At 34.6% G+C, this 144,179-nt stretch overlaps 6 protein-coding genes across 7 annotated transcripts in view; 3 read left to right on the forward strand and 3 right to left on the reverse strand.

Moving 5' to 3' along the window:
• Positions 1-64,659: 64,659 nt before the first annotated feature.
• Positions 64,660-83,856, forward strand: LOC100258340 (peptidyl-prolyl cis-trans isomerase FKBP53). Its single transcript, XM_002268403.3, has 11 exons — positions 64,660-64,767; positions 65,539-65,612; positions 66,445-66,680; positions 66,870-67,009; positions 67,802-68,159; positions 68,403-68,639; positions 72,705-72,966; positions 83,027-83,114; positions 83,198-83,239; positions 83,338-83,386; positions 83,551-83,856. Exons 1-11 carry the CDS (start codon positions 64,758-64,760, stop codon positions 83,630-83,632), a joined length of 1,578 nt encoding a protein of 525 aa, XP_002268439.1. The 5' UTR covers positions 64,660-64,757; the 3' UTR covers positions 83,633-83,856.
• Positions 83,857-84,728: 872 nt separating this feature from the next.
• On the reverse strand, positions 84,729-91,344 carry LOC100254950 (enolase). Its single transcript, XM_002267055.3, has 17 exons — positions 90,960-91,344; positions 90,283-90,346; positions 89,873-89,937; positions 89,558-89,605; positions 89,382-89,468; positions 89,172-89,252; positions 88,968-89,069; positions 88,807-88,887; positions 88,612-88,686; positions 88,228-88,290; positions 88,039-88,119; positions 87,558-87,752; positions 87,387-87,437; positions 86,368-86,456; positions 86,232-86,283; positions 85,598-85,654; positions 84,729-85,037 (listed from the first exon to the last, which is right to left on the reverse strand). The coding sequence occupies exons 1-17, from the start codon at positions 91,023-91,025 to the stop codon at positions 84,957-84,959; spliced, it is 1,338 nt and encodes a 445-aa protein (XP_002267091.3). The 5' UTR covers positions 91,026-91,344; the 3' UTR covers positions 84,729-84,956.
• Positions 91,345-106,485: 15,141 nt separating this feature from the next.
• On the reverse strand, positions 106,486-115,467 carry LOC100248078 (pentatricopeptide repeat-containing protein At5g62370). 2 transcript variants are annotated; one of them, XM_019226093.2, is made up of 5 exons: positions 111,999-115,445; positions 111,782-111,856; positions 110,817-110,907; positions 107,387-107,547; positions 106,486-107,068 (listed from the first exon to the last, which is right to left on the reverse strand). In XM_019226093.2, the coding sequence occupies exon 1, from the start codon at positions 115,077-115,079 to the stop codon at positions 112,068-112,070; it is 3,012 nt and encodes a 1,003-aa protein (XP_019081638.1). In that variant the 5' UTR covers positions 115,080-115,445; the 3' UTR covers positions 106,486-107,068; positions 107,387-107,547; positions 110,817-110,907; positions 111,782-111,856; positions 111,999-112,067. The 2 variants fall into 2 exon arrangements, with proteins under 2 accessions (XP_019081638.1, XP_010662380.1); XM_010664078.3 differs by lacking the exon at positions 110,817-110,907 and having other exon boundaries at positions 111,999-115,467.
• A 14,321-nt stretch (positions 115,468-129,788) lies between these two features.
• On the forward strand, positions 129,789-132,066 carry LOC100249807 (probable rRNA-processing protein EBP2 homolog). The gene is made up of 2 exons (XM_002267438.4): positions 129,789-130,005; positions 130,946-132,066. The coding sequence occupies exon 2, from the start codon at positions 130,955-130,957 to the stop codon at positions 131,861-131,863; it is 909 nt and encodes a 302-aa protein (XP_002267474.1). The 5' UTR covers positions 129,789-130,005; positions 130,946-130,954; the 3' UTR covers positions 131,864-132,066.
• Positions 132,067-133,947: 1,881 nt separating this feature from the next.
• Positions 133,948-134,768, forward strand: LOC104882103 (uncharacterized). The gene has a single exon (XM_010664077.3). It carries the CDS (start codon positions 134,082-134,084, stop codon positions 134,547-134,549), a length of 468 nt encoding a protein of 155 aa, XP_010662379.1. The 5' UTR covers positions 133,948-134,081; the 3' UTR covers positions 134,550-134,768.
• A 1,708-nt stretch (positions 134,769-136,476) lies between these two features.
• LOC100254941 (AT-hook motif nuclear-localized protein 1) overlaps positions 136,477-144,179 on the reverse strand; it is an 8,717-nt gene continuing 1,014 nt past the window's right edge. The window contains exons 1-5 of the mRNA XM_010664076.3: positions 144,051-144,179; positions 141,070-141,137; positions 139,970-140,101; positions 137,423-137,584; positions 136,477-137,119 (exon numbers count right to left, since the gene is read on the reverse strand). The exon at positions 144,051-144,179 is cut by the window's right edge and continues 1,014 nt beyond it. Coding sequence (XP_010662378.1) covers positions 136,841-137,119; positions 137,423-137,584; positions 139,970-140,101; positions 141,070-141,137; positions 144,051-144,179 — 770 coding nt within the window. The 3' untranslated portion in view covers positions 136,477-136,840. The remainder of the gene's footprint in view (positions 137,120-137,422; positions 137,585-139,969; positions 140,102-141,069; positions 141,138-144,050) is intronic.

The raw sequence follows: 144,179 nt of genomic DNA on the forward strand, positions 1-144,179 counted from the left end.
GTCATTCAGATGCCTTTATAGGATGTTCACAAGTCCTTACCATATAAAGTGCATTGACACTTCATTTTATTATTTCTTTTGCTCCTTCATGCACCCTTATCTTCCTACGCTCATTTTATTCGTGTCTTTGGATCTTTTTACACTAAATTCAAGATGGTTTTGACTATTCACTTTATTGGATGAGTCCATATTTTTCCAAATTCTTGGTTTTTCTATATGGCCCCTCATAGAGGTATTAAGAGGAAACTTTTTTTTTTTTTTTTGTCTAGGTCCCTTGGCCATAAGACACTATTACACAATTCATATTCCTTTGGTGATCTTCCTATTCATTCTTTTTATTCTCCATAGAATAGAGAAACTTTCTATAAGAGGTTTTCTTAAATGTTGCCTAAAGCTTGAGTGCTAGATGGATTTATTTGACTTCAGGTATACTCTTATTCTATAGATTTTTTATAAACATCGGTAGGAGTCTTTGACTTCTATTAGAGGGGTTGTATAAACTTACTATTGACCTCAAATCTCCATTATAATAAATATTATAACCTAGAATACATGATAAATTTAACTAAAAAAAGTCAAAGATAGAGCTACAATGACTTTATATTATTTCAAGTATCATCCTTAAGGACTAGTGTATGAAAATTCTTAGTACTAGTCTAAAATGAATTGGTTTGTGACCTACTATTCATTGCATACAAACTTCATACTAAATGTTATTAACCTTTGAAGATTTCCTCTACAATCCTTGCATTTAAGCCCTTCCTATTATGTAATCAATTGACATACTCTAATTCACCAAGACCATATGTCAAATTCCACTTAAAAAATTACTAAATTGCCACATATTTCATGTTCACAAGTTCTTAGGATGACCTAAAGGGACATACTATCTCAAAACCATGAGATATCATGGTGCCTATCTTAAAAATACCCATTGTCACTTGCCTTTATCAATAGTGATCCAATTTGTAAAGAATATATAATCATCTTAGGGTTGCATCCATAAGTCAAAGCTACTGAAGTCTTTAACACTAGTTCAATATTCTCTCAAGATTAAGAGTCCATGTAGCATAGTAGATTGGTGAAATCAAGACTTCTGACAACTAATGTTATGATTCATTGTAAATTATGTCTAATGTTTAAACTATACACACTAGTGCACTCACCATGTGGAACCCATCCCGATGACAAAGATAATTCATCCCTATAATTAGAATGTAGTTCACTAAAACCTCACATGGATTGCGCAAGTTCATGAATCAGTCGTGAACAAGTTATTAACTTGCAAAAAACCTATGTCTTGGATCTATCGTGCAACTCCTAATGTACCTAAGTTATGTTCAATGCGAGTGATGCAAGCTTGAATGCTCAAATAATCTTAATACAATTAATGGATAGAATAATGGAAACACAAGTCTAACTTTATTACATCATATCTTACTTTTAAGACCTCTATCCTAACACATACCATTTATAAGGCTTTTATAAACCTTTCTTAGTAGCACATTACTTGTTTGGAACCATAGGTACTTGTAATTATTTATTTATTTATTTATTTGGGGGTGGGGGGGCTGCTCTCACCTAGAAACATATGTAGTAAGAATATTCTTAAAATTCAAAATTCTTGAGAGCTTAAGACAATTTATCATTCATATGCATCAATTTATTAAGGTATAGATTAACATTCATCTTAATCATTTATGGCTCTTTATCGCTCATTTCATTGAAAACTCATGTATATTTGTACTCAACTCTCAATGGTGAGTCTTAAGATGGAAAACACCTTAATGAAAAAGAAGAATGAAGAACTTGACAAAACAAAGAATGGTGTCTTAAATTGGTTGTATCACATAGTCCTAATGTTTAAGAAAGCCAAGGACAATTTTGAATTGCTTGAACTTTTCAAGCAAAAGAAGATTAAATTCCATTGTTAGTATCCATGAAAATACCATCCTATGAATCAACCATCATCGTCCAACAAAATATCTTGATCAAATATAAGAATTTTGGATGTCCTACCATTACAGTGACGCTAAGAATCCAATGGTCTAAAAGGCTTGACTTAGGTTTGAGTTTCAATCTAATTCTAGACTATGTGTATGCATTTGGAGTTAGGTATCGGGGAACTACAACCCACTCCACTAAACTTTGCCTAGAAAATAGGTTTGTTAAAATTGTAAGAGGAATCATGAAGGATGTCTTATTTCAAGTACATAAGTTCTACTACTCTATAGAGTTCATAGTTATAGACATGTAGTTGATAGCAACCATCTTAGAGTAGCCTTTTCATGCTACCTCCCATACATTCATCAACTATTTTAATAGAGTAATGCAATTAATGTTTGGTAGTATGGTTATAAAAATAAAGAAAGAATGGGATGGAGTGTGTAGAAGCTACACATTCATCCAAGAATATGTTGATAACACATAAATAATGAGGTTTTTGGATAAAAGGGAAAGACATAAATGAGGATGGGGAATGAAACTTGTTGATAAGACAAAGAGAAGAAATAAAAATATAAATGTAGGAACTCGTATGAGAAGAAAATGGTTTACTTATGCAATAAGAAAATTTAAAGAGTGAAAGTTAGTATAATCTCAAGCCTTTATTGAAAGGATTGAAGTAATCGTTTCTAAAAAAATTGAAGGACAATATCCAACGGTTATCTCTTTTGAGATTGACCTAAGGCAAGAGCAAGCATTGATAAAAGTCTTGAATAAGCATAAGATAAACATAAGGTTGTCATTGGTTGATTTTAAGAGCATTAGTCCAACCATATGTTTCCATAGGATACATTTGGATAAAGATGCCAAACCTATAAGGTAATTGTAATGGAGATTAAATCTAACATTGATGGAAGTGATAAGAAAGGAAAAAGTACACATCCTTGATGATAGAATAATATATTCAATTTTCAATATTAAGTAGGTGAGTCATACCTTCATCATTCCAAAAAAATTAGACTCATCCTAGTAGTAAATGATAAAAGAGACATGATTCTATCATGAATCCTCACTTGTTGGCTAGTATGCATTAATTAGAGATGTTTGAACTAAGTCACAAGAAATGATCACATCTTCCTATCTTTTTTGGACCAAACTTTAGAAAATGTGGTAGGACATGTGTTTTATTCTTTCTTTGATGGATATTTTGGGCTACTTCTAGATTGAGATAGCATTGAAAGGTTAGGAGAAGATGACCTACACCTATCCTTCTATAATGTTCACCTATAGGAGGGTGTCATTTTGTCCATGCAATGCTCTTGCCAAAGGTGTACATTAAGCATTTTCAAGGATATGCTTGAGGAATGTGTAGAAGTATTTATGGATGATGTAATCATGTAGTGGAAAGGCTTTGGTAGTTGCATACAAAACATTTAAAAAAATATTGAGAATATGAAAAAAGATCATTCTTATGTTGAATTCAGAAATTTGCCTATACATAATAAAGATGAGAACTGTGTTAAGACATATCATTTTAGAAAAAGAGATAGAGGTAGATAAGGTTAAAATATACTTGATAGCAAACTTGTCTCTACCTACTATTATGAAATATGTGAGATTGTTTCTAAGACATGACAAGTTCTATAGAAAATTCTACACAATCCAACTAGATAAAACCTTAAAATATAACTAAGACTGAAAACTAAATCAAAACCTAAACCTTCTGAAGATGAGAGGGTTTGAAATTGAGGCTTTGAAGGCTTGGGCTCTTGATGAATATTGAAGTTAGGGCTATTACAATGGAACCAATCCTCATTGGGATTCCAATTCTATTTGAAGTAGAAAAAGGGCTTCTTCATGAACGCTTCTTGATTTTGTTGCTCTTCTTAGATTCATCCTTAGAGATGGATTTCAGAAGGGCCAATATGCCATAGAGATGAGAGAAGAGTGATGGCAGGGGAGCAACGACTAATCTAGGGCAAATGTGAAAAAAAAAAAAATAATTATAGTAGGGAGTTGTTTAGCATTTCCTAATATTTCAAAGCAAAATATGTAACTTGGCGGATTAGGCCGAGACGGGTTGGTACAAAACCCATCCATGCCTTAAACTCAATTCAAGTTTTGAAAATTTTCCCAAACTCGTCCCATTCCCAATTATTACCTTCTCATACCCATCCCAATAAGGATGGGACGGGACGAGTTACCCAGATAGCTTGTAAAAATGTCATTCCTAGTTTCAAGCATTTGTCTTATTGTCATGACCAATCCTGTGGTGGACACTTTTCTAGTAAGAAAACTACTTTTATGTTTTTTTCATGCTAGGTTTTATTAATCTATGGTTTTTTTAAGGATGTTCATAAATACCATCAAGCATGTGAACAATGCTAAAAAAGGGTAGCCTAGGAATAAACAACATGATGCCTTTAAATCCTATTTTGGCATTACATTTATATAGCTAGTTCTCCGCCAATTGTAGTGGCCCCATCTGCTAAAATTTGTCCATTTTAATGCATTTACCTCGTCAAACCTAGGCTTTTTGATGCATATAAGTATTTTTGTTGGAACGTTGATACATAACTAATGGAATACATAGAGTATCTCCATTACTTGATAAAATGATCTTGTCAGTATCGGTATAAACGATATTTCCCTCGTGTTCGACTATAATGGGAACCCCTAAATCTAGAGTCGCTTGACGTTCCAACCCAGTTCCAACAATGCACTTATCAAACCAAGAAAACGGCTATTCCATTTTCATGAAATGATTATTTGATTCTTTTCTTCTTTGGATAACAATTCAATCAAAACTTCTCAAGTTATCTTAATCTCTAGAAAAAATTCCTTGATTCTTCATATATATATATATATATATATATATATATATATATATATATAGTATACTAATGAAGATAACTATTCCAATTTCATCGAAGTTGAAGAATTGAGGAATTTTTTCTAGAGATTAAGATAACTTGAGAAGTTTTGATTGAAATTGGAATAGTTATCTTCATTAGTATACTATATATATATATACTTTAAGAGCATAGATTTTATGGGACCCTTTCTAATGTCATAAATTTTTTAAGGAGAATATATTTTCTAAATTTAGAGTGTCCAAGTAGTCATAAGCGATGGGAGATCATACTTGTTGATGATTAAAACTTAAAAATGAAATTTTTACAAAATTAAAATGAGGATTTTATTAAGCTTTTGAGTGTTAATTATGTTTCTTGAACTTGGATTTATGCTAGTCCCTTGGGAGCTTATGTGTGTGTATTAATTGTAAAATGCAAGAAATGAGGGAGAAGAGTGGATTTTAGATCAATTTCAAGGAATCCAATTTATATAATGTTCATTATGGCAAAAATAGTGCCTTAGGAAACTATAAAGAACCATGGTGTGAAGTAGAAATGAAGAAGATAGAAGTAATGGCACTAGTAGTACTATCACTGTCATTACTAGTATACTACTACTACTACCATCTTATGCATGCGTATCAATCTAAGCCATTAAGCGTAGTTCTACCACTCTCTTATGCATACATATTAGTCTAAGTCATTAAGTGTGGTTCTACTACTACTTACTACTAATATTACTATTACTATTACTATCATGTGCATGTGTATTAGTCTAAACCTTTAAGCATGGTTCTACTACTACTTACTACTATTTTCTTCATGTGTATCAATCTAAACCATTAAGCATGATTCTTCTACTACTACTACTATCTTGTGCATGTATATTAGTTTAAGCCATTAAGCATAGTTCTACTACTAATATTACTATCTTGTACATGTATATTAGTCTAAGCCCTTAAGCATACTTCTATTATTACTTACTATTGCTATCTCGTGCATGCATATTAGTCTAACTACTACAACTACTATCTTTTGCATGTGTATTAGTCCAAGCCATTAAGCATAGTAGAAGGAAGAGGTGGAGTACAATGACTATAACTACTAGGACCCTAAATCCCATTTAAAAGTGCATGTGTATGTGTGTGTGTTCTATCATTACCACTAAAACTACTAGTACCTTCAATTTTTATTGCTAGAGCGCATGTGTGTGTGTTAGAGTGCAAATAAATGAAGTTACAAATCTCCTACTGGAAAGAGATTGAAACTTTTTGTAACTTATATTGTATTTCACCTTTGTAGCTTTTTAGGCTTATGGAAAGAGAAGTAGATGCCTTGTGTTCCCATGAAGCCCAAACTCATCTAGTAGGAATTAAGGTCGTTTACCTTGGAAAACATTAATAAGAAAACTTTCTAAGTGTTGCTTCCTTTGTTGTTCCTAACTTATAAGTCATGTGCATTACTTAACATAGCTAGCTAAGTACGTAGGGAAGGTTGACTTAGCAACATCAAGTGGCTTGATGATTCGACTCATGGTAGCTTAGCTTTAAAGGCGTATCAACAAAATTTATACCTTAAATACTATTACTAAAGTAGCTAAGCTACTATAGCATAGTGGTTCTAGGATCGTTCACTGGGAAGGGTTTTCGCAAACACTAGTGATATTCAAATTAGGAAAATAGGTGATTTTCTTATGGATGTTAGCTTTAAAAGAAGATGTAAATGTTTTAGAAAGATTTAAACTAATCTAAGCTAACATTAAAGACTAAAATGAAAGGGTGTAAAAACAGGTTTCTCAAATATAGGATAGCTATGCTTTGGCTCTTATGCAAATTGGAAATCTTAGGATAGGCTCCTCGCGTTGGGGTTGCAACTATGGTGATGCTTGCTTCCCGAACCGGTATGGATTTAGCAAATCAAGTTTTAATCCTTTAAAATGGCAAAACAGATGGTAGTGAATTTCATCAATGGTTATTCACTTTGGACTTCCTTTGAATGGCTCGTAAGAGATAACTAATGGTCTAAAGCCAAAAGCTTACCAAATATTGGCAACTCAAAGTCATTCTAGGTGATAAACTCACCTTTCAATGACCATTGAAATTGGTTCTAACGGATTAATGCAAAACTTGGAATTGAAAACCTCACCTTCCAATAGCTCGTAGGAGATAACTAATGGATAGAAATCCAAAAGCTTATCAAGTATTGGTCGTTGGAAGTTGTCCAAAGGAAATAAAAACCAAAATTTGCATTAATGAACCTTTAATGAAAAACGATTACCTTACCTTCCGGGTGTGAGAAATTTTCATGGGATTGCATCCAAGTCATCACATAACATTCATACTTTGAGAAACTAAAAGTTTTAGCCAATCATCCTCTGAGGAAAAGCCCTTAGAGGCTGTTTGGCTACTAAGAAAATAGAAACGGGAGAGCTCTGTAAATATTCTAAGTGTCAAACGTAATATGTATTCTATATTCTATATATTCCAAGAGGTGATTTCCACCCCTTATATAGTCTTTACAAAAGCAAAAGCTTGTGATTGGTTAGTTACAAGGATAAGAAAGGAAATTACATCACAAAATACAAAGGAAAATATCTAAAGTGGAGTCGGCAAAAGCAGAGGAAAATTCGCAACACGCATGGGTTATGCGAATTTTGAAGGTGTTATGCGAATTTCGCATAACCTGGAGCAGTTGGCTTCCAAAGGATATATCTTCCTCATTTCAGCTCCAAATCGTACACGGTTTGAAGCATTGGATTCTTGACTTCTAGAGCTTTGAAATGGTATATAGCATGTAAAAAATGGACTTCGGGAAGTGCTCCAAAAGTGCGAAAGAAGACTGCAGCTGCTGTCCTCTTTGCTTCTCTTCACTTTGCTTGCTTTTCCTCTTTTCCATTGTTCTTTCCTTGCATACTTTGAACGACTTTGGCAAAGGGCTATGGAGCTCCAAAGCTTGGTTCTTCATGAATTTGAGCTTCCAAAAGCTTTGCCATAACTTGTCCAAGTAGCTCCTCCATCATTTGGCATGCTTGAATTGATTCATAAGCTGATAAAAACATGTAAACTTGCCACAAAATGGTTAAAACCAATTACTAAGGACCTTAATGAATTAATTGGGTTAAATGAATATGATTACTACTCAAAGGTGCTTAAAACCATTATAATTAGGTCTACAAAATAGCACTTTTTGGTAGTAATCACTTGAGTTGTCTAAGTGTTGCATGTAAGCTTAGGAAAGACCCAAGTCCGTGACAAGTGGTATAAAAGCTTAGTTATGAAGTAGATGTTCCAATAAGTAAAAAAAAACATGTCAAGCTCTAATATTGAAGAAATAACTAGTGAGCAAACTCGTGAGAGGGAGTCTGAACCTACAACTAGTGCTGGAGGAAGGAAGGAGAAATCTTATGATGCCAGTGCCAACATAAAGGCAAGCCTAGCTAAGGTGAAGTAGTCATGAAAAATGTCTAAGAAGGGATGAACTTGATTGAGCAAAGCATAGAAAAGAGCATGGAAAATCTAAGGGAACAGATCTATAACTTTTGAGATGGGATGCTAGCCTTACACATTCAACCAGTATCGCACAAGGAGTTCATGTGCTTCCAAAATAAGGTCATGAGCATGCTTACTAGCCTAGAGTCAATGGTGGAAACCTTGACAACATGTATAGAGACTCGAGACTAGGAGATGTAGTAAAAGTTGACCATCTACAAGACTGTAGTATCACCTCAAGTCATGGTTACTCATGAGACATCAAGGGTGGAGATGATAAATCCACTAGTCTTCAGTGGTATATGAGATGCTAAGGAGCTAGATAACTTCTTATGGTATATAGAGAGGTACTTCAAGGCTATAGCACTAACAGATAAGGTCATAAAGGTATGCACTATGACCCTCTACCTCACTGATACTACTACTCTATGGTGGTGTTAGAGGCTTGCTAACATAGAGAAAAGCATTTACACCATAAGCACATAAGATGCATTCAAAAAGGAAATCAATAGGCATTTCTATCATGAGGATGTGGCTTACCTAGCGAGGAAAAACATGAAATGTCTCAAGTACACGAGCTTGGTCCATGAGAATGTTAAGTCTCTACACTTATACTTGGGATTACAAACATGACTGAAGAAAAGTTATTCAACTTCATGGATAACCTACAAAACTAAGTCAAGCAAGATCTATGACATCTAGGTGTTTAAGATCTTGCCACGACCATGGTAGTAATGGAGTTTTTGGTAATGTAAAATATAAGAGACTTTTCCAAGCCAAAGCTATTATCCAAGGATAACTATGCCAAAGGTGGGGGAGACAAAGGATTGAAGAGCTATAGTGTTGTTAAGAAATGATCAAGTAATATCTTTATTGGCAAGAAAGGCCTTTACTAGCAAGAAAAGCAAGGGTAAACACAAGTAGGAGTTCACACCCAAGACCAACTACTTCCTATGCGAAGGTCCACACTAGGCATGAGACTACCCTAAAAGGAAGGCCTTTAACATTATGGTTGAGGAAGAAGAGAAGGAGAATAATGCACATGTTTAGTCAATGCAACTCCTAAATGCCCTCGAGATTAGGCCTCAAAATAAAAGGTTGATATATGTGGAAGCCCATGTTAATGGTAAGCCCACCAAAGCAATGGTTAACACAGGTGCCACACATAACTTCGTCTCCATAGAGAAGGCCAAGAGACTAGAATTCTATGCATCCAAAGAAGGAAGATGACTTAAGGCAATCTACTCTATTGCCAAGCCCTTACAAGGTGTAGCATGTAAGGTGACTATACACAACGGCACATGAGAAGACAAGATTAACTTCATAGTGGCACCATTGGATTACTTCAAGGTTGTGCTAAGGATAAACTTCCTATAAAAGCTCAAGGCAGTGTCACTACCCATCTTACACTTAATGGTTATCCTGGATAAGGAGATGTTGTGCACAGTATTCATGGTCACTAAAGGTCCCAAGACTCCTCTACTTTCAACTATGCAAGTAAAGAAGGGGTTAAAGAAGAAACATGTGACTTACTTAGCTATACTAAGGAAATAAAAAGGGAACTCCACAAGGGAACCCATGCTTGGAGCAATCGAGAGAGTCCTTGATGAGTACAAGGACATGATGCTACCTAAGATGCCTAATAGACTTCCCCCTAGGAGAGAGGAGGATCATAAAATTGAGTTAGGATTGAGAGCTAAGCCCCTTGTTATGAGACTATACAGGATAGAATCACTTGAATTGGAGGAGCAAAGGAAACAATGAAAAGAGTTGTTGGATGTGGAGTTCATCCAACCATTTGAGGCTCCATATAAGGCATTGGTGTTGTTATAGAAAAACCACGATGGATTCCTTGTATATATAGACTATCGGGCACTTAACAAGGTGATATGATGAATAAGTACCATATTCCTCTCATTGTAAACCTATTCAATCAACTTGGTAGGGTAAGGTACTTCATGAAGTTGGATTTGAGGTCAAACTACTAAAAAGTGAGGATTTCAAAAGAGGATGAGCCAAAGACTACATGTGTGACCTGGTATGACTCTTATGAGTACTTAGTGATTCCTTTTAGTCTCACTAATGTTCCATCCATGTTTTGTATACTGATAAATAAGATCTTCCATCCATATCTAGATAAGTCTATGGTGGTTTATCTGGAGAACATAGTTGTTTACAACAAAACCTTGGAAAAACACATGGAAAACCTAAGAAAGGTCTTCAAATGACTTAGATAGAACAAGATATACATGAAGAATGAGAAATGCTCATTTGCTAAGGAAAAGATAAGCTTTTTAGGGTATCACATAAAAGATGGCAAGTTGATGATGGATGATAGCAAGGTGAAGGCCATCCAGAAGTGGGATCCACCTATTATGTACCTTAGCTAAGGTTCTTTATTGGTTTAATTAATTACTATCGGTGGTTTATCAAGGCCTATTTAGTTAAGGCAGCTCCACTTACCAATCTTCTTAAGAAGATAAGGCATGAGATTGGGATGACAAGTGCTAACAAGCTTTTGAGGATTTGAAAAAGGTCATGATAAAGGAACCAGTGTTGGTACTTCCTGCCCATACCAAATTGTTCAAGGTACACATGAACGCCTCAAACTTCGCCATTAGAGAGGTTCTAATGCAAGAAATACATCATACGACTTTCAAAAATCACAAGCTCAATGACGCTAAGAGGTGATACATAATGTAAGAAAAGGAAATAACAATTATATTTCATTGCTAACATACATGAAGGCAATATTTACTAGGGTCTCACTTCATAGTGAAGGTGAATAATGTTGCCACAGGCTACTTCCAAATGTAGAAGAAGATGAGCCTAAAGTAAGAAAGGTGGCAAGACTTCCTAGTAGAGTTTGACTACGTACTGGAGTATAAACTAGGATATGCTAATCATGTGATCGACACCCTAAGTCGCAAGGTAGAGTTAACATTTATTATTAGTTAACCCTAATGAGAGTTGATGCATCTTCTAAAAGAAGGGTTACAACTATTGCGAACCTTGGATAACTTCATTCCCATGCCCTGGATCTCATAAGGTTCATGAAAATCTATCATAGGCTCTCTAAATCTGTCATAACATAAAACAAGATATTCAAAAGCCAATATTAATACCACAAAAATCATAGATCTAGATAATAAAGCCACATAACTTTGACTTCGATGTTCCTGGACCGATTCCAATCGATGTAAATAACTACGAAGTCATAATGAATCTCGTAGCCACCATGATCTTCCACCCAATGACTTTTCTTTGTGTCTAGGGATTGAAATGATGGAAATCTCAAGGGTGAAGAATAAGGTTTTCTTTGTAGACTATAGGGAGAAAATGTCAAGACATGGAAACCTTAACCCCTAAAGCGGTATTTATAGGCTTCCTACTAAATTTAAGTGGCTTAAGACTACCATGGGTTTAGGTCACTTAATCTAACCCAAAAGGTTGTTAATTGATTAATTAACCATAGAAAGCCCTTATTAATCAATTAGCCCAATTCAGAGATACCACTCACTTATCCTTGTCCAACTTTGTGTAATTACCAAAACACCCTTATGCACAAAAGTGAACTAAAAAACTCATCAAACCTCATAAACCATGTTATCAAGGAATATGAGCTTATAGAGGGTACCACTAGAAACCATAGAAATATTGGCTCTCTCATAATCAAATTCTGAAATTGACTTAACATCTCACTATAGAGAGTCAACTACACTCCAGTACCCTATGTATATTACAACGAGACACCAAGTGCTCAGGTCCATGACCTACCATCCACTACATGTAGACTCCCCATGAATTAGTGTCTATAATTTAACAAGGTAATACTATCACCTATCAAAATTACCTCTCAAATCTTTGAGTTATAGATCTCACTTATTATGTGATCAAATGACATACTCAAACTCCAATTAGCATACGTCAAATTTCACTAAAAGAATTACTATGGCCACAGATTTCATGATCACATGTCCTTTAGATCACCCAAGAGATACACTATCTCAATTCCATGAGATATCATGGTGTCTCTATTAAAAATACCTATTTTCACCAACCTCCATCAACAATAACCCAATCCAGAAGGATGTATGACCACTTTAAGGTTTCACCAATAGGTCAAAGCCTCCTGTTGATTTTGGCACAAGCTCAATATCCTCTCAAGGTTGAAAGTCCATGTAGCTTAGTGAATCATGACAATTGATAGCCTTATGTTATGATTCAACATAGGTCCTGTCCAATGTGCATCACATATACTAGTGCACTCATCATGAAAACCCATTTCGATGTCCAAGACAAGTCGTCCCTCCAATTAGGAGGTAGTGCACTACAGTCTCTACTGGATTGTCCAAATCCATGAACCAACTATGGACAACTTATTTACTTACAAGGAACCCATGACTTGTATCTTATGTGCAACTCCTAATACACCCAAGTCATGTACAATGTAAGAGACATGGGTTGAATGCCCAAATCAATGTCAATACACCAAAAAGATAGTAAGAGGATTGTTAAGTCTAACTTTGTTACATCATGTGTTGCTTTTAGGGACTTAATCCTAACAACAATATGATCCATTGGCTAAAAGTCTCATCACTTTAGTCCATGAAGGAAAGACTAAGCGATTTTGGGTAAAGAATGACCTACTCTACACAAAGGGAAAAAGATTATATGTGCTTAAGTAGGGCAACTTAAGAAAAAAATCTAATTAAGGAGTGCAATGACATCAAATGAGTAAGGTATCCTAGACAGAGACACATGATGGCACTAGTAGAGTCAGCATGTTATTAGCCTTAGATGTGGAATGGGGTTAAGGCTTGCATAAAGACTTTTCTTGTGTGCTAACAAGACAATTAGAGCAACCGCCTAAAGGTCTATTGGAGCCACTACCCATAGTAGAGTGCCTATAGGAGAGCATGGACTTCATCATCAAGTTTCCTAAAGTATAAAGGTTATGGTACCGTGATTATGGTGGTAGACAAGTTATCTAAATATGAAACCTTATAGTAGCTCTTACGGATGGCACTGCAGAGGAGATAACTAAGTTATTCTTGAAATCTGTTGTGAAATATTGGGGATTGCCTAAAAACATTATTAGTGATCACGATTTGTGCTTCATTGGAAAATTTTAGATAGAGTTCTTTAAATTAATGGGGTCAAAGCTTCACTTCTCTACCAACTTTCACCCACAAATAGATGGGAAGACAAAATAGATAAACATCTTACTAAAGTTATAGTTAAGTGATTACTACTCAAAAAATGTTCTTTTATAGCTTGTTATAAACTCTTTTAAACACTTTTGAATAGTATTTATTACCTTTTAACTCAATTGGCACATTAAGGACCCTTGCAAGTGTTACTAATCAATTTTTGGCAAGTTTTGGTGTTTTTGAAAGCTTTTTTATCATTAAAACAAACCAATAATGAGAGAGAATTGTGTATAATCCATGGCGAAGCAAGATGAAGCTCAAATACATGAAGAATCCAAGTTTTGGATAGCTTCGTAGCCTTTGCCAAATCAATCAAGTATGCAAGGAAGAGAATCAGAGAAGAAATCTAACATCCAACAAATTTCGCATGGCTATGCGAAATGCCCAAAAGGAGTACAAGCTGTAGGACAGAGAGCAAAACTGTGAAAAATTGATTTCACACCCTATGCAAAATTTAGCAAGCCTTGCGAAACCAAAGCTGAACAAAATGAATTTCGCACCCTATGCAAAATTTCACAAACCTTGTGAAAATCCTCCTATGTAATTTTCAGATATTTTTGCATCGACTCCGTTAGATTTTTATCTCGAGATATTTTGTGTAATTACCTATTTTCTCCTTGTAATTAGTTAAAGATATTTTTAGATATTTAGGATATCTAAGTGAGGGGTTAAAAATATCTCTCTATATATGTCTTAAAATATCTCTTTTGTAATCATCTCGGAATCTCGAAAGAAATTTCAGAGAGCACTTGTAAATTCTTGTAGAAAGAAATACACAGAGCGTTGCTCTACCTTACCTATTCATTTTTTTTGTCTTTCTAGCCAAACAACCTTTGAGGATGTTTTCTCAGAGGATGAGTGGCTAGGTTTTTCGTTTTTTGGATTGAAGGAAGCTAGGTAAGGGATCCGGATACAAAAGTGGGAGTTTTCCTTGTTTTAAATGAGGAAAGTTGTGACCCATTAATGGTTTTTATATTTTTTTAGTTTAACTTAAAATCCCTTAAAATCACTTGGGCCAATACTTGGTAAGCTTTTCGGACTCCGTGGAGATCCATTAGTTATCTCTTGCGAGCCTTTGAAGGGTAATCCAAGGTTAGGATCACCTTGAATGGCCAATACTTGGTAAGCTTTTCACAGTGAGAGGTGATTAGTTATTTCTTATGAGTCATTGAAAGATGATTCATAGTGAGAGGTCTTTAGTGTTTGAAACCATTAATGAGAAGCAACTACAGTCTTTCATGGACTAGTGGGATCAAAACTTGATTGCTAAATACACACCGATTTGGGAGATAACCATTCTTTATGTTATTATCCCCAACGCGAGGAAAAGATCCGAAATCTCCCCCTTTTGTCTAAGGAACCTGAACCTAGTGACCTAAAACTCCAAGAAACCTTTTCTTTGTAATTAATCTCAATTACTATTTTTGGTTAACTTAAAACCAACCTTTTTCAACCAAAGATTATGTTTTCTTTTAAAGCTAACTCATAAAAGAAAAAATATCATTTCAGTACTTTAACTAATATCACATGTGATATGAAAACCCATCCCTGTGGACGATCCTAGAACCATCATACTATGCTAGATATGCTACCCTAGTGTATGGTGAATTAAGTTTATAAATTTTGTTGATACCTCCCGTTTGATGACTGAATCAAAGTAGAACACCAATTAGAGACGAATCAAACGGCGCCGTTGCCGGGGATGGTGCCACTTTATAGTGATATGATATTTTCAGAACACTTGTGATCTTCATCACAAGTTTGGTGATTTTTCTTTTCTTTTACTAACTCTTTTTATTTGTTTCTTTTTATTTGTTTATGTTTTTAGTTTATCTTTTATTTAGTTTTTAGTTACCCTTAATTTTTCTTTTCTTTTCTAGAATTGTTTTTCTTTCATTTTTGTTTTTGTTGTTTTTGTTTCAGTTATTGCTAGTTGTGCATGCCCTATTGGATACGAGATAGTGAGGGAAGACTTGTAAAAATCGAAACTCCTCACGAAACAAAGTTGGAATTGTGCATGAACATCATGGAAGCTACACCTGAAGATCAGCATAGTCAGCATGCTCAGGAGGAGAATTTCAACACATAGCGATCCATGAGGGACCGTATGCATCCACCTCGTATGAGTACACCGTCATGTATAGTGCCACTTATAGAGCAACTAGTGATCCGACCACATATTGTGCCACTTCTACCTACTTTCCATGGGATGGAAAGTGAGAATCCCTATGCGCATATCAAGGAATTTGAGGAGGTTTGTAATACTTTCCAAGAAAGAGAAGCTTCAATCGACTTGATGAGGCTCAAGCTATTTCCTATCACTTTGCAAGATAAGGCCAAGATCTAACTTAATTCTTTAAGGCCAAGGAGTATTCGAACTTGGACTGATTTGCAAGTTGAATTTCTCAAGAAATTTTTCTTGATTCATAGGACTAATGGCTTGAAAAGGCAAATTTCAAACTTCTCAGCTAAAGAGAATGAGAAATTCTATGACTGTTGGGAGAAATACATGGAAGCTATCAATGCTTGTCCTCACCATGGCTTTGATACATGACTATTAGTGAGCTATTTTTATGACGGTATGTCTTCCTTAATGAAGCAACTCTTAGAAACTATGTGCGGAGGAGACTTCATGAGTAAGAATCCGGAGGAAACCATGGATTTCTTGAGTTATGTGGTTGAAGTTTCAAGAGGATGGGATGAGCCGAATGCCAGAGAAGTGGGAAGAATGAAGTCTCAACCTAATACTTCTAATGCTAAGACTAGGATGTATACTTTGAATGAAGACATCGATATGAAAGCAAAAGTTGCAGCTATGGCAAGAAGATTGGAGGAGTTAGAAATGAAGAAGATACGAGAAGTGCAAGCCATTTTTGAAACACCAGTGCAAGCTATGTCGTGTTCCATTTGTCAATCTTTTGAGCACTTGGTGGAGAAGTGTCCTACGATTCCAGCTGTGAGAGAAATGTTAGGGGATCAAGCAAATATTTGATTACTACTCAAAAAGTGCTATTTTGTAGCTTGTAATTAATCCTTTTAAACACTTTTGAGTAGTAGTTATTGCCTTTTAACTCAATTAACATGTTAAGGACCCTTGCAATCATTTCTAATCAAATTGTGTAAGTTTTGGTGTTTTTGTTAGTAATTTGATCACCAAAACAATCCAAGATTGAGGAGAGTTATTTGGAATCCATGGCAAAGCAATGAAGAGCTCAAATTCATGAAGAACCAAGCTTTGGAGCTCCATAGCCCTTTGCCAAAGTCGTTCAAAGTATGCAAGGAGAGAAGCAAGGAGAGAGGAAAAACAGAGTGAAGAAAACAGAGGACAGCAGCTGCAGTCTTCTTTCACACTTTTGGAGCACTTCCCGAAGTCCATTTTCTACATGATATATACCATTTCAAAGCTCAGGAAGTCAAGAATCCAACGCTTCAAACCGTGTTCAATTCGGAGTTGAAACGAAGGAGTTACAGCCATTTCAAGCAGATCACTCCAAGCTGAAGGAAGGATTCAGCAAAGTGTTGCGAAATCACCTTTTGTTGCGGAATGATTTCGCAGCCTTTTTGCACAGTGCTTTGGATTTCCCTTGAAGTTTCACGCCGCGATGGAAGCCAAACACCACAAGATGAAAGCCAACTTCGCAGCGGTGCGGAACCAGCCTTTTGCTGCGAAGTGATTTCAAAGCCCTTTTTGGATGTCTGTGAAATCTCGCAGACCTCGTTTTCACCTGCGAAATGGTCCTTAGTACTTCCCGATATTTGTGACCGACACTTTGAGATATTTTTCTTCAGATATTTTTGTATGAATTTTCATTCTTCTCCTTGTAATCCACCAACCATAAGATTTCTTAGTTAGGAAGGTTGGAAAAACATCTTTATATATATTCCCTTGCATCCACTGTAAGAATCATGTAAGATCGATCAATATATAGAATATACAAAGCCTTGCTCTGTTTTTCCTTCTCTTTCATTTTTCATTTCTTTTTATTTCTAGCCAACCAAACTTTGAGGATTTTTCCTTAGAGGATGAGAGGCTAAGCTTTTTGTCTCTTGGAGTGAGGAAAGCCGGGTAAGTTTCCACATGCATAAATTGGAAGTTTTGTTGTTTTAGTTTTTAATGAAGAGAAAGTGTGACCCGTTAATGGTTTTTATCTTTTTATTTAACTTAAAACGCCTTTAAATCACCTGGGCCAACACTTGGTAAGGCAAGTGATCTCCGTCCATGGAGATGCACTAGTTTACCCCTTGCAAGTCTTTGGGAGGTGACTTGAAGGTAGGATTTTCTAGAATAGCCAACACTTGGTAAGCTTTTAGACTCCAAGGAGACATCCATTAGTTATCTCTTGCGAGCTTTTGACGGGTAATCCAAGGTTAAAGATCACCTTGAATGGCAAGTGCTAGGTGAGAGGTATGAGCCATTGCAAGGTGCATCAGTGAGAGACATTTAGTGTTTGAACCCATTAAAGGGAAGCATCTGTACCACACCGATTAGAGAATTAACTATATGTTAATTCTCTAATGCGAGGAAAAGAAACAAGTGACCGAAACTCCCTTTTTGTATGAGGAATCTGAGCCTAGTGATCTGAAACTCCAAGAAACACTTTTCTTTGTAAGTAAAATCAGTTACTATTTTTGGTTAGTTTAAAACCAAGCCTTTTCAACCAAAGTTTACCAATTCAGCTTTGAATTAATATCATTTGCAAAGTGAAAACCCATCCCAGTGAACGATCCTAGAGCCACTATGCTATAGTAGCTTTGTCTTTGCTACCCTAGTATATGGTGTAATAGGTTATAAATTTTGTTGATTACTCCCTCAATCAAGGAGCACCAGCTGGACACGAATCAGCTGAGACACCAATTGGGCACGGAATCAAATGGCGCCATTGTCGGGGATCGAACCCCGAATCAGATGGTGCCATTGCCACTGCCGCTGCTAGGGACGAATCAAATGGCACCGTTGCCGGGGACGAATCAAATGGCGCCGCTGCTAGGGACGAATCAATATTATTGGACTGCTCAATAACAATGCTTCATATGGCAACACCTACAATTCAAATTAGAGGAACCATCCAAATTTCTCTTGGAAGCCAAGGGCATCTTAGTACATGCAACCTGGCCAAGTACCTTCGCAAGCCTCAAATCTTGAACAAGCCATTGTGAATCTTAGCAAGGTCGTGGGAGACTTTGTTGGAGACCAAAAATCCATCAATGCTCAGCTCAGTCAAAGAATTGACAGTGTAAACAAAAGGATGGATGGGATGCAAAATGATCTATCTCAGAAAATAGATAATCTCCAATACTCGATCTTAAGGCTTACCAACCTCAACACAGTGCAAGAGAAAGGAAAATTTCCTTCTCAACCTCATCATAATCCCAAGGGTATCCATGAAGTGGAGGCTCAGGAGGGAGAATCTTCACAGGTAAGGGAAGTCAAAGCAGTGATCACTCTAAGGAGTGGTAAAGAGGTTGATCTGCTTACATCCAAGCCAGAGCATGAACCAGAGAGTGAAGTAGAGAAAGAAAAGAGGGAGAAAATAAAAAGAAATAGAAAATGGAACAGTGCAAAGAATGAGAACCTTGAATCTACTGTGAATGAAGAATCGGAGAGGACCATCAACCAGGAAGATATGATGAAGAAACACACGCCTCCACCTTTCTCCCAAGCTTTGAATGGCAAAAAGGAAATCAATAATGCATCATAAATTCTTGAAGTGTTGAGGCAAGTGAAAGTTAACATCCCTTTGCTAGACATGATGAAACAATTTCCAACTTATGCAAAATTCTTGAATGACTTATGCACTATAAAAATAAGGTTGAATGTGAATAAGAAAATCTTCTTGACTGAGCAAGTAAGTGTCATTATATAGTGTAAGTCTCCAGTGAAATACAAAGATCCGGGCTGTCTTACCATCTCAATGATGATTGGAGAGATGTGTGTGGAGAAAGCTTTGTTGAACTTGAGGGCAGGTGTGAATTTGCTACCCTACTCTGTCTACCAGCAATTGGGACTAGGAGAGTTGAAGCCAACATCAATCACTTTATCTCTAGTAGATAGATCTATGAAGATTCCAAGAGGCATGGTTGAAGATGTCCTAGTTCAAGTTAACAAATTCTACTACCCAGTGGATTTTGTTGTTCTTGATATGGACCCAATTGCCAAAGAAACTAACTGTGTTCCTATTATACTTAGAAGACCATTCCTAGGTACATCAAATGCCATCATCAATTGTAGGAATGGAGTCGTGCAACTTACATTTGGCAACATGACGATAGAGCTCAACGTCTTCTATTTATGCAAGAAACAATTCTATACGGGAGAAGAAGAAGGGCCAGAAGAGGTGTGCATGATTGACAACTTAGTGGAGGAGCATTGTGATCAGAAAATGCTCGAAGATTTGAACGAGAGTCTTGAGGATCTTGATGAAGGGTTACCTGAACCCTTAGATTTGCTTGCTACTCTGCCCCTTTGGAAGAGGAGTGAGGAAATTCTGCCTTTATTCAATGGGGAGGAGACACAAGAAGCTGTTAAGGAGGGGCTCCCAAAGCTTATTCTGAAGTCATTACCCACGAAGTTGAAGTATGCATACCTGGATGAAAACAAGTAGAGCCCTATTGTTATTTTTTTATCTCTTACCATTACTCAGGAGGATTGTCTACTTGAAGTCCTTAGGAGATGTAAGAAAGCGATAGGGTGGACAATTTCTGATCTGAAAAGGATCAGCCCTTTAATCTGTACTCATCATATATACATGGAAGAAGAAGTTAAGCAAATTCGTCAACCTCAGAGAAGGTTGAACCCTCACATGCAAGAGGTGGTGCGAGCTAAAGTGCTTAATCTCCTTTAGGCCAGTATTATCTACCCCATATCAGATAGCCCATGGTTGAGTCCTACGCAAGTCGTGCTAAAGAAATCAAGGATCACGATGGTGCAAAATGATAAGAGAGAAAAAGTTTCTACACGCCTCACTTCAGGTTGGAGGGTGTGTATTGATTATAGAAAGTTGAATACTGTAGCAAGGAAGGACCACTTCCCATTGTTGTTTATTGATCAAGTGCTTGAGAGGGTCTCTAGCCATCCATTCTACTATTTCTTGGATGTCTACTCCGGGTATTTTCAAATAGAAATTGATGTTGAAGACCAGGAGAAGACCACTTTGATAAGAGAGAAAAAGTTTCTACACGCCTCACTTCAGGTTGGAGGGTGTGTATTGATTATAGAAAGTTGAATATTGTAGCAAGGAAGGACCACTTCCCATTGTTGTTTATTGATCAAGTGCTTGAGAGGGTCTCTAGCCATCCATTCTACTATTTCTTGGATGTCTACTCCGGGTATTTTCAAATAGAAATTGATGTTGAAGACCAGGAGAAGACCACTTTCACATGTCCATTCGAAACCTACGCATACAGAAGAATGTCTTTCGGCTTATGCAATGCACCCGCAACATTCCAAAGATGCATGTTAAGCATTTTCAGTGATATGGTGGAGCATATTATGGAAGTCTTTATGGACGATATCACCATATATGAAAGTACGTTTGACAAATGCTTAATAAACTTAGAAGTTGTTCTAAACCGATGCATGAGAAAGACTTGTTGCTTAATTAGGAAAAATGTCATTTCATGGTACACCAAGGGATTGTCCTTGGGCATATTATCTCAAAGAAAGGCATTGAAGTGGACAAAGCAAAGGTTGAACTTATTGTCAAGTTGCCATCACCAACAACTGTCAAAGGAGTAAGGCAATTCCTTGGCCATGATAGGTTCTATAGGAGGTTTATCAAATACTTCTCTAAACTTGTAAGACCTCTTTGTGAACTATTGGTAAATGATGCTAAATTCGTATGGGATGATCGATGTCAATGGAGTTTTAAAGAACTGAAGCTATTTCTGACGAATGCTCCAATAGTGAGAGCTCCCAACTAGAAATTGCCCTTTGAAGTGATGTGCAATGCCAGCGACTTTGCTATAGGAGTTGTTCTTGGGTAAAGAGAAGATGGAAATCCCTATGTGATCTACTATGCGAGCAAAACGTTGAATGAAGCGCAAAGAAACTACACAACCATAGAGAAAGAATTGTTGGCTGTAGTTTTTGCCTTAGACAAATTCTGCGTTTACTTGGTGGGGTCTTTCATTGTGGTTTTCACTGATCACTTGGCCTTGAAATATCTGCTGACTAAGCAGGATGCAAAAACGAGGCTAATTAGATGAATTCTCTTGCTTCAAGAGTTCAATCTTCATATCAAAGACAAGAAATGAGTGGAGAATGTGGTAGCCAACCATCTGTCAAGGCTAGCCATTGCACATAATTCCTATAGTTTGCCCATTAATGATGATTTTCCAAAAGAGTCACTCATGTTGATAGAAGTCGCTCCTTGGTATGCTTATATTGCTAACTATCTAGTTACCGGAGAAGTTCCAAGTGAGTGGAAAGCACAAGATAAAAAGCACTTCTTTGCAAAAATTCATGCCTACTATTGGGAAGAACCATTTCTATTCAAATATTGTGTAGATCAAATAATACGAAAGTGCATCCCTAAACAAGAGCAACAGGGGATCCTCAGTCATTGCCACGAAAGCACATGTGAAGGCCACTTTGCTTCTTAGAAGACAACTATGAAGGTATTGCAATCGGGTTTCTACTGGCGATCACTTTTCAAAGATGTCCACACCATGTGCAGAAGATGTGATAAATGCCAATGGCTTGGGAAGTTAACACGCAGGAACATGATGCCTTTGAACCCCATTTTAATTGTTGATCTTTTTTATGTCTGAGGCATTGACTTCATGAGACCTTTTCCTATGTCCTTTAGCTACTCCTACATCTTGGTGGGAGTAGATTATGTTTCTAAATGGGTTGAAGCAATCCCGTGCAAAACCAATGATCATAGAGTTGTTCTCAAGTTTCTCAAAGAGAACATCTTCTCTAGATTTAAAGTACCCAAGGCCATAATCAGCGATAGGGGTACACATTTTTGTAACAAGTCATTCGAAACTCTCTTAGACAAGTATGAGGTGAAGCATAAGGTAGCTACACCTTACCATCCTCAAACTTCTGGGCAAGTTGAGTTAGCAAATCGGGAAATAAAAAACATACTGATGAAGGTAGTGAATACAAGACGAAGAGATTGGTCTATTAAGCTTCATGATTCACTATGGGCATACAGAACAGCTTACAAAACCATTCTTGGAATGTCTCCTTATCGCCTAGTCTACGACAAAGCGTGTCATCTCCCCATGGAAGTGGAATACAAAGCTTGGTGGGTAATCAAGAAACTCAACATGGATTTGAGTAGAGTCGACATAAAAAGGTTCTTAAACCTTAATGAGATGGAGGAACTGAGAAATGACACCTACAATAATTCAAACATTTCAAAACAAAGATTGAAGAGGTGGCATGATCAGTTAGTCTCCCGCAAAGAATTCTAGAAGAGACAAAGAGTCTTACTGTATGACTTTAAGCTCCACATCTTCCCGGAAAAGCTGAAGTCAAGGTGGATAGGCCCATTTACTATCCAACAAGTGCATTCAAATGGAATAGTGGAACTACTCAATTCCAACAGCATCGGGAGTTTCAACGTCAATGACCATCGTCTCAAGCCATTCTTGGAGCCTTTTTCTTGAGACGATGAGGAAATCATCCTCCTTGAGCCACATCAAGCTTAACAATAAAAGTGGTTAGATGAGCTTAGTCTGTCAAAAGACATTAAGTCCATAAATTTTTATTTTAATGTTTATTTAAAGTTTTATTGATTTAATACTTGTTTTAATTGTGATTTCTTGTTTTAATTTATTTTGTTGTGATTTAATTTAAATTTTTTATGATCAATTACAGGTGGATTTCAAAATAGATGGGGAAAAGTGTTAAAAAATTTCAAAAACAGAGAAATTCGCACACCTTGCGAAAATTTTGCAAGGCTTGCGAAAATCCAAAATCTCATTTTGCAAGGGGTACGAAAATTTCGTAACCCTACAAAAACCAATTCGCACACCCTGCGAAAATTTCGCAAACCCAAAGTAACCTTGCAAAAACCTGTGCGAAATTAAAAAGGGTGTGCGAACCCAGTTTACAACCCTAAAATCCATTTTGCAAGCCTGTGCGAATTCTAAAAACCCTTGCGAAAACAAAAGGTCACTTAAAAGCCTATTTAAAGACCTCTAGTCCCTGCTTTTAGTTCGCACACCCCATTCCACATTGCGAAATCCTTTATCACCTTGCGGCGCCTAAGCTTCCATCGGTCTTCTCTCCATTGGACGCCCCACGACCAACCATTCGAAGAGGCAACCTATACCTCTCATCCCATTTTGGACATGGCGCGCATTAAAGAGGGCCATACTGACCCTTCATTGTCTCGCGAGCCAAGGCCAAGAGCCTCCTCTCCTCAGGATTCGACATTTCAGGCCCCTGAGGCCCCAACCGTTCCATCTTCTGGGGGTAGAGTGCCCTTTAACCCTCCTCAGCGCCGATACGAGACGCGGAGACCACCGACTTCTCCACCCCCTGAGTCATCCGTACGTTGCACTCCAACTAAGAGGGTCTGGACTTCAGGCCCTGGAGAGTCGTTCAGACATGCATAGCCTGATCCTCGGGCCCCTACCGATCCTCAGCGTCTTTCCGACATCTCACCGAAAGCCATCATCAAGAGGCCTATGGTCATCGCACCACCCATTGAGGGCAATTCAAATTATAGAGCCAGACCATTCCATTCTGAGCTTTATTTTGACCTCGAGGTCATGCAACAACAGCCAGAGCTTCGGGATTCATTTGGACTGCTCCAGATGTACCATCTCGAGCACATTATGACACCTAGGGAGTTCTTTTACCCCATAGTGGCAATGAATTTTTATCAATCCATGACTATTCAGGGCACCGGGAGTTCTACCACCATTCATTTCAACATTGATGGGTGCCAGGGTATCCTTGAGGCTAGACACATTGTAGAGGTTCTACATATTCCATACAAGCCAGTGGATCCAGCACATTTCTGGGAGTGGTCTCCTGTATCTCAACGAGACATGGTCTGCATCCTATCCAGGGGGACTTCTAGAGATTCAGTTATTCTACGTAAGGAGTTTCCATCTAGGATACTCCTAGTAGATGTGTTGTTGGGTCCAATATTTTTCCTCTTCAGCATCTAGTGCAAAGGCGAGAAGTCATCCTGGACGCTTTATTCAGGATATTTGAGGGCTTCTATTTCAGGCCACACCACTTGATTATGGCTGTTCTTCTCTACTTTAAGGTGAAGGTTCACAAGAAGAAGCTATAGAGAGCTGACACTATTCCACTGCTATTTCCGAGGCTGCTCTGTCACATATTGGAGCATATGGGCTATCTTACAGAGCCCCACCTTGAGCGCCGCCACCATTTTCAAGAGCGATTCATTCTCAACAAATGGACACAGTTGGTGGGATATTCGGCACCTCTAGGAGCCCCACCCAGGCCAACACCTTCAGTATCACCACAGGCTGAGCAGGCATAGCAGGATGAGCTTCCCACAGAGTCTATACCACCTGCCCCTGTACCACCTATGCCTGAGGCCACTTCTGCTGCTCCTCCTACCACTCAAGTTGTTCCACCGATTGCACCATCTACATCAGTCACCTCCATCACCATTTCTGCCACTGAGTTTCGTGCCATGGTACATTTATTCCAGACACTAACCACTACCCACAATGCTTTATTCCGGTAGATGGCTGACATACATGCTCAACAGGACCAACATATTGTTATCCTTCGTCAGATTCAGCAGCATCTAGGACTCTTGCCACCACTTCAGTCTGACATTCCTGGACCATCAGAGCCCATAGCTCCAGCTGAGGAGACGACTTCAGCTGAGGAGACCACCAGAGTCGATGTCCTGATTCAACCCACTCAGGAGGCAACCACATATTAATAATCTCTACACGAGGCCACCATAGAGCCATCATCTTCACATGATCCTTGATCATCTCTTTATTCTCTTGTATTTACTTATTATATTAGTAAACATAATTACTTGTTTTGATGTTTTATATTCTGGGATTGGATGTATTACATGATCATATCTCGCATTGTATTTTCTTAAAGTAATATATACACATCATTTTTGTTTATACTTGGCATTTTTTTTTATTTCCTTTACTCATTAACCTTTTGTTTTTTGAATCATGTGGTTTCTCCTATACGACTCAGACTCCATGTCACTCAGGAGGTACCACTTCCTCCCTTTATTTGATATCGCTCTTGCCACATTGAGGGCAATGTTGATCTTGGTTGGGAGAAGTGGTTCCGTTGCCGGGACCAAAGTTAAGGAAGGAAGTTTTGTTAATAATGCTAGGTTATTTTGTTAATTTACTACTTTTTGCTTAATTTTAAAATTTTTGCTTAGTTTTAAAAGTTTTTACTCTACTCTCCATGATTAGTAAGGAAAAATTCTCAAAATGAAATGGGAGAAATTGAATTTTTACCTTTTTACATGAATCTTAGAGTTTGTATTATGCGTATTGAGGTTGATGAATTATTGAAACTCCTATTGATTTCAACCTTATTTCTTCCACTTTAATCTTACCACACACTGTGCACATTAGGTTCCGTTTATAAGATGAAAAACTTTCTCACCCCCTGAACTTAGGAAAATTTAGACTTGATACCTTTGACCTTGTTTTAATAGTGTTGGGACACCTTATAAAATGCCAAGGAGCCTTTGAAAAAAAAAAAGAAAAAGAACAAAGTGTTACACTTGCCTTGAAACTCGAGCAAGGTCTGAGGGGTATATGGTGAAAATCTTTAAAACCCGGTGCCCTAAGGCTTGATTGGTTGGGAGTCACCGACCTCAATGCTCATTACAAGGGTGAATAGGTGGGGTTTAACATATTGTAGGTGCTTGGGTATTAAATTTCAATTTCAAAAGTCCGAGGTAAAATCTGAGGAGTTAGTGGTCGAAAGATCCTTAAAGCTTGATGCCCTAAACCTTCATTAGTTGGGAGTCATCGATGGATCCCCGTTACATGAACGGTTTAGAAAACAATACCTTAAGCATTGCACACCTACAATGAAAAAAATTGTGAAATAAAAAATGTGCGTTCTTAGCCTATTAGACGTTGGTCAGTTTGCTAAAGTTTGAGAAAAAACTAGGTTGGGGGGAGAGATTAGTTCAGCATACTATATTCAAAAACTAATAAGCTTAACGCATAGATTTTTGTGGAAGAGTAATGATTGAGCCTATGGGAGTGGAAATCCTTTTAATACTTAAAATTGCATAATGCCTACTCTTTATGAATTGTGATCAGGCAAGATATTTCATAAATTCTTGTTGAAGGTTGAGTTTTGTTTTTTTAATGTCCCATGAGAGAGTATGCTCTACATCATGCCACTTAAAATTTTTTGGAGTGATCAGCATGATTTTGTAAATTATTTTACTGTCTATTTTTCCTTTTTCTCTCCTTCATTGCTAAGAGACTAGCAATATGTCGGTTGGGGGGAGTGATTACTACTCAAAAAGTGCTCTTTTATAGCTTGTTATAAACTCTTTTAAACACTTTTGAGCAGTATTTATTACCTTTTAACTCAATTGGCACATTAAGGACCCTTGCAAGTGTTACTAATCAGTTTTTGGCAAGTTTTAGTGTTTTTGATAGCTTTTTTTATCATTAAAACAAGCCAAGAATAAGGGAAAATTGTGTATAATCCATGGCAAATCAAGATAAAGCTCAAATACATGAAGAATCCAAGTTTTGGAGAGCTTCGTAGCCTTTGCCAAATCAATCAAGTATGCAAGGAAGAGAATCAAAGAAGAAATCTAACATCCAACGATTTTGCATGGCTATGCAAAATTTTTGCAAAGTATGCGAAATGCCCAAAAGGAGTACAAGCTGCAAGACAGAGAGCAAGACTGTGAAAAATTAATTTCACACCCTGTGCGAAATTTCACAAGCCTTGCAAAATTGAGGAAAATGAATTTCGCACCCTGTGCGAAATTTCGTGAACCTTGCGAAAATCCTCCTATGTAATTTTCAGATATTTTTGCACCAACTTCGTTAGATTTTTATCTCGAGATATTTTGTGTAATTGCCTATTTTCTCCTTGTAATCAATTAAAGATATTTTTAGATATTTAGGATATCTAAGTGAGGGGTTAAAAATATCTCTCTATATATGTCTTAAAATATCTCTTTTGTAATCATCTCGGAATCTTAAAAGAAATTCTAAAGAGCACTTATAAATTCTTGTAGTAAGAAATACACAAAGTGTTGCTCTGTCTTACCTATTTATTTTGTTTTTATTTTCTTTCTAGCCAAACAACCTCTAAGGATGTTTTCTCAGAGGATGAGTGGCTAGGTTTTTCGTTTCTTGAACTGAAGGAAGCTAGGTAAGGGATCCGGATACAAAAGTGGGAGTTTTCCTTGTTTTAAATGAGGAAAGTTGTGACTCGTTAATGGTTTTTATATTTTTTTAGTTTAACTTAAAATCCCTTAAAATCACATGGGCCAATACTTGGTAAGATTTTTGGACTCCCTGGACATCCATTAGTTATCTCTTACGAGCCTCTGGGAGGTGGTTTAAAGGTAGGATTACCTAGAATGGTCAACACTTGGCAAGCTTTTCGGACTCCCTGGAGATCCATTAGTTATCTCTTGCGAGCCTTTGAAGGGTAATCCAAGGTTAGGATTACCTTGAATGACCAATACTTGGTAAGCTTTTCACAGTGAGAGGTGATTAGTTATCTCTTACGAGCCATTGAAAGATGATTCACAGTAAGAGTCTTTAGTGTTTGAAACCATTAATGAGAAGCAACTACAGTCTTTCATGGACCAGTGGGATCAAAACTTGATTGCTAAATACACACCGGTTTGGGAGATAACCATTCTTTATGTTATTATCCCCAACGCGAGGAAAAGATTCGGAATCTCCCCCTTTTGTCTAAGGAACCTAAACCTAGTGACCTAAAACTCCAAGAAACCTTTTCTTTGTAATTAATCTCAGTTACTATTTTTGGTTAACTTAAAACCAACCTTTTTCAACCAAAGATTATGTTTTCTTTTAAAGCTAACTCATAAAAGAAAAAACACCATTTCAGTACTTTAACTAATATCAAGTGTGATATGAAAACTCATCCCTGTGGACGATCCTAGAACCACTATACTATGCTAGCTATGCTACCCTAGTGCATGGTGAATTAGGTTTATAAATTTTTTTGATACCTCCCGTCTGATGACTGAATCAAAGTAGAACACCAATTGGGGACGAATCATTAAGGCACTTTGTAAGTGTTAATAAGAAAGATTGGGCCAAGTTGCTAAATGTGGCTCAATTCTCCTACAATCTACAAAGAAGTGAGACAACAAATAAGATGTCACTTGAGGTGGCTACAAAGCAACAACCATTAAATCCTCACACATAGGTAACATGCTACACAGAAAAAAGTTTAATGGTAAGAGCAAGCTAACATCGCTTGCTCATACTTGGATAAGGTTGTTAAGATGATGAAGAAGTAGGCTAATAAGAAGAGACAACACACTAAGTACTAGGTGGGACACTTGGTGTTTGTCAAGCTATTTTCTTAGTAATTCAAGTCCCTAAGGTCAATACATAAAGGCTCTATGAGAAAATACCAAGGTCCTTTTTCTATACTTAAAAGAGTCAACAAAGTGTCCTATAAGATAGAGTTACCTCCAAGGTTGAAGATCCATCATGTCTTCTATACTAGTTACTTAAAGTTTCATCATTGATTCATGCCCAGTCGGTGTATCAGCTGATTCATGTCCAGCTGGTGTCCCTTGATTTTGGTCCTCAGGGAGTAATCAACAAAATTTATAACCTATTACACCATGAACTAGGGTAGCAAAGACAAAGCTATTATAGCATAGTGGCTCTAGGATCGTTCACTGGGATGGGTTTTCACTTCACAATTGATATTAATTCAAAGATGAATTGGTGCCTTTTCATTTCAAGGTTAGCTTTAAAAGAAAACATAATCTTTAACGGAAAAAGGTTTGGTTTTAAACTAACAAAAAATAGTAACTGATTTTAATTACAAAGAAAAGTGTCTCTTGGAGTTTAGATCACTGGGCTCAGATTCCTTGAACAAAAAGGAGAAATCCGATCACTTGTTTATTTTCCTCGCATTGGAGAATTAACATATAGTTAATTCTCTAACTGGTTTTATACAGATGCTTCCCATTAATGGGTTCAAACACTAAATCCCTCTCACTGATGCACTTTGCAATGGCTTATACCTCTCACCTAGCACTTGCCATTCAAGGTGATCTTTAACCTTGGATTTCCCTTCACAAGCTCGCAAGAGATAACTAATGGATGTCTCCGTGGAGTCCAAAAGCTTACAAAAAAGCTATTCTAGAAAATCCTACCTTCAAACCACCTCACAGGGGCTCGCAAGAGATAAACTAGTGTATATCTATGGATGGAGATCACTTGCCTTACCAAGTGTTGGCCCAGGTGATTTAAAGGCGTTTTAAGTTAACTAAAAAGATAAAAACCATTAACGGGTAACACTTTCTCTTCATTAAAAACTAAAACAACAAAACTTCCAATTTATGCATGTGGAAACTTTACCCGGTTTTCTTCATTCCAAGAGACGAAGAGCCTAGCCTCTCATCCTCTGAGGAAAAATCCTCAGAGTTTGATTGGCTAGAAACGAGAAAACAAAAATAGGAAAAACAGAGCAAGTGCTCTGTTCGTCGGTTTCATATATATGATATATATTTCATATCTATCATCGATCATTATCATAAAGGAAATTACAAGTTATATATAAGAGGTTATTCACCCCTTTGTTCTTACTTAAGGACTAAGGAATCCCATGATAGGTGGATTACAAGAAGACTTTGGGAATTTAGAAATCAACTATCTAAAGCAAAATATCCCAAAATATCTCAAAATGTTGGTCGCAAATATCAGGAAGCTTCAGGAGAACACCACGGCACTGTGCAACATTCTGCCTTCAGCTTGGAGTGATCCTAGTAAGCGCCATGGAGGATCCAGACATGGCTGATCGAGGAAGTTGAAACGCCCTCCTCTCCCATCCGATGTCAGGTGTCGGATGTGAGATATCCGGATAAGGTGGAACGTCGGCCGGATATAATTCCGGATATGAGAAAAAACAAAGGGGACCGTCCACATGTGTAAGGTGTAGGGACCCATCCGGCTCAACTCCATCCGGATTCCCCAAAGAGGACACGCGCCGCCATGCTATCCGACCTCCCTCAGGGAGAAGCACACGACACTCGCAATCATCTCACCTGGACAATAGCATATCCTATCCGGATATGTTGTCCGGATCAATGACTACAGTGAGCAAGCCTTGCTACAGCCCACGTTCCGCCGCCCTCCGATGGTGTGTCCGGACGCCCTGTCCGGACATCTTTTGCCATCGATTCCAAAGAACTCTCCTCAATCTCTGATTGCTTTGGTGATAAAAAAGCTATCAAAACACCAAAACTTAACACAATTTGATTAGAATTAATTGCAAGGGTCCTTAACATGCCAATTGGGTTAAAAGGTGATAACTACTACTCAAAAGTGTTTAAAAGAGTTAATTACAAGCAATCAAATAGCACTTTTTGAGTAGTAATCAATCATGAAAACAAAGACGATATGAGTTATGAAGTATAAAAAAGAACAGCAATAGTTGTTATAACCTTGTACAACAAAAAAGTTAAACACATCATTATAGACTGAATCATTAAGAGACGAGATGTGTCTCATATGACAGAATACTAAGTCAAGTGGAAGGAACTACCAAAGAGTAAGGCTAATTGGGGGCCTATAGATGTGCAATGGTAGTTCCAAGAATAGATTAAGATGTTTTGAGCATAAGAGACTAAAAGAATGTTTGTGGCATAAATAAGGGAGAGTGCCGCAACTTACTCAAAATAACCCTTCTTTGTGCTTATATAAAATAGTAGGAAGCTTCTGGAACTACCTAAAGTCATCTATTAGTGAAGAAGCATGGAAGATTTTAAAGAAGGCTAGAGATATCTACACATCTCTACACAAAGGTAGAAAGTAATGGAAAGTTGTAGAGACTTCTAGGGAGTTCCAGAGAACTATTGTACATATCAGTAGTGTAGACATTTCTAGAGAATTCTAGAATAGTAAGGAACCTTTGAGGGTTCCCAAGAGCTCTTAAAAAATGTTTGAGAACACAACTACTTAAAAAAATAGCTAAGTTCAATTAACATCTTAGTCATATCATTGCTTAACGATTCACATAATACAAGTGGCAAAAATTATTGCAAAAGTGTGAGGCAATCATGACTCTTCATACCTAAAATTTGATATTTTTCTAGTTTTTATGCATCAAGATATATCTTAGGCATAACCATCAGAGACCTTGATAGAAACTAAGAATTCACATAAAACTTTTTTTCCTTCATGACCATTGTGTATCATACAAGGGAATTCTATACGATTTATCATCATATTTCATATGTAATTTGTATCATATGCTCATAGCTTGCAAATCTAGACTAGTTTTAACATCACTTTTTGTTTTTCTCTCAATGTTCATAAATGTTCCTAAGATATTATCACTTACTTTTTTCTCTACATACATGATATCCAATATAACAACTTGGAGAAAATATTTTATTTCATCCAATTTAATTCTTCAATACATTTTCTTTTCTTGACTACAACTTTCCAAGTTCCACTAGGTCAACATGAGAATTACACTAAAGTTACGTGTCAGTCTACGCTTAATCCTAGCATTAGAAGGTTGTGAGGAACTACCACCCTTCTGATGCTCTTGTCCACCTTCTTAAAAAATTCAACGAATTTCTTTCATTGCTTGTTTCATTTGTCTTCTTTCAAAATCAGCCATAGCAACTTCCTCAATTTCATCATCAGAATCATCATCATCAATTTCATAGAAATTTTCTCTATTTAAGGAATTCAAAAGCCATTCTTTTTTTTTTCTTTAACTGTGCTTTTTCTTTTGAATTATTAGACATATGTTGTCTAACACTATGTGACACTTCTACTGGTACACGTGGACATCCTTCCACTTGTCCAAATATATGTGCGATGTGTTGCTTTAATCTTGTTATACCATCATGTATAACTTTCCCACAATATTTACACTTTGTGGTTCTTCTACTACCACCAACAGATTCTGCATGCTCTCAACCAATATCATGTTTTGAAGCCATTTTGAAATTTTAACCTAACCATGTATAAAAGGAAAACAACTTACTTTTCAAATTAAATATATATAAACACATTTATATAAGAAATATAATATTCAATTTTCCACTCACTTATATGTTTCATATTGTTACCATATAAAAATAAATTGTACTAAAAAAACAATAAACATGATCTCACCTAAGTTCATCCTCTTTTGTTTTCCACTTATTTATATGTTTTTTTAATTAAAATAAATAATAGTTAAATAAATGAATAGTTTTATAAAAAAAAATTCTTTTAAAAAAGTTTGTTTTGATAATTATTGATTTCCCATTTAATTTAATTGTAGAATATTATAAAATAAAAAATCTACATGATATAATGAAGTAAGATTGATTCAAATATAAATGTAATTGACCATGTAAATGCATACCCTTCATTCCGTATTATTAAATCATTTATGATTATTTGAAAAAAAAATTAAATAATTATTAATTTTGCAATATTATAAGATAAAAACATAAATTAAAAATACAATATCTATACCATATAAAGTTTACCATATAAATGTACTTTATATTTCTATACCATACAAAAATAATTTAGTCAACCTATTTATTGTTTTGATAATTATTGATTTCCTATTATAATTTAATTGTAGAATATTATAAAACAAAAAATCTACATGATATAATGAAGTAAGATTGATTAAAATATAAATGTAATTTACCATGTAAATGCATATCCTTCATTCCGTATTATTAAATCATTTATGATTATTTGAAAAAAAAATTAAATAATTATTAATTTTCTAATGTAATTTAGTTTTGCAATATAGTATTAATGTAATTGAGTAATAGGGAAATTTTTTGTCACTAATATAATGTCTATTTATTTATGCTAATAGAAAATTGAGTGATATTTTTAAATTATTCAATACAATTTCTTGTACATTATATTTTGTAGCATTATACAAAATTTTATATAATCCTTATATTTGAAGAGCAACTCAATTTATTAAAACCTAATTAGTTAAAAATGATGAAAATAATCCTTATATTTGAAGAGTAACTCATTTTTTTATATATAAATACCCTTGATTATTTTAAGTATTTACATGAATGCTTTAAAAGAAATAATTATTTTTATAAGAAAAAAATGAGAGTGTTTTTTTAAAATGATGCCAAAAAAATAATAAAGAGTTAGATTTACAAAATTGAGTTTTCAATAACCTTTTTAATTAAATAAGTCATTTACTAATGCTATATTTGATTTATGAATATTAGAGGGAAAAAAAAACTAAACAAATTTAAGGTTAATAAAAAAAAAAATTTATGGCTCTTTTAATTCATTTTATTTATTTATTTTTCTATATAAAGATTATATAATTTAAAAATATATAAATGTTTAGCTAATTTTTAATTGCAGTTGATTCTTTTTTATATTTTTTATGATAAAAATAGTGAAAAAAATAAATAAAATTTCTTAATAATTTTTTGGGAATCAAATATAACCTAAACGAAGGTTTAGTATCTATTACAAAGGAGTACTTATAATTTTTTACTTATATATGTGTAGACCCCCTTTGAAGAGCCAAGGGGTATTTAGTTTTTTTATATATATTAGAGGAGCTGGCAGCACCTGAGAAGTGTGGGGGGGCCCTCTCCATGCGTGGGACCAGCTGCAAGAGACGCCATGCTGCTGATGAAGGAAGCCATGCTGCTGACTACTGAAACAGGGAAGCAGGTGATGGCTTGCCCAAGAAGGTAGGAACTGACTGGAGAAAAAATGAGGAAAAGAAAAAAAAGAAAAAGGAAAAGGGGTGACTGATTTTTCGGAGGTCGTTGAGGCTGGTTACAGAGGAAAACACTAGAGAGAAAAACAAAGAAAAATCTGAGGGTGAAGGAGGAAGACGGAGAGCAACTGGGAAAGAAAAATCCAAGGGAGAAGGAGTCACACTTAGGGTTTTTCTTTCTTATTTTGTTTACCCTTTAAAAATAAAACAAAAATAAGTGGCGACTCCAAGTCATTTTTCCTAATCAATAAAAATCATAATTTTTCAAATAAAAAAATCGAGCTCGCCATCGAGTGGGAAACGCATTGAGCCGAAATGCGGGGTCCACAAAATGGCGACTCCACTGGGGATCGATTAGAGGGTCAAGCTTGAACTTAAGATGAAGCAAACGTGGCAATTGATAAGTCGATCAGTGGGTACCTATTTCTTGATCGCACATTGAGAGTTCCCGATACTATGGGATGCATGATTGGGTGTTTGTTTTTACTGGGGACATTGACATGTTGATTATGATGCTTGTTTATCTTGATTGAGGATTCCGATTGTGGTGATTTTTCCCGTGCTTCATTGTTATTATTTTTTCGAGACATCGATATGCTGTTTATATTGACTGACCATCTTACCTTGCTTAGCATTGTGACCCTGATTTTTCCATGTTTGTTCTGATCACCTCACATGTATAGACTCACCATTGTATATCATTTGATTTGACATGATTGTTTCTCTCGGCTATATATTATCTTGATTATCATAGAGCATGCTATCATTGTCAGATATTCTTCTCGATTAGCTTGTGTGTAGATTTGGATGATATATACCTGTTTTGCATGACTGTCTGTTGCATGACTTCTCTCATCCTGTTGTGATTGCATGAGTTGCGTGTCTATGTGGGACACACACTTATCCCTTTATTTCCAAGTCCCTAGTCTCGGTCGACATTGTTTTTCTCGATCTCGTATTTGATATGAGACTTGTTTGCTCTGTTTGCTCTTCGACCGAGCTAGTGATTAAGAGTAGGGTCTAGCGATGGGCTATATCTATGTTTGGGAGCATTCTGGAGGTGGTCGACATATTGATGCTGATTGGAGTCCGAACTTTGAAGACTTGTATAGCCCTGAGCTAGGTTTAATGGATATTTGTGCGACCAGTGTGTTTCATCTTCTGCTTTAGCTTCTTAGGGTTTCGGATGCACCCACACCGATCACTGTGCACTCTAGTTGACTATTGAGCATTGAGAGTTTGAGAGGATTCACCATAGGAAACCCCTTGGGATGTCGAGGTAGTGCATGTGTGGAGGTGATGACCACCTTGCATGGAAGCGCCCCGTCTCTTCGGAGGCATGTAGAGGGTTGCGTACCATCGGAGGGTATAATCGCTTCTGCTAGGGATCTTTTAAAGTCCACCCATTTTTCTTTTTAGAGCCACCTTGACCTTGTAGGTTGAGCCGTAGATCCTTCGATTAGGACTCCTTTCCTACATGTGGGTGCATCTGAAGGCCTTCAAAGCCTCTTTAATTACAGTTCCGATCCAGTATTCCCTCTTTTTAGTCTCCAATTGGGAGTGCTCGAAGATCGGTATGAGTTTGAGTATCGGTTGGATCACCTTTCATCTCGTCGCTCTAGATTGTGTTTTTCGCTCGATGAGTTTAGCATATTTTCTCTTCAGGGTTTTCGTCTTCCTTTTTTTTGGCTCGACATATCCTTTTCACTTTGTTGCCACTCACTTGATGCTTCAGGATATGTTCATCGATCATGATCATCTTGTTTTTGCATTGTACACCTATCACGGACTCAGTACCTCATTTCTTTGTTGGATACTTGATTCAATTTTCAACTTGATGCTCGAATTTTCATTACGGAATGGTGAAAGGCGCATTTTCACATCCACACTTTTTTCGAGGGATTCGCCTTGATCACCCTGTCATTTTTTCTCTTATGAAGCTCGAGTCGAAAGTTGAGTTAAAGACATGTGTTTATAGATGGAGTATTGATCTCGTGATAGCGTGTTTTCCACACCTCTTTCATCTTGGATTATTGATGGAAATTCTCTAATCACATTTGTAGCCATCTCACAGTGGACACCTTTATGACTCCAGAGTTCTCGTCATATATCCAGATTTCTGATTGCCATCTCAGGACCACGTGCTTGTATGTTGTATTGTCGTCTTTTAGAGTTCTATCTCGTGTCCTTCATCCATCTTGTTTGCATTATAGGGAGTCAGTTTAGGAGTCGGTTGAGTCTGGAGTCACATTCTTGGAGGAGAGTTCGAGGACGATTGATTAGAGCAAATTCATATCCGAGTTCAAACAGTTCAGTTGAGATGTCAGACGAGCTAGCTTCCACACTTGCTTCCATTCAGGAGTTCATGGCCGGAGTCAATAGACGCTTGGATCAGTTAGAGAGTTCTCGCCAGGATCCTCATCCAGTCAGCTTGGTCACTGACTAGACGATTCCTCATGCATCTCAGACAGCGCAGACTCGTCCACCTGGGGTTTCACTTGGTACTCCATTCCACCACCTACTGTCACAGTGCCACCTCCCATGGTTCCTACTATTGGGGATACTCGATTGGCCGAGTAGGAGGCCAAGGTTGAGAGGCTTGAGTCCATGATGAAACAGATCAGATTGCAGGACGAAGGTTTGACTTGGGATGACAGAGATGGCATACCGGCGGCTAGCTTGCCCGCCAAGTTTCGCATGCCAGACATTGAGCGCTACAGTGGGATTGGTTGTCCCAAGATCCATTTGAGGCTATACAGCACAGTCATGAGAGCACATGGGATAGATGATGCGCAGTTGGTGGCCCTCTTCCCTATGTCGCTTAGCGAAGCAGCTCAGAGGTGGTTTGCTTCAGTTGAGCCTTTGAGACTTCACACCTGGGAGGACGTGGCTCGTGAGTTCCTGACTCAGTTCGCTTTCAGTGCCGATATTGATGTATCCAGACGAGAGTTGGAGGCCACTAGACAGAGGCCAGAGGAGTCTATTTCTTCCTTTGTCACTCGTTGGAGGGCAAAGGTGGCTAGTATGGTAGACCAGCCTAAGGAGCAGGATCAAATTGATATGGTTCTTCGGAACCTACAGCTGAGGTTCGCTAGGCGTCTGGTGGGCATCCCATTTCAGGATCTTAGGAGTTTAGTTCATGCTGCTTTCAGTGTAGAGGAGGCTATGGCTCGAGGATTATGGACAGATACTACTACTTCCCCTAACAGTAAGGGGAAGAGGCCGATTGGATCATCTACCAGATCTGGAGAGGTTGGTGCTATTAGCTATCAACACCAGAGGCCCGCGCTTCACTCAACTTATAGGCCTCCTACAGTCAGAGCTTCTTTCTCTCTTCCACGGTATCAGTATCAGCCAGATTATGTTCAGGAGCCTTACATTGCTCAGACTAGCATGCAGCCACAACCTTCGCATCTGAGAGCCGCTACTCACCCGCCACCCAGACCATATGTACAGAGGCCCGCGAGACAGTTCACTCCGTTGGGCATGACTTTGACTAGAGCTTTTGAGAAGCTCAGAGATGCTGGAGTGATTGTTCCTTTGGCGCCGAGGCCTTTGCCCCATCCTATTCCTCCTCATTTCTGTTCACATGAGCACTGCTTGTATCATCAGATTCCGGGGCACGATACTGAGCACTGTTCGGCACTCCATCATGCGATACAGGACTTGATCGATTCGGGGTTGGTCGACTTGGCTGGGCCAAATGTGACCACCAATCCTTTGCCTGCACATTCCACACAGGCAGTTCCTCCTCTTCCTAGTCTTCAGTAGATTGTTTTGGATGTTGATGGTACTGTTGGCATATGGTATTTCGGGATCTTCCAGGTTAAGGACTTGGTTCAGTCGACATGGATACATCACTTTGCAGCAGTTCACTTCAGAGCACCTTTTCATCCTGATTATGGTTATCATCAGCGTCATTTTCCATTTTGTTGAGTCCAGTTTTTAGTTTGTCAGAGTTGTTTTTAGTTTAGGGTCGTTTGTAGTTCATGTTGAGAGTCCAATCATTGTAGTCTTTTGTCGTTTCACATGTGATGTACTCATTGGTTCATTTAGTGATATGATATTTTATCTTGAGTATGTGGCATTTTCTCATGAGTATGCTTTACATATCTTGCGTTGATGTGCGTTTGTGCTTTTGATATGAGACATGTTTTCACTTATACATCATGATCACTCAGGCCTGACCTATCATGGAGGATATTGAGCCTATTGACCTAGGATCAGGAGATCGACCTAGGGAGTTTGAGACTATGACCCATTTCACCTTCCGTTCAGAGCAGTACCATATCCATATCCATACCCTGACTCTATGGACTTGGCGACCTACCCATTTTGAGCCTGACATGACACCACCCCTTGGTACCATTACACGACTTTACTACCCTTGTTTGCCTTATCATGCTACAGTACCATTGTCTTTCCTTTCCATCATTTCCTTGATCTAACTAGGTAGAGTCCGAGATGATTAGACCCGAGGTGAGCTTTACACGATGATAGATGGATCATGATGAGAAAGAGGCTTGATTGCTTGACGATGTTGTTGAGGTAGAGGAGACGTCAGGGAGCATCCGGATTTGAGTCATTACACACGACTTCAGGGAGCCGAGATGATTAGACATGGTGATTTTATGAGACGTTGGTGAGTGACGTATGATGATAGAGTGAGTTGATTTCTAGAGGACATTGACGGTTATCACAGAGCATCAATGAGGGCTTTCACGCAATTTCAGAGGAGTCGCCATAACTATGTTGGATGGATGCCAGTCTTTAGTATTGGCCATGTGAGATCTCGAAAGCATGATGTTCGAGGTTTTGGTCAAAGGATGGGTGGCCATCATTTCATGAGCCTATTTACTTTATCACCCTCGCATATAGAGTTACCCGTTGCTAGCCCTTTGAGCCTCACACGGGCACATAACCTTTTCTTTCATCACCTCATTTACCTATCACACCGGGTTGGGGACCCTGTAGTGCTTGCATGCTATGTTTGGATACGTCATGAGTTCTAGACCTGGCACACATATTCGGGTCTCATTCCTCACTCTTCATTGTGATATCTTCCACTTGGTCATCACTTCATCACTATTTTTCGATATCACATATCACCACTTGCGATATTCATTCTTTTTCTTTTCTCACATCATTGCTTACTAGACATTATCTTTGTTCCACCTTGAGTGGTGGTTTCTCACACATCATTACATGGAGGATTGTCACGTTCTTCCCCCCGTTCGCCTTATGAGCAATGGTTCAGAGATCTTATTTTGAGAGGTCGTCTTGTTAGTGAGGATTCGTGTTACATCAGTACATGGGGAGAGTTTATTCATTTGGCTATGTATTTCATCGGAGTTCATTCATTATTGATCAGAGTATGCGCAAAAAAAAAATGAAAAATGAAAAAAAGAAAATATATATATATATATATATAGCGCATTGTTCATTTTATCATTCTTCATTGGGCATGTGTATGGACGTGTCGGGTTGATTCATTGAGTTCATGTGTTAGAGAGAGTTCGTATGAGAGCTTCTTTCTGAGATTCATCTTGATGTATATTTTGGGTAAGAGTATGAGTCATCCATTCAATTTTTGTGAGAGAGACGAGCGACCTCTCTTTAGTATCTCTGGATCCTTGCTCCATCCATCATCCCATCTATTTTGGATGTGACTACTTTCTATGCTTTGATGCAGGTTGACCATCACTCATTTTTCTATCTCTTTGTTTTCTTGTATCTTTGTTTTGTTCCTTCATTCCACCCTAGCTCTTCTGATTTCTTTCTTTTCTCATCCTGCTTGATGTTTGACTTGGGATTGGTACATACACATCATACTTGTTCATTCGATGTGACCATTCATTTATCATCACTTTTCGTGTGGGGACCCCTAGGTCCAGGACTCATGACGTTTTCTACGCATTGCATCTCATGCATGAGGGGTATGAGGATTATATCATTGGGATCTTTGAGCCTAGTTTCCTTTCATTTCTTTCACCCTATTACCTTAGCCTACGTTACGTCCCGTGTCTGAAGACCACCCTGAGGCCATGACTTAATATTTGTGTTTGACAGCTCACATGTGGGCAATTCTCGAGATTGGTCAGAGATTATTTCTTGGAGCATGATGGATAGGGAGTTGAGATGATGATTGACACTGGGGCATACCCCTCTTATCGGTGATGGATTTTCAGAGGCGACGTTATCTACATTGGGGCATACCTCGCTCATCGATGGCGTTTTCTTTCGGGATGATGCCTTGCACTGAGGCATAGTCAGTTCGCTTCTCCACTTGGATTATGATGGATTAGCAGTTGTTGGATGACCCTACACTGGGGCCTAGCCGGCATGGAGAGCATTTTTCATTGGAGCATAGCCACCCCATTTGGATCCTTTACACTGGGGCATGTCCGTCTTTTGGAGGGAGATCAGATTGGTTCTTGACATTGGGGCATCTACCGAGTGATATGGTGATCATTGGATTGTTTCATGTTGTCATCATCGCATACTGGGGCATAGCCACCTTGTCTGAGGTTTTGACATTGAGGCTTGGCTTCCTGTTTGTGATTGCTGCTTACTATGGGTTATGGAGCTATCGACACCTCAGGTTTAGTCCTCTCGGCATACTTAGATGATCTCAGATACTTGCCTACTTCTCATTTCACACCCAGACACTCCATTCTCGATACTTTCATTCTTCTTATCTTACCCTAGCCTAATCATCACCTTATTTTATCCTACACATCCCACCGTGACACATGACCTCATCCCTATCTCGATTAGGAGGAGACGTAGATTAGTCCTCGATCACCTTGGTTGTGTTTTCATACATCTTTTGGACTTTAGGTTCAACGTCTTCCATGATGGCAGGGCCTGACAGATTGCCGATTTATTAGTGATGATGCTTTCATTTTGATAGTTGCCATGTTGAGTGTTAATTTGCTTGTTTTTTCTCATTTTGAGCACTGGTCATCATTGTTTTTATTCGTCAGTCATTTTTGTTTTGTCCGCATGGTGTCGCGATGCATGGTCCTGTTTGGCATTACTTATTTGAGGTTGGACATTTTCATTACATGATGGATGAGCATATCTCAGAGTATAGTAGTTTTGAGGCATTTTGCATCTCTGTCTATTCATCATTATATACTGGGGCATACCCCCTTCTCCGTGAGCATTAGACCTTCCATAGGTTTAATTCACTTTCTGATCTAATTGTTGACTCCCTTAAGTTGCATACTGGGGCATACCCTCCTTCCCTAGGATCATTAGACCTTTCACAGGCTTCATTATCTTTCGACCTAGTTGTCGATCCTCATGAGTTGTCATAATGGGACATATCCCCTCTTGTCGAGTTTGCTTACATCGTCATCTTAGTATCATCTGGCTTTGAGTCACTCGATCAAATCATCTTCTTATCATTCATCGTGTCATGTCAATTTGAGTCGGGGTCGCACCTATATCAATCGGCCATCTTCCTATCAGTTCAGTTTCTGGGACCGCACCTATATCGATCAGTCATTCATCGTGTCAGTCTGAGTCGGGGCCGCACCTATATCAATCGGCCATCTTCCTATCAGTTCAGTTTCTGGGACCGCACCTATATCGATCGGTCATTCATCGTGTCAGTTTGAGTCGGGGCCCCACCTATATCGATCGGTCATCTTCCTATCAATTCAGTTCTAGTCAGGGTCGCACCTATATCGATCGGCCATCTTTCTATCAGTTCAGTTTGAGTCGGGACCGCACCTATATCGATCGGTCATTCGTCATGTCAGTTTGAGTCGGGGCCGCACCTATATCGATCGGCCATCTTCCTATCAGTTTAGTTCGAGTCGGGACCGCACCTATATCGATCGGTCATTCGTCGTGTCAGTTTGAGTCGGGGTCGCACCTATATCGATCGACCATCTCCTTGTCATGACAGTTCAGTTTCTAGGACCGCACCTATATCGATCGGTCATTATCGTGTCAGTTTGAGTCGGGGCCGCACCTATATCGATCGACCATCTTCCTATCAGTTCAGTTCGAGTCGGGACCACACCTATATCGATCGGTCATTCGTTGTGTCAGTTTGAGTCGGGGCCGCACCTATATCGATCGGCCATCTTCCTATCAGTTCAGTTCGAGTCGGGACTGCACCTATATCGATCGGCCATTCGTCGTGTCAGTTTGAGTCGAGGCCGCACCTATATCGATCGACCATCTTCCTATCAGTTCAGTTCGAGTCGGGACCGCACCTATATCGATCAGTCATTCATCGGGTCAATTTGAGTCGGGGCCGCACCTATATCGATCGGTCATCTTCCTATCAGTTCAGTTCGAGTCGGGACCGCACCTATATCGATCGGTCATTCGTCTTGTCAGTTTGAGTCGGGGCCGCACCTATATCGATCGGCCATCTTCCTATCAGTTTAGTTCGAGTCGAGACCGCACCTATATCGATCGATCATTATCGTGTCAATTTGAGTCGGGGCCGCACCTATATCGATCGGCCATCTCCTTGTCATGACAGTTCAGTTTCTGGGACAGCACCTATATCGATCAGTCATTTTCTATGTTAGTTGGAGTCCGGGGCCGCACCTATATCAATCGGCCATCATCTTATCAGTTTCAGTTTGAGTCGGGACCGCACCTATATCGATCGGTCATTATCGTGTCAGTTTGAGTCGGGGCCGCACCTATATCGATCGGCCATCTCCTTGTCATGACAGTTCAGTTTCCGGGACCGCACCTATATCGATCGGTCATCATCTTATCAGTTTGAGTCGGGGCCGCACCTATATCGATCGGCCATCTCCTTGTCATGACAGTTCAGTTTCCGGGACCACACCTATATCGATCGGTCATTATCATGTCAATTCGAGTTCAATTTGAATTGGGGTCGCACCTATATCGATCGATCATTATCGTGTTAGTTTGAGTCGGGGTCGCACCTATATCGATCGGTCATTATCGTGTCAATTTGAGTCGGGGCCGCACCTATATCGATCGGCCATCTTCCTATCAGTTCAGTTCGAGTCGGGACTGCACCTATATCAATCGGTCATTCGTTGTGTCAGTTTGAGTCGGGGTCGCACCTATATCGATCGGTCATTTTCTATGTCAGTTAGAGTCCGGGGCCGCACCTATATCAATCGGCCATCATCTTATCAGTTTCAGTTTGAGTCGGGACCGCACCTATATCGATCAGTCATTATCGTGTCAGTTTGAGTCGGGGCCGCACCTATATCAATCGGCCATCTCCTTGTCATGACAGTTCAATTTCCAGGACCGCACCTATATCGATCGGTCATTATCGTGTCAGTTCGAGTTCAGTTTGAGTTGGGGTCGCACCTATATCGATCGGTCATTATCGTGTTAGTTTGAGTCGGGGGTCGCACCTATATCGATTAGTCATCTCATTATCATGTCAGTTCAGTTTCTGGGACCGCACCTATATCGATCAGTCATTATCGTGTCAGTTTGAGTCGGGGTCGCACCTATATCGATCGGTCATCTTCCTATCAGTTCAGTTCGAGTCGGGACCGCATCTATATCGATCGGTCATTCGTCGTGTCAGTTTGAGTCGGGGCCACACCTATATCGATCGGCCATCTTCCTATCATTTCAGTTCGAGTCGGGACTGCACCTATATCGATCAGTCATTCGTCATGTCAGTTTGAGTCGAGGCCGCACCTATATCAATCGACCATCTTCCTATCAGTTCAGTTCGAGTCGGGACCGCACCTATATCGATCGGTCATTATCGTGTCAGTTTTAGTCGGGGCCGCACCTATATCGATCGGCCATCTCCTTGTCATGACAGTTTAGTTTCTAGGACCGCACCTATATCGATCGGTCATTTTCTATGTCAGTTGGAGTCCGGGGCCGCACCTATATCAATCGGCCATCATCTTATCAGTTTCAGTTTGAGTCAGGACCGCACCTATATCGATCGGTCATTATTGTGTCAATTTGAGTTGGGGCCGCACCTATATCGATTGGTCATCTCCTTGTCATGATAGTTCAATTTCCGGGACCGCACCTATATCGATCGGTCATCTCCTTGTCATGACAATTCAGTTTCCGAGACCACACCTATATTGATCGGTCATTATCATGTTAGTTCGAGTTCAGTTTGAGTTGGGGCCGCACCTATATCGATTGGTCATTATCGTGTCAGTTTGAGTCGGGGCCGCACCTATATCAATCAGCCATCTCATTATCATGTCAGTTCAGTTTCTAGGACCGCACCTATATCGATCGGTCATTTTCGTGTCAATTTGAGTCGGGGCCGCACCCATATCGATCGGCCATTTTCCTATCAATTTGTGTTTAGTTTAAGTCGGGACCACACCCATATAGATCGGTCATTCATTCTTCCTATCAGGTCAGTTCGACATCCAGGTCTTTGTTTCAGTATGACATTCAGAGTCACATTTCCAGATTTGGCATTTAGAGCCATTGTGCATACTCGTCCAGACATTTTTTTTTTAAAGTCACCTTGTTTCCCTTCATTTTGGGCATTTAGAGTCGTTCTCTTCACCCGATTGCTTGGTGCTTATCGCTTATTCATCATTGCTCTTCTAGAATTTCCCCTTCCACTACACATGACATAATCCTTTGAGTTCACGGCACGTATTTCAGTTATGTTGTTGGGCATCCTGCACTTGGCATTCTCATATAGTTCACATAGGTCAGTCTTCTTTGGACGCATTCTTTCTTGTACTTCAGGGTGGTTCGACTGTTACTCATCTTTGACATTGATCTTTGAGTCACTTTTGGAGACATCTTAGAGAGAGCTTGGATCCTTAGTGTGGCTTTAGAGGCATTTGGAGACATCTCTCTCTTTTAGGATTAGAGACCTTGTTGTTCATTTTGCTAGCCTGAGTGAGTTTATATTTCACTAGTGTCCCTATGGGGGTCTCCTTGGTTCTTCGGTAGAGTTCACTTCATTGCACTCCCTATTCACACTTACTTTTCACTCTAGTGTTCATGTTCCTTACACTTGTGAACTCTACCGAAGAGGGGCATATTTGTAAACCCCTTTTGAAGAGCCAAGGGGTATTTAGTTTTTTTATATATATTAGAGGGGCTGGCAGCACCCAAGAAGTGTGGGGGGGGGGGGGGGGGGGGCTCTCCATGCGTGGGACCAGCTGCAAGAGATGCCATGCTGCTGACTGCTGAAACAGGGAAGCAGGTGATGGCTTGCCCGAGAAGGTAGGAACCGACTGGAGAGAAAATGAGGAAAAGGAAAAAGAGAAAAAGGAAAAGGGGTGACTGATTTTTCGGAGGTCGTTGAGGCTGGTTATAGAGGAAAACACTAGAGAGAAAAACAAAGAAAAATCTGAGGGTGAAGGAGGAAGACGGAGAGCAGCTGGGAAAGAAAAATCCGAGGGAGAAGGAGTCACACTTAGGGTTTTTCTTTCTTATTTTGTTTACCCTTTAAAAATAAAACAAAAATAAGTGGCGACTCCAAGTCATTTTTCCTAATCAATAAAAATCATAATTTTTCAAATAAAAAAATCGAGCTCGTCATCGAGTGGGAAACGCATTGAGCCGAAATGCAGGGTCCACAATATGATATTATACTAAAATCATAGGTTTATTTTATTTTATTTTTATAAAAAATACTATTTTAGTATATGTTAGAAACATAAAAATATTAACATCTTCATCATTTTTTAGGTTAAAAATTAATAATAAATATTTAAAGTAATAATTTTTAATAATATTTTATTTAAATTGAATAATTAATAAAGTTTAACTTTTTAAAAATGAGTCAAATTTTTCATTCCATGTACTCATTTAGAATTGAATTATGAACATAATATTATAAAATGTTTTGATTTTATATGTAATTAATTAGATTGGTTTTTTGAATTTAAAATTATTTTTAAAAATTAAAAAATTCATGAAATAATTTAAAATTATTAATTATGTCTTATTTAGTTTATAATTTATATACGCAAATTCAAAATTAGATTATACCATAGTTGAAGAATATAAAACAAAAATTAAAGACCATTCAACCAAAGACTAATAGATCACATCTCAAGAATGGTCAATCACCCAACTGGGCTAAGATGAATTTTAATTAATCACTTAATAAATAAATTAGTATTTAATGTCACTTGTCATTGTATAAAATAAAAAATAATGACTGATTTTATTAAGAGTATTGAGAAATTGATAAAATGTATAATTTAATGGTGATAATAATTTTAAAATATTAAAGATATTCATTTATGTTTTCTCAATTATGTGATGGATGAAAGTCAATCAAATTAATTGGCACCTAAAAACAAAAATGTTATAACCATCCAATATTTGAAAAGGAATGATAGATTATATATAGCAACAATAAAGTGTTAAACCATATATAGAGAGTATATATATACTCATATGCTTCATTAAGCACAACTATATAGCAAAAAGGGGGGATTACCTTTATTAGTTATTACCTGCTAGTTTGAAACCCTTGCCTTCTATCTTCTTCCCCGACACCACGAAGACGTAGCCTTGCTATCTTTTTCCCCAATATACCACGAAGACCATGATTTGCAGCCTCTCATACTATCGGACCTTCCCACTACTACCATACAACCACGATCTGCTACCTTTCCACTAGGCACCACACCAAAGACGAAGATTCTAGACTCCAGCAATGGTGGATTTAGGGTTAGATAAGTTATTCTTCAACCGAGGCTCTTTTTAAAAGCTTTTGAAAGGGTCACGGGTTTGTTTCAAATTTTCATGGGTTTTCTTTTGCAGATGAATCTCTGATTTCTCTGAAAATTTGATTCTTGTTGTGATGGGTTTCTTTTGCAGGGAATCTATTGATTGGTTTTTTTTCCCGAGTTGACCGAGTTAACTCAAAATATCGGTCGAGTCATCCGAGTCCAACCGATTCAAGGTCGAGTATAGGTATCTGGTATCAAACTCGTCACGATCGGCGTCGAGGCGGATACGACTCGGTCGAGTCGTATCTGACTCAGCCAATTTTTTTAACCCTGTTTAGTACTCCATCTTGATAAGTTCCTATATGAAGTGAAGTCATTAACAATCCATACCATACAATATACAAAACAAAATTTGCACCTATGGAGACATCACAAGTTGGGATCTCATCTTCTAATAATTTTTCCAACTCATCAAGAAGTGGTTGCAAGTATGCATCAATGTCATTTCTAGAAAATTAGGTTTAGGAATGAGCAATAATATAATCAAAAATGAATCTTCATACACTTCAATAGTGGCAAGTTGTATGACATAAGAACAGCAAGCCATGTGCTATAAGAAGGTAGTATGTTTGACAAATAATTAAATTCATCACTAGTTAACCAAAGTGAAACTTTGCAATGATCTATGGAAAATGAGTTATATACTTTGTCAAATTCTTTCCAAATTTATGCAAAAGTTGGATGCCTTAATACCCCATCATCAACATGTTTTATTTATTTATTTATTTATTTATTTATTTTTTTGTGGCTCCTCATACCTAGTGTTATATTATTTTAAATGAATAATGTTTGTGGCCTAGGTTTTAATGGGAAGTAATGCAAGACTTTTTAGGAAATCTTCCTCTTTTTTCTATTATCATATTTATATTTAAGCTTTTTACATTCTAGAAAATCATTCATATCTTTGTATTATTTTTGAAATAGTACTTCCAAAATATTTAAGCTCCTCTTCTTCATCGTCGCTAATTGTACTCTAATTCAAACTCTAGGGTTCCTCTTCTTCAAGGCCAACTTCATTCTCTTCCATCCTAAGGTTCCATTGAATTTCCAAGTCATCAAATAAAAGTATAATAAGACCTTTGAAATAATATTTCATCCGTCTCCGGAGATTTTCTTCTCCTATGCTCAATTTCTCAAGTTCTTCCACAGGCCTCTCTTATTCCATGTATGTCTCAGGTACTCAATCTTCTTCATCTTTGGTATAAATTTCCATCTATCTCTAAGGCTCTTTTTCTTCCTTTATGCTCAGTTTCTTAGGTCCTTCTTCCATGAGCCTCTCTTCTTTCTTATATTTCTCAAGTACTCGAGCTTATTCATCCATTTTTTGTAATCACTAACATTCCATGCCTTCTATTCATTTTTCTAGGTTCTTCTTATTCTAGAAAAGGTCTCTTGATAGTTTTCTCTCTCATTAAGCACTCTTTTTTTTCTTGCATTCAAAGCACTCCATGCATTCAAAATCAAAACAAGAGTTTGCATAATCCTTCATATCCTTACCTATAACAAATCTTCACAAGAGCAAAGAACCAAAGAAATTATTTAAAAAGAATTCATATGATTGTGAAGCTTTTTGTTCTACTTTACTTAGGCTTCCATAATTATCCTATGCAATTAGAAACCTTTTGTGACAAAAATTAGAAACATTCCCTAATAGAAATTAGAACCCTTCCCTTCTACTAGCTATCCAAAATATCCGAAGAATAATATATTTTGATTAAAAAAATGAGATATCTAATTATTTCATCTTGTCATTTATAAGGTTCCTTCTAAATTAAAATCATATGATGGGTTGAAGAATTTCAAACTAGGTTGAAGTACCATGTGGAGGTGGTTTGATAAGTTATATATATTGAGTATAGAAAACTATATTCTATGTCTATTAAATGTTTTATTACTTTCATTATATTATTTTCATTTTATAAAAAGAAATAGTTATTTGGATTGATTTTATATATATATATATATATATATATATATATATATATATATTTTAAACTAAGTACTAATTAATATGTCCATAATATTGAATTGCAATTTTTTTTTATTGTCAATATGTAGTATATGGCACATTAATATTTAATCCTATTAGATGTACTAAAATGTCAAAAATAAAAACCATTATTACAAATGCATTTACTTGAACTAAGAAAATTAATATTACATTTTTTTTTTCTAGTATAAAAATGTGATAAAAATATTAATGGCTGATTTTTAAATAATTATTTACTTAGCTAATGATGGATTTTTGTATAAAAATAAAAGAGAATAGTTTAAATTTTTAACATGCATATTTTAGTTAATATACATTTTTAGAGCAATTTTAGTTATCACACACTTAAACAAATTTTTCTAACTCAAATTCAGCATTGAGCGTATGTGGAATTATCATTTTCCTTTTAAAACAATAACATCAAACTAGTCTTTTAGTTTTACACAAAATTATATATCCTAACACAATATATAATATCAAGCAAGTCTTTAGTTTTACACTAAATTATATATCCTAATATAATGAAAAATATAATTTAACCTTTTCAATGATAATAAATAGTAATGTTTTGTTCTCATGCACTTGCTTTACAAAAAATATTATTACCATTTACATTATTAAAAGTATAAATTTATTTGCTTAAAATAATCCACAATTCAACCAAAGAAAAACTATAATTTAAAATGAATTTTTCAATTCAAAAATTGGAAGAACACATTATTATTATGGTAATAGATTGTTGATGCATAGATTTTTTTAAAAAGAAAAAGAAAAAATAAGATCTTATTTCTTTTTAATTTAATAGTTTGTAATGCATTTAGAGATGGCTATTGATGCTCCTTATGAGTATAATGTTGAAGGTAAGATTAATTCAATATAATTTTTTAATATAAAACCAACCTAAGGAAGAACAAGTTTATTATGGCTTGAAGGATACCAACTTTGAGAGACTTCTAGATATAGGTTCCCTTTTTAAGTTTGGGTTTCCATATTTTGATGATTAACTAGATAGCTTGTTAGATTTTGATTTTGATAGGGTTAGGTCTATAATACAGTTATTAACATTTTTATCATTGGAATAATCTATAAAAATTACCAATGAGTCATCTTATTTGTAATGGTTTTATATTCAAGATATCTCATTAGCTAGGTCGAGGAGAAAGTTTGTGACTCAACTAATAGGGAAAGTTTATAGTATGTGCACTACTTAAATGATGTCTTGCATATTTTCGAATGAATGGGTCTAATTTTTCTATGTTTAGGAAATTATTTTGAAATTTCAAATCAATTTTTAACTCACCTTGTGTCTCAAGGATCGATTTGGAACCATCTTTTGTAAGAAATTATTTAAGTATATTAGGAAATTAAGTACAAAGAAGTTCAATTTGTTATTTATTTGGACTTAAGGATGAATGATGAGTTGTTGATTTTTGCATCAAAAGTTCAAGTTTTAAATTTTTTTTTTTTTTTAACTTCTTTCAATTGAATATGTACAACACAAGATTTTCTCAAATCTTTAGAGTATTTTCAAGTACTTGTTACTTGCATTTGAGGTGTGAAAGGACACAACATAGTCTCCTTTATTTCATTGACCAATGGTGTTTTGTATTGCACATTTTTACATTATGGAATTACATATATACTTAGGAGTTTTGCTTTGTACTTAAATTGAGAATGTAATTCATGGCTAGTTTGAGTTTATTTGTGACTAGATGGTTTGTAATTATGTTTTCATATTTGACTAAAAGTTTCATGTAAATAATCCTTCATCTCTTTCAATTTGTTTTTAGTTCTTTTTATTGTTAATTCTTCCTTATTCAATAAGGGTTAGATGTAGGATAGGTTGAGGAGAGAGAAGATATTTTTGTTGTTTTCTTTTGAATTAATGGTACATAAGACTATAATAACAAAGGAAAATCAACCAAATTGGAGAGATTTAATCCACTAGTCTTTCAATTTTCTTGAAAGATTTTCTTTTCTATACCAACATTACAATCTACTACGATGCAACAAAGATTAGAGAGGTAACTTTTCAAACTCTCACTTGTCTTATTTCTTGATTTGTAGGCATAATGAGGTATTGTGAAATTAAAGTTGAGGAGGAAGGTAATAAATAGATTTTTTTTTTTTTAAAAGTTAAAAAAATAACTCTAACTTTAATTTTTTTTTTTAAAAAAAAATTGTTTTATACTGTTTTGCTAATAATGTCACCTTCTTGAGGTACTAAATGAGATTTGCCTTGATACATAAGCTAAAATGTAATTTTTATTTTAAGTAATTCTTAGTATTACTTTATAAGAGACTTCTAATTAAGTTAGAACATTATTATTAGATTGAGAATTCCTTGAGATCAAGTAATTAGGATTTCATGTTGTCTAATTTAACTTGATACAAAGTTTAATGCTTAGATAGTTAGGTTGACATGTTAAGAGTTCAAAGAGTTTATATTACTTAAGTAGACTCATATCACACATTAAGCACCTCATACTTCAATTATGTCTTGAGAGAGATTGTTTTCCTAATACTAAGGCAAAGATATATGTTTAAGTACGTACTAAATGGAACACTTAAAAAAAAAAAAAAAGATAGTAAACTGAAAATTTGAACCTTGTTCTAAAGAGTTCAAGGTAAAAACATGAGAAGTGAATGATCTTGAGTGGTCCTCAAAAGCCAAAACTTAGTTTTATGACTAGGAGTCGTTGGTGAATCTCATCAACCACATGGAAGTGATTTCCAAATTACAAAAAAATAAGTATCTAGGCCTATGAATAAAAATAAGCAACAAAGTAGAAAATGTTACTAGAAAAAATAAATAAACAAGAGTTTAAAAGTAAAAGAGTAAACTTCTAAATCAGTTTAGGGAGGATTTTGCCTTAGATGGAAGAGAACTAATCTCTTAAGAGTCATCATTAAGAGACGAACATAAATACATATGAGTTTCAACGAAATGAGTAATAGTAAGTTTTGAATAATTAAAATGAACATTAAACATCTCATGCCTCTTTATACCTTGATAAATTAATCCATATGAATGATTGGTTATCTTAAGCTCTAAGGAATTCTGAATTTTAAGAATCTTATCATCTCTTGATTGAAGTGACTTATGTATAATTACTTTGAATTATTGGGGAATAAGGATAGTATGTGTGGTTTAGGACTAGCAATGCTTAGATGAAGAGGTATGATTAGCATTCAGAGTTAGCGTCTTTTCATAAACTCAAAAGCATTTATTTTAAACTAGTGCAAAAATACAAGTTTCAAGGTAATTTGAAAGCCTGAGGATAATGAAAGGAAGGTGGAGAAGTTGAAGATGTATAAGGAAGTTATGGATATGAAAAAAAATATATGAAAAATATATTGAAATGAGAAAAATGAGGATTTTAATAAAAGCTAGTGTCGAATCAATTTTGACACCATTTTCGGCACCAAAAAAAAAATCACTAAAAGACTAGTGTATCAGAATCTTAGTGCAAAATTTTGATACCTCTTCAATACTTAGAACAATAAGATTTTTTTCCTTAACACTTATTATTTAAATGATTTTGATGCCAACAACTCAATGTGAAAATTTTGACATAGGCATAAAAGGAGAATCAGCCTCGTTTCCTTGTATCCCAACACAAATCAACATAATAAGACATGGCATCAAAATTTTAATACCAAATTTGATAACATCTCTTTATCGATTCAAGTAAAAAAAAAGTTATAGATTTCCAAGGTCTTTATTAAATCAATCAAACATCAGTTTGAGGCACATTCCAAATTTTGACAAACAACTGCAAAAATGCTTTTCAAGCTATGTTTAATGAAACATTTGATTGGAGATAAATTTGGAGTTGATTAGGAATTCTCCAAGCCCAAAGTTGTTGGACCGAGTCAAGGGAAGCTAAGAATTGAATAAGTACAATTTCGATATAAAGGTCCTAATTTTGATATTATTTTTTATATAAAAAGCAATATTTTGACACCACTTGGAGCTAAGCATTGAACAACAAAACTTTGATACCAAGTTTTTCTAATGTTATTTCCAAATTGATATCCAATTGTTTTGGTTTGTTTCTTTTTGAGAATGGTTTTTTAAAATAAAAAAAAATCATTTTTGTGTTATTTAAGGTTTCATAATTAGGTTTGAGGAGGATTCATGTATGTAGGTCTTCTATTTATCATTTAAGAGGGACATAGGATGTAGGAGGGAGCATATTCATTTATTCTCATTTTCAAATTTAATGAAGTTTTTTCTTCCATTTTCTATTTTTATTTTCTCATCAATGGGTTGGGAGGAGACATTCTCCACCATGGTTGGCTAAGATTTTTTTTATTTAGACAAGGGAGTACATTATAAAATAAGATCCAACAAAGGAATGCATCATCAAAGTATGTATTTCTATCCCTACTCCTAAATTAAGATCACTCAATCTTTTTTTAGTTCTTTGTAAGTCTTTCGGCATTAGGTATATTTAATGCTTGTTGGGCTTATTGAATGCTTACCTTGAGGGTTTTATGCATTGATAATTGATTTAATTATTTATGTGTCAACTTCTTGATTAGATCTTATGATGAATTATGGTTTTTAATGTTTTTGGGAATTGAATGTGAAAGAGTGATAATTATTTTTAGAAAATTAAAATCCTATTCCAATTGAGATGTGAGTTTAAAAGCATACCTATCTCTAGATATTTTGTTTTCCTTTAAGAGCATGCCTATCTCTATTTTTTTTGTTTGCCTTCATTCATTTTCTTTATCAATACATTAGTTTCTAGTTTAATTTAGTTTTGTTAGGTTTTACCAAAAATTAATTAGTTTAGCATAAGTCATTGAACCATCAAAGCCCCAAATCTCTATTAGATCAATCAAACCATTACATCTGTTGTTATTTGTTCATTATTGTTAGCCCAAGGGTTCTCCTAATTGGGTTTTGATGATAACAAACCATGGTTAAGTGACTAATTGGTATAATGGTTAAGAATCTCAGGCATAAACTCGAAAATTCATCAAAGGACCAAATGGATATAAGATCGAGACGCTTGGAAGACTTATGATAATAGGAAACTAATGTAAAATGAATGCATGAGTGCACTTAGGATTTTCACACATTTCATGCAACTTATAAAACTCGGTTTATTCTTTAAAACTTCGATTTCATTAAAACCCAAGTTTTTAACAAATGTACCTTAGGCAAAATGTTTTATAATTGGCTTAATAATTCACCTAAAGACCTTACTTCAGTGTTAGAAAAGAAAGGAATTAAAAAAATAGGCTTTCGGGGCCAAAAAAGCTCAACCGGTCGAGGTTATGGCCAACCGGCTCAACCGGTTGAGGAACCGGTCGAGGGATGCCAAAAACTTTCTCTCTCTCCTAGTGGTCTTCTCTTCTCGGTCAAGGTGATTCTCTTCCGGGTTGAGGTTTGATCGAGGACCGATCGAGGTCCGATCGAGGTAACGGTAACCTGTCATGCATTAAATGCTCCAACGGCTAGTGAACCGGTTGACCCCTAGCTCGACTAGTCGAGGTTACCTTTTGCTGTTTTTTACTCCTGAGCTTAGAAACCTATAAATTGAGAGCTTCACTTCATTTATTGACAAGAGAACATTTGCAATCAATTGTCTACCTACCTGTTCTTGACCACAAAGCTCTCATTTTTTTTCTTAGTGCATTAAATCATCACTCGCATATCCTTTAGTGCACTCTTGTGTGTCATCCTAGCTTTGTCTTGTATTTGAGCTATCTTTATGCTAGGTTGAGGGATTCCTTCTTGTAAAATCTAAGTGTTAAAGCCTTCAAGAGGTTTGAATCTTGAAGAGATTGTGTAAGAACTGATTCGTGCCTAATTGGTGTCTCAGCTGATTCGTGTCCATCTGGTACTCCATGATTGAGGGAGTAATCAACAAAATTTATAACCTATTACACCATTTACTAAGGTAGCAAAGACAAAGCTACTATAGCATAGTGGCTCTAGGATCGTTCACTGGGAAGGGTTTCCAAATTACAAATGATACCAATTCAAAGTGAATTGGTACTTTTTCATTTCAAGGTTAGCTTAAGAAATAAAACACAAACTTTGGTTGAAAAAGATTTAGATTTAAGCTAACGGCAAAACAAGTAATGGAAATTACTTATGAAGAAAAACATTCCTTGGAGATTTAGGTTCACAGGGGAGGTTCCTCATGCAAAAACATAGCTCTGGTCAGTTGGTTCATTTCCTCGCATTAGAGAATTAACATATAGTCAATTCTCTAATCGGTGCTGTATAAAAGCATCCCTTAATTGGATTTCAGCTTTAATTCCCTCTCACTGATGCAACTTACAATGGTTCATGCCTCTCACGAGCACTTACCATTCAAGATGATCTTTAACCTTGGACTTCCCTTCAAAAGCTCGCAAGAGATAACTAATGGATGTCTCCTTGGAGTCCAAAAGCTTACCAAGTGTTGGCAATTCTAGAAAATCCTACCTTTAAGTTACCTCCCAGAGGCTCGCAAAGGGTAAACTAGTGCATCTCCTTGGACGGAGATCACTTGCCTTACCAAGTGTTGGCCCAGGTGACTTCAAGGCGTTTTAAGTTAACTAAAAACATAAAGAAATCACAAAAGGGTCACCCTTACTCTTCATTCATAGCCGAAACCACAAAGCTACTAATTCATGCACTTGGAACCTTTCCCGGCAACCTTAGCTCCAAGGAATTAAAGGTTTAGTTACTCATTCCCTGGGGAAACTTCCTCAGAGAGTGCATAACTAAGAAAATGAAAAATACAATCAAAGTGAGAAGGTAAGGCAAAGCAAAGCTCTGTATTTTACTTCCTCACCAATTTTTACAAAAAGGGTCGTTCCTTGTTACAGGCTCTCAAGAGCTATTTATATGAAAAATTACAATACTAATTATTACATGGATATTTAGTCTTTTTCCTAACTTAAAAGCTAAGGAAACTTATAATTGGTGGCTTACAAGGAGAATTTTGGGATTTAGACAACAAAAATCTGATGAAAAATATCTCCAAGTGTCGGTCGTAAATATTGGGAAGCACTAGGGACCATTTCGCAGGTACAAACGAGGTCTGCGAGATTTCGCAAATGCACAAAAAGGGCTACGAAATCACTTCGTAGCAAATGGCTGATTTCGCAACGCTGCGAAGTGGTCTTTCAGCTTGTGGTATTCGGCTTCCATCGTGACGGGAAACTTCAAGGGGGAATCCACAGCACTGTACAAAAAGGCTGCAAAATCATCTCGCAACAAAAAGGTGATTTCGCAGCGCTGTGCAAAATTCTTCCTTTAGCCTGGAGTGATCGGCTTGCAATGGCTGTAACTCCTTCATTTCAACTCCGAATTGCGCACCGTTTGAAGAATTGGATTCTTGACTTCCTGAGCTTCGAAACGACATATAGAATGTATAAATTGGACTTCAGTAAGTGCTCCAAAAGTGGCTGACATGACTGTCATCAAGAATGCTTCATGGCAGATTTCTCTTTGCTTCTCCTCCTTGCATTCCGGATTTGCTTATGACAAAGGACTTCAAAGCTTTGGTTCTTCATGTTTCTGAGCTTTCCATTGCTTTTCCATAGATTCCAAATAACTCTCCTCAATCTCGGATTGCTTTGGTGATCAAAAAGCTATCAAAACACCAAAACTTAACACAATTTGATTAGAATTGATTACAAGGGTCCTTAACATGTTAATTGGGTTAAAAGGCAATAACTACTACTCAAAAGTGTTTAAAAGAGTTAATTATAAGCTATGAAATAGCACTTTTTGAGTAGTAATCAAGAACCCATTGGAGCTGGAATCCAAGTGTAAAAAGATTGGAAGCTTGGTTGAAGCTTCAAGTTAGTGGAACCTTCACTCGGTTAGGAGATTGAGGAGAGTGGACGTAGGCAAGGAAGTCTCGAACCACTATAAAACCTTAGTTTGAATTCTCTAACTCTATCTCTTTATTTTGCTTATATTGTGCTTGAATTTGTTGTGATTGAAAAAGATTTTAAAAACTCAATTCATCTCCCCCCCTTTGGGTGTTTTTCTTAATTAAGCATAGCCTTTATTTTCTCAATTATTATTATTATTATTTTGAGAGACAAAAACCCATAAAAAAAAAAAGGTAAAATATTTAGAATTAAACCTTGTTCTTAAGACCTTAAGTTGAAGTCTTTATAAGTAGCCTATCAAGACCTAGATACATGCTTGGAAGCTTCCAATTGACCTCTTTTGAGCCACATTGAAGGAATTACAAGTTAAAAAAGTGATGATGCATACTAATTTATTGTATTTCCAAGATGTGACAACTTAATTTTCTCCATAAAAGTATTTTTTTTATTGGGTTGTGAAGCTCATTCTTTTTAATAAAATATTTTTCATATTTTGTTAATAGTGCTCAAGAAGAAGGAAAATTTGGATAGACCTCTTAAAGTTTGAAGAACTCTTTTGGCTTGAAACATGTCCTACTTGCTATTAATTTTATTGTATTGAGATGCTTTGTTGTGATATTTTGTAAGAATTAAAAATTTGAAACAATGCAAGTGTAACTCAACTAATGTATAATTGAACCTATGAAAGGGTTCCCATTTTGTTTTACATGTATTTTGTGTTTATAGCTGTAAAATAATGTTTTAGTCATTAGTGAAGTTTTCAATGTTTCGAATCCTTCAATGGTAGTTAGAAAATGAGTTTTAGGTATTAGAAATATTGAAAAGTAAGTTGAATCATAAAAAAAAGTGAATATCCACACTTGGCTCCAAGTGCTTGCATTGGTATGCATGTGCCCACTCATACACACGATGCAAGATGCTTCCACTTTATTTACATTTTTAGTAATATGAAAACAACAAAATTTGAGTCTTTTTATTTTAATTTAAGAAAATGTTAAAATTGGCCTATTTTCCATGGTAAAATTTTAGGACAATTAATTTAGTATACAGGATACACTTGAAGTTCCCAAATCCAAAAAGCCATGTTATGAAGGCTTCTAAAGATGGCTAAATTGAAATTCATCAAGATTGAGTGATGATGTATTGATATTTAGATTTAAATACTCTAAAAATCTTAAAAACCTTAGAAATTCAAACTACTTCATTGTATGCATAACCAAAAATCCCTACTATCTAAGTTAATGATAAGATAAATATACTACAAATACTCTTAACTTTTTCCAGAAGTTACACTTAGAAGTTTTTGAAATTATGGGCTGATCTTGAACATTATGTTAAACCATTATGACGTGTGAGAAAAGGCTTTGGGTTTATTGCAAATGGAGGGCTATATATGTATATATCCCCAATCTTTAGTTCATAAATCTGTTTCATTTTGAAATTTGGGAGAGCATGACTTCTAAGTGTCACTATTGCCCACACATTTCTCAACCTTTATTTTTAAAGTCCAAGAATTGGGCACCATGAGTATGGCACTATAGTACTTGTTCTTGCTAGGGGATATGGCATTGAAACCTAGAAGTCTTTTGTGGCCTAAGGAGGAGTGGTGTAGGGTCCTTTCTCATACTTGACAAAATAAATGCTTACTCTACAATGAATTTGACTGAAAATGCAAAAGTTGAAATCTTGTACTTGCTAAGTTGATGGAATACTTTAAGAGTACTTGGACTTAGAGTCCATCAGCCTATCTTACTCATAAGGGGACTAAGGCCAAATCAACCCATTTTTTCATGCCAAGTGTCTCTATGATCATGGTTTTGAGGCAACTCTCCTACATTGTTATAATTGCTTCATGGAATAATGTATAATAGGAAGCTTATGAATGAAAATAATACTTTTTGGCCCTAAAAACACATTTGGAATTTTATTTTTTTTACTAAAAGCAATTTTTTGAAAAATTGTTATGAAAATAGGTTTTTTTTTATAATAAATTTGAGGTGTTTTTATGTTTTTTTTTTTCCGTAGAGTATTATGGGAAATAATTGAAAATATGGAGAATATTTTGAGAATGTTATATTTTACAAAAGTATATAATATCTTCATAAAGAATAAGTTGAGAAAATTGTTTTCCATATTTGAGTTCCTAAGTCTTTTATTAAAAATATTGGTATGAGTTAAATAGTTCTCCTAATGATAAAAAAAAAAAAGATAATTAAGTGGATAAAAAAAACTATAGGAGACAAAACTTAGTAGGAAGAATATACATCTTTTAACAATAAAAGCGTTACAAAGTGTTAAAACCAGTAAAAGATTATCAAAAGATGTTTCTTCTTCTTTCTTACCTATCCTATTAATTATCGAAATTGTCATGATTGGCTAGATCAACGTGGCTTGTTTTAGAGCTATGACCAATAAGAAAAACCAACAAACTCTAGAGTACCCTAAAACTATGTATGTTTGGTTCCCAAAAACTACTAAGAAAAGAGAAAAATATTAAAAATATTATTTTTCTCATATTTAATTTCATTGTGAAAAATATGAAAGAAATTCAAATATAATTAAAATTATTCTGACATTTATATATTTTTAAATTATTTAATCTTTATATAAAAAAAAGTTAAATAAATAAAAAGAATTTAAAATAATACATAAAAATAATTTATTTTATTTTAATTCTTTTTTAATTCCCTTAATTTTTTTTTCTTTATTTTCTTTTGTTCATATTTTCTTTCAAACTTTCGAGGAATCATAAAATTGATTTTTTTTTTACTATTATTCTTTTCCGATCAAATTGTTTTTACGACACAGTGAAACTAGTTCATAAGGCATAAGGTTATTTGGTTAAAGGGGTTAAAATAACACCCATATTTGCAAAACTAACTCATCTCTCAAAAAACATAAAAAATGACTCGGATAGGACAAAAATGTCCCTTCTTTTGGTTTCCCTCCAACACAACTTTCTCTTTATTTCATATATTATTTTTTTGTTTTTTTATTCAGTCATTTTTTTGCTCCTTCTTTTTGTTTCCATGCATAAAAATAAAAATAAAAAAAAATAAAAAAAAACCTAAGTTCTCACTATTCTTTCATCTATTCTTCATTGTTGGCCACAAAAAGATGTTAAGAGATGTAAACAACCAACATTTTTTTATATTATTATTATTATTATTTTTTGTCTCCTCCATAATAAGGAAATCTAAAACCTCACAACACTATTGCAAGCAAACAAACGGAGACTTCACTATTAGCTATGAAAAGGGAGTTTAGAAATGTGAAAAAGTGAAAAGTTAGTCCAAAAAAAAAGTTGAAAAGCTTTATTCATATAACAAGGGATTCAAGTAGTAAAGCAACTTAAATACTAGAAATTCACAGCATTATGAATATAGAAAATGATTTTATTTTCATCTGAATTGGGTTGCATTTATAAAGAACTTAACTAAGGTTAAGTTCACAATTATAATTTTTGCTTGAACTTAACTATGGTTGAGTTGTATTAACAAATAACTTAACTATAATTAAGTTTACAGTCACAATTTTCATATGAACTTAACTATAGTTGAGTGGCACTAACAATAAACTTAATTAGGGTTAAGTTCGTAGTCATAATATTCACCTGAACTTAACTATGGTTAAGTTGCATTAACAAATAACTTAACTATGGTTAAGTTGCATTAACAAAGAACTTAACTAGGATTAAGTTCTCAGTTACAATTTTCACCTGAACTTAACTATGGTTAAGTTACATTAACTGAGTACTTACACTCCAATTAAGTTGTCAATCAAAATGTTTATGTAACCTTTTAACTTATGATTGATTTTTATTTAGAAAGAGCTTACACTTTAATTGGATAAGTTTTATTTGCAAAGAACTATTAGGTAAGTTCTTTAAAATTAGAATGTTTACCTATATGGTTAAATTGTCACTTAAAAATATTTACTTGTATTTTATTGTGATAATTTTACCTATATTAAATTGTGAATTAAAAATCTTTACTTTGACCTTCTTATGATTTTCATTTTCAAAAAATTGCATAGTTAAGTTCCTTTCCCAAAATCAAGATGCTCACCTAAACCTAACTATAGTTAAGTTTTGAGGTCTAAAATTTCACATGAACTTAACTATAGTTAAGATTTATTTATAGAGAACTATTGAATTAAGTTTTGTAAATCAAACTATTCATATAGCTTTTGGTTATGTATCTCTCAAAGACACAAAGTGATAGTAACAAAAGGTATAATATTATAATCAAAATGTTCACTTTGGTTCAAAATAAGCTTAGAACATTGTAAGCTACATTAAAAAAAATTATAACTTTGAGCACCAAGTAAAATTCATCCAAACTAACAGTCAATCCTCAACAACATATAAATCCACTACATAGTCAAATTCAAACCCACTATATAGGCAAATTTTTGAAGTAGAATAATTTAGTTGTCATTTTCTCTCAAAACCAACCCATACGGGCACTAGTTTGTGAGTTGCATGGATGATTTTGCATCAAGTACTCGACATATTTTATTAAGAATATTCCACAATCACCACTGCATGAAACACAAATAATCAAATTTAAAATCGTTATATAAAATTTATTGTATAAGACATTAAAGTAAAATGATAAGATGAATGTTTAGATATTTATTTACTTACTCATATTCTTGTTGAGGAACATCATGCAACCGTTCAATGTCCCACCATTGATCACCCTTAGGATCACAATTCTCCTAGTAATATGCTACGACATGCAATCTATGTCGTAACAATCTAGCTAAAAGTGTGATGGCACCCTTCAATCAATTATCATTATTAATGTCTATCAATGAGTCATACATAAATATTTTCCTCTAAGTAAGGTGAACTACTCCTAATATCCAATGCATACTTTGAACATTAATAAGGATGTAAACAATGTCCACCTTAGGCCATTTTGTGGAAGGAACTGGGTGAAGCTTATTAGCATAGTCAACAAGAACATCATTGGCTTGCATTTAGAGTTGATTCCACTTTTTGGCATGTTTCTCCCGCCTTGCTTTAACATTTTGCTATATAAAAAAAGGTTCAAAAATAGTTAAAATAGCATAATTTATCTAATAATATAAAGATCGATAATAATAAGAAATTATACATACCCAACACATGGTGTCTATGGTTGTAAAATTTTGAGAAAATGCATGTAGTTTTTCTATTCCCTGCTTAGGGAAAAAGTAGAAAGCAATATCAATATGCTAAACAATATATACAAAAATACATTAGTTATACTATTTGATTCAAATGTCAATATAATGATAAGTAAAAGCAAAGACAATAAGAACATTTACAATGTGTCTTTAAGACATGCACCATGTTGAACTAATAATTGAAATCATCCTTGGTCCGCATGCAAGTAATCGATTTCAACCATAGACCTTATTGTATTGATATAACAAAAAAACCATGGTCAAACAAAAAACTTGTCAAAAACAAACTTTTACTAGTTTCAATTAAAAATAAATTACCCTTGTAGAAGACTCAACCACTTATAAAGGGTTTTTCGGGCTTCCTCGAAAATAGATTACAAATTTTTAAAGTCAAATGGTGTTTCTCCTTTCTTTTTTATTTTCCTTATCTTTGTATGGTTTATCAAAGGAGGTTGCAAAAAATAGGACTTCTTTAACTTACGCCCTTGCTTAAATATAATGGAGGACAACTACTTTGGAAATACATAAACTGAAAAGTTACCCAATAAACTAAGGGTATCAAATAGTTTGGCAATATCAACAACTACATCAAGACTCACATCATCATCGTTTTCTATCCCTATTATGTGTTTTTCTGTAACTACAATATTTGTTATATCTTTTTTTATTGGTTGTCACATCCACATGAGTGATTCTCATCCTCCTTATCTTCCATGACACTCTTAAACTTGTCATATTGTGAATCATAGTTTATATTGATATCTTTTCCCTTTATACTAGATTTTGAAAATCTTGTATTATGTATAACACATGGCTCATTTTGCCCTCTTGTGCTATATTTCCATTTTGTTGCTTCTTACCTTGATATTTTAACACTTGATTCTCCAAGGCCCATTGTTGCCCAAAAACTATTCTTTCACAGCAAACCTCACCTTAAGATATTTACTAAAAACTTCCAAACTATCAACAAGACTAACGCATTGCATGTCTATTAAATTTTTTCCTTCTTTCCCAAGTAAAACATGTTCAAGAAAGTACAATAAGTTAAATTGACCACATTTTCATCTTTAATTCCCAAATTTGTTATTTTGGATACACTTCATAGTTCCCAAAATTTTTAAAAACATCAATTAACAAACCTTAACCTATTCAAACACCCTTGCATAAACATCCTTAAAAATTCCAAAAATCTCTAAAATTTCACAAATTCTCTAAAAATTTATCCTTAATTATATGTCATTGCTTGGGATTGTTACATATTTTATTCACTCCAAGTACATAACGGACAACAATAGAGAACTAAAAAAAATTATAAATATGTAATTTATTATTTTGAATACACTTCAATGGTTCCCAAATTTTTAAAAGCTTCAAGTAACAAACTTAACTATGCTCAAACACCATTGCATAATCTCACTAAAAATTCAAAAAATCCCTAAAATTTCATAAATTTTGTGGAAACTTATCCCTAATCAAATATCATTACATTGAATATATCTAATTCACTCTAAATACAAGAATGATAATAATATAAAAAACTAAAAATTATTTTAATATACAATTTTATTATTTTCAACACACTTTAGTAGTTCCCGAATTTGTAAAATCATTCATTAACAAACATAACCCTACTCAAACACCATTACATAATATCCCTAAAAATTCTAAAAGCCCTAAAATTTCATAAATTCATTAAAAACTCATCCTCAATCATATGTAATTGCATGAAATCATTGGTAACCGTTATTTGCAATATTAATACGTAGTCATTGATTCTCCTAAGTTCCCAAAATTTTAAATTCTTCAAGTAACAAAGCTAACCTTACTCAAACATTATTGTATAACATCCTTAAAATTTTCAAAATTTTATGAAATGTGAAGACTACACTCACGAGCTCAATAGATTTACTTTCTTCTTCCGTTGACAATTTAGATTTTTGCTCAGTAGCTTCTTCTTCCATTGACAATTGAGATTTTTGCTTTCTCGCCACTATTTTAAACCTCTTTGACTAATCAATCTTCAATGAACTCATTTTTTGTGAAGAAAAAAGGGGTTTGGGAATGAAAGAGGGATGAAACATGAAAAGTTTTATAGGGTTAGGAATGATAGATAAAAAAAATTTTAGGGTTTGGGAATGAAAGAGGGGATGAGAAGTGAGAAGTTTTCTAGGGTTTTCTAAGATTTGAAATGAAAAAAGGGATCAGAGGTAAAAAGTTTTCTGGGGTTTAAAAATGATAAATAGGATATTCTTTAGGGTTTGTGAAGAATAAGAAATTCATTCTCTCTGCATCTAAAAGAAAATAAATAAAAGAAGAAAAGTTAAGTTTTAGAGGGAGACAAAACAAAAGGGTATTTTTGTAGGATCATTTTTTATGTTTTTTAAGGGATAGATTAGTTTTGCAAATATGGGTATTATTTTAACCCTTTTAACCAAATATCCCTGGGGCCATATTACCATTCCCGTGCCCTAATACGTGTCGTCACGACATGACGGTCTTTTACATTTTATATAAGACCGCTGTGCTACAAACTTTTAATATTTTCAGGTGTAGGGTTTTGGAAGCCATCATCTAGGGTTTTACAGAGAAGCTTTCATTTGATTTCGAAATGTTTTGGGGTTAGTTTTCTCATCAAATTTCCTTTGTTTAGTTCTCTTATTTTCATGCTTCTAGTTGCTTATTGAGAAGTAATAGGAAAAGGAAAGAAAATTTGCTTTTTTTTTCTACAATTTGTCAGCAACCAAATGTCCCTGATGGTTCTTTGTTTATTGTACTGAAATAATGGATCTTATGTTTTGTAATTGGAAAATGGAAACATTGAATCTTATGTGATCAAGAAACGATTGGAACAATAAGAGAAATTGCATTTCTTCGCTCTGCACCCGAATGGCCTAGCTGGGTGTTTGTTTATTGAAGTCTTGAATCTTGTGTGTGCGTGTATTTTTTTCTTTTTAAATGGGAAATGGAAACCTCTCAACTCTTAATTAGGCAGAGCTGAATAAGTGAAAATTTTGGATTCGAATTTGTGTTTCTTTTATCCACCTAAGTTTTCTTGGGAGTCAATCGGAGCATTGGAGGAAAATAAATGAAATGGCGGGATGCTAACAGTTTGGATTCAAGTGACTGTTATAGGATTCCTAAGTTTCTTTGCTTTTCCCTCAATTTCTTTGCAACCAAATGGACCAGTTTGGTACTTAATGACTTAAAAGACTCAGTTTGGCATGTGAGGTATTGTTGGAAAAGGAAAGAGAATTTTGGCTCCTATAGCAGGTTGGTTGCATTGGTGTCTCTGGAATTGTAAAGGTTCTTGTCTTTTCATGCAGGACTCTGCAAATAAAAACATACATATATTTGTTTCTCACTGTTTTAAATTTCTTCTTTAATGTCAGGAATCAAAGTAGTACCAGGTGAAGAACACCCCCTAATTCCATCTGATGTTCTGGGGACACTTCATATAACTCAGGTATGCTTTCAAAACTCCCAACAATTTCTATGAGTTCTTTTTAGGATTTTGAAAGTTTATGGGATTTGTTTGTATGATTCTGTTTTTTCTTTTAAAATATTTTACTTGATTTAGATATCTTTTTAAGGGTTCCTGAAAAAAAAAATCATGATGAATTCTGGGTTAAGATCATTGAAGTTTTTAGATGCTTGGTTGTTTGTTTTAAAGTTCTTGATTATTTTGGATTTGGACGTTTAACATAATTTTCCGTTTTAGAAATTGCTGCTTTCGGTACTTGTGTCAAGGTAAAACTTCTTGAATTTGGATCCTAGGATAATTTGATGTTTTACAATTGGATTTACTTATATTTGGAGCGTTGAGAATTTTTCTGTTTTATGTTTAGATCAATGGAGGTTTTTCAGATTTGTTTCAGACTTCTATTTTAGTCTTTTTGAAAAAAAAATCATTTTGGCTGTTAAGATAATCTTGAAGTTTTCAGAATTTGGTTTTGGTTTTGTATATTTTTTATTTTGGAGTTTTGAGGAATTTTCAATTTGGTGTTTAGATCATTGGAGGTTTTTCAAATTGTCTTTGGGAATTTTTTTTAGGTGTTCCTAACAATTGCTTATTTTGGTTGTTAACATTCAGGGTTTTCAATATTGGGTTTTGGTTATATCTTTTAGAGTTTATTTTTCTTTTCCTTTCTTTTTCTTTTTTTTTGGATCTTAAAATCATTGGAGTCGGAATCTAGGAATTTTGTAATTATTCTTAATTTTCTGTTGAGATCATTACAATGTCATTAAAATAGTATTTTGGCTCAGTTTTCTTTGTCATGTATGTTTTTGTTGTTCAGGCAACCCTAGATACTGGTCCATCTAAAGAAAGGAGCATAGTTCAGTGTTCCGTGGGAGATAAGGAGCCAATTTTCTTGTGTTCTTTGTCTCGGGGTAAGGTTGAGTGTTGCCCCTTGAATCTTGAATTTGAGGGGAATGAATCAGTAGCCTTTTCAGTTATAGGCCCGCAAAGCGTTTATCTCTCTGGCTATTTTCGGGCTGATTCTAAAGATGATGATGCAGAACATTATGAAATGTATCCTTCAGAATTTTTCCAGCTGATCAAGTTCTTATTTTTTTATTTCTTTTCATGGTTTTCTGTGGATTTTCTTTTTGTATGGAGTGTGTTATAATAGAGATGAAGAAAATCTTGGTGTTATTGGCATATTGTGTATTAGGAGTATGTTTATTCATTATTCCCTGTTTCACTTAACTACTATTGAAGTGATTCAGATGGGGAGGATATTGCTGAGACTGATGAAGATGAGTCTTCTACATATGATACTGAAGATGAATATGACGACGACTTTATTGATGACAGTGACTTTGAAATGTTTCCACCTTCGCCTGTCCCAAATAGTGGAGGTATAGCTCTGTGTATTTGGATACTTGCCCTGAATCCACGTACACTATGACTTGAGGGTTTTTCTGGGTTTCTTATGTAGGAGGCCACCTAGTCTTTTGAAGAAGTTTCCAAGTCTAGATATAACATTGCAATTATTTTCAGCATGTTTAATACACACACACACACACACAAATATCATATATGCTTGAGTAACTTGTCACAATCTTGATGTTTGATGCCCAAATTGTTACTAGTCGTGAAGTTCTATATGTTGTTGCTCATGTAAGTAATAATTTTGAATATTTACCCCTTTGATATTTATTTTATTTTATATCATAAAAGGATATGCTAAAAACATATAACCATTCTCCCCCCTTGCCCCCACCACTACATGCACACACAAAGGAAAAAAGGATGAGAGTTCACACCAGTAGTTGGAATTGCTTGGGAAAATTCAGAATGTGGAAGGTGAAATTTGAAAATTATCCACTGATGCAAATTGGTAATTAGGTAATTTCAAATTCAAGCCAGGTTTAAATTTTCCATTCTAACTTGCCAAATTATTGTTATAAAATTATAATCCTGAAGTACCATATAGTCATAGGATATTTCTGCATCATCAGTATTGATTTGATAGCCATTTATTTTATATTTTTGAGTTTATGACTGTGCACATTTGTCTTGATAGTTCCCTGAATTCCATATGGCTTCTGCATATGCTACCATGCAAAGTTTGTAAGCAAATATTAGAGCATTATTTTATTGTTGGTTAAATTAGTTAACTCCTGATATTTTTCCTTGGTTAATATTAGTTGTAATTGAGGAGATTGTGGAGGAGGAGAAACTTGCAAATGGAAGTAATCAATCTAAGAGACTAAAGAAGCCCCAATTGAATGAGTCTGATGAGAACAAGGACTCTCAACATCAAATTGTTGCCAAGAGTGGTAATGGTGTACAAGTTTTGGAAAGTGAAGATGAAGATGGTTTTCCAATTGCTGCCTCACATAAAAGCAAATCCAATGATCAGAACCCTGCATCAAAAGCAGAAGAAAAGACAGATAAGATCACAACTAAAGAAGGCAAGAAGAAGAAGGCAAAAGATTCTGGTGATCATGCTACAGGCTTAAAAAGAAAGCTTAATAGTGTTGTCCAAGAGGATCAGCCAGAAAGGTTAGATAATCCATCTTCCATTATTTAATTAAATGTTGGGGAAAATCAATAATGAATGGTGTTTGTAATTAATATAATTTGGAACCACCGTTCCATAGAAGATTTTAATACTTGATGTGCATTTGGAAGCCTTTTCTTGATTAGGTTAGCTGGAGTCTTGATTTAGGTGAGCTTGCAGAATGTATCTTAAAAAGGTTTCTGTTACTTATCTTGATTCTATTTTCTTGTTTTTTTTGCAATCAGGGAAGCCAGCCAACCTTTTGACTCATCTAAGCTGTCTACTGAAGTTGTTACTGAGAATGATGTCAAGCGGAAGAAAAAGAAGCAGCAGAAAGAGCGAAAAGCTAACAAGGCTGGTATTGGTGACAAGTCTGAAGTTCATATGGAGGATAAAACCCAATCTGAGGAAGCAGAGACCAGCAATGCCCACCAGGTCCTGCCAGTTGCAAATGAACTTGATCAGAAGGTAAACAATGAAAAGTAAGTGCCATTTTACTGTCTAATACAACACCTAATTTCTATCTGCACATTGAATTTCTATGCACTAAGTAATATTTTGTTGGAGATTGTGTGAATGGAGAGAACTGATTCTCAGCCCCCTCAATTATTATTATTATTATTATTATTTTTTCAAAATGATGTGAATCTCCATTCCACAAAGCCTTATGATCACTATCAGATGTGGGCAGACCAGATGTTTACTGGGCCATTATGGACCAATGTGCCAGGGCCAGCATGACCCACTTAAAAATCGTGTCAGGCCAGGCTGGCCCATGCAAGCCAAATAGGTGGCCTGACACGGCCCATAAACCCGTGGGCTAATCGTGCCATGTCATGCCATGCCATGCCGGTGGGCCATGCCGACGGGCTACAGCCCATGGGCCACTCACTTTATTAAAAATTTTAATTTAATTTTTTTAAATCATTTTGTCTTAAGTTTTTTTCATTATTAAATCAAATTTCTTTTTGTTACTTTAAACACCTCTAATAATTATACTTTTTATTTTTTATATTTATATTTATCAAGTTTGTAATTGTAAAATTTATAAAATGTTAGTTTTTTGTTTTTAAAAATAGTAAAAAGTGATATTTAAAGGGTCAAGTGGGCTAGCATGATGGCACGGCGGGTTGTTTCCTTAGGCCTAGCACAGCCCGCTCCTTTGGGTCGTGCCAACCCTACTCGCTACTATAATTGGGTCATGCCAGCCTGGCCTGGTCTTTTGGCGTGCCAGGCCACGGGCCAAAATGGGTAGCTGGCCCATTGGACACCTCTAGGGCAGACCCAGGAAATTCTCTTTGGGGAATCAAATTTGATGTGAGCTTTAGATTTTAATTTACAATTAATGGCCACAATGTTGTTTGGAATATAAGCTGACTTCTTCTAAATAAGCGTTTTGATGAATTTATTGCCACAATGGACAATCTGTTTCCTTTAAAGTTTTTGAACCATTAGGCCAAGCTCTGTCAAAATGTTTAAATTTTTAACTGGAATGACCAAAAAAAGAACAGAAAAATATATCATCAAGATGATTTGAATGTGAGTTTGCCAATGACGATGATGATGATGGATGATGAAAAATGTTTCCTTTTTCCTTCTCAACATGTTAGTTTTTCTTTTTGGAGTTCTATTCTTCCTTTAGGAAGGGATGATCATGTACTTGGAAAATTACAACTTTGAAGATAACAAACACATTTATGTCAATGGTATAAGATCATAGTTTCATACTTGGTGTAGAACTGACCGGAACTTAGAACATTAGGCATAATACTGTCTCTTAGTGGGTAGTTATAATTTGGAGTTTAAAATTACAGGTTAAAAATGGTATGAAAAGATTCTGCAACCAGGGCAAATCTAGAAAGGATTGCCGTGGACTCTCACTGGGCTCAAAATTGTCTGGGCTACTAATGGAAACAGGCAAAGGGGTGAATCAAAGTCAAGATTGTGGAAGGACGAAAGGGATACACGAGATGTATTAAAATGAGGAGGGGGTTGACATGGTTATTGGACTCTTTAGAGTAGTTCTGCATTCGGAAGGAGAAAAAGCTATTTACTGGCAAGTTGCAAGATGGTGGGAGGTGGTATAAGGCAGAGATGTCACAGACCAGAGCAGGCAAGTATTTCATGGTCTTGGTCATGTGCGAAGATGCAAGAAGATATTTTGTTGTACTCCTGGATTGGATTTGGCCTTCTGAGTGGACTGTAATGACCTTAAAGATAAGAGGTCTGGGTATGGTGAAATCAGGCAAAAAAGAAGTGGGGTTGAATCCAAACAGCCTAAAGATGCCAAGGGGAGTTGCCTTTTTACTCTCAGAAGGAACTAGCTTTCCTTTCCAGAGGCTGTTAAAATAGAGTAAGAAAGGGTAGAGAATCTGTGTGGGTGCAAATGGTGAACGATATGTCTCTCTCTAAATTGGAAGCTTTGAATCAATGCTTGGTAGGGAGGTTGGACAATAAGTGTGATCCTGTACCAGAGCTACTAAAAGTGGAATAGTAGGTTAGAGTCCAGTGGAAATCCTTTGGAGCAGTAGAAGTTGCAGCTCTCAACAGCTCTCTATTTTTGTTTGATTGTAGGGTTGGATGTGTTCCTTCCACATAAATTGATATGCATGCCTAGGGGAGCCCCTCATAGGTCTTGTACAGTATGGGATTCAGTTGAGGAAAGATTTATAAGAAGATTATTTGCCTCTTCGAAAAAGCAGTATTTCCTTAAGGATGGTGGAGGGAGGGGTGTAACCCTAATTAAGAGCTTCATTTCAAGCCTCCAAATCTATACGATGTTATAATTCATAATCCTTAGAAAAGTGAAGATTAGATTGAATCAGATTCAGTGATAGTTTTTGTAAGGCAACAACTTAGAGGAAGAAAGCCTAATTTGGGATTTAGGCAATGATATGCAAAGCTAAGAAGTATGGAGGGCTGGGAATTAGAAATGATGTTAGGAGGGGATGAGGATAAATTTCTAAGATCTATTCAAGAAAGGAATGAAATGAAATAAACAGATCCTAAATTATTCTTTCAAGGGTATTTTGGTGATATTGCAGGTTTTTAGGTTCTCTAGAGTCATTAGTTAGTAAGTGGTATTTGGGTTTCATTTAAATTTGTAAAACAATTTTTCTTTGAAATTTCTTTCTAAAAGAAGTCCCTGTGTTTGTAAAGTTTTAGGAAAGGAATAAGAGTTTTAATAAATTACTATATAGGTTAGGTTTCTATTTTCATGATTTTATTTTGCTTTTAACGTTTTCCAAAGCCTATAGATAAGGCTAATTGTTGTAAAACAAGGATTGATGAGAAATAGTATTAGGTTTTTCAATACCTTGAAATTTTCAATGGTAAGACTCAATTGCTCCTTATGTGTGAGTCTCCTAAAAAGCTTTAGTAGCACTATAGGTTTTCTATGTTTCCTTTTTTTTCTTGTTCTGTATTTTATTTTCTTTTTCCTGCTGCCATTATTTTAGCTCATCATTCCTCTCCTTAAATTCTAAAAGATTGAAGCCCTATTCCACCTATTTGATTGTATACAGCCATCTTAGGGTTGTCCTAAATTCAGTTTTAGAACCTCTGTTGTGGTTAGAAATGAGGTGGGATAAATGGGTGGGGGAGTGATCTTTGAAAGAGGCCCTCCTTGTGTTGTTCACCTGGCCTCTTCCAGAACTGTCAGTGTGGCAGATTTATGGGAGGTGGAGGAGGATCTGATGCCTTTGATCCATGCATTTCTGAAGACACTTTCAGGATTAGGATGTGGAAGAGGCGGGGCAGTTTCTAGAGCTCATTGATGCTGTGAGTTTACAAGCAACAGGGGAGGATAGTTTATTCTGGAGGCTGGAAAAAATGGGAGATTTCAGATGAAATATTTTTTTAATTCTTTGTATACTGAGAATATGGAGCTGTTCCCCTTTCAAGAAGTTTAGGGAACTAGTGCTCCGGTACATACACACACACATTTATGTGTCAGGAGAGGGTGGAGCTGGTGAAGAGCATGTATTTGTAAAGTTACTGACAAATTTGTAAATCACAACTAATTCACTTGAATAGGACCAGACAGCTGTGGGATGGCTTGCTGGCAGTTTTTGGCTGCAATGTGTCTTTCCAAAATTTAGTTTCTTTTTCACTTTGAATGATAATGCACTTGAAAGTTAGCACTTTGAATGTGAGACAGCCACATCCATGTCAATAATTATTAAAAATATATGGTTTCTTTTAATCGGGAAGTATTACAAATATGTGTTTATACTAGCATATGAAAATACTCTTTCTCTCTCTCTCTCTCTCTCTTAATAGTATTGAGGGCCTGTTGGATATTGGAAAATTTGGCATCATATTTTTATGTCATGTTGTTGGAACTTGGAACTTGAAATTATAGTTAAGTGTTAGTTTATCTTGTGCATTCTATGATTAATGAATTTATGCATTAAAATTATTTTTTTTATTGGGTGATACTAATGAAGGTTCTTTTGATCATGTAGCTTTATTTTCTTTTCATGAGATTGGAAGTGAATATTCTATACACATTAACTACATGAGCATTTTATTATATACATGTGCAGGAGTATGGACATTGTGTCTGATCATGATGTGGATGAAAATCACTCTGAGAAGAAAAAGAAGAAAAAGAAAAAGAAGAGCACTGGGGATGTGAAAAAGGAGCAAAATATTACAGCTGTGGGAGATGAGAATCGATCAATTGTGGAGATGGAGAAGAAAACTGAAGCCAAGCGATCTCAAGTGAGGACTTTTGGAAATGGATTGGTTATTGAGGAGGTAGCCATGGGCAAACCAGATGGCAAAAGAGCTTCTCCTGGAAAAAAGGTGATTCTTTTTCCACTAAATTTTTTATGTATTTGCCTATCCAAGCATAGTAATTGGATCGACTTACAACTTATTGTGCAAGTTAGCAGAAAAATATTCACTGGTGTAATGTGATCTATTTTTTCTTGAGTTTCTTAGAGCAACTATATTGTCCAATGTTCTTCAAACATATGGTAAACTTTCACATGACATACCACGCTGTTGTCCATTTTGTTTTTAACCTAGAGTTCACATGAGTGGATTAGTGTTCTCATGTCTGCTCTTAGATCTTGAAGTAATATGTTGTGCAATCACCATGGGATTCAATAGAGATGGATAGAGGTAGATGCTGCTTTGGAGTTGAATCAAAATCCATAGACACTTTGGTAGAGATGGTCAAAGGTAAGATGGTTGGAAAGGTTGTGGAGAGGAGTTGGGGGCTCTGTTCTTGGATAAGATTTGGTGAGAAGGGCCTTGTTCTATTGCTGGGAAGAGCAGAGGCTTGCAGTAGAGGAAAGGGATAGAAACCTTTTAGGAAGGTTTGGTTAGAGGGAGGAATGGGTCACAAGCTGAAGTTGCATAGTAATAGGGTGGAGAAATTTTGTTTGTGTCCTGTTCTTTCTCTTAAGGGAAAAAAGGTTTTCTTTGATGTTCTCAGAAGGTTGGGGATTTTTTGGGGATTGAAAAAATCTGGCTAATTAACTTGGGAGCTTAGGGGTTGCCTCATTGCTGGCTGTTACAGTACACTCAAGAAGTGTGGATGAGAGTTGTGGGGCTACCAATTCATCTATGAGGAAAGGTATTGTTTAAAAAGATGGGAGATGCTTGAGAGGTTTCATGGCGGTGGATGAGGCCAAGATGTGTTGTTGCAACTTGTGGTTCGGCAGCGGGCTGTAATCATAGTTAAATTTAATGGGAAGGTGTCAGGATCTTTCCATGTGGTGGTGGGACTTTCTTGCTTTGCTATTCAGCTTTGGTGGGAGTTACAACCATAGATGATTTGGGTAGAACCAAAGTCATGGTGAAGAGAGCAGAAAGTCAAGGAAGGGGTGGAGGAGATCCCAGATGCAGGTGAGAGAGTGGGGTTAGTTGAAGAGCCCCTTGAAAAGCATGAAGGCCATGTGTTGCACTTAAGACCAAAGGAGTTTATCAACTAAGTGGTGGGCTTAGGCTTTTTAGTCCTTGGCGTGCAGGAAGGCCTTATTGGTCTCAATGGGGTGTTATGCCTCCCTCTTTTTGAGGTTTCTATAGGGTTGGATTTGGGTGCCATGGTTTGTTAGGCTCTAAAGACCTTAACCCAATTTCAAATATTCAATGCTGGTGAATGGGGTTCCAGCTGGTTTCTTTTCAAGTTCTAAAGGGCTTAGGCAAGGGGATCCCCTATCCCCCTACTTATTTATCATGGGAATGGAAGTCCTTAGTGCGTTAATATCGAGGGCCGTTGAAGGGGGGTTCATTTATGGCTGTAGGATATGGAAAGGAAGAGGGCAGCCCGTCAACATAACTCATCTCCTGTTTGCGGATGATACAATTGTCTTTTGTGAGGCAAAAAAAGAGTCCCTGTTGTACTTGAGCTGGATCCTCTTATGGTTCGAGGCCGCCTCAGGTTTAAAAATTAATTTGGAGAAAAGCATGGTCATTCCGGTAGGGGAGGTGGAAGGGGCGCTTGATATGGCTGCTGAAATTGGGTGTACGGTGGGACAGCTGCCCACTGTTTATTTGGGGCTGCCCCTTGGGGCGCCTAATAGGGCCTCTTCCGTTTGGGATGGGGGTGGAGGAGAAAATGAGGAGGAAGCTTGCTCTTTGGAAGCGTCAATTTCTGTCCAAAGGAGGGAGAATTACTCTCATTAAGAGCACGCTGGCCAGCATTCCTTTGTATCAAATGTCATTATTCCGTATGCCTAAATCAGTGGCAAGAAGACTAGAAAAGCTTCAAAGGAATTTTTTGTGGGGAGGAGCCAATGGGGGGAATAAGGCTCATCTAATCAAGTGGGAGGTAGTGTGTATGGATAAAAAGAAGGAGGGTTGGGGTTAAGAAAGTTAATTTGGTTAAACAAAGCTCTCCTAGGCAAATGGATTTGGAGGTTTGCGTGGGCTAAGGAGGAGCTGTGGAAAAAAGTGCTTGAGGCTAAGTATGGGCAAGAGGAGTTTGGGTGGAGAACAAGGAAGGCAAATGGGGTGTTTGGGGTTGGTGTGTGGAAGGAAATTTTGAAGGAGTCCACTTGGTGTTGGGAAAACATGGTGTTCAAAGTGGGAAAAGGCAATAAAGTAAGGTTTTGGATTGATCCTTGGTGTGGAAACAACGTGCTGTCCGAAGCATTCCCGGACCTCTTCTCCATGGCTGCCCAAAGGAACGTCACTGTGGAGGATTATTGGGATCAGAATCTGAGTCAAGGAGGGTGGAGTTTAAGACTGTTGAGAGACTTCAATGATTGGGAATTGGGGTTGGTGGACAATATGTTAATTGAGTTGAGGAATTATAGAGTAACTATGGAGGAAGATTCGGTTTTTTGGAAGGGAGGAGCAGACGGGCTGTTTAAAGTGAAGGAAGCGTATAGGGTGTTGATCAATGCTGATGAAGCGGTTTTCCCTCATAGCAATGTTTGGGTGGATAAAGTTCCAACAAAAATTACTTTCTTTGCTTGGGAAGCTACTTGAGGGAAGGTTCTTACATTGGATAGGTTGCAGAGAAGAGGATGGCATCTCCCTAATCGGTGCTTCTTGTGTGGATGTGAAGAGGAAACTATCAATCATATGTTAATTCATTGTACGATGGCAAAAGGTTTATGGGATATTATTCTTGCGTTGTGTGGTGTACAGTGGGTCTTTCCTAATTCTGTAAAGGAGGTTCTTAGTAGTTGGAAAGGCTCTTTTGTGGGGAGAAAAAGGAAGAAAGTGTGGAAGTCCATCCCGCTTTTCATTTTTTGGACAATTTGGAAGGAGAGGAATAGGCTTGCCTTTAAAGGGGGTGTGTTAGCCTTTCAGAAATTAAAGACTTCGTTTGTGTATAATTTTTGGGGTTGGGCTAAAGTGTACATTGATATGGAGTCGAATTCCCTTATAGGTTTCTTGGAGTGGATAGCTTCCAAGTAGGGGTTGGGTTCTTTTGTTTTTTGGTTTAGGGTTTGTAGCCTTGTATACTCCCTGTATGCTCTTTGGCTTCTTGCCTTCGTTAATATATTCGGTTACTTATAAAAAAAAAAAGACCTTAACCCAATTTCTAAAAGAGACTAGGCTAAGCTAGGCCCATTACTTTAGGTGTAGAGGCTAGTTCTATCTCATCAAAATAGGATCAAAGCAGATCATTGAGCTTTACTAACTCAAGTTTGGCTTCTTTTAAGGGTGGAGACCAATTAAGTGATTTAGGCTTGGTTTTAGGCCTAGGTTTGGTGTTGTCTTTTTACTAATTCAAGTTAGGCTTCTTTTAAGGGTGGAGACCAATTAAGTGATTTAGGCTTGGTTAAGCCTAGGTTTGGTGTTGTCTCTTGTAGTCTAACCAAAGCTTACACTAGAGGGAGCAGGCCATAGGAAGAAAGGGGAAGCCATAGCATGCCACCCCCCCTTCTCCCTTCTTCCTCCTCTCTTTCTTCTTCTTCTTCTTTTTTTTTCTCTTTTAAAGAAAAGGAAGAGCTTAAAGGGAGTGAGATGCAAAAGCTTACAATGGGTCTTTGCCCTTTGGCCCCTATGCATTGGCGATATCTCAATGATAGGAGGCAAAGTTGCTTGTCATTTTTTTGATAGCTTGTCATTGAAGAAGCTTTATGGCTGAAGTCATAAGATTTGAAGGTATGTCCTTGTTGTTTGTTTCTTCAACCTAGAGTGGCCTTTTACTAAACTAGCATCCTTGAGTAGATTTGTGGGGATGCAGTTGAGAGTTTTGACATGGAGATTGTCTCCCTCCCAGGGAAGATGGAGGCTTAAAGAGTTGGTAGAGGATCAATGCAAGGGGTTATGAGGAAGCCATCCTTAGCTTCTTATGTTGAGAGGGAGCTTCAAAAGTTTGAATGCTCAGTCAATTATAGAAGTTCTTTTTGGACATAGAGGAGGTAAGGGAAGAGAACTTAGAAGTTACAGTCTATTGGTTGATGAAGTTAAGGATTCTTTCTTGGAATGTTAGAGGAGCTAATAACAGGGAGAGACAGAAAATAATTGTCTCTTAACTTAAAAGAAACAAAGGTGCAAGAGAAGATTAAGCATTTGGTTTGAAGTTTAGGAGTGGGAAGATTTTTAGAATGGGGAGCAATGGAAGCTCAGGTGACAATAGGAGGTATTCTAATCATAGTTTTAAAAGGCGCGCTTTAAGGTGCAACCACTCCCTAGCTATAACACCTTGCTTATCAAGGCATTCACCTTGTTGAAGAGGTGTGCCTCGCCTACTTTATTTTTTCTTTTTAAACACTTTGATTATTAATATTTCTAATTGTATATTGAAATTTATATAATTTCATTACTTTTTTGTTGAATGCTTCTTTTAAATGTTTGGAATCTTAAATTTTTTATTAATTGGGTTGGATTTTAGATCATTTTTAGTAAAAAATTGATGCACATCCTAGGTCAGGTTTCAGTTCACTCAAGGTAAAAAAAGCATAAGGGCCTTGACATTAGAAATCTATCCACTTCAAACAAGGCTCCACTTAGGAAGTGGTGTTAGAGATTCACAACTAAGAGGTAGTCCCTATGGAAGCAAGTTATAATAGGAAAGTTTAGGGAAGAATAAGGGGGATGCGTTTAAGGGATGTGCGGGATAGCTATGGGGGAAGGGGGGTAGGAAGACAATTTTAAACAGGTGGAATGCCGTTAAAATCAAGTCTTGTTTTATTGTTGGGAACAATAGAAGGGTAAATTTTGGAAAGATAGATCGATGTTGCCAAAGATGATTAGGTAGCAAGGGTGTGGGAGCAAGTTAGAGAGGGGGGTAATGGAGTGCCCCACTTTTCAAGATGGTTCAATGATTGGGAACTTGAGGGAGTGGAGGCATTTTTATGGAATTTGCACATAATTTCAATTACAAACAATAAGGAGGATAGGATGAATTGGAAGGAAACCAAGTGTAGCAAGTTCTCTATCAAATTTTTCCTTTCTTCCTTAGCCAAGGGAGAAAGAGAGCCTTTCCCCATTAACATAGTTTGGAATCCTCAGTACCAACAAAAGTAGGCTTTTTTGCACGGAAATCGTCTGGGTATGAATTTTGATGATTGATCAATTCAAAAGGAGGGGATAAATTATGCCAAATGGATGTTACATGTGTAAATGTAAAGAAGAATCAATTTATCATTTACTCCATTGTTTCCAAAGCAATAATTTTGTGGCAATTGGTTTATTCTTTGTTTGGTGTGGATGGGTGATGCATTCCACATTTAGGGAATCTTCTAAGTTTGCATGGTTTGTTTGTGGGGAAGAAACAGAAAAAAGCTTAGAGGGCTGCTCACTTGTGCTTGTTTTGGATTTTATGGAAGGAAAAAAATAGGAAGAAGTTTGCCTATGTTGAGTAGCTGGATCAAACAATTAGATCTTTTTTTATGATTATTTTCATTGGAATGGGTTAGAGCGTACATGGATGACCATTCAATGTCCATGATAGACTTGTTGATTGGTTGAGCTCCAAGTAACGAGAGGGATTGTCTTTTGTTTTCTCTGCTTTTGGCTAGCTTTTTGGCGCATATTTTATACATCATGTGTACTTAAGTACACCCTTTCTAAGGCACCGTTGTATTCTGAATGCACTGTTGTATTCCAAATGTTGGTTTGAGAAAAAAAATTGTATTTCTCATTCATAATCAGAATTAGGTTTACAAGGGCTATATATGAAAAGAAAAAAAAACAACTATACAAAGAAATAATAACCTAAAAATTAGGAATAAAAAAATTAAATAGGTAAAGATCTTAGGTTTGAGATACTGTTGACTCTACTGATTTCATCCCCTAATTGACTACACCAAATGAGGAATTGATTGCACCAAAATAGGACATAGTTACTTGAATCCTAATTTTTCCACACTCCCCCTCACACCGGTTAAAAAATATCCAACATTTCTAGCTTGCTTGTTAAGACTTTAAACAGTTGCTTTTGAAGGCCTTTGGTGAGGATGTTTGCTAGCTATTTTTCTATTAGAACAAGCAGAGTGCAGATGATTCCTTCCTCAACTCTTCTAGTATCCTTTTTAGCCAAATAAGTTCACATATTTTATGAGTAATAATGCAAAATTCAGATTCTTCACTAATTCTAACAACCATAGTCTATTTCTTGCTCCTCCATGTTACTAAGTTTTTCCTCCAACAAACATGTAATACCCAAATGTTGATCTTCTATCCTTATTACTTCCTATGCAATCAGCATCAATGTAGGCTTCAATTTGCATATGACCCCTTTTTCCAAAGAATAAACCTTTACTAGGAGCTCCTTTTAGGTACTTAAGAATTCGGTAGACAACTTCAAGGCATTCTTCAATTGGTGAATGCATAATCAAATCAGCATCAATGTAGGCTTCAATTTGCATATGACCCCTTTTTCCAAAGAATAAACCTTTACTAGGAGCTCCTTTTAGGTACTTAAGAATTCGGTAGACAACTTCAAGGCATTCTTCAATTGGTGAATGCATAATCCAACTCACCACACTGCAAATGCTATATTAGACCGAGCGTGTGATAAGTAGATCAATTTACCTACCAATTGTTGATAACATCCTTATCTACCATTGAGCTTGAACTCTCCTATCCTAATTTATGATTAAAATCAATAGAAGTGTCCATTGGTTTACACATAATAATCCTGTCTCCTTAAGTAATTCCAGGGTGTATTCTTTGTGAAAAAAATTTACGACTGACGGATCTAGCAGTCTCCATACTAAGCAAATTTCTCAACTTGTCAAGATCCTTAATCTCAAATTCCTTGGCCAAGATTTCTTTTAAGTCCTTCAATTCAGAAAGATTTGTCACCGGTCAAGGTGGTATCATCAACATACTATGAGGATAGCAGTCATTTTAGTCCTTGTAGAACATATCATGATCATCTTGACTTTGTAAATATCCATGGCCTCACATGGACTTACTAAACCAATCAAACCATGCTTGAGGGGACTACTTCAACCCATGGAGGGATCTTTTTAGTTTACATGCCTTCTCGATTCCAAAAGACATCCCAAATCCTTGTGGAAAATCCATATACACCTCCTTCTCTAGTTCACCGTTCAAAAATGTGTTCTGCACATTTAGTTATTGTAGTGGTCATCTTAAATTTGCTGCAAGAGATGGCAACACATGATTGTGTTCATTTTTACAAATAATGCAAATGTCTCTTGGTAATGAATACCATATGTTTGTGTAAAGCTCTTTGCTACTAGTCTTGCCTTCTACCTTTCCATTGAACCATTTGCCTTATACTTAATTGTAAACACCCACTTGTAGCCTACAGGATTCTTTCCTCTTAGTAAACTCACCAATTCCCAAGTTCCATTTTTTTCAAGAGTTCTCATTTCTTCCATAACTGCCTCTCTCCATTATATTTTTTTTTTTGATAAGTAAAGACAGAGAAAAAAAAAATATTAGAAAAAGGGCACCTTAAGGCTGACCCAAAAGCATACCGTATACAAAAGGCGTCAAAAGGCACAAACAAAAGAAAAGGGGATACAAAAATCACCAGCCCTCATCTAGAACCCAACCAATCAAAAAAATTGGATAAAGGAAGAGGACCTTCATTTACAACTGACTTAGTCCAAAATCAAAGATTACATACAAAAGAATTTTTCAACCTATAAATCGAAAGCTCCTCGTTTTCAAATGCAATCCATTATTAGAGCATCTTGTATAGTTTTTGGAATCTCTACAGAAGAAATGTTGGTGGTAATAGCTCTAAACAAGGAAGAAAACCTATGATAAGACACATATTTGGCAATTGGGTGCATAGCACAAGGTTAGGTTCCTTTCCTAAGAGCAATAGGGACACTAAGATTATCAAGCGCATTCAAATCTGATTTTGAAGATGAGTTACGAGAAACTGTACCTTTCAAGTTGCCTATTTCCAGTTCTTACTCTTTGCTAATGATAGGAACTTGATTTCCATATTGCTTTGAAGATGTGAGGGCCCCCAAATATCACTATGAATCAAAGAAAAAGGTTTAGATTCGTTATAAAGTTGTGCAGGAAATAAACACAATGATGCTTAGATGATTAGCAAATCTCGCATTGAAATATCAAAGGATTTTTTTCTTAAATAACCAAGGAAACAATTGTACTAAATATGGAAAACTAGGATGGCCTAACCTACAATGCCATAACATTCTTTGTTGTTCAACAAAAGAAGAAATTTCACTACTACTCGCTGCTTGAGCTGGTCCACCCTTGAAAGAACCATCTTCAAAATAATGCAGTCTATCAATTTCCTTAGTATCACCAATCCTCTTCCTTAAACATAGGTCCTGAAATTCGCAGTATGATTAAAATAATTTAGCGACACAGTTTGGAACTTTAGTAATCTTGCTGATGGAAAAAGATTACAGGAAAGATTAGGAATACAAAGAACAGATTCTAAGATTTCCTTTTGGGGGCAATGAACAAGATGGTGAATTATGAGAGGGTTGAGACTGATTGAATAACCTATAGAGGTGTTCCAATTGCTCCTTACTGAATAGAGATGTCTCAATTATTGGGCGGCTTTCTGCTACAGCTTGCATGCCTTGGCTGCCTTTTTCAGGAAACTTGCTGCACTTCCAATTTTGAGGCATCTCATATAACTTCCAACAGCATTTTTTAGTGTGTCTTGAGGCTTGTTGCAATAGTCACACCACACCTTCCTTTTCTCTTTAAACTTCTTTGAATTCCTTTGACCAATTGCATCATTAGCAGCTTCTACTGCACCAGTAATAAGCTAAGTTCTCTGTAGTGGTAGTTGGGGAAGAATTCTCCATCCTAACTAATCAGCAGCTTTCTTCTCTGGTAACTGCAGAGAACATTTCTTGTATTGAAGGCAGAGGCTCTTTCCCAAAAAATCATCCTCAAACTCCCATCTAATTCCTTTTTCAGTCAAGCCAAGAATTCGAATACACGTTGCTTCTCCATCATCTTCTTGAAACAGGCATTATTCGGCGCCACAGGCCTTTCAGGATACTTAGTTACACTCTGATTACCTTGCTTTGTTTCTCAGATCTTTGTCTTTAATTGATATACCTGAGCAGAATTACCTGGATTAGAGTAGGTTTCAATGACTGCTTCCTATACTGGGTGTTGATAGAAACATGTAGGTCTGTCCAATCTCCAGCTCCATTGAATTCACTAGCCATGCCATGATCATAAAAGTTCTCCAAGTCCCAAGTTGGAAAACCTAGATCATCTTCCTTTGGAGCCTTAATTGCTCCAGTCAAATACCCTAGTTTTCCTTTTCCATGGATGAAGAGCTTTACGAATTGAGACCATCTGAGAAAATCTAGTCTGTTTAGCTTATTATGCATAGTGATCTGCAATGAAGGATTTTCTCCAGTGCCCTGAGATGAGGCTTGCAGTGGTGGCAGCTGTGTTAGTGTTTAACTAGACTAGTTGCTGGACATCTTCTCCTCAATAACTCCTGATATCGAATCCTACCAACAAACCTGTGTCAGTGGTGACCTTAATCTTTGTCTATCAAGGCTAGAAGATAGAACTTTTAGATTTTTTAGCAATTCCACTGGGGAACAAAGTCTGATACTATGAAGGCAGGTTTGTGAAAAAATTGTATTTCACATTCATAATCAAAATTAGTTTTACAAGGCTATATATAGAACTATAGCTATCATACAGAAGGGGGAAAAAGACAACTATACAAAGAAATAATAGCCTAAAAATCATGAACAGAAAATTTTAATTAAGAAATGATCTTAGATTTGAAAAACCAAACTAGGACATAATTTCTAGAATCCTAGTTTTTCCACATAACCTCTTTTATTGCCTATCAAAAGGAGAATGGGGAGTGCATGAGTATAAAATCTAAAGGAGAAACATAGGTCTTAGATCATAAGGGCATAGATGCTTTAGGTTTACTTCTATATATTGATCTTCCATTGATGGACTAATGCTTTCTTGAATAACAAGAAAACCTATTTGTTGCTTTCAGGTCAGTGTCCACTACATTGGCAAGCTCAAGAAGAATGGCAAAATATTTGACTCTAATGTTGGAAGAGCACCCTTCAAATTCCGTCTAGGTACCATCTTATTCAATTAGAAGACAGCAGAAACCTGGTCTGTCATCCTGTCTTGAACTGTTTTTCATTTTTTGGTCATGCAGGTGTAGGGCAAGTTATAAAGGGATGGGATGTTGGAGTCAATGGTAACTATTTACATAATCATGTTAATTGATTTTGATTTTTGTATTTTATGTAATTGTGAATAGCAGCTTCTTTTGTGTTTACAACTATTTATCGACAGGTATGCGTGTTGGGGACAAAAGAAGGCTCACAATTCCACCATCAATGGGGTATGCTTTTTTTTTTCTTGGCTTCATTTTTATTTATGACCATCTATTTTATCTCAATCTTGTGGTGTTTGCCACAACCATTCGGATCATGTTATGGGTATATAATACCACCACCACCTCATCTTTTCTATTTCCAATCATATTGTCTCTGTTTCTTTATGTAGTTACGGGGATCAAGGTGCTGGTAAGACGATACCACCAAATTCATGGCTGGTTTTTGATGTTGAGCTGGTTGCTGTCAATTGATTAAAACTCGCTCTAATGCATGAGGCTGTATGCATGTTTTTCGAGCTTCCAGGTTTGAAATTCTTTAAAGCTTTAGAAAAAGCCATAGGGGAATAGAGGAGTATCTGAATGACAAAATATGTCTGTAATACAATACTGTGTGTTGGATATCATGTTTCTCAATTTTGGAAATGGTCGTGGGAAAGAAATGGCAAGTTTTTTCTTCCTCCTGTTTAAGGACAAAATAGAAATAGCAATCTGCTTATTAATGTTTGGATATTTTGAACTTTTGGGTAAATTCAGAATTGGGCTTTTGTCCAAAAGAACATGGAGGAAGTCAATAGACACCAAACCAAAATCCCCTACATGGTATTGATGAATGTTTTATACAGACTAAACATGACTGCCGGAGGAGAGAGAATAATTATTTACATTATAACAAATGTATCGGAAAGTAACTCATTTTTTGAGATTATGCTTTGCATCCCTAAAGTTTGATGTGTGAATAAGTGCATTTGAGAGTGATTCTAAAAAACATTTCTAACATTTTTAACACTTGAATAATGAAAATTTTTAAGTATTAAAAATATAAAAACGTTTTTTAGAATTACTACGAAATGAACCCTTAATTATAATTGGATAATATCCTTAAGCTTAGCGTTAGTACAAATATGTTTCAAATACTAATTTTAAATTCCATCCATTCATAAAATTTATTTTTTAGAGAATAAAATTCATTTTTAAAAAATTATGAAACATATTTATCTAAAATGTTTTTACCTAAAACCTTTCTTAAAATAAATTTTATAGAAAGAATACATCAATAAGGATGGTAGTCTTAAGAATATTTATACCTAGCTTCATAGGAAGTGTATAAAATTCACCCTTTGTTCCCCTATATCTTTAGGATTGGATGTGAACAATCGTCTTGAGAAACATTGTTACTTCTGAAATTAGATCAATACAGATGTTTTCTAGTCTCGCATGCAACTATAAATTTCCTTCCCCTTCCAATTTAAGAAAATCAGACTTAAGATTTACCAAGTGAGGGGCTATGTGAGTAACATTCGCTCTATGTAGGCAACAAAATCATTGCATTATAAAACCTAGAACCACCTCAGGAAAATACCACATCATAATATATTCAAAACACAAGGAGTCGATCTCAAAACATCAAGGGGGGTAAAAACAGCTCAAAAGCATCCTCCGCAACTACTGGGAAGATTATGTCTCACTTCTCAAAGGTTCAAACTTCTCTCTCTACCGGTGAAAAAACACACTATTGATTACTGCAAAATCATATACTTCCTTTATTTAGATACTTGCTTGGTGACTGCGTCATATTTTAGTAAGGTTCCACTGGTGCTCGGAATTTTGCTCCTGCATACACAGCTGCAGATCCAAGCTCTTCTTCGATCCTAAGAAGCTGCAATACCAAGAAGTAGAAACTGCTCAGAGCCAAGGACTAAAATTCCAGAGATGAGTGCAAATAAGGCTGTGAATCAACAAGGACTCAAAGTTTTGGACCGATATCCGGAGACCGATACACCAAAAATTAAAGAGAAAGGAAAACTAGATGGATTTTATTCATAGGGAAATGCATAGGACTCAAAACCAGATGACGAATTACTATAGGGAAGTAGCCCTTGGTAAGTCCAAGGGCTGATCACCCAGGGCTCAAGTGGTAAAGAAGGGGCCATGGTGCCAGTGAAACAAGATAAAGTTGGATTAAGATTTTAAAACTTCCATTCCTTTTTGGTGAAGAAAAGGGATCTTATTTTCAGAATTTCTAAATAACGAAGAAAAGGAAGGTTCAGTGCACAATATTGAAGTAAATAATTTTTCTAATGGCATCCGCTGTAAGAAATTAGACCCCTGATTCACATTGACAAGGCTATAATAAATGGCCATATGCATTAGACCATGGGAGCTGGACACTCACAGCAATTCCGTTTTAAACCCAAGTAAATGATAATAGAGCTTTACCTGGTTATATTTGGCAAGGCGTTCAGACCTGCAAGGAGCTCCAGTCTTGATCTGGCCCTGTTTGCATATAAGGCACACATCATCAGGTCATATCAACTTGAGATGCTGTCCAGAAAACTGTCAAATCTCTTAAATATGATACTACTACAATTTTATTTTCATGTTGCAAAAAACAGAGAATCAATATTAATCCAAGTATGCACTGTACAAAGAGCTTCAATATTACAGAAAATTCTCAAGTTATAGGGAACAGAAGCTACCAGTTTTGGAAAGAGACATGCTAAGAAAAAGGAAGACCAAATGAATTTGAACATAATTCCTATCTGAATTTCATATCGTGATTCTTTTTGGAGAAAGAGAAAAAGAGGGAACAAGTACTAAAGGAATTTCTCAAAATCAAATCACCCAAAACCATAAAAGACCAATCCAGCAGTGGGAAAAATGACCAACATACAAAATTCATCTAATAGAAATTGAAAATTCAAGGGAGAACAAACAAGGCTTTGAGTTAGGTGACCTAGTGTATGCATCGAGAGAAGAGCAGCTACTCTGCTATTTAGCAGCTGGAGCTAAAACATTTAATATGAAGGGGAAAAAGACAGACGAAGCAAAGGAGAACAACCCCAACACTTACCGTGGCCAAACCAACTGAAAGGTCTGCAATGAAAGTATCCTCAGTTTCACCACTGTATTGTGCAAGGGAAACTGGATTAGTAATGCCATTTCAAATAATACTGAAAAAAATTTAGTAGACAAAAAACATTTTGTACCTTCGGTGACTTGCCATAACACCCCAGCCAGCTCGTTTAGACATTTTCACAGCTTCAATGCTCTCAGTTACTGAACCGATTTGATTCACCTGGCCAATCATAAACTAGTCAGTACAGAAGTTCCAATTCAAAGGATGATCAAAGATCTGTGCCATCCAATCTTCATGTGTAAATAATTTTTTTTTTTTTTGTATATAGATTTCATGTGTAAAATTTTATCAGTAGCATGAGTGCATTTGCAAACTCTAAAAGGTAAGTAAAATAGGCCAACCTATTGTCACAGACTTAGCCTTTTCCTAAGCTCACATGCGACACTTAAACATCTCAAGCCACTTGATGTTACTAAGTCAGCCCTCCCCTTACACTTAACTAGCTAGGCTAAGTTAGAGGCACACAACTTGAAAGCTAAGAGAGTGTAAGGCAACACTTTAAGAAAGGAAGCTTTATCGCACATGGAAGCTTTTACAATGCTTGGAAGCTGTCACTTGCTTCATTGGTTAGCTACTTTGGGTGGTGTCTTGGCCAAATGAGGCCCTCACCTATTTATAAGTACCAATGGAACTTTCTAGAACCCACAAAGGTTCCACTCTATCATAGAACTCTCTATACAAAGGCTATTTACAAGTATGTCTAGAACTCTCTAGAACATCCCATATGCTTCCCTGGTCTTCCACTTTTGTGTAGAGATGTGTGGACATCTCCAGGACTCTCCAGAACTTTTCACGCTCCTCCACTAGTGTAGATGACTCCAAGAGTTTTCAGAAGCTTCCTACTCACTTATATAAGCTCAGGGGAGGGTCACTTGGGGCAGGTTGTAACACTATTCTCCCATAGAAGATGAGTTTATTCCTAATCCAAAACTACTTTCAAGCAGCAAAAAACCATGAACTTTGCAACTTAATTGCAGTGAGCCATTAAGCTAACAAACAAACACTAAGATTAGACTAAATATGATGTGCATGGCAATCCTAGGTAAGGATATATCCTTCTTTAAGCAGGAAAAAGGAAGTGACAACTACCTTCAATAGAAGGGCATTGCAAGCCTTCTCCTTGATTGCTTTCTCCACACGCTGTAGCAGCCACAATAAAAAGGGATTTGACGTCATAAACACGCATATCTTACATTTTGAGCTTATGGTGGTCATAAGCTCATCTTAGATTTTTAGCTTTTGGTGGTAGTAAGAGCTTGCCTTAGGATTTGTAACAAGGAGATCATCACCAACAATCTGAACTTTCTCGCCAATTTCAGATGTCATCTTTGCATAGTGCTCCCAATCATCCTGATCAAATGGGTCTTCAATTGAAACAATTGGGTAATCATTCACAAATGATTTGTAAACATTCTTCAAGCTGTCTCCAGATATTTTTTGTGATCCATCATTGTTCTGCAGCAGATGGTTATTATTCAGTTAGGTGCTTCAAATTACAAGGATTTTCTGCTCAAAATATTGATAGGAAATCCTAATTTAGTTTCTGAAGTGATGGTACTTCCTTGGCAGGTTGTACCAAGCACACCTCTTATCGGGCTTTTTGGATAAAAGCCAATTAAATGATGGTCCATTGACCATTTTCTATTGTGAAAAAACAGGACAACATAAACCCGACATATCTCAGACCATGCACTATTGAGTAAAATTCCTTAAGAAGTTAGAGGATAGAGTCAATTGCTACCTCTTCCTTGAAATTCAAGTCATAGGTCTTATCCTTGTTATCATAGAACTCTGAAGCAGCAACATCCATCCCAATTACAACCTGCAAGAAAAGTCAATAATCAGTGAATGTAAAACCAAAAATAATAACCATGCAAATAGAATAAGTGCTAAGAAATATAAGTTAGATTTCAAAGATGAGAGAAGTTACCTTTCCAGTATATCCAGCTTTTGCAATAGCTGTCTTCAGTAGTTCAAGGCCTTCCTTGTTCTCCTGCAGTTCACATCACATGAATATATCTAAAATCAAAACATTATCCTGGACATTCACTAAACCAAAGAGAAAAGTATCCAGACTTGTACCTGAGGTATGTTCTCAAATATCAATGAACGGAATGTGATACTATTCAAACTTTTAATTACATTTTACTACAAAATTGATGAGGTGGGTAGGGTGGTTTTCTATAGTGGGACAAACAGGTAAGAAACCAACTTGAATAGACCATTAGCCTTTGATTTGACCATATAGCTTTCTTCAAGCTTCAAGCATGAAATGAAAATCTCAGAATGATATAATGAATGAGCAATTACGAACCTGAATATTGGGAGCAAAGCCACCTTCATCACCAACATTGGTTGCATCTTGACCATACTTTTTCTTAATTACAGACTGGAAGAGCAAACAAATAGAAACATGATAAGCCCTAAGATAATGTGAATATGTTAAACTAAATTTCAAGGGGTAAAATGCACAAAATATAAATAATAATAATAATAAAATTAATGCTACCTTCAAATGATGGTATACTTCTACACCCATCTTCATAGCTTCCTTGAAAGAAGATGCCCCAAGTGGGAGAATCATAAATTCCTGTAAAAATTGGGATTAATAAGAATTTCAACAGCAAAGGACATTAAAAATTCATAACCAAGCTCAGACTTTAATTTAACCTGCATGGCTAGTTTGTTGCCAGCATGAGAACCTCCATTGATAACATTGAATGCAGGTACAGGCAGCACTAACTTTTTGTTTCCAGCAAGATTAGCAATGTGCTGCAGGGTACAAATATAAACAAGAGTAATCATGTAAGAAAAATTTATGCATGTAATTAGTTTAAAATAACTATGAATGAATTATGCTACTGCATACTGTACCTTGTAAAGGGGAATTTTGTTCACCATAGCTCCAGCTTTACACACGGCAAGTGACACTGCCAATATAGCATTTGCTCCAAGCTAATATAGTTGAAAAGAAGAAAAAATCCAGTCATCATAAAGTCCAAAACAGGAGAAGTAGCACTAAGAAACTTGAAATAATATGCTGTCATAAGAAGAATTAAGGTCTGAAAAACTGTTATATAATACCTTTTGCTTGCACCAACCCCATTCATTAACTGTTCCATCAAGCTGTTGCACCATGAAATTGTCGATCTTAACCTGCTCTGTTGGGTCCTATAAACGCATAACAGAATAAATATGCATCAATGCCCTGTTTTCATGGGCTTCAAGAAAAACCAAAATGAAAAATGTTCACGAGATACCTTTCCAATCAAAGCAGGTGCAATGATTGCATTCACATTTTCCACCGCCTACACCAAAAGAATATAAACATATCATGATCAGTTCAGTATCAGGTAAGTCTCAATTGTCAAAACATCACATAGGCTCTTAAGAAAGATGCTAGTCTCAGGTCATCAATGAATTAATGACAAAAGGGTGTAAATATTTCTAGCAAGAAAGGGGTTTTGTTCCTGTTCAATTGCATAATTTGACAATAAATTTGAAGTAAACTTTGAGCATTCATCGTACAAAGAACACTGCAATAATAAATTAAGGGTTCAAAAGTAATCAGATACCTTGAGGACACCTTTCCCAAGGAAGTCAGATCCACCATCTCTCAACTCCAAAGCCTCGTAGATACCTTAAATATGCATAAATTGTTAAGAAAAGAAAGTCAGAATTAGAAAATACTACTTCAGGCATGTAACAACCATGAAATTGATTAAGAAAGACCAAATGTATGTGAATGAACAAGAATTCTTCACCTTTGAATAGTTCATTTAATGGTATATGCAATATAAACTAACAGAAAAGGTAACAGAAAAAGAAAAATTGGCCTGCCACAGGGGGCATAAAGTGGTTAGAAAACCAAATATAACAAGAGGAGAACCCTAACATTCCTTCAAACTTCTGGAAATCGAGGTAAGAGCTATTCACATGGTAAATATCACTATTTTTTTAACTCAAAAATATCTTCTAGTATTACCTGTTGAAGCACCACTTGGGACAGCAGCCCTCGCAAAAGTTCCATCACTGAGCGTAACATCAACCTGAAATCACCTTACTTTTAGAAACAGTTTCTACGTGTCTCTATTACAGAACCCAAAAAACCAGTCATCCACTGTTTGGTTCCCGGGAAAACCAAGTGAAAGCAAGAAAACTTAGAATCTATCACCTCAACTAAACCAAACAGTTATATATGGCTCATTCAGATGTAATTATTCTGTTTCCGGGTCTTAAGCAAAGAAAATCTAAGATTCTAAACCTCTTTGTTCTTTTTTCTTTTACTACATTTTCCCGACAACGAAACAGATGAATAGTCGACATGTATCCGTAAAACAAAACGCGAAAAGGCCAAAAGTCTACAAATCCACGATCCGTTTGGTTTGGTTCACGTGTAAACGGCGGAAAACAAAAGAAAAAGCCAGGTCCCCATCTTTCACGTGGTTTTGCAAAAAGCACTTGAATCGCGAAATCGTAACTTTCTCAGCTTCCAAACAATCCAGATTACTATATTCAAAGCCTCGGCTCATTCACATAGCCTACGCTTTCCCGGGAACCAAATAGCAAATTCAAATAATTAAAATAAAAACAGAGATCAAAATGCTGGTGGAAATCGAGAAATTTCGAGGGATCAAACGGCTGAAACAAAATGAAACTGACTTCAACGGTGGGATTTCCACGGCTGTCGAAGATCTGTCGAGCTTTGATGACCTTGATGGTTGCCATTGTCGTCACTTCGATCTCACGAGGTTTCCTTGTTTGCTTTTGTTTCGTTTGTTCTCCGAGAAAATAACTAAAGGCTTAGTATATTTATTCGAAAAGAGATCCTCCACCACCACACTGATTTGGTCTCGGCCGTTGGTTTTGTTCAAAGCGGCACCACGTGAACGGCTGTGATTGATTTCTTGGGCATCACGAGAAGTCGATGAAATCAGGTGTTTCACGGACCACGATCACAACCCAAAGTATAGACTCGCATTTAATAATTTTCCTCTCTGTCTTCAAATTTGACACGTGGCGTATCAAAATAAATGAGTGCGTTCGTGGACGAAGCACCGGAATATTTCCCCGTTCAACAGGTGGAAAGCATAGTCGGATTATTCGACGGTGGTTTTTTTTATGAAAAGAAGTGCTTGGTTTGGCCGCTAGTTTTCATAAGCAGTGGGCCGATTGACCTGTTTAGTGCGTTAATTGTTTTCGAAACGTGGAAAAAGTGGGCTTACTTTCCCCTTAAAAAAATTATTTTTGAAAATAAAAATCAATCCAAGAGACCAAAAGAACTTTATGTTATAGTCAATAAAATATCATATCCTATATACCTTAAAAGGTAATTTCCTTTTAAATATGATATCCTTTAAGATTACTTATATTTGATTTATAAACAATAGGGAGAATTGTGTTTTAAAATTAACATTTGGTTTATATATCATATATATTTAAGTCCAAGACCCGAACAAAGTATGAAAATTAAGATGAAGGTTATCTTTCATTAATCCCTAAAATACCTTTAACCCTTACATAGGCATAAGTGAGTGTGAATTTCAATTTTTTTTTATGTTTTTTTTCCCCTTTTCTATTCCCTATTAAGTATTACTCATTTTTAACTTTTTTTTTCTTATTTTTCTTCCGATCTATATTTCTATTTTATGTCAAATAAAAAGCAATAATGTTTTTTTGTTTTTCATTTTTAAAGATATTGAATCTTTTTGCTCTTATTATAAGTAATGATAAAAAATTTGGGATTTTTCATCCAAATATTTTTTATCTTTTTATATTTATCTTTTAGTTTAATTTTCATTTTTTATTTTAAATTTATATTACCCTTTCATTTATATTTTTCTCTTATTTTTAATTATTTTTTATATTTTCTACATTAACCATATTTTAAAAAAATTTAAAATTGACTATCACTTCACTTTATTTTATATATATATATATATATATATATATATATCCTTTTAACTTTAAAATTTTTAATATTTTTATTTTAAAATTTTTAAAAAGATAAACTTATTGAAAAAAATAACTAAGATATGAAGTTCTAATATTATATTAATAATTTTTCTTATCTAGATAGACTAATGCAAAGTATTTTGACTCACAATAAGAAAATTGTCAATACAATTTTTTAGTTAAACTTTATAAGTTAAATTTCAAATAAAATATATTATATAAAATTTTATCTAAAAATTATTGAAAGTGGTATTTAATTTTTTTTATTGACTTTCAAACTTATCTAATTTTTTACTTGAAAGGTAATAGAACATCTTTACAAAAAAAAAATTAGTTTTTCATTTTTTAAATAAATGAGTATAAATATATTAAAAGAATTAAAGATAATCTTAGTAAAAAATTTGATAAATATGATTATAATTTTAAATATGATTCTTTATTTCAAACTTATATTATTTCTCATATATATTAAATAATTTTTTAAACACCTCATAAAATATTAGTATTATTTGTTTGTTCTAACTTGTAAATTAGGTATCATCAAATATTATATTTTTTCAAATTTATAGAACATATAATGAATACTTTTTAAATACCTCATAAAATAGTATTAATTTTTTTTTTCTAACTTGCAAATTAGGCACATGGTGTTTATTATTTTAAAAATAATGTAAACACACATGCATATATATATATATATATATATATATATATATATATATATAATATTAATCAAGAAGACAATATTTTTAATACTAATTTACCAACCTTCTGACCGAATTAAAGTCTTCAAAATATTCAAAATTTCTCCATTCCAAAATTACCTAATTGCTCTCCACACTCATCCTAAATATTTTTTAATAAAGATTTAAATATTTAAAAACATTAAAATAAATATTTTCTTATTAAAGCAATTTTTTCAAAGTAATAAGATAAAAATCATGAAATCTTCAAAACTATAATTACAAAAAATATTTTTAATTTTAAAACTAATTTCATAATTTAAATTAATGATTTAAAAAAATAAAAATGTTATAAAAATAATTTTTGTTTATTTTTAATTCCATTTAAATATGATTTTTTTAATCTCTATTGATAACAATGAAATTATGTTTATAAAGGCAAAATAGTAAAAATATATATTTCATTTAGTTTACTTATAATGAACAATTCAAACATGATTGATTTTAATTTTATTTCCTATGTGTTAGTTTTTGTAGGGAATGTCTTAATGACATAGTTTGATAAAAAAAGAAAAAAAAACTATCAATAATGTCTTAATGTCAAATTCAAGTTGTTTAAAAATTGTACAAAACCTATTAGGAGTCTTGTACACCCTTGTACACTTAGCACATTTCCCTTGTACGGTTAGTGTAATACCCTTGTACAATGACACAAATTTCATATTTCTCATAAGTTATATGTTCATGTAGGTGTATTAATCATATTTTCAATGGTTTAGTTAAGAAAATGATGGATGACTTAGGATCAATTTTTTTTTCCCCAAATATCATTATTGGGAAAAATATTAGAATTTCCATGTGAGAGTTAAATAAAATGCATGACATAGGCGTACAATCCTTGGATGACAAGGAAAATAAAAAAGTGGTTAGAATTGATTAAAATAATTCATAAAGGATAATCTTGTACACCTTTGTACAATTAGTACATTTCTTATGTACAGTTAGTGTAATACCCTTATACAATGGCATAAATTTTATATCCCTCCTAAGTTATGTGTCCATGTTCACGTAGGAGTGTTTAACCATATTTCCAATGGTTTAGTTGAGAAGATGGTGGATGACTTAATGTCAAAAAAAATTTCCCCAAATATAATTATTGGATAAAGTATTGGAATTTTCATGTGGGAATTAAATAAAGTGCATGACATATATACACAATTCGTGAGTGATAAGAAAAATAAAGGAATGACTCATAATCTATTATAATTTTTCACAAATGGTAGCATTGTAGGCCTTTGTACACTTAGTATATTTTCCTTGTACAATTAGTGTAATACAGTTGTACAGTGGTGCAATAAATGAATAAATAATTTTTTTCATATAAAAAAAATGGTACTAAACAAGGTTTTCAATTTTCATTTTTAAAAATAGTTTTCATTTTTTAAGTAAATGTATTTTCAAAAAGAGACAATATAGAAAATAAAAATTATTTTTAAAAATAAAAAAAATAAAAAATAAAAACTAGAAAAATATTTTAAAACCAAACTCAAATATAATCTATATAATATTTAGTTACTTGTTTTCATGTAAAATAAGTAAATATACCTTTCAACCTTTTTATATAAGAAAAATTCAATCTCTATTGATATAATCCACTTCTAAAATTATGTCATATGAAAACATTTTAATTGAGTACTTAAAATAAAAACTTTTCATCCATCCTCTTTATTTTTTTTTCTTTTTCTTATTTTAATAAATTTTAAATTAATTCAAATCATTAAAAAAAAATCATTAATAAACAAATTCGTAACATTTCATATAACTTATTACTAAAAGTCATGTTCAAAAAGTTATTAAAATAAGGAAGGAAGAAGATTAAAAAAAATAAACTTTTTATTTTATAATAATAAAAAAACTTTAAAAATACTTTTTAGTATAAAAAAAATTAAAATAGTGAATATATTTATTTTAAATGGTATTTTAATCATTAAATTATTTACTTTTAAAATGTAAAAGATAAAAATAAATGTAAAAGATAATTTTTATTTATTTAAATTAATATTTTTTTAGAATGTATTTTCCAAAATAGTCTTTGAATCATTAATATAATTTTTGTTTATTTATAATTTAAAAATAAAAAATAATTTTTTATTTATAAAAGAGTTTTAAAAAATAATGAAAAATTAAAAAATGGTTAAATAAGAAAGAATAGTGACAAGGAGTAGAATAAAGACAAAAATGAGTCAAGTGGGTATTTTTGTCAATTACCATCTCATATCCTTATCATCAATTATGGGTGGTTGGAGGACCTTATCTTAATTATGAACCATATATGGGTTGAAAACACAATTGTCCCTAAAAAATAAAAGTGGAATAAACTTTATATTTTAGTGTTAAAAAAATTTATTTTGTATTTGTGGGACAATCACTACGGTCCAACATGAGCCCTAAGCGTCATCTAATGCAAAGCATGTTTAGCACAAGAGTCATGTAGCATTAGTCATCCACCTAGGGTATAGATGAACACAAAACAATCGAGCATTATGGATTGCTGTCAGCAAAGGATGAAAATATCGGTAATCACGGATATATCGGTACTTCGATTTTACGGATATGTCGGAGATATATCGGCGGATATTCTGGAAAAAAAATATCGGTAAGCTTAAAATTGTTAAAAACTGATGGAAATGCAAGGAAAACCTCATAATAATATAATTAAAAGTATAATAGACAATTTAAAGTTGTTTTATTGAAAAATTTGATATACATATGATATAATTTGCGATATTAGATGTAATTATATCATGTCAATCTATAAGAAATGTTAATTTCGTAATTGTTCTCATTATAAAGTCACATAAAATACTTCATTTCATTAAATATCAATAATTTGTACACATTACATTAAAATGTCCCTTTAGTACCAAAATGAGGATCGATGTGGTTCAATGGGATTGATAGATGAAGGAACCCCGGCTTGTTGTTGGAGACAATATTGGTACCAACTCAATGAGCCTCGATAATATTGGTTATAAATTCTAACATGTCATGCATATATCTCTTGAGTCCTACCTACTGCCTCTACATAGATAGGATACTCAAAGTTCACCCATGTGTTAATGTCAAATCCTCTTTCCATCTGATATGGAACTTGGTATGGCATTTGTCTGAAAGGGGAATAACACGACATACCATACTCTTCATGTGTTGAACTTGAAGGTTGAACTTGAAGGTTGACCATAACTCATCACATGAGGAGGGTAGATGTTAGCCTCATTCAAGGAGTCGCTAAATTGAGTCCTTATACTCATAGATTCAAAACTCCCTGAAAGTAACTCCTCGTTATATGGTTCCATCATTCGTTCTCTTCCTCTATAAGGCTTCCCAATAGCTCCTATGCCTGAACCAGCTCTTCTAAAGCCATGGTCTTCATCCTGTGTGCAGTGTGTGAAATCATTTTCACAAGTAAATTGGCTTATTGAATATTGACTATGTCAACGTTCATCAATATCTCCTCCCCCATTATCACCTCCATTATCAGTTCCACCTCTTGAACCATCGTAACCAGAAGTAGAAGTACCTGCAGCACTAGGTCTACTACTATGGCCAGCACTTGTGGAGTCAATCTCTTGGTGGGAATTCAATGCCGCCTGAAGTGAATCATTAGTATCTTTGCTAAAACTTTCAGAGTGAACTTCTTCGGACAACACACGTTCAACATTAACTCTAAATTCTTGAGCATGAGCGACAATTCGTGGATCAGGATTTCCAACTTCGTCATCCAAGTGTATAGGCCTAACCCATTGGAACAACTGATTATCTTCTTCTTCACCCATGTCGACTGAAATGTCAAGAAGATCAAGGTAATCTTTTTCAACAACTCGATCATTTTCTACCTCCATATCGCGTAACTTTAGCCTCATATTATAGTAACAAAAAACTAATTGCTCCAATCGAGGGTAAGCCAAACAATTTCGTTGCTTTGTGTGGATGAGAGCAAACATGCTCCAATTTCTCTCACATGCAGAAGATGACGCAGTTTGTGAGAGAACTTTGATGGCTAACTTTCTCAATGTAGGTGTTTGATTCCCATACATAAACCACCATTCAGCTGCAATGAATTTGATAATCATATAAATACTTATGTGGTGAATTTACAATAATGATAATCAATTTTTTCCTATAAAGACTCACTGGGCACCATGGTTGACCCTACTGCAATTACCGCTCGATCACCGAATCCTCTTTTTGCATCTCAAAAAAACACAAGCTATGTATTTAACATTTAATTTGTTAGTAAACGTTCAAATAAATTGATGAATGAAATTATTGTTTTATTGACAAAAATAAAAGTTTTTTATTCACCTCATTTCCAAATTGACCAAGCGATTCAGTAGTTGGATCTAATTTTGCAAAAACATCATGGACAACTTGAAGTAGTTCCGGATCACTACCAACTCCATGCCTACATTGAAATCTTGGATTCAAGAAGTATGCTACAATAAAATTTAGTAGAGTTAGTATTTTTTTTTTAAAGAAACTTAAATACAAAGTAAAAACTTATAAAGATATATAGCACTTAAGTACCTGCTGCATGAAGTGGATGTTTTAGTGTTTTCTCCCAACGATCTTGTATTATTTTGAACATCCAATCTCCAGTTCCTTGACAAATAAGGTTCTCTTTCATCACGTGCATAAGCTCGTACACAAATGGCATTGTGGGAACAACTTCAGAATCCACAAGTCGAAGCACCACGTATAATGGCTCATATAATGAAACTAAATTTTTCAATCTGTCCCAATACGTATGGTCAAACAATAATTGCTCCAATTCTCGTCCAAGTTTTGTTCGACTAAGTTTGTGTTGTGCCCATTCATCACTCATAAACAATTTTTTCAAATCAACCATTTTTTTTAGAAGACTGTCAAGAGCAATATAATTGGTAGCAAACCTTGTAGCTCCTGGTCGAACAATGTCTCCACCACAATACTTTCTCATTTGTGCTAGTAACCAACCATGATTATAAATAAAGTTAGTTATCTTGCAATCATTGTTTATCACCTCGATAACACTGGGTCTTTTACCGATGTCTTCAAAGATTAAGTCGATGCAGTGCACCGCACATGGAGTCCAATATAAGTTATACTTTTTCATCAATTGTTTCCCTGCTTTCATGAACGCCGACCCATTATCTGTGACAATTTGGACCACATTTTCTTTACCGACTTCTTTGATAATAGTCTTCAAAAGCTCATATATATACTTGTGGTCTTTGATATAGTTTGATGCATCGATTAACTTAAGGAACACCGTGGTCCCTTTAGAATAAACCATGAAATTAATAATACTTAATTTCATGGGCCCTGTCCATCCATCTGACATTATTGTGCACTCATATGTCTTTCATTTTTCTATTTGTTGGTTCACATAAGCTTCCATTTCTTTGTACTCCATTTCCAAGTATTTATTTTTTATTTCATATGGAGATGGAGGTTCGATTCCCATTCCTGCACTTCATATGTAAAACATGTCACAAAATACTATACTTACTAAAAGTATAACACAATATAACATTTGATAAATTAGTAATTACATGCTTGTTGTGCACCAATAATCATATTCTTGAAGTGACAAGACTTTTCTTTTGAGAGTGCGACAGTCTCATAAGTGAAGAATTTGCTGATTAAGCATCCCAATGTTTCTTTAATTGCACCACCCTTGAATATATCTTTGATATTTTTTTATCTTGCTACAAAAGACTTGTAAAGCAAAAGGGCAATAGGGGGTGAATGATGCAAATGTCGCATACTCTATGATTTTCGCATCGTCGATGGTATACTAATAGAAGACTCTTCCGGTTTGTGTTTGGTTCCTACAATATTCTCATGTTGTTCACGTTCCCAATTAAATGCTTTCAAGGCACAAACTGCAGATCGATATGCATCCCACTCATCTGGGTGCATATATGTCGGATACATATACACATCTTCATCCTCAACATCTTCATCATCATCATCTTCGTTTACCAAATGTGTATGATGAGTCCCCATTGTGCCACGTAATTGACTATGAATGTCTTCAATATCAACATTTTTCTTTGCTTTTGCTTTTTGTTTGTCATGCACCAGCAATCGTATCTCTTCTTTCACTTTGGGCGACACTCTTGGACACTTTTTGGTGTTGTTATGCGGGTCCTTATGCGTTAAATGAGACTTGAATCGTGTGATGCCTCCACTTTTCATTACCAACCCACAGAAATTACAAATTGTTCCTTTTCAGTTACCCTCAATTGGTGAACAATACTTCCAAGCCAGATCTCGCCCTGGCATGGCAAAACCACCTTCACTAGCCATACTAAATCTATTGCAAGAAAAATACACTTAAATTTAAATCTATGTTAATTAAACTAATTAAATAATTTAGCTAAGTTAATTTTTTTATTCTAAATGTAATTTACTAAATATAGAAATTAATTATAATTGAATATGAAAATAAATCGCAATAATAAAAAAAATTGAGCATATTTAATATTTCATATATAGTAGTTCATGTTAATTAAACTAATTAAATAATTTAGCTAAGTTAATGTTTTAAATGTAAATGTAATTCTATTATATGATAAATTTACTAAATATAGAAATTAATCATAATTGAATATGAAAATAAATCGCAATAATAAAAAAATAAAGCATATTTAATATTCTATATATAGTAGTTCATGTTAATTAAACTAATTAAATAATTTAGCTAAGTTAATGTTTTAAATATAAATGTAATTCTATTCTATGATAAATTTACTAAATATAGAAATTAATCATAATTGAATATGAAAATAAATTGCAATATAAAAAAAATTGAGCATATTTAATATTCCATATATAGTAGTTCATGTTAAATAAACTAATTAAATAATTTAGCTAAGTTAATTTTTTAAATGTAAATGTAATTCTATTTTATGATAAATTTACTAAATATAGAAATTAATCATAATTGAATATAAAAATAAATCGCAATAAAAAAAAAATTGAGCATATTTAATATTCCATATATAGTAGTTCATGTTAATTAAACTAATTAAATAATTTAGCTAAGTTAATTTTTTAAATCTAAATGTAATTCTATGATAAATTTACTAAATATTGAAATTAATCATAATTGAATATGAAAATAAATCGCGATAATATAAAAAATTGAACATATTTGATATTCCATATATAGTAGTTCATGTTAATTAAACTAATTAAATAATTTAACTAAGTTAATTTTTTGAATCTAAATGTAATTCTATGATAAATTTACTAAATATAAAAATTAATCATAATTGAATATGAAAATAAATCTCAATAATCATAAAAATGAACATATTTCATATTCAAAATATACTAGTTCATATTAATTAAATTAATTACATAATTTACTATGTTAATTAAATTAATTAAATAATTTAGCTAAGTTAACTAGTTTAATGTAATTCTAAATGTGAATCTAAATCACAAATAATCATCTAAAATAAATATATCAATTTATAATTAAATAATCAAATTAACCTAAATTAATTCAATAAAAATATACAAATTAATTACAATTGAATGTAAAAATAACATTAAATCATCCTTGCAAACATACTAATTAATTAAAAATACATGAATTAATTACCATTGCAAACAAAATTAATTACAATTTAAAAAAGCATACCTTAAAATTATTGAATAATTGAGCAACCTTAGAAAAAATTGGAGTAATAAGAGAGCAAATGAATAATCAAAGCAAAAATGGATGAAATTGATGCAAAATGGGCTATTTATAGACGAAATTTGGGCCAAAATAGCCGTGGGAACCTTAAGTTATCGTTGAAATTTAATTTTGGTCATTGGATCACAATTTGGGAGCAATCTGGCCGTTGGATCTCTTTATTACCATTGAGATTCAAATTTGGCCGTCAGATCAACACGGGCGTGATTTGGGCCGTTAGATCACGCTGGAGAGAGAGAGCTGATTTTTTGCAAAAAAATTGGCGATTAATTGGCGTTCCAGGCGATTTTTCCTGAAAATCATCGATTTATCACTAATCACCGATATATCGCCGATTTTTTGGCAATTTTTGCTAAAAATCGGCCCTCCGACATATCTCCTCGAAATGTTGTGTTGCTTGCCTCCAATACGTGATATATCAGCGATATATTGCCGATATTTCGCGACATTTTGCTCCTTGCTGTCAGCCCCTTAGCCACTTGACTCAAATTTGGATAAAATGGTCTCATGGGTAGGTCTTGCACCCATAATAGCCTAGACGGAGAGCAAGAAAGGCCTGGAAGGTTGGTGGCTCAAACTCTAAGAACTAAGTGAAAAGGCCATGTGCGAGCCAAACGCACACTGCGGGCAAGCCAGACGCTCACCGCGCGCACACCACGACCGAGCCAGACGCTCACCACACACTCACCACGCACGCACCAAGCTTAAGTGGGCTATGGAGTTGGTGCAGATAAAGGCTGAGGGCTATTTTGGAATTTATTTTATATTTATTTAAATATTCCATTATGTCTCCTCAAGCATATTGATGCATCCTCCAGAAACTATGAAAATAGCTCGTATTGCTCTTTAAGGGAGGGTTGGTGACTCAATGGGGGAGCACCAAGGGAAAGCCTTGACCGCACCAAGAGGGCACCATGGCATGGCCTTGGGCGTGCCTAGGACACACAGACGAGACTCAAGCACACACACATGGGCTCCACGACATGTGTGGTGTGCACCCTGTGGCCACAATGGCACGGGGCCTGGTGTGGCCTACCTCATCCCCACGCAAGCACGAGGGTGCCTAAGCCTTGTGCGGTGAGCCAACTGAGGAAGCCATGGACGCAATGCCACGGCCTGATGGGGCACTAGACAGCAATTAACTCGCACCCATGATGCCTACGCACAACATAGAGGCGCAATGCCCTGTGCACCAAGAAGGATCAGCCATGGGCGCAATGCCATGGTTCGTTGCTATAGAGTTGGACCTAACAGTGGGAGCAAGCAACATGCCCAGGCCATGGGCACCTAGACATGGCTCACATATCAGTGTGGGAAAGGTACACTGATGCACCCTAGCTGGTTGGTGCATGCTACCTGGTTCAAAAGGCCTTGATCAATGGCACGTTGGTGGGCACCCGGTCACAAGAGGCACCTTACGAGGAAGGAGACAACTTGTTAGGGGGACTCTCTAGCAGCTTGGTGAAAAAGACTTGAGGAGATGGCAGCTAACAAATGCCGCTAGCTAGTGGCAGTTAGCTAGGACAACAAGTGATCAAGTCAAGCAGTCAGCTACAATTGACTTGCAGTTGGTTGAAGTGCTGATGGCTGGTGTAAGTGGGTGGTTCACGAGCAGGTCACCATCTGGGTGGTGGGTGGTTATGCAAGGCAGTTATGAGCGGTTATGGCCAGTTGCATAACCACCAAATTGGCTCCAGGATTTGAATTTTGAAATTCTAATGTAAATTGCAAGGTAAGTCTTTTAAAAGGGCTCCTGCATCCTTGAGAAAGAACAGAGTGAGAGATGAGGGATGATTCTCTGAATGCTTAGGGGGTGTAAGCATACTTTGACTCAGGGAAACAATTTTGTATCTTGTAGTGAGTTTAATACAAGTTGGGAAGGGTTCCCGTAATCTCGTTTGTGTCCATGTTACATTGTTCTTACTTTGTTTTTGTTGTGTTTTTCTAAAGGCTAGAAGAAAGTTTGGCTAAGGAAGGGTCCTTAGCACTGCACACTCGTGAAAAATTTAGAGTGATATTCAGGGGTGTGACAATTGCCATCTACCAAGTATTAATTATAGTGCGTAGTAAATGCATTGATTGACGCAATCGTTACGATGGTGAAACTTCAGACTTCAAGACTCGTTAGAGCATAACAACCATTATGAACCGATAATCATTAACATTAAAGACGGAAATATTCAATTAATAATTAAGGTGTCGGAGAAAACATTACATTGGGCAAAGATAAATAGTCACTCTTAATCATAAGATAAGTATGTTGCCAATTTTTCTAAACAAAAATTATCTTGCTCAAGTCTTCCATCTTTGACTTAAGTTTCGAAAGAGTGTGCCTGAAAAATCCATCTAGATTCCTTTGTATAGGTTGAATCGTCATCTAAGCTTCAAGGCTAGTCAAACATCCTCTTTGTTAGCGTTGCACCAACAGTATTATTTGAAAATTGTTTTAGAATTTAAAATTTAATAATTAATTCTTTATTTTTTTATTTATGAACTTTTTAATTAAAAAAATATTATTTTATTTTATTCCATATATAAAAATAATTTATATCTATATATATATATATATATATATATATATATTAAGCAATACTTATTTTAGTATTATTTTATAATATATTAAATATAATTTCATGTTTCTTTTCTTATTAACTAAAAATTTATAATTTATTTAATCAAAATATTTTATTTTGCAAATAAACAAATGAAAAAATTTAATGAAAAAAAATAAATTTATAATATACAAGATATTTGTATCTGATATCCCATTTATAAAAGGATATAAAAAAGAAGTTAAATAATATATTTTATCATTTTTCTTATTATTGCATGGATATGATAAGTCCAAGATAATTCATCTCATCTCTTTACTGATGGATAAGATTTATTATACAGTCCATTAAAATATAATTTAAATGCTACAAATTAATCTTTATAAATAAAATGATTCTCTTATATAATTTTTCTCTTACAATTGTCAATATTAGAATCCATTAAAAGCTTCCATGAATATCATGGATAATATAATTGAAATTAAAATTAAGATAATAAACATTAAAAAAAAAATAAACAAAATTGAATAAAAATAAATAAAGATAAATTAAAAGAATGATAATAATAAAAAAAAACATTGGTTTTTGATAAAAATTGCATCATTTTCTCATTACCTACCCTCCTTTCAGTCTCTTATTCTTTTTCTTTTGATTTTCTTTTTAAATTTTTATTCTTTCATGATTTTTGAAATTAAGAAAAATGATTAATGATAATGATATTTAGGAGCGTTTTTGCTTCAAATTTAAATGTTTTCTGATAGTTCTTATAAAAGTTATTTAAATGTTTTCTGATATTAAATTTTTTTTTTTTTTTTTTAGTTTTTTTCTAGATACTAAGACCTTGGTTGATAACCATTTTAAAAAATAGCTATGAAAAATAGTTTTGTAAAACAAATGTGTGTTTGTGATCATCAAATATTATGTCCTATTTTCTTTGTTTTTAAATATGTTTTAAACAATAATTTTTATATATTGTTTTTTATTTTTTATCATTCTTATAATTATTTTTTAAAACAACAGTTATAAAATAAGTGAATAATTAAAAACAATATATTTTAAGTTTTTAAGAACAAAAACTATTGTATATTTTTCTATTATCAAATATGTTTTCTTATATTTTGAATTCTAAAAAATAGAAAATTATTTTTGAAAATGTTAGCCCAAGGTTCTCCTAATCAAGTTTTGATGATAACAAATCATGATTAAGTTACTAATTGGTTTAAATCATAAAGAATTTCAGGTATTTATTTGGAAATTCATCAAATGACCTAATGGGTAAGATCAAGACCTTTGGAAGATCTTTAATCATAATAAACATATGTAAGATGAAAACATAGGTGTACTTAGGATTTATATATCATTTCATACATCTTTGAAAAACTCGGTTTATTATTTAAAGTTACAGTTCCATTAAAACTCAAGTTTTATCAAATGATCCTTAGGAAAATCACTTCAAAATTGACATATTAATTTACCTAAAGACCTTGCCTAAGTGTTAGAAGAGAAAATAACAAAAAAAGATAGGTTTTCGGGCCAAAAATGGTGAATTGGTTGAGGCAATGGTCAACCGGCTCAATCGACCAGGGTATCGGTTGACCTTTCCCGATCGAGGTCCAATCGAAAAACACTCTCTTTTCCAATAGTCTTTCCTTCTCAATCAAGGTATTTTGCCTTCCCGGTTGACCTCCGGTTGAGGTCCCGTCGAGGATAACGGTCACCTGCTAAACATTAAATGTTCCAACAGCTAGTAAACCGGTCGACCCCAACTCAACCGGTTGAGTATGCTTTTTGATTTTCTTGATTCCCGATGTTAGAAACCTATAAATAGAGAGCTCAACTTCATTTATGAAAAAGAAAACACATGCATTTATTTGTCTACCCACTTGTTCTTGCCTTAAAAGCTCTCATTATTTTCTTGGTGTATTAAATCTTCATTTGCATATCCTTTAGTGCACCTTTGTGATTCATCCTAGCCTTGAGTTGTATTTGAGCTTTTGTTGAGTTAGGTTGAGAGATTCATATCTGTTAATTGAGTGTTAAAGTCTTCAAGTGAATTGAAACTTAAAGAGATTGTGTAAGAGCTCATTGGAGTCGAAATCTATGTATAAAGGTTTAGAAGCTTGATTGAAACTTCAAGTTAGTGGAACTCTCACTCTATTAGGAGCTTGAGGAGAGTGGACGTAGGCAAGGAAGTGTCGAACTACTATAAAATCTGAGTTTGATTTATCTAACTCTATCTCTTTATATTTGCTTCTCTTGTGCTTAAATTTGTTGTATTTAAAAAGAATTCCCCCCTCCCTTTTGGGTGTTTTTCTCTTTTAAGATTAACTTTTATTTTCTCATAAAACAATTATCAAACAAATCTTAAAATTTTTATCATTCTTTATAATTATTCTTATAATTATTTTTTTAAACAACCTTTAGAAAATAATTAAAAACGACAACATATGTTTTCTTTTTATTATTATTATTATTATTATCAAATATGTTTTTTATTTTTTATTTTTTATTCTAAAAATAAAAAACTATTTTTTAAAACAATTACCTAACAAACCCTAAGGTATGTTTGACAACTATTTTCGAGAATAGTTTTTTATTCTTTAGCATAAAAAAACCAAAAAAACACGTTTGACAATTAGGAATTGTTTTTTTATTTTATATTATTAATAATGGAAAACAGATTGTTTAAAAAAAAGCATTTTTTAATTATTTTTCATTGTTTTCACTTGTTTTATGATGATTATCTTAAAAAATAATTATATAAGTATGTAAAATGATTAAAAATAAAGCATTGGATATAAAATTTATTTTTAAAATATATTCAAAAATATTAAAAATAAGGTAAAAACATTTAAGATTCTAAACAAATTTTTATTCTATAAAACATTATAGAACAATTTTTTAAAATTGTTCTAAAAAACTATTTTGAAAACAATTATAAAAAAGGATTTAAATTTTTTATCTTAGTTACTTCTAAATAATAAAGTGTTCACTTATAATATTTTCAGAATAAAAAATATTTTTTTTCTTTTTTTATTTAAATACAATTTAATTTGGAAATTGTTTTTTTTTTTCTAAAATTTTATTTAATAACTAATCATTTAGTTTTTCTCGAACTTATGATATGTTTGAAAAAAAAGTTAATAAAATAAAATTATGTCCATTTGAGAATAGTTGAATTTCATGATATATGTTGGCAATTCAATCCCATCCATGAGCAATAGATTGTAGCAAAGAGCTCATGATTCACCAATGCTTGAATCTTTTATTTTCAAAATTCCAATGTCATTCATCTATTTTTGTTCAGTAGTTTGTATTAACATATTTTCCATAGTAGCACCGATATATAACATAAGAAAGATACTTTTGCATTTCCCTTTTCATTTTCACATCGAAAGCGCAACTAATAAATAAATGAAAATGAAAAAGGGTTCTCAACCCATGAAATCTACGACCCACCTCCACATCATCTCAAAGCTCATGAAAGACCACCAACCCTAAGAAGGTAGAAGTTGAGGTTAGCCTCAACACATCATTCAAGGGAGAACCTAAATGATGATCAGCTAGAAGCCTCATTTTCTTATTGACTAGGACCTTTAGTTTCCCCTTCAGACAAGGGTAATTTATGGTCACCATCCGGATTCCTTGAGCCCTGCATGGAGTTCAGAGAAGCCCAGCTGTCCCCATGGAAGGAAAAGGGATATGTGAGGTTCAGGCTTTCGGGATAGAATTCATAGTAGTTGGGATAGCAGCTTGTACAGGCTCAATTCTCTGCTTGTTTGGCTTTTGCTCCTGCTGGTGGCCTGGCAGAAGACTTCCCACCAGAACCTGTCATAATCGAAAATGGTTAAGAGTCTAGAGAAGTATTTGGAGACATGATTTTCTCTACATACTATAAACGAATGCGTAAAAACGGTTAAATATTACTACATGCAAGGTTTATCATGTTATTTCCAGTTGTAACAGCATAGAATGGTTATAATTGTCATCTAATATTTGTTTAATATTCACCTTTTAATATTTAAGAATTAAAATATTATACTAGAAAGTATTTGACCTGAAAGAAAAAATTGTCAAAACAGTACTGATAAAAGCATTAGAATGGAAAATGATACACAATGGTTAATCACTAGAGAAAAATGCTACCTGAATAGGGCCATCAGCCCTAATAGACCACCAAGTCCTCCTCCCAGAACACGGCCATCTGGACCTGCCAAAGAGATGCTCATCCCCGCCAGATCTCCTCTTTGTCCTCTGCTTTCAGTAGGCATACATGATCCAGACCAAGGAAATATCTCAAAGTGACCCTGCAAGAACAACAGTATGTGAAGCTAGATCTTTTCTCTGAGTGATAAAGCCAGAAAATGTTAGAAGGGTAAAAGGTATTATCATACCATTAGTAGCCTACTTCAAAAGTTAGAATTCTATAACAATCCAAAATGGTGGTTCAAATATACATTTCCTTAACTTGCTTTCAAAAGCCCAAGGCTTAAGGAAAGTCTTTCGGCATTATCTTCCCTAGATTATTTCTATCCTCCTGAAGATTCCCTGGGTGTAACTGAACAAAAATACTTTCCAAAATGGACACCCCCCCACCCCACAACAAAATAAAAAAATAAATATAAATCCCCAACATGCATACAACCTATGCCAAAAGCAAATGTTAGTAAAAATGAAAGGAAAATGTATTTATGCACTATATAACATGGATGAATGATTGCTGACATTAATACGAGTATCAAACAGATATTAGGTGTTTGGAGCAGAAGACCCCACTAGATCAACCTACATATGAAGGTGAAAGGTTATTCTCTACTTTGAGATCTCAAGAAAAACCTCAAACAGTAGAATACAAACCTTTACCTGAGATACACTCAAGTGATGCAACTCAGTCAAAACCAGTTGTTTTGACTCTTTCTTCTCCTCATTGAGAGATAATGACACTGAGTAGCGCATGGTGTTTCATGTTCAGCCATGTAAATAGTTGTGATTTGTATGGTGTCAATGCTTAATCAATCGCTAACTTACTAAACAAATGATTCAACATGGGTTACATCTTCACTATCTTTAAGTTACACTTCATATGCATCCATGCTTATTAAGCATATTGATTACCAGCAAACACAATCTAAGATGCAATGCATCCAGGACCTCTGCGTATCGCATAGGTACAAGTTGCACTTTGTTTCATGGTTTGGTATGAGTTTCAACTTTCAAGTGCAGGTATGCATCTGGACATCGGATAAAGCTGACTCCATACATTACAATATGGGAACCTGAGGTGAGTGGTCAGAAACTTTGGGTATCTGTGCTTAGACATGTTTAAACATTGCATACAACTACACAAGGGTATTGAAACTTGTTCCTTTTCTGCATCACTAGATCTTTTTAGGGTAAATTTCACTTACCTCAGGAATTTTTTATTTATTTATTTGATAGGTAAACTTCCCTTGGGATTTAAGCTAAACATACTTAAGTGGTGTTTTTTTTTACTTTTTGCTGAAAGCAACTTGCTTTCAGATTTTAGATTGTTTGTTTTTTTACTTTTTGTTGACTTATTATTTATTTCTTAAATTTTTTTGCTAAAGCCAAAATATATGGCTTTTTCTGAATGCTAAAAAGAACATGTTAGTTTTTCTTTATTTCTTAATACTTAATAGAAATAAAATATTAAAAACAAACAACTTAATTCTTTACACTATTAAACACTATTTAGTTTTGAGTTTTATTTAAAATTAAGTCAAAAAAACAAACATCACCTTAGCCACCATGAATTTGAAATTTCATTAAATATCTCCCTTAAAATAAAATAAAATAAAAATGAGAAGGGAAGGGAAGGTATTTGATGAAATTTCAAACTAATAGGGGGTAGGTGTATTTAATCCAAACCTCAAGAGAGGTGAATAAAATTAACCCAATCTTTTCAGTGTTTGCTGGCATATATGGCATGTTCTACTAAGACCCCAAAACACTTAATAAAAGAGCCCAAGAGAAGGCTGTTTTTGTATCCATAGTCACCATGTATATCCAGAAATAAAAGAACACTTGGTACAACAGCAGTGGCAATTGGGATTCAAATTTCAGATTCATCAGGAAAATAATGGGTATTTCTCAAATAAAATTCAATAATTAATTTGCAAGTGAGAGAAACAATTGAAGGAAAACAAAAGATTGATCACTCCTTAAGAAGTAGACAGAAACAATAAGAATTTTGAATATAACTTAAGAGAAGTATTAGCAATGAAAAAATGATGAGAAAATTCAGCTCTTGAATGCAAATAAAAAGGGGAGGAATAATTCAGTAATTTCAGGAATAACCGGCAGATTCTAAGTATGGGCAAAAGGCATTTCATTGTAACTCGCTAAAAAGAGAGAATTCTCTGAACAGCTACACGCTGAGTGGTAGAACACAAAATATCTCTTACACACCTCAAATAAGGACCTTAGAGCAGGAACAAAGATGATTGCCCAAGTAAGGACTGACCTCGTTCAAGTATAAGGCACTAAAAGAATAAGGTGAAGCCCCAAAAAAAAAAAAAAAATGTACCCTTAGGACTTGTGATTCAAGGATTAAAATATCGGGCATTATGGAAGTATCAATGGGTGGATTTTACAGAAATATCGGGACAGGACTTGTGATTTAAGTATTAAAATATTGGGCATTATGGAAGTATCAATGGGTGGATTTTATGGAAATATCGGGAAATATTAGGAAACCGAAAAACTTCAAGAAATAATAAAATAAGCAATAATACACATATTGAAAATGTTTTGTTGAAGAAAATAATATTATATATATATGATATAATTTGTGACATTCAACAATAATATGTGGAATTTGGAAACACATTTAACATTAAAATAATGATATATCTAATATTCAAGATATAAAAGATATATGTATTTTTTTTCTTTAAAATTATTTATAATATGCATTTTTGTTTAAAATTATTTATATTCTTATTTACAATTTTATATTTCTCTTGTATTTAATTATTCTATAAAAGATATGGTGAAAGACTTAATAATAAGATTATTACTATGCTTTATATTTTTAAAAATTTGTTGGCTAGAATTTAAAAATAAGAGAATGAAAAATAATTTGGGAAGACAAATAATATATTCAATTTATGTAATAGACTCTAAAGGGCAAGGTAACCCAAGCAGTTAGGAGCCCTTCATTCCACGTTGGAGGCCTAGAATCAATTGCCAAGCCCTCCACTGAATGAGGGATATTTCCATATTGTATCGGGGTCTACCAATACCTGATATATCTTTGATTTTTCACTGATTTTTGGCAATATTTTGGTCCAAGGATATGAAAATAAAAAATCTTTCACCTAGGTTTAAGTGCTTGTAGAAATAGAGATGTGGAGTTGCTAAAACTTTCATTACACAACAATGCACTACAAAGGCAACCACTCAAATACAAGTAAAGCACGGAAGTACAGAACTGAATGCAACAGAATAACAACTGAACACATCCATTAGTCCTTGAAAGACGAGATGCAGCTCATTTAGAAAAATCATTAGAAGAAAAGGAAAAGAGCAACACCTCATTGGTTAAAGTACCTACAGAAGAGTTAGGCTGATGAAGGTTAACATTCAAAATTGCACCATTTGCAGAAAGAATAAAAATAGCCCAGGATGATCTTCATAGTAACATCCTAAGGCAATAATCAGCAATACATCAATATAAAATTAATCAATAAATAAATTCTGAAAAAGTTGCAAATAAAAATCATCCTTAACAAATCATAAGCAAAAGAGCTTGCAAATGCATTTTGCGTTTTTATACTTCTTTCCAATTATAAAACGGTCCATTCCTAACTCTGGAACTTTGAAAAAGATGAACAAGGATAAAAGACCCTTCATAAAAGAAAAACAACAACAACCAAAAAGAGAGAGAGAGAGAGAGAGAGAACCCATATAACAATGAAACCCACCCCAGATAAAGCAATATCTCAGGAACTCATGTAGAAAGAAAACTCCTCAACAAACTCCATAGGAGAGGAGGGCTCCCTCTTAGCAAAAGTATCTCATTTCTAGTTACCCATCCTCAACTACCATGGAAAGGAGCAATCCCAAAAAGGAAAAACAGAAGTTAGGAGAAACTTTTAGAAAATCTTATTGAGATTCCAAGGCTTTACAATCCTTTTTTTCCTATCTTCTCTTTCTTTTCTCACTTTTTATACTTTTTCCCCACTCTGATAATTTCAACTTCTTGTTCCCCTCCTTGAATACATAGATGCAAAGCACTACCTCACCTTATTTATTGTAGATACCACTGTAGGTTATCCTACATTATCCACACTCGCATGAGTTATAATCATCTCTATAAATGATCAGTAAAAGTGTGAATACTTGCATGCAAGAGTATTTAGTAGCTCATGAATTCATAATCTACTTCAAATATTGTTTCAATCATTTGCACTTCTACTTGTTATATGAAAGTAGCAATAAATTGGTTCAAATACAGTTAATGACAAATATTTTCCCACCGAAACAAAAGATCCATCTAAATCAAGATTGAAAAACTACCTGCTGGTTACCAGCCAAACTTAGAATAGCTCTTTGGCAAGCCACCAAAAATAGGTACACAAGCTCCATTCCCCCCTGAAAAAATGCACAATACAAATTAGTGACATAGCTAATTTTCCATGTCCAGTATTCTTTGCTGAATTTAAAAACAAGAATATTGACAAGGAAGCACAAAAGGAAAAAAGAACAATGAGTTGATCAAGGAATATGGAGTTACCAAAGGAAAAGCCCCATATCACCAAGCTCCATAAATGCTGAAGTATGTATGGTAAGTTGGTGTCCAACTTCACACCCAAATATTTTCCTCAATCATGAAAATTTTCTTATTGCATGCTTCCACCAGAAGCCTCTTCGTCAGTTCATCTGGATATTTTCTTTGCTTTAGCATTACATCAAAAACTATATGAGCTTCATGCCATCGATGTTCTTCACATAAAATGCAAAGCAACCAGTTACAGTTATACCAGCAAGGTACATAGTCATGGGAAAGCATTTCTTCAAATATCTTGAAGGCATGAACACCCAAATGACTAGCACAAAGACATTTGAGTAGTTTCTCATAAGAAGACTTATTAGGGAAAAGCCCCCTTTTATGCATTGTATGTGACACTGACAATGCATCAAGTAGTCGCCCAGCCTTACAAAGACCTTTTATTAGAGCGTTGTATGTAATTCCATCTGGAGCTAAACCATCTGCATTCATCTTATTGAATAATCCTATTGCATGATCAATTTCACCAAATCTGGTATGCCCATTAATAAGAATAGTGAAAGTCACCTGATTGGGACATACACCCTCAGTTTGCATCAATTCAAAATGATTATATGCATCCTGGATCATATTCGCCCGACAAAACCCAGAAATAATCCCATTATAGAGATACAAATTTGGCATAAAGCTAGAGCCTTTAATTTTTTGCATCAGATTCAATGCAAAGTATTTTATTTTGCGGGGAGAACCACGAGGAAAGCTTAGATTATTTTCCCTTGGGATAACAAAGCTCTGATGGAGCAAATGGAGCAATATTTCTCTTACCCTTGCAGACCCACTCTTTACATGGTACCATCTTCTTCTGACAGGGGTGATATTTCTGGAAACACCACTGACCAATGCAATACATGTTATCATATCACATTCAATCTGGTTTCTATCCATCAAATCAACTAATCTAAAGGCAAATTCAAGCTCTCCCTTCCGCAAGAACTGATTGATTAGAGAGGTGTAAAGCACTGTATTTGGCACAAATCCATCCTTCAACATATCACTGAGGTATGAGCATCCCTTGTCTATCATGTTTTCCTTCACTAATCCACTTATAACAGCAGTATAAGAATGCGAACTTGGCTGAAAGCCATGCTCTATCATTTTATCAAACAACTGCCTAGCTTCAATAGCTCTACGATTCTTGGAGTAGCCACTGATCATTGTGACATAGATAATAGCATCAGGATCCACACCAGCCTCAAGCATCATCTTAAACACATTTTCTGCTTCCAAAATTCTTTTTCTTCTGCTTAGACAACCGATGATGGAATCATAAATAGCAACACTAGGCTTCAGTCCCCTCTCATTCATCTGATCCAAAAGACCAAATGCAGAGGCCAAGTCCCCATGATTACAGTGTTCATGTACCATAATTAAATAAGTTGCAAGATCAGGAACAATGCCATTCTCTTGCATTAGATCAATTAGGGACTTGGCATCCTCAACAAGCCTCTCCTGGAAAAGACACTTGATCAAGGAGTTGTAAGTGGAAAGCAAAGGCCTGCATCCAAGACTTACCATTTTGTCCATGAAAAGCAAAGCAGCATCAGTTTTACCTGCTGCACATAAGGCACTGATAAAAATACCAAATGCTACATCAGCTAAAGCAAAGTTCCTTCTCACAATTTCCCCAAGCAGGCACTCAATTTCTTGCTCCACATCCTGGGTAGGACTATGAGTAGCAGAGGTTGAGAGCAAACACAAATCCAAATTACATCCATTCTTGGCAATTGCCTGCAATATCTTGAGAGCAAGATGAAGCTCATGCCCTTTTGGTTGCTTCTGCATAAGGGTAAAAAATAGTACATGATCAGGAACAACACCAATGTCCAGCATCTTTTTGTACAATTCTTCTACTTCCACTAACCTGTTCTCTTTATAAAGTGCAGTAATTAAGACAGTATAACTGTGGACACTAGGAGTCAAATTGAAACTACTCATGCTACTTAAAAGTGTGAGAGCACAATCCACTTTTCCTTCTTCACAATACCTCCTAATCATAATGTGATAAGTTACAACATTGGGTTGCAGTCCCCACTCTGACATCTGGTTGTGCAATATCCATCCTTTATCAAATAATCCAAGTTTTACAAACCCATGAATCAAAGTGTTGTAAGTATAAGTATCTGGGTCACAACCCATCTTCAGCATTCTCAAAAAAACCCGCATCGCTGTTCTCATTTTCTTGCCCCTGCAGTATCCATGAATGAGTGAAGTGTACATCATCTTATCTATAAAGTGCCCCTCGGACTCCATTTCTCCCACAAACAATTCGGCCTCCTCCACCCTCTCTTGTCTACAGAGACCATAAAATAAAGTTTTGTACAAATGAATGGTAGCTGGCAACCCAGTTCTTTCACGCATTGTATCAAACATGTAGAATGCTTCATCTACGTGCCCCTTGTCACACAACCCGTCAATCAACCTATTGAAACACCAAAGACCCATAAGTATTCCAACATCATTGATTCTAACAAAGTAGTCAAACGCCTCCAAGACTCTTTCTCGGGCGCAAAGCTCCCTAAGCATTGCATTACACGCAGGTTTACAAGGAAAAGAATCGACTTCAAATAGTCTATCAAAATGAGCCATGGCTTCCTCCAATTTCCCTAAATTACAGTAACAGATCACCATAGAATTCAACGTTTCCGAGTCAGGGATGATACCTCTTGCTATAACATAATCACGATACACCGCTTCCGCAAAACGGTGTTCACCCGAACCCACGAGTTTCCTCAGAAGCACACCATACCCACAGGAGTCAAGCTCCAACCCTCGTGCTGCGGCAAACTCAACGGCTAAAATTGCATCTGAAACAGACGGAGACTGCTTGATCATTCTCCGAACCACTTGCTGACCCAACGACAGTACCCCGCGGCGAATGAGGCGGTCAGTTAGGGTAAAGCAAAGTTTGTTATGATGTTCGGTGGTGGGGGCTGAAGATGGCGGTGGGTCTAGTGCGGGAGAACAAGTTGCAAGATTTTTTTTGGGTGTGAAGAAGAGGCGGCGCGGCTTCAGCCCCTTCTTCAACATGGCTTGCGGATCGTTCAGAGATGGGTTTAGATGGGTCGACAGGCAGAGACTCTCATTGTTGGGGAGAGACCAAAGTGGGAAAATTGTGGACCAGATGGAAAAATGAGGGAAAATCTTGGGATTGGAAAAGACCAAGTGAATGAAATAAGGAATTATAGAGTAAGCAAATTAAACAAAAATGTAGAGGAGATGGTATTTGAGGTGGCGACGCAGAGACGACGGCGGCGGTGGCGGTAGCAGGAAGCTTATGGTTAATGGATATGAGGTACATGGGACTGGTGGCGGGGAGGATGAACCGGTCCCTTCACCGTGCCATGTTTCAAACTCCTTCCGGTTCATGAAAGATGTCTGATTGACCTAAAGTTTCTGAATTACATTGAACAAAAATACTCTCTAACTTCATCACGATACCAATAAAAAGAAAATTTTAAATAAATATATTTAAAATAAATAAATAAATAAATATTCTAATATTTATTTATACACGTATTTCTTTCTTTTTTTTCATTTTTTATTTTTCTTTTCATCTGGGTGTTCTCTTTCATGATTGAACTAATTGATTAGAAATTTAATTTAGAAATATAATTTTGTTTTTATAAATACTAAAAAAATTATTCTTAAGGATTGTTGTCAAAAATTATTTTTGGTAAAAGAAATTATATCTCAACTCCCATAAACCTAATTCTCCTTTTTTTTCTTTTTATTTCCTTCATATGATATATGATATAAGAATCTCAAGTTGAGATATATAAATTATGCTATAAAACAAAATATATATATATATATATATATATATATATATATATATATATATATATATATATATATATATATATAATTAGAAAAGAGAGAGAAAAAAACTCAATTTTGATTCACTAATTTTAAAAAATTAAAAAAAATAACTTCAAATTTTATAAATTATATTTATAAAAATATTTTAAACTATATGCATTTTTCGTAAGTCTAATAATTATTTTTTGGAATGACTGTCAAGTTGATTTGAGATCAAATAAATAAGAAATTATAAAATTAAAAATACAATTAAAACTAAAAAAACTTTAAAGCCAAAAATATAAAAATAAAATATTAATTTTCATTTTGCTAAAGCATACTAGTACAAAATATACTTATCGAGAAAAAGTTTGAAATATAATGAAAGTCAATATTTTAAAAAAAAAATAAGGTTTTTGGTTTTAATTATATTTAATTTTTAGGTTTTTTGGTTTTAATTGTATTTAATTTTTAAGTATTTTAGTTTTAGTTATATTTTAAATATTTAAAATTTTTTGATATCAACTAACAAAATTTTTAGTCAATTATATTTTTAAAAAAATGAGTGGATTTATTTAATATAAGATATATTAGAAAGATTTTATTTATTGCTTGAAAATTCTAGAAAAATTTTCCATAATGATTTGTATCTCATATCACATAGAATAAAAAAATTTATAATATATTTATTTGTAAGACACTTTTATCACATTAAAATGATAAATTAATTTTTTGATAAGTTTATTTAATATTTTCAAGTAAAAGAGTATTTCATGAAATAATTATCTAACTTATGAAAAAATGCATGTATTTTAAAATATTTTTAAATTGATGAAAATAAATCTGATTTATAAAAGTTCAAGTTTGTTTTTATATATGTTTTTTTTAAGTTAGTGGGTAAAAACCCACTTTTTTCAAAAACCAAATATATATTATAATATACAACCTAAAATAATACTATTTAATATGTAAAAATAATTTTATATATTTAACAATATGATATAATATTTTTATTTATAATTCTAAAATAATTTAATTAGAAAGGAATAACAAATTATTTCCTAAATTATAAATTAAAAAAAAATACAAAACATGAGAGAGATTTCATATAAAAAAAAAAAAAAACTGAGGACTAGAGTATGGTATAAGTTGTACCACCTTAGGTTGAAGTGAGCTATATTGGGTTAAGCCCATGATTTTGATTGTTATCATTAGAAAGATGATGCTCTTCTTAGTACTATTTTCTTTACCACTATCATTTTTCTCATCGTTTCCTTACTGTATTGTCATATCACATACCATCCACTAATAGCCTTAGAGCTTCTACTAAAAGGCTTACTCGTTACATTTGATTGTATCTAATAAATAAACTCTTAGAAAAAGAGAAAAAATAAAATAAAATCAAGAGGAGTTAATTGCCCCAACAATCTCTAAACCCGATGTGCCAAGCTTTAGGGACGTTGTTTACGTTGTTTATGGCCAAGGATAAAAATATCGGTAATTATGGATATATCGATATTTTGATTTTACGGATATCTCGAAGATATTAAAGAAATATTCGGTAGATATTTTTTTTCACAAATATTGGTAGAGCGAAAATTATTCAAAATTCATAAGAATACTTGAAAAAACTCCAAAAAATAATAAAGGATACATCGGTATATTCGATACTTGGATTTTAAGAATAATAAATATGAATTTTAAAAGTGTATAAAGTTAGAATTAAATTAAAAAAAATATTTGATTTTATTGAATAAAAACAATTTATACATAAATATAATACATATGACATTGCAATAGTCCTTAGTACCAAAATAAAGATCGATGTGGTTTCATCATATTGTTGAATGAAGGAGATTCATTATGTTGAAAACAATATTTATTTTAAATTTTTTAAAATACTTTTATTAAAATATGTTTTATTACATTTTAAATGAAAAATTAAATTAATTTATATAAAATATTTTATTTGAGATTTAATTTCTAAAATTTTATTAAAAATATATGATAACAACTTTTTCTATTAACATTAATTTATTTAAATAATTAAAATTATTAATAATTTATCTTATCAAATTAATTTTAATTTATAAAATATTAGAACTTTTTTAATGTTTTATATTACAACAATTTTTCAGGTAAAATTATATTTTTAATATTTTAAAATAAAAACATTTAAAATTTAAATAAAATTGAAAGGATAAATATACAAAAATTAAGAGTGATGTGGTAATAATTTTAAAAATTAGGATTGATGAGATAAATATGAAAAGTGTTAAAAATAAAATGATGATATAAAAACAGGCATGAAATTTGGGCAATTGGATCATCAAAAATTTAAATTTTCAATTTAAAAATAAAAAAAAACCCCAAAAAATCGCCTTTTTGAGATTTTTTTCCGTTCTCCTCGGCTGCTCCGCACATTGCTCCACTCTTGATTTTCCCGATATTCCTCTCGATTGGTGCTTAAAATCATTTCAGGTCATCCAATATTCGAAATATTGTCTATAAAAACCGAAATTTCAATCCATGGTTATGACTTACCAAGTTTTTGGTCATCAATGGATAACACAAGTAATACAAGTACAAGTTCCCAACCTTCTTCTATTCCATCATTTTGAGGGGGAAAATTATGATTTTTGGTGTGTGAAAATGAAAACATCATTTATGTCTTAAGATGTTTGAGCTTTGATTAAAAATTGTTTTGAGGAACTTGTGGATGCAACAAATTCAACTCCGAGAGAAAAAGATCAATTAAAGGAGTATACAGAAAAAATGGATGTAAAAGCTTTCTTTTTTCTTTAATACAATGTTCTCAAAACTGAACTTGTCATTAAACTAGAAAAATTATCAATTCATGGCTCATTGGTTGAATCGAAGGTCGAACTGATAACATTATAAATATATATTTTATATATTATTAAAATTAAAAATAATTATATATTATTTTAAAATCAAAATTTTCTTTGAAAAAAAAAGTTTCAAATCATAAATTTAGATTAAAATCAAAATTTAAATTTAAATTAGACAATTTAATTTTTTTAAATCATAAACTTATTTTTAAATTAGAAATGTATTTAAATATTTTCAAATTTTTATTTAAAATCATAATGTTTTCATTAATTTAAACTAAAATTACAAATTTTAAAAATCACTAAGTTTAAAAAAATAACAAACGTAAAATAGAAGGGTTATTTGATTAAAAAGGTCTCCCAAAACCCAATTTTTGAAATTTAACCTCTCATCCTTTTTCGACATCATTTGGATAAAAATATCCTCATGATTTTCTTGTAAAAATAATCATTTCTTTTAAAACTTACATGTAAATACTTAAAATAGAAAATGACATTTATATCAAAAATTGATTATTTTTTCAAAAAAAAAATGGAAAGGGTTAGATTTCCGATTTTGGAGATTATTTTATCCTTTTTAACTAAATATTTCAAATAATAATGGAAATAAACTAATAAAGTAAATAAAAATAAAAATGTAAAGAAAATATGGGGTGAAAGATTATTGGAAAAGGAGGGAACTAATAAAGTAGATAAAAATAAAAATGTAAAGAAAATCTCAAAATGGGAGTGAAAGATTGATACAAGTTGAAAAAGGTGGAGTGGCAACTGCAATGACGAGGAAAAGGATAGAGCAAAAGAAGATTCATCAATGGAAGAAAATTCAATAATTAAGAGGGCTTATCATTTTCAAACTGTAATATTTATAAATAATAAAAAAAAAAAAAACAAACAAACAATTGTATTGGAAAGGACTATTCTTTTAAAGGGAGGTCTGTAGACCCCCGTTTGGGGCCTTTCATGCAGCTGCCCGTTTTGGCCACGTGGAAGAGCCTTGCTCAATCACGTGTCTCCTTTTGAGAGGACAATGCAGAATCGTATGTTGCTTTTGAAGTGCCAATGGAAGGTTGACAGGTGGCATGAGGATCTGCAGGCCGTTGTATTGAGGAGCGTCTTCTGTTATTAGCAAGGTAGTGGTGCAGAGTAGTGGGGGGACAGAGGCTCAGCCGTTAGAGGAAAGAGAACAGAGAGCTAGAGGGGGAGTAAGAGTTTTGCTGGAAGATATATCCTCGAGCATTGTATCTTGGCTGTGAGAGCTTCTGTGGGGGGAGGGAGGCTCGGCCGTTAGAGAGATATTTTGGAGAGATTCTGGAGGAGCAAGGGATATTCAGAGACTGCTTGGGGAAACGGGGGAGGAAGGTTTGTTGGAGAGGGAGAGTTTTTCTGAGAGCTTGAGGAGAGCTCAGGGGGAAAACTAGGAGGAGTTTTGGCTAAGATATCCAGAGAGAACAGAGAGCTTGAGGAGAAAAAAAGCGAGGTATGACTGCCATGGATCCTTCCTTTTCTTTATCTGTATGTAGTTTCATTCCTTTTGCTTGATATTGTCTGTGACTTGTTTGGGTATACGTTCTATCCTATGGTTCCTGTTTGGTTCTCGGATTCCTTGGCGGTTATCTTGCCTATTTTCCTTGTGATGATTTGATAATGGCTCAGCTCTGTTTTAGTTTTTGCTATGCCACATATAGGAGTTTTGTCTTGTTCTTATCTCTTTAGGACGTATTCTAACTCACCCACCTACAACCAAGTCTGTTGATCTGAACATGAAACACGGCTCTGGTTGTTTTATTTGTTTCATTGGTTTGTGCTCTGTTTTGCTTTGCCATTCCCCTGTTCTGGGCATCCTACCTTGTTGTATATCAGGTTGTGTATCCCTATCTGAGGGAATCAGGTAATGCCATCACCGCACATAGCTCATGAGTGTTGAGGATGAATAAAGCTCCTCCAGGTGGTTTGGGCTTGCACAGAGATCTTGAATGGGGACGATTTCTGGGTATATTCAGAATGATTATATGGATGAGGCTCTGTTTTTGTTTCATATGATGTCTCTTGAAGTTATGATGTTTGGGACCGATTTCCCGATGTTTGCCACTTCTTCACCTCCCTTCCACATGTATTAGTTGCAATTTACGTGGCCACTTCCTCTCACCACCTTTTATAACCGTCCATACCCCTGAACAAGGCCCCAAATATCCTTCATACCCATTCTTTTCATACCCACTGATCATCTCTCTATACTCACATCAAACCCCTCATTCCACACCCCACCATACTCGTCCTTCATACCCATCCTTTTCATACCCACTGACCATCTCTCTATACTCATATCTAGCCCATCTCCCATCAATTCAAATAGAGATTACCTTTTGTTCTTTTCTGAGAGTTACAGATTCTATGGGTATTATGTGCTGATGGTTTTGGAGCTCTTTATGTTCTGCTTGCTGTTGGTGTTTCTCGCTTGCCCGCGATGCATGCTAATGTCTGGACCATTCCCTCGGTTCCTCTGCTCCCTTCCCTGATCTATTTCTCTCTCACTTGGTCGTTTCATTGTTCGTGGCATGCATCAAACTGTTGCTATTGAAGGAGGTCATGAACACAAACCTGGTTTTGATGCTTCATCAGAGAATCTGTTGGACCATCAAAAATTGAAAAAGAAAAGGGAGAATTATCACCTAATGGTGATTTTGAGGAGGATAGTCTTGTTGTCTATGGAGATGCTAGTACCCAGGTTGTGCCTTTGGCAAAGCACAGTCCTGAAATGCGGCAATTCCAAGCGGGTGATGGACAAGAGAGGGACTGTCAGGTTGCTGGAGGAGAAAATGGCGCAAATGCTGATGATGAGGATGGTGGAAACGCTTCTGAGGCTGGTGAAGATGTCTCAGCTAGTGAGTATGCAGGTGATGAGTGCTCTCGAGGAGAGTAGAAAGAGGAAGAGCCAACTTGCTTGCTGTGTTGGGGGCGACACCTGCCCTTCTGCCAAAGGATGGAGCATGAGGCTGGTCATTTTTAAGGATGGTTAGCAGGTCTTTAATTCAGAGAAGGAACTCCTGAATGGGATTTCGAGTGTGGTGGAATATGAGCATTGTGAAAGAGCGTCAATTCGTGTGCTGCAAGTGCATGAAGCATCATGTGAACCATGGAGCCCAGGTTCTTGAAGGTAGCGTTATGAAATGATTGCCATTAACCTGGATCTCAAGAGGAGTGGCAATGGCAGGTTCTTGAAGACGGCTGCATACGGGCACTTTCAAAGAGATGACCCGACTTCACATGGGAAGTTATGAAGCCTCTCAAGGCAAAGGATGACGAGCACCGAGAGGGAGAGTGAGGCTTCAGAGATCAAGCTTCTTGAACGCAGATGAGTTCAGTTTCTTAGACGACTCCACGGTTGCTTGCACCCAGGAGACCTTTGAAAATGGACCTCCAAAAAGTTTTCTCAGTGGACAAACTCATCACTGTGACATCATCAGAAGGAAATGTCTGCATGAAAGATCCCTAGGCAGTCCATGGCCTGAGCTTAGTTCAATGGATGAACACGCAGCAAAATCCTCATTTGGGTATCTCTCCTACCACATCGGTCCAAAGCTTCGAGAGGATCAACCAAGACACAGATCGTGATTTCTTCATAAGCACAAAAGAAGCCAAGGAGTACAGATTTACAGATGGCGTCATCTTGAATCCTCTAAAGGCTTTCCCACCTCTGGCGGCTATTGCAGATCGGTAAAGTCTTGTTTGGTATGTAACTTGCCATGGTGATTGCTACAATCTCATAGGACTACTATTTGGAAGAAGTGCAGAATAAAAGGCTTCCTTTAGAGAAAGAGATTAATCCTAAAGTCACCTGCGATCTTGAAATGATGCTGATAGAAACAAAGCAGGAGATGCCACATCAGGTGTTTTGAATGAAGAGTCAGAAAAGTCAACTCACCGATAATAGAAGAGACCAAACCAACCATGCATGGCCACCTTTGATAAGCCACTTTTAGGCCACATCTTTCTTCATTTTCCTCATTATTTCTTCATCTTCGAATTTCAAAATAATTTCCCGCACCTCATTTTGCAAATAATTCTCCAATTTTCATTTCTTTTTCTTTACTTTTATTTATTTATTTATTTTATTTTATTTCAAAGGAATTCTACTCTTTAGTTTTTCATCTTTAGAATTTTTAGGATCACTCAAAATCTCTTTTTAATAAAATTTGCTTCTACTTTCTATTCGGCAAGCAATTTTCAAATCCTTCATGATCTTTTAAAATGTTTTAAAAATAGGCAAGAATTAAATTCCGTAATTCTGAATAATGGAATTTATGAAATTAATTCATGCAAAAATAAACGAACTTTGGTGGGGGCCCCACATATGCGAATTGATGATTGATTGATTGTTTGATTGATTTACTTATAGTGCGTGTTTGGTTTATTTTGTTCCATGATATGCACTTAATTATATCTTGTTCATTGCTCACTAACCCTGTTTCATGATAGCGCATTCGAGATTGCCGCCCAGGTACGCATCTATTCGTATTTTGCTCATTCTTTATACATGTTTTGCTTCTCATATTATGCATGATCGATTTGAGTATTCATCTATTTCCTCATTGATTGCCACGTCAGCTTCAGTCTATTAGTAGAGACCCGACTTTAGGGACTTAGAGGGGTGCTACGGTCTTTACCGTACCTTCCCGATAAGTAACCTGACCCCCGAACCCGATCTGGTTTTTCATAGACCGCCTTTTCCAAAATAAGGAGTCACACTTAGGGTTTTTCTTTCTTATTTTGTTTACCCTTTAAAAATAAAACAAAAATAAGTGGCGACTCCAAGTCATTTTTCTTAATCAATAAAAATCATTTTTCAAATAAAAATCGAGCTCGCCATCGAGTGGGAAACGCATTGAGCCGAAATGCGGGGTCCACAAGGTCTCAAGGTCTCAACGCTTTAAATGTAAAAAAAATGGGTATTTTAAAAACATTATGAATTTAAGAGTACTTAATAAGCAAGTTGTGTTAAAGAAAAAGAAAATGAAGGAAAAATGTTTTCTATTTGTCAAAACATTGGGGTGGAGTAGATTTAAAGGTGAAACATCATTTTGATAGAAGAGTTCAAGGTCTTAAAGTAAGGCTAGTTGCAAAAGACTATCCACAACAACTTGATATTGATTTCCATGAGACTTTGCTTCAATTGCTTATTTTGAGCCTATTAAAGTTATTATTACCGGGTTGCTAAAAATTATTGGTTATTGTCCTAACTTGATATAAAATATGCATTTTTAATAAAGAGCTAGAAGAGAAATCTCCGTTGAATAATCTCGAGACTTTGTTGATGGTGAAGAAAACAAGTTTTACAAGTTGAAGAAGACCTTATATGATTTGAAACAAGCTCCTCATGCATGATGTACTCAAATTAATAGTTACTTCATCTAAAATAGTTTCAATAGAAAAAAGAGTGAGCCTACTCTACATATGAAGAGCAAAGGTAACTCTAACCAAGGAGGAAAATGTCGCGATATTTCGGCATTTATCGCGAGAAATCGATATATCGCGTGGTCAACGCGGGTTAACGAAAGTCAGACCCGCTACAGCGTCAACACGTTACAGTGCTGCTACAATGCCTCCCCATTTTGCTTGCTGTTGAGAGGATTTGAACCCCAAACCAAAAGGTTTGGGGTTCACCCGCTTACCACCTGGGCTAAGTTGCCCTTTGATACATAATATGCAACAGTTATATATATACTTAAATTCATTATATAAAGAAAATATAAGAATATTTTAAAGAGCAAATTAATTATAATTATTTTATAATTAAATACAAAGTCTTTTAATTAATTACCAAAAATATAAAAATTATATAATTTTCTTCATAATGTTTTTAATATCATTAATAATTAATTAAATATTAAAAAATTATATATATATCATTATTTATTTTACATTGTTTAATACAATTGAATTAAATGGATCATATTTTAATACTAATATATATTTTAAAATTAGACATATTATAATCAAATATCATAATATTAGGTGTAATTTAATAATAAATGTACACTTATAAAATTCATATTTTTATCGATGCATACGATATTATTATCAAATATGATAAATCATGTTATACATATATCAAAATTTTCAATAAAATAACTTTAAAATGTCTATTATACTTCTAATTATATTATTATGAGGTTTTACTTACATTTTCATGAGTTTTTAACAATTTTAAGTTCACCATATTTTTTTCCAAAATATCCACCGATATATCTCCGATATATTCGATATATCCGTAAAATCGAAATACCGATATATCCGTGATTACCGATATTTTCATCATTGACTCTAACATCCTTATATTTACTTTTTACATTGATGATTTGATTTTTATTAGAAATGATAGGAAGATGATTGAAAATTTCTAAAAAGAAATTATGAAAAATATGAAATGAGTACATGGGATTATTGCACTATTTTTTAGAAATTAAAGTGCATCAGGTAAAAAAAATGGAATGTTTATTTGCCAAAAAGAGGTATATTAAACATATTCTCAAAAAGTTTGGCAAAGTTGGTTGCAATCTTGTAAATGACAAATTGAAGATGAAAAAAAAAAAAAAAAAAAAGATAAGGTTCTATTTGATAATTGTTTTTAAAAATAGTTTTTTTGTTCTGTAAAATAAAAAATAAAAAAAATACATTTCACAACCAAAAAACATAAAACACTTTTATATTCTTAAAAACAGAAAATAGAATATTTTCAAATAACTTCTTGTATTTATTTTCAATTATTTTCATCTGTCTTCTAAATACTATTTTAAATAATAATTATGCAAATATGAAGAATAATAAAAATAAAACACTACATATAAAAGTTATTTTAAGAACATATACATTCAAAAACATAAAAAATAAATTAAAAATATTTCAGATTCTTCAAGAAATATTTATTCTACAAAACATCATAAAATAGCTTTTAAAAACTATTTTTTAGAATTATTTTTTAAAATAATTATCCAAACTAAGCCTAAATGGTTGATAAAACTCATTTCATGAGCTTGATTGGACATTTGTTATATATCTTATTGCAACAAGACCAATCATCATGTTTGCAACAAACCTGCTTTCAAGATTCATGCACTCTCTAAGGCATGCTCCAATTGGGCCAACAAAAGGAGTTTTGAGATATTTTACAAGGCACAATGAAGCTAGGATAAAATATCACAAAAACATTGAAGTAAAGTTGGTTGACTATTATGACACTAATTAGGCTGGCTATGTTGGATGATATGAAAATCACATTAGGATATGTTTCTCCCTTGGTTTAGGTGTAATTTCCTAATTCTTAAATTGCACGATTATGTGGCTCAATCCTCTATTGAAGGAGAATATATTTCATCTTCCTTAAAAAACTCTCAATCCTCTATTGAATCTTCACATGACTGTTGGAAGAATCCAAGTTGTTGGTAGACTCTATAAATTTTGGAGATCATCCACTTTGTAGTGCTTTTCAAAGATTCCACCACCCATTTCATGTAGACAACAAGGATTATGAGGAATTTGTGGGAATAAAGGAACAAATTCCTCACATAAGCATATGAAATTTAGTTGGCATCAAAGGAATTCTAAAGCCAACACAAAAATATAGTGGCCTTCCCCTTAGAATAAGGTAACATCACCCAATTACTTGGTGCTAAAATTTTAATTCTTTTTAAAAAATTTAAAACTACCATAATTGTAAAATATTGCCTTATTCAATAGGATATTTTAATTGAATATCTTAGTTAATAGTCTTTAAAACTATAAAAGCTAAAGTTTTCAAGTTGAAGTGAAAACACAATTTTACTACTAATGAAATTCACAATCATTTGAATGACTCTAACTAAAAATGCAAGATTTTCATGTGAAAAAAAAAAAGGAGAATGAAGAATGTAAATTTGTTTTCCACCTTTCCTATTAATGTTGTTGTTGAATGTCCATGAAATCACAGTAATATAATGGTGCATGATGTTGGGACGTCATTTGTTTTGAGTATATTTGGCTTTGTGCCAGTCAAGGGCGTCACAGAGTAGCACAGATGGTACCAGGAGGGCTTCCTCAACGTCCTTAAGGCTTGGACTTGAGTTCGAATCCTAGGGAGGCCACTCTGTGACGCCCTTGACTGGCACAGAGCCAAATATACTCAAAACAAATGACGTCCCAACACATGAAAGGTGGAAAACATATTTACATGTTATAAATTGGCATAACTATATGCAAAATGAGAAAAACAATCATTCTATTAATGAATGACTACCTCAAGGCTAGATCTAAATTTATTGAGGGAGATAAATTATGTCCATAGTAAAGGGACTTTTGGAGGTAAGCTAACTTTTATGATTAGAGATCTCATGAATAAATCCAATGGGTAGAAAAAATCGACATTACATGATTTATTAGCAATAATTTTTAAGAGAGAGGCTCTTATCTATATGCCTATAGTGATAATACTTTTGATGTAATGTTAGAAAGGGCATTTCCCTTTATGAATGCATGAATTTGTATGAGATATATGTCACATGTATCCTTAAAGGATTTACCTAATTGAGGGTTGTTATGAAGTCATGATTATAGGATTGGACTATTCCCTAGTCACTCTAATGAGAATCAAGATATCAATGCATAACCTTTAATAAGGTGAACTTGTTTAGAACCAAGTCTTATATCAATATTATGTGTGACCAATTAAAGTTTTTCTTAAGGACTTAGTTTCAGACATAATTCACTATAAATCCTCAAACAAAAGTTGTCAACACTAAGTGTAGGTTTAAGTCAAGAACGTTCGAAAAATAATTTCATTTGGTGTTTAATATTGAACTTAAACGGATATAAAAATAAAAATTAAAAATTAAAAAAAGGAAGAAAATCATACCTTGATTCATATTCCTAACTTCAATATGATTTAAAGTTCTTCAAGTAACCGTCTTAAACTCCTTTGATCTTCCTTCTCCTACTCTCCCATCTGTACACTCCTTAGTGATGGGTATGAAGATGTTTTTATTGAATTATCATAATAGAAAGAGAGACCAAGAATTCATTTATTTATAGGTATAATATGTTCATTTCATCAATGAACCATGAACTAATTAAGAATTTCAAAATGAATTTAATTTAATTTCATCAAAATCTATGCATGGGAAAATGAATCAAAATATTTATTAAAAGGAAACTTAAGATATAAGAAAAGAAAACTTAAGATGGCCATTAAGACCACTTTTAGTTCTAACAAGGAAGACACCTACACTAAGGTGGTATTTGTTTTTTGGTTCAATAAAAAAAGTCAAAATATTTGACTTTTTTTTATTCAGTTAAAAGTAACTCGTTAACATCAATCAACATAATTAAACTAAACTTATTGATAATAAGTCTACTTTAATTATGTTAGTTAATATCAATAAAATACTTTTAACTAAATAGAAAAAGTCAAATATTTTAACTTTTTCTATTCAGCTAAAAAACAAACACCACCTAATTGTGTGATGTCTGTATAGTTGTCTAATATTTTATTTATATTATTTATTAATATGTTTTGAAGTTTCAAAACTTGTGGGGGATTGTTCGAAATTTAATTACCTTTAAAAGTTTTAAAACTTCTTTAATCGTAAAATATTATGTCATTGAGTAGGGTATTTTAATTGAATATTGTGCTTAGTTAATAGTTTTTAAACTATAAAAGCCAAATATGTTTATTAGCTTTTATGTTGCTATTTTAAAATAGTGGCCTTCGTGAATGTAATAGTCAATTTTCTCACCATAAAAGAAGACTAACCTTATATTTTAGAAAATAGGAAAACAAAATTACAAAGGATGAAAAAAAAATGTATTTTTTTATCAAGTCAATTGAATGTAGGTGGTGTTTGTTTTTTTACTTAATTCTAAATAGAACCTTAATACTTAATAGTATTAAATATTAGGTTGTTTGTTTTTGTAGTATTTTATTTCTATTAAGTATTAAAAAGTAAAAAAAATCATTATGTTATTTTTTCTATTTAGAAAAAGCCACATATTTTGGCTTTTTCTATTTAGTAAAAAGTTTATAATAAGTCATGAAAAAGTAAAAAAACAAACAACCTAAATTCTAAAACTAAATGATTTTCAGCAAAAAGCCAAAAAAATAAACACCACAGTCTTATTTTTATCTCGGATTACTTTTATTCTATATCTTCTTGGATATAGAATAGGATAGCCTATGCTCACGTGTTACACCAAATCAAACTAATTTTTTTTTAATCTCCATCTATTTTGTTTATTTTTACAATATATATATATATATATATATATATATATATATATATATATATATATATATATATATATATATAGATATATAGATATTTATTTCTAAACCATCTTAATTAGAGTAACTACATCTCATTTATTTTGACAGTAGTCGACCATCATTATTTGGATGATTTGTTCTCGGGCTTACAAGTAATATTTATTCTACCCAACGATTTCTTTCATAACATAAGTTCTTCATAATTTACATATATATATTACTTAACTCATTTTCTTATGATATCTAAAATTTAATTACAAAATAAAAAATGATTTATTTTGAAAAATTTTCAAGAAAATTAGGATTAGATATAACTAGATGAAAATATTTACAAAGTATAATTAATTTTTTTATGTTTTAAAGCCAAGAAGATTAAAACACGTGTTATTTCATATATAAAAATTTATTATTATAAATATTATAAAATATGAGAATTTATCGAATTATAAGAACTTGTGAATGATCATCTTGATATAAATATTTTTTTTGGATCTCTATAAAATTAAAAAAATAAAATAAAAAAATAAAGACTTGCTAATGAAATAATATTCCAATTTTTTTTTTTAATATTTCCATGTATTCTCTTCTTTCTCTTTTAACTCATTTTTTTCATTTTACAACAAGAAACTATCTTTACAATCTTTAACTAAACAATGAAAAAACATTTTTAATGTATAAAATACTACATGAATAAATAATAATTAATTAATCTCCCCTAAAATCATAAATTTTAATCTTATATATATGTCCGTCCTAACAAAATATTTTTTATTACTATTATAATTAATATTAACCGTCGGATGGAACTGTTTCATGATAGCTACGATGTTATGTGATACAAATTAGCCCAACTTCTTCTTAAACCCTAGTACGCTTCTTTTACACAAAACCCTAGTTTTGCCAGCTCTCTGAGAGTTCCCAGGCCCCTTTCGCCGTCGCTGGAGAAGATCTCTCTCGAATCTTCCACAACCATCTTGAAGTTCCCAAGCCGTTGCCACTGCGAAGTTTTAGGGTATCTCTCTCTCTCGAAAATCCTATCCGAAACTGTGTTTATGTATTCATTTGTAAAAGTTTGATATTTTCTTAATTTTTCGAAGTTATTTGATGGAATTTGTCAGAGTTTTTCTGATTAATTTTTTGTTTTTTTGGCATTGTTGGGTTGTTGAGCAGCCAAACTAGGTTAAATTCAATCTTGTTTTCCTCAATCTTTTTGTTTCTGTTTGAATTTATTTACTTCTGAAATTAATTTAGGAAAAGCCACAAATTTTTCATCCGTTATATCGATATGGTTGGCTCATGTTATTTCAGCATATTAAAACCTGGATGATAGAAGTTCTGCATGTTATTGGTTTTTTTTTTTTTTGTTTATTTATTTATTTTTATTTATTTTTACTACGCTTGAGTATTTGTCATCATTTCGATTCAACCATTGACCAAAAAAGAGAATATTTACGTGCTATTAGATCGTATGAATGCTTCGGTCTAATGAATTTGTCAGGAAAGGAAATAAAATATAAGGGTTTGTAACTTTCAAAACAGTTAATGGGTATGGTGGAGGTTTCAATCCTTCCATCTTCTGGTGAAGAATTTTGTAAGAATTATTTGGGTTAACCATTATAAAAGCTGTACTTGGAACTTCCCTTTTCACTGGGCGAAGAAGAATCGGCAAAAGCTTAGATATGTTTGCAGTCGACACCTTAGTTTAATGTGTACTTGGCCTACTTTGAAGGAATTGGGGCTGCTAATCTTGTGGCGGTACTTCTAATAAATTTTTTTATAAGCTGGAAAACTTTCTTATTATTGTTATTTGTGCTGATGAATTCATGTCGCTGAACCCAAGTACTCGGGATTAGAACTTTGCCAAATTGAGTACTTTGATGGTTACATAGGAAGTGCTTTGCTGTTTGGATTATGAATTTAAGGTTTGATTGCATTTTTCTTTTTTTGGATAGGTTTACCAAATGGTGGTACGTAAAGAAGACCCAACTTTGTCTGATGAGGACATGATGGAAGACAATGAAACAGGGGACCTCTATGAGGAAGAATCTGAATTAGAATCTGAATCGGAAGAAGATGAAGATGTCAAACTGGCTGAACCTTCGAAGACCTCCATATACAACAAGGATGGCCTCCTTGATAAACTTGGAGACATCAGCTGGCCTGAGAATGTGGGATGGATTCACAAGCTTTCCATCAATATTGACCAAGAACAAGAGGTGGATGTGAATGATGACTCTGCCCGAGAGGGTTCTTTCTCCATACTAGCATTGAAGGGGACCAGACAGGCATTTGAAAATCTTCAGTCGATGGGGCTTCCTTTTCTTAGACCTTCTGACTATTATGCAGAGATGGTGAAAACCGATTCTCATATGGAGAAAGTAAAGGGCCGGCTTCTAGCACAAAAGAAACAGATTGAGGAGGCTGATGAGAGGAGGAAGGCTAGGGAAGCTAAGAGAATAGCAAAAGAGGTACAGTCCCAGAAGCTGAAAGAACGAGCTAAGCAGAAAAAGGAGGATATAGAGTCTGTTAAGAGGTGGAGGAAGCAGAGGCAGCAGAGTGGGTTTTCCAAGGATAACAATGAAGCTGATGAGATGAGCTTGGCTTTTGAAGATGGAAAAGCATTTGAAAGGTCAAATAAGAGGAGACCAGGAGTAGCCCCTGGAGATAGGTCTGGAGGAAAAGCAAGACAGTTTGGTGGAAATGGGAAGAAAGGGATGGAAAAGAACAAGAAGAAAAGGGATAACAAGAATTCCAAGTTTGGATTCGGGGGAAGGAAAGGCTTGAAGAAGCAGAACTCAACTGAGACAACTGATGATTTCAGAGGCTTCAACAAGGGTGAAAGCACAGGAAATAAGAAAAGGAAGAGATGATTTGCTCTCTCAAGGTTTAATTTTGTTGTGAGCTGTTACTTTACAATCTAAATTTTTCCAGAAAGGACTTGTGTAGCCTGTTGAGCTTCTTTGGTGATTTCTTTCTTTCTCGTTTAATTGCTTGGCTAGTAGTTTTGGTAACTTCAAATTGTGATCATTTTTGGTCCCAACAAATGAATGAAATTAAGTTATGGTTGTTTTTTCTTTTGGGAGTCACAGGACACAGGCTTAGGGCTTCCTAGCGAACACACACATTTAGCTTGAGTTGCAGTTTAGAGTCATACATCTTGTCATATTCAGGTGATAGGAGGAGGGCTTTTGGAAATGAGGAGTTTGTGAATAAGTTGAAATGGTTGCTCCTGGCTTATCTTTTAGCTTGGATTGGGGTAAGGCTCAATCCCATACAAATGTTGAGAGAGATAGAGAGAGAGAGTAGTTTTTTTGTTTCTCCCTCTTATGGATTTGTCGCTTAGGTGATGGGAGGTTTTTGATTAATTCATAGATGCTTTGTGATATTGTTACTAACACATGTTTTTGTAGTTGTTGATGATGCTGTTTATTCATAAGGATCTCTCCCACCCTCCTCAGAGTCTACCCCCACCCATTAAGACCATTATAACATTAATTTGGAGAATCCTGGGTTCCATTTACATGAATTTGGATTTGAAATCACTGTGCTCCATCAGTAACACTTCTCAAATAAACAACTTTTCACTAGGTTCATTCTTATCTGGCTTCTATTTTTGCCTTTTGATTTAGGACCATTTTTGGTGTTTTTCTTTTTTCATAAGCATGAGAAGAAGGTGCAGCTAGAGAAACACCATGTATACAAAAAATATTAATTTGGAGCTAAACCAATCTAGAGTATCATAATAGGCAAGAAAAAAGAAAAAGGGAAAACAAAAAGTAATGTTTGGTCATTAGGGAAAGTACCAAGGAAAGAAAAAAAAATGCTAAAAAAAAATAATTTTTTCACGGTTGATTTAACATTAAAAATATAAAAAAAAAAAAATAATTAAAAATTCATACATTTTAAAATTATTTAAATCTTTATAGTAAAAAAGAAAAATAAATAAAATGAGTTTGAAATAACATATAAAATAATTTATTGATTTTAAATTTTATTTTTATTTTTCTTCCACTTTTTTTCTTTATTTTCTTTTCTTCATATTTTCCCTTATATTTTTCAAGACCAAACATAATCAACATGATTACTAAATCTATAAAGTGTTATGTTGTTTGCTATTAGTACCTTTCATATTGAAAATGGGAAGGTTAAAATTTTGAACAATTTTTAAAATTTTGTTATAAAAATAAAACTTTAATTAAATAAATCGCTATATTATTTAAAAAAAAATCCATCCTTAATATATTAAAATACTACACAGTTTTATTTTTTGAATTTAAATTTTCTTAAAATATGATTTTAAAAATCAAGTCCTTAGTTTCATTAAAAAATAAATAAATAAATAAATAACTTATAAAAATAATAGGAAACTTTTCAAGTCCTTAAACATAATGAAACCTTGGAATGATAGGGGTTCTTGATAGTACAAACTAAAATTAAAGAAATTAAAAAAGGCATATTGTAAAATTATTTGTCTAAATTATGCAACTAAAAATGAACAAAAACATAAAAAAGGACCACGTTTATTTTCTTCTGCTAGAAACTTTTAAAATCAATGATTTTCCCCACTGAATTTTACATGTATTCAAAGGGAAAATTGTTAGGCCACATGATGATCTGTCCTAACACAATAATGAACTTTAGCTTCTTTGCAATTCCCAACCACCATTCCATCTTACATTAGATTGATTCTTGAATGAAGTCAAGGAAAGAAGGAAAAAGACAGAAAAAACTGAAAATTGTTGGGTTTTGGAGAGGTCAATGGCAGTACATGAGAGGGTATGAGAGACTGAAAAACAGCCATGTGGGGGTTCTTTGGAAATTGAAAGCTACCCCACATCCCACTTAGGAAGAAGCTTCCCAAATACAGAGATACATTCAAGGATTAGACAAAACAATATATGATATGTCAACCCTCTTTAGCTTTCACACTACACTTGATGCCCGAGTCCTTGAATTTTGGCAGAAAAGCTTCCTCTCCACTCTTCTTTTTTCATGAAAGTTGAGGTTTTAAAAGGGCTTTAGCACTTTCCCCCCTTCTGCTATTCACTACCCAACTTTCTCTCTCTCTCTCTCTGTGTTGTTATAGCCATGTTTGATACCACAATGGAGTTGATCACTCAGGCCACTTCCAATTCTCTCTTCATCTTCTGTTTCTGCAATTTGATCATAGCCATCCTTCTGATTGGGAGCTTGAAGCCCAGCTCATATTCTGATCAGGGGAGTGCTATTCCCTTCTCAGTGGTCACCAATGTGGATAAGAGTGATAAAGAGACAGCAAATGCAGAGGACTTGTTCAAGGAGAGCAGAGTCTTGATGGATGCCAGTGAAGTCTCTGATGCTGAGAAAGGAGTGGTAGTGGATGATAACAAAGAAGATGACAGTGAAGACAGCAGTCAAGAGGAAGAAGAAGAAGAAGATGATGATGAGCTGAGGAGAAGAGCCGAAGAATTCATTGAAAAGATCAACAGAGGATGGAGAGCAGAAATGTTGAGGACAGCTTCTTTAGCCGGAACAGAAAATTTGCAGACAAGACCCAGAAAAATTCATGCAGTGTGAACTTTAGTTGCCTTTTTTCTTTTTCCTTTTTTTTTTCTCTCTAGTGACCATGCCTGCGATTTCATTGTATATACAGATTTGGAGACAGCACTGAAAATAAATTTTGGATGAAGGGATGATCTGAGTCTAAAATTGAGAGAATCAATGTGTGTGTTCCATTCTCTTCAAACATAAAGGCTTTGAGTATTTATATTTGAACACTAGAGAGATTTCCTCTTTGATGTCAGGAACTGCAGATGTTCATTCTTTAAATGGGTTTGATTCTTCCTCACATGGACATGGATGGAGACACTCTCAAATTGGCTAATATGGGTTGAAATGCATTTTCCTGCAAGATTTTTTTTTCTTTCTGGAAGTAGGGTATAATAACCTGGAAAATCATCAAATAATACAGAGCATTTATAGCTGATTTTACCCAAAGAAAGAAAGGCCAGTTTAGAAAACCAAACATTTACCTAAAAACAATGGGACCAGTCTCACTGCAATGAGCATGAAAAACAAATTTAGGAAAGCCATGAAAATGGCCATACTCTAAGAGGAGGCTTGTAAATCAATATAACAATTTAATATGACTTCAAAAGTTTAATTAAGTCATGAAGTATATTGAACATATTGAAAAAAATAATTCAATATTATAACTTAAAGCTCAAAATAACTTTAAGCATTAAGTTAAAATAATTAACTTATTTTTAATCTTAAATAGTTTTTGTTATATTTACCCACTTAATGAGGGTATATTTACAATAAATTTTCAGTTAACTTTACCAAACAACTTCAATACTTAAAGTAAAAGAATTAAGTGATAAGTTTTAAATTAATAATTTAAGAAAATTTTGACTTAAAATCAACTTAAGTTTTACTAAACACCCTCTAACTTCATGGTTCTAAAATTTGGCAGCCAAAAGGCAAAGTTAATGTTCATATTACTTCATCTGCAGTTCCAAGCTTGCAGTGTTCAATTCTTGGAATGAGATTGTAGATTTGTTGTTTCTGGGTTGGAAATGGGTAATTGTGTTTTGATTAGATGAAAAAAGTAGCAAAAAATGCTGGCTGCAACCCATTATGGGATTGTAGAAAAATTGTGAGCAGGCACTTGAATTCCAAAACATGTCTTCCAAGCGGACTCAGAAGAGTAAAAAAGTGCATCAAAATGATGAACAGATAAGCAGATTTTTCAATTTTACCTGCTTTCAATCTCTTCCTCCACTTACCATTTGACAGCATGTTTATGCTACAAAGCGTTTACTGCATGTTTGGAATCCTGCAATAGAAAATGTGATTCCTATGTTTTAATGTGTCAGGGTTGTTTTTAAGAATGGGAATGGGAAATATTCAATAGCATGGAAACTAAATCTCATTCTCAGTACAATTCTGATTCCTCTTTTTCACCTCTATTTTCATCTTATTTCCTTTCCTATTGGGCAGTTACTTAACGCCTGCTGAGCACATTCCACTGCAATAAAACTCAGATTTTCAGTAGGCATGACATTTTAGATCTTTTCATATTTTGCATTATTGCAAAATTGTGCCCATTTGTAGCTTCTTTTAACACCCCCATCTCAACAAAGACCTGACCCAGGAGCCAGATTCTTCATAGTTTGCTGTTCCTTTTGGTTTCCTTAGCCAGATTGTTTGTAGTTTTCTGCTCCAGTTGGCACTCTTCGGGCTTGCTTTATTGCTGTCTCTACAAGATGTTTATGTCATCTTCACTTTTGGTGGGTCATAGGGTTTGTTTTTCCAAAAACCTTACATTTATCCATAATGTGGGCCCTGGGATATGTTCATTCCAAGGCAACAAGGCAACTCACTTTTGGCTCTAACTGCTTAGCCTAAGACCTGGAATCATATTCCAGCACTAGGGCCTATGATCTTATGAAACTGGACTTCCCAGAAGTTTCATGCATACACAAGAATCACACTACTGAAATATCATTCCATTTCTGCACTTTTAATTTAACCAAATATAGGAAATCATATCCAATAAAAAAATCCACATAAAAGTTCAGTCTTGCAGACACAAGAACACAATCAGAAGAATGACAAACAAGGTGTCATGCATCCAAATATTCTACATCAACAACTCAAACAACACCAGATAAACATATGATGACAACAGATGCAGGGTAAGCCTACTGCAGTCCTACCTAGTTCCTAAAAACAAAGAGTACAAGTCCCTGGTAAAACCAAGATGTAATGTTAAGCCCTAACTTGCCCTATGACGATAAATGGCTAACGAGTTTATCCTGCTGAAAACCTAAATGTAATCATGGTCAGCAAGAAACCTCATTTCCTCATTGACTGGGTCCTTTAGTTTCCCCTTCAGATACCGGTAATTTATTTTCAATATCCAGATTCCTTGAGCCCTGCATGGAGTTCAGAGAAGCCCAGGTGTCTCCATGGAAGGAAGAGGGAGATGTGAGATTCAGATTTGGTCCACCATTTGCCCCCAGTGTTTCTTCTCTAGGCATAGAATTCACAGTAGCTGGGATAGCAGCTTGTACAGGCTCGATTCTCTGCTTCTTTGGCTTTTGCTCCTGCTGGTGACCTGGCAGAAAACTTCCCACTAGAACCTGTTGTAATAAAAAAAGGTTAGAAAAGTATTAGGAGACATGACCTTCTTCACATACCACTAACAAATGTCTAAACACAGTCAAATACTACCACATGCAAGGTTTATCATGTTGTTTCCGGTTGTAACAGCATATGATAGTTACAACTGTCATCTAATGTGTTTGATGTTCACCATTTAACATTTTAGAATTAAAATATTATACATGAAAGTATCTGACTTGAAAGAAAAAATTATTAAAACAGTAACAGTGATAGCATTAGAATAAAAAATGATACAACGGTCACTCAAGAAAAAATTCTACCTGAACAGGGCCAGCAGCTACTAATAGACCAGCAAGTCCTCCTCCCAGAACACGGCCATCTGGACCTGCCAAAGAGACACTCATCCCACCAGATCTGCTCTTTGTTCCTCCGCTTTCACTAGGCATAAATGATCCAGACAGAGAAAGTATCTCAAAACGACCCTGCAAGAACAATAATATGCAAACTGATAAAGCCAGAAAATGTTAAAAGGGTAAAAGTATTATAATATCATATTTGTAGACAACTTCAGAAGTTCAAATTCTAGAACAATTCAAAATGGTGGTTCAAATACACATTTCTTAACTTTCTTACAAAAGCCCAAGGCTCAAGGAAAGTCATTCTGCATCTGGACATCAGATAAAGCTGATCCTGTATCTTACCATATGGGAACTTGAGGTGAGTGGTTAGAAAAGTTGGGCATCTATGCTTGGACATGTTTAAACATCATATAAAACTATACATGTCCACCACTGCATCTCTAGATTTTATTTCTGTTTGGCGGTATATATGACATGCACTGCTGAGACCCCAAACACAATTATATGTAGAAGAGCCCAAGATACATGGTGTTTTTGTATCCATAGTCACCATGCATAATCAGAAATAAAAGAACACTTGGCACAAAAGCAGTGACAATTGGGATTCAATAATTAATATGCAAGTGAGAAAAAAAATGTAAGAAAAAACAAAAGATAGATCATTCCCCAAGAACTAAACAGAAACCATGAAAATCTCAAATCTAACCATATGAAATATTCGCAATGAAAAAATGACAAGAAAAATCAGCTTTTCTATGCTAATACACAAGGGGAGGAATGATTCACTAATTTCCAGAATAACTGGCGAATTTCTAAGGAGGGGCAAAAGGCATTTAACCATACTTGCTAGTAAGAGGGAATTCTGTGAACAGCTATAATGCTGAGTAGTAGAGCACAAAATGTATCTTACACACCTCAAATAGGAACCTCAGAGCAGGATTGAAGATCAATGATTGCCCACTAAGGAAACCAACCGACCCCACACACACCCCAACAAAAACAATAAAAAAAGGGTGGAGATAGCAACCTACAACATGTTTGTCTTGAAAATTAATACTAGATATGATTGAAATAGAGTTTTGAAAGGCAAAAGGATGAGATGATAACTTTTAAACATGCCCACCATGCAAGAATGATAACTAAATATTTCAATTTTCTTATTTTCATATTCAGAAAAGAACATAAAATAATTAAAATAATAAACAATTACTAATGTAAGGAAATTAACAAATAACATGGATAAGGCATATATAAATATTTCAGCCACTTTGGGAGCATTGAACATGGAGAAAACATTTTTTTTTTTTTTTTTTTTTTTTTGAAAAAAAGCATGGAATTTGTGAGTATATGACATAAAAAAAAGGCTCATAAGTTAAAGCATCAAAGAAAGAACTACGCAAGGGTTCTTCATTTACCAACTAATATGCAATAAAAAGCTAAGGCCCAAGATGCGTACCCTTCAACATACAGAGGGTCAAACGTGTGTCCACAAACATGCATGCACTACAAGGTGCATGTAAACCCATAGGCAAGAGGGAAGGCAATGCATATGAAATTTAACGGAAAAACATAGAAATAAAGGGACGTAGAAAATTATTAAAGAGACAAAGACACTACTTCAATCCAGGGGTAGCAGGTAGAGAGAGAGAGAGAGAGGAATGAACAAAAATGTAATCCTATCTACCATCCAAAAACAATAATAAAGAAGCATCTTGTAACGTGACAATTCAAAGGGCAAAGAGCTCCCATTCATAAATCAGATAACAAAGAGTTCAATATACATATGCATGTACGTGTGCATGGAAGCATACATACATTCATACATACATACATACATACATACATACATATATATATATATATATATAGAGAGAGAGAGAGAGAGAGAGAGAGAGATGAAAATAAAGCTTCATTTGCCCCCAGAAAAGAGAGAGAAGAAGAAGAAAAATAAGCAGACATCCCAGTCAAGTAAGAGATAATAGGAATAAACATGCATATAGGCTATGATGGTGGGAATGAAATTGTGCCTGTTTTAATTCAAATAGCACAAGCAACAAAACATGAAGACAAAAAAACAAAAAAAACAAAAATCATTTAAAGAAAATAATTAGAGATCCTAACTTTGTCTCATTGTGCACAAGTTATGTCTGTATTAACTTAGTGATCTAGTTGGAAATCCCTCAATCAAAGAAAAAAGTTAACCAAACAATTGCTTGAAAGAGAAGAGATAAAAAAAAAATAATAATGTTCCCTTGGGGCTTGTGACCATATGAAAATAAAAAATCTTTTACCCAGGTTAAAGTTGTAGAAATAGGGAAGTTGATTTGCTAAAACTTGAATTAAATAGCAATATACTACAAGTGCAACCACTCAAATACAAGTATAGTACTTAAGTACAGAACTGCAAGTAACAGAGTAACAACTGGAGCGCATCCATTAGTCCTTCAAACACAGGATGCCACTCATTTGTATAAGAAAATCAATAGAAGAAAAGGAAAAGAGCAACACCTCATAAGTCAAAGTACCCCCAGAAGAGTTAGGCTGACGAAGGGTAACATTCGAAATTGCACCATTTGCAGAAAGAATACAAATAGCCCGGGACCCTTGTTGTGAGAATGATATGATCTTCATAGTAACATCCTTGAAGCAAGCAAAAGAAGAATAAGTAATACAATACTATACAATTAACCAATAAATAAATTCTGAAAAAGTTGCAAATAAAAACCATCCTTAACAAATCATTAGGAAAAGAGCTTGCAAATATGTTTTGTGTTTTTTATTCTTCTTTCCCATTATAAAATGATGCACTCCTGCTGTGCAACTTTGAAAAGGATGCACAAGGATGAGAGACCCTTCACATAGAACGATAAAACCCAGATAACAATGAAACCCAGATAAAACAATATCTCAGGAACACAGAGAAAGAAAACTCCTCAACAAGCTCATAGTAGAGGAGGGCTCTCTATTAGCTAAAGTAGGACTTTCTAGTTAACAATCCTCCACTACCATTGAAACGAGCAATACAATTCTCAAAAAAGAATAATAATAGTAAAAATAAAAATAAACAAATAAAATAAAATAAAACAAGAAACAAACATACAAACAGAAAGAAAGCCACCTTATCCATTGATTGTTTCTCCAGGTCCTCTCCTACCACAGAACATCTATGTAAAAGCAAAAGCCCAATCTCCCTCCAAAATAGTGTTCCCCACACCCAGCTTAGCTGCCTCAACCAAACCCTCAAAAAGAGCAAGGATATTGGCATCAATGGTGCCAAAACCGGTAGGGAGGGGAAAGCCCAATACCCAACTACCAGTCTGTAAATTTAAAGGTTCACTAAAATAAAAATAAAAAAAACTTTTCTCATGACCAAAGTCAGAACAATATTTTATTAATATCATCTAATCTCACAATAGCTTCCCAGATTTGAGAATTCTTATCTTAAAAAAAAAACGGAAGTTTAAATGTCATTCATGCATTATGTTCTTGCACATTAGAGAAAGATTCAGTATCAAACAAACTTCAGAACCATAATATAACCAATGGATGGGTAAAAACAAGAAAAGAAAATTGAGATAAACCGCTAATTGTATATATTCATCACATACCTCGCCAGCATTAACAGTGATCACATGGGGTGTGAAATTAGCACCAACAGAATATGCAACCCGCTCACCTAAGAGTTAATTTGAAAGGAAATCAGTAAACCTGAAATGGAATGTCTTAGTTTCAAACAGAAATTACTAAGCAAACAACAAAGAATAACCATCACATTTTGGTGTAGAATAAATCACTCATATATGATTGCAAAAGTTAAATAAACCCTACAAAAAAAAGAAAAAAAAAAAAAAAAGAAGTCTCAACAACAACAACATATACACAGTTTAGCAGTGCTTATCTCTAAGAGCAACTGAGAAGAATTCGGTCATTGAGGATATGTAAGAATGCTTCTCTTGCCTCACCTCTCAGAGAAAAATATCAAAACTGAATCTCCAAAATGTGGGCACACGTGTAAATACTATTTTTATTGTCAAGGGTACAAATATAAATATTTATACTATGCACTGCATGGTGGTAGTGTAAATATTAAGCCTCGTGATTAGTCATATAGAAACAAAACATCCATCAATCCAGAGTTCAGAATGTCTATTGATTAAGACAGAAATTGGAAACCAAATGTAGCATTGACTTGATGCAGGAAGATTTTCAAAGTTCTTAGAATGCTAATGATTTTTTTCTTTTTCTATTTCCTATCTCATTACAACTGATTATTTAATTTGGAAATATCAGTAAAACCAAAAATCACATTTCTAGCACATAATGCATGACAATTAACAGCTTTACCATGGGAAGTAATAATTATCTTTACAACCCTGGATCATGATTGACGTAATAATGGAGAAAGATATAAAAAATCATATTAGGTCAATATATTTCCTTTTTACTTGGTCAAAAGATGAGTCAGCTTCCTCTCTTTTATTATAGAATGAAGCTCACAAGCTATAAAACATAAAACTAAAATACAATAAAGCCTGTCAAAATGCCCCCCAGTTCATGCCAATAAAAATGCCCCAGAAAAAGGCTACTTAAATTCATCTAACGAAAGATAAGGAAATGATAATGCCCAACCATGAATACCTTTAGGATGGTGAACATATACCTCACTACCAAACAAATAAAGATGATAGATGGTTACACAAAAATAGAAAAGCATGTAAAGAAACCAACAAAATTTTATATATGTTTCATTATGTTAATTTTGTTTCTTCTAAGGTACACATAAAATGGAATAAAAGCATCCAACCTACAACTAAAAGCAGGTGATGCTAAGCGTTTATGCACATAAATGGTTGTTTACTGCAAAGCCTCTGAATAGAGAGACTGATAATTCGCCTGCCGATTTTAGATAGGTTTATCCCACAACCAAGCATTAATTTAACTAAGCATTTTGTGCTATCAGAAGATGAGGAACTGTGAATCCCACCTTGTCGCTTTCATTGGCTTGCTGTCTACTTTTCAGTTTAGTAACAAACCTCCAATGTTATATGAAATCTTTCCCTTAACATTTTCTTTTGAGGATCTTTGAACAAAGAAGATGATCGGTGAACTTCCTTAGCTAAACATCATTTTATGATATCAAAAGTTTCGAGATTTGAAGCTACCTCTCACATCAATACTCCAGAAAAAACAAGGGAAACTGATCTTTCTTGCTTGAGAAAACATGTGTTGTGTACATGGCATGGCAGTAACCGAGGGCTGTGCTGATGCGGATTAAACTCTGTTAACGTCTTAAGCCTTTGATAGTAGGCTTAGCTATTCTACTTTTCATTTTGGTAAAAAAATATCTTCAAAGTAGATTTACATTTGCTACAGACTTCACATCATGCAAGAAAATTATGAGTGATGCATCAAGTTAGGAGAAGCCCTTACCAAAGTTGTGAAAAAGAACCAGTTAAAAAAGGCTGCAGGTGGTTGATATACATTTTCCAACCAGTTATGAGAAATATATTTTTTTAAGTTCAGATTAGCAACACAGCTATTTTATTTCCCATTCTGAGTAAAAAGGCATCTTAAATCAATTTACATTCATTAGAGACTTTACCACAGGGCAAGAAAAATTATGAATGATGCATCAAGTTAAAAGAACGCCCATAGGAGAAGCTTCCACCTAAGATGTGAAAAAAAACCAGTTTAAAAAGGCTGTGGATGGTCCAGTCGCCGGGGGTGCAAAATGACTGGTACAAGAATTACAGCACTCTGTCATTACCTACAAACTTGTCAGTACTTTATATGAGAACTAAATTTTTTCAAGTTCTGGTTGGAGATTCCTTTACTATCTTTACTATAGTCGGACCAAATACAATTGTAATGAAGACAACAAATTTAATAAAGTAAAAACTATTTTTTTTGGCTATCGTACGTAAAAATTATTCACTGATGCCTAACCCATACTTTACCTAGAGTGTTAATGCAAATACCAGACATGTGTTCCTCAAATTCCTCCTGATCACTCACAACTGACTTCATTATTCATTTTCCTTTAATATCCCATGCCCTCCAACACCACAGGAAGCAGTTCTAAAAATAAATAATTAGGAGGTGAGGACGACTTTGGACATGAGTCACGTCAGTTCTGCAGCAGACTTTTAACTACTAAACAAGCTGGGCCTTTTCAATAATTCTGACTCATCATTTGGCTGTAGCCTTGTGCTATTTCTCTTTCACAAAAGGTAAGTACTGGAAATCTATCAGGAATAGAAAGATCTCCCATTAGACAGTCAGATTAGAAAAGCATCTTCAACTTAAGACTATGACCAATTCCAGATCTGGAGAATAAGGGGTCCCACTACCACATTGAATCTGACTTAATCCCCTAAAGGTTCATCCAAACAGATCATGATCCGATCATGCAGATAGCTTCAATTTTAGAGGAACCAATACTAAGTTAGTAAGCATCGGGATTTGTACAAATTTTCTACTCTTAAGCATAGGAATCCTGATCCATCACAATCTCAATGTAACAGTAAATACAGTGACCCAACTTCAAAATTCAAACAGTTAGATCAAGTGATCAACAGCCATCCATTACCTGCACTCTCTGACTCTGATTTGTGCTGCTTCTTGAATGAATCCACCGGCCGCCCTCTACCCCGTTTCCATGCTGAGAACTCTCCAGTGAGTGGAATTGAGGAGGATATTGGCATCGGCGACAATGCCA

Source organism: Vitis vinifera, chromosome 16 (genome assembly GCF_030704535.1).
Source record: "Vitis vinifera cultivar Pinot Noir 40024 chromosome 16, ASM3070453v1".
Taxonomy (NCBI): domain Eukaryota; kingdom Viridiplantae; phylum Streptophyta; class Magnoliopsida; order Vitales; family Vitaceae; genus Vitis; species Vitis vinifera.

Excerpts from the sequence above, each read along its gene's own strand:
- LOC100258340 (XM_002268403.3), top strand. Across the intron at positions 68,160-68,402 it reads CAAGAGGATCAGCCAGAAAG|GGAAGCCAGCCAACCTTTTG; the intron begins GTTAGATAATCC and ends TTTTGCAATCAG. Across the intron at positions 83,240-83,337 it reads ATGGGATGTTGGAGTCAATG|GTATGCGTGTTGGGGACAAA; the intron begins GTAACTATTTAC and ends ATTTATCGACAG.
- LOC100254950 (XM_002267055.3), bottom strand. The coding sequence starts at position 91,025 with ATGGCAACCATCAAGGTCATCAAAGCTCGACAGATCTTCGACAGCCGT. Across the intron at positions 89,938-90,282 it reads CCCAAGTGGTGCTTCAACAG|GTATCTACGAGGCTTTGGAG; the intron begins GTAATACTAGAA and ends TGCATATTTAAG. Across the intron at positions 85,655-86,231 it reads TTTCAGTTGGTTTGGCCACG|GGCCAGATCAAGACTGGAGC; the intron begins GTAAGTGTTGGG and ends ATATGCAAACAG.
- LOC100248078 (XM_010664078.3), bottom strand. The coding sequence starts at position 115,079 with ATGTTGAAGAAGGGGCTGAAGCCGCGCCGCCTCTTCTTCACACCCAAA.
- LOC100249807 (XM_002267438.4), top strand. The coding sequence starts at position 130,955 with ATGGTGGTACGTAAAGAAGACCCAACTTTGTCTGATGAGGACATGATG.
- LOC104882103 (XM_010664077.3), top strand. The coding sequence starts at position 134,082 with ATGTTTGATACCACAATGGAGTTGATCACTCAGGCCACTTCCAATTCT.